We start from the raw sequence: 144,179 nt of genomic DNA on the forward strand, positions 1-144,179 counted from the left end.
TGCGAGAGGTGTAAAAGCACCATAAGGAGGAAAAGGAGAAAAAAAAATCTCCGCTTTCCGATCTTCTTTGCCTGATGTTGGTTGTGATTTTCTAGCATCTCACAGATATTAAAGCTGTTGATCCTTTCAGAGGCGTACGTATTCTTCTTCCAAACACATTAGTATTTTGCTTTCAGTTTACAAATTACTCAATGCTGTTGCAAGGTCAGTTGTTTCCGTTCATCTGTTAATTTCAGAGTTGCAAGTTTTTCACTCGACTTATTAGAAAACATAGTTGTCCATATAAAATATAACTGCACACACAAGACTACATATAATGTGAGTCTAAATCTTCAGTATTTACCTACTTATTGCAAAATGAGCCATCTTTTTCATTAAATAATCAAATTTTCATATTAGTACAATACAACTTTATACTCTTTTAAAATACACTAGATATGTTAGGGATAAGGGATGATGTTTTCTTTCTCTGCAATACCTGTTTGAAAGTTTAATGGATTAGAAGATTAGTTTTAGCGTTGCAAAAAAAATACAAAATTTGCCTAATTTTAGGACCTGTCTGTTTCTATCAGGTATTTCTTAAGGCTACATTTTTCATTTGGTTTCAAACAGAAAAACGTTTCATTTTAAAAAATAATTTAGTGAATTACATTCGTCCGTATCTTCCACCCTAATTAGTTACAAAGATAATTCTATAAAGATTATTAACTTTGTGTACTCATTTACAGTTATAGCTAAAGATTCATTTCAATTTCACTTGCATTGTAAAACAAGTATTTCATGTTGGAAAAAAACCCAAAATAAATTCTTATAAATGCTGTCAGTTTTTCCCCATGGCAAATGCTCTGTCATACATTTTTCTATCAGAATTAAAAATAGGCCTCCACAGACAGAGGCATTAGGTTCTTAAATACAGTATTCCCAAAGAACTGTGGTTTACAAATTTGAAGAACACTTAGTTTTAGAAATAATTTTTACAACTGTACCAGAATTTCACAGCTACAATTATATATGAACACATTAAAAATGACTTCACTAAAACAGGATTTAGAAAAATGTGGGTGAAAGTTGGGCCAGAGGCACTGCCACTTAGTGTTGAGGTTTACAGTCTGTGTTTTGATAAAGAAGTGAAATGAAGTGTATATATAAATAACTGCTCAGTCCTTTACAAGCCTGTAGATATGATGCTGTGCTCCATGTTCGCTGTTCGACACTTCAAATACACAAGCCATGCAGAGCAGGGTTTCTTGTGTATCCCTGTTTGTTACAACCTGTTTGAGGGGAAGGAAGAGGTAGACAGTTTATTACAAACTTGGAAACACCAGGGCTAAAACAAGAAGTGGCTGACTGAAAGACAACCTTTAGATGTGACCGGTTGAAATGCGTGTCCTCGTGCTCTCTCTTCGGCACTTTAAACTGACCTCTGGCTGCGCTCCCGGGATGTGCTCTGGGGCTGAGCTGCAGGGCTGTGGCTTGCAGTGGAGGGCACTGAGATTCATCCCACCCTGGCTGCTCGACCATGAGGGGCCCCCATGTCGTCTTGGCTGAGCCTTCCTCATCCCAAGCCCCACTTCAGCACAGGGAAACCAGCGCACCCTTGTCACCTTGTGTTTGCTTGCCAAAAGGCAGCCGAGCGGGGTGCACGTGACTCTGTGCTCATGGCCCTACCTCTTCCCCATGCTGCCAGCCCTGGGTCCTGCCCAAATCCTACAGCAGCAGCAGCAGCAGCAGCACATGGCTCTAAGTGCTTGGCTGAGGTGCCACCGCAAAGCCACAGTGAAAGCAAGCTGGGAAACTGGCTGAAACTGGCTTAAAGGCCACTGTGTGGACCAGTCTGGATGCTTTAGCTCACCTGTTGGGTGTACCCATTACTGCATGCTTTCCTGGCCCAAGAACTAACTAACGCCACTGACGTTTGCAGTATTATAACTGGCATCTCAGTAAGAACACATTAGATGAATGGGATGGTTCAAAGTTACTGCCTCAGGCTCACTACAAACACCAAACGGAGACTTGCATGAAAAAAAAGAGAGAAGTAAGCTGAACTTCTGGAAAGTAACACAGATGTTTGTTCATGTTCTCAGCCAGCATAGCCTTTTCATCCTTAGCGTCTATAGTGCACAATTCCAAGAGTATTACTCTGAAGTCAATGGGATGATGTGTTTAGTAAGCAACATGACTAAGGGATTCGGAAACTGGTTCTAAATATTACAAGTTAAGCAAGCCATGCAAAGCCTGAGAGTATTTTAGAAATGGAAGAATAAAAAGTGAGTCCGTACCAATAAAATTGTAAAATTTTCCAACACGCTGTTCATCATGTATTTCTCTGGTAAATGCTTCAGCTTGTGTATGAAGTTGATCATATATTCACACATTGGAGAGCGATTTATTCTGTACACAAATCGGCCATTCTCAAACCTTGCATATTCAGTCTAAAAAAAAAACCCCAGAGAGAGCGCTTAGAATAAGATAATTCAGAAATAGCAAAAAAGTGAATACTAAATCTGGTTTTTCCTTTCTTTGTGTAGACAGAGAAAAGACAAAGTGGCCAGAGACACACACACCTACTTGCTAACTCCCTGCCTGAGCTATGCAGTGCTTTGCTAAAAATTCAAGGGCCCTTAATCATTAAAAGTTATAATATCACTACTTGTTCTCTAGCCTGTGAATTAAAAAACTGAACAGATGATTACACAAAGGTAAGTCCATGTCAAGTCAAAATTAATTAAGCAGAAAACTTTGTGGTAAGATGATTTTACAGTAGTTTCAAGGCGACTGTCTGCAAAGGGAACAGCAAAAATAAACTTATAGATTTATGCATAAAATCTACACATATAAACATAGCTATATTATTGCATGATTTAATAGGCAATTTATGAATTACAGAAAGATGCAGGACTACAGTCGGAAGATGACCAGACTGATTTAGAGCTCGGGGGCTGACATGGGGCTGAAGGACAGTAAGGCTGTGACACTTGCACTCCTGCTGCCCAGCTGCCAATTGCTCAGATGAGCTACTCAGTGGCTTGTGGGGTTTTTTGGCTTTCTCTGAGCTTGGAATAATGGAAATGATGGAAAACTTTTTTATGGTTGCCATGCACAGAAAACATATTACTATAAGAAGGACATGAACAGTGACCAGGAGATCTATAAAGGCTCAACCTGTAGCTCTAGGCTAAAATCCCCATACAAAAACAGATGTGGGTGTGGGGCTGAGTACGCAGAAGACAAGTTAAATAGCTGCAGTACCATTGTACAATAAACCAACTAGCTACCCGATCACTCAAGATGGTTCTGTGCCCAGAAAAGAAAAGGTTAAAAAAAAATAAAGGCCCTTGCATCTTAAGAAAATACGCAACTTTGTATTCAAAAAGCTGCTGGTGACTAGAAAAGCATGCCTTTCTGTGCATAAAATAAGATAAAATAAGCATGGGTATAGATGAAACATAGCACACCATCCATGGCTTTAAAATGTTTACAGAAATCTAGATGACAGAGGGTAGCTCATCACTGTAGTATGGTTCCAACCAGGCTACATGGCTGGCCAAGTGTTTGGAAATGGGAGGAAAAGTGGGTTTGCTTCAGCTGTTTCCTGCCAGGCAATGGAGGAGGTGGCACTGATGTCAGCTGCAGGTTCGCCACTGAAGGGTGCCACAGGCAGGACGGAGGAGGGTCTCTAAAGCAACAAGTAACCAGGATTTTACTTAACTGTAGTGTCACCACTTACACGGTGCTTTAAAATGAACCCGAGCACTGCTGGAAAGGAAAATACTCTTTCAGGAACGATTAGAGGAAGGAAGGAAAAGACAGATAACAGCAAAGTAAAGATAAGAGAGAGAAAAGCCTAATTACTAAATTAAGTTAAATGAAAGGGAACCAGAGAATCATCCCACACTTCCCATCACAACACCCACCTCTACTTTTTCTACTACTTGCTTTCCAAATGAGCAGACTTTGGTGGAACAGGTGATTGTCATGTTTTCTGAGCTCTCGTACTGACTAGTGACTCCGTAAAATGCTCCTGTATCATCTTGAATATTGCAATTTAAGTCAGCCTGTTGGGAAAAAGGAATAGATGTTGAAAATTTCATTTTTCATTTGACAATGTCAGTAGCATAAGCTGTAATTAGCTCACCGTTCTTTTCAGAAATAAGGGAGAGAGGGGGGAGTTTTACAGTGACAACAGTGACAGTGGAAAAAGTCTGTCAGGAAAGTACCTGCCTAACTGTTGCAGTAAAAACCTTAGGGAAACGGCAATTTCTTCAAACTTTAAACAACAAAAGACAAACCAGGATTTCCCTGGGCTACAGGTGACATTCTCGTCTGGCAGATAGCTGATGAAGTCCCTGGAGCAAAAGGAACGATCACCCGTGAGGAGCCTGGCTCCAGAGCTGACTCCTCTGGAGGGAGCCTGCCCTGCGGCCTCAAATTCAACCGAGCCATCCCACTCCCGAGAGGCCATAGTTCACTTTCTCCTTTTCCTTTTTTAAAGCAACGAAATCCTCACGGCAAAGGGAGACAGCTGCGTAACATGGGAATCGATCTCTGATAAGACTCTGTCAAGCCATATGGTCCTGATTCAGCAAAATACTTGACTTCACAGAGCTGTATGACGCAACTCACAGGCTTCACATGAGCTGTGTGTGCACTGAGCCGTGCCTACTGCACCACTAAAATACTACTGAAAGTATTTGATTCCTTTCAGTACTTCTCTGCAGCCTGAGTAACGATCTAGCTGCCTTTGATATGTAGCAACAGAGATTGAGACTTGCAGGTTCAAGTGAGGAACAGTGCTACGTTTAATTATTTATATCCAAATCCAAGTCCTGTGCACAGCGTGATTAATTTGGCTACAAAGCAACAGCACAGGTCACATGCTGAATCCAGCCTCCCCAGGCCTGCAGCAGCACTGAAGCTGTTCTGCCACTGTGCTCTTTGTCATCACAAATCCATTTTCAAAAGCCCTCAACTTAAAAAGGCACTAATATGGGTATAGGCAGAGTCTGGGGGATCAACAGCTGGATTTGTTGGTTCAGGCATTAGCTCTGCTGACATCTTTGGTGCCCAAGGAGAGAGTGGGCAGGGTGTTCTTTTTATGTGGAAATAGCTGATCAGCTACTGCAGCGTAACATCTAGGAATGGTCTGAATTTTTAACTTACTCTGAGACAAGCATTTTAGCAAGGAAATGCACTGTTGCAGCTCTTCCACTTGCAAGTCTAGTGCTGCTTGTTTTTATTGCTAATATAGAAACGTAATAGAAAAATTTCAACAGATACTTTCATGTCTACCTTGAGATGTTTTAAAAACCTAGTTTACAGGTATGTTTATTTACTAGTTAGTGTGGAACATTTATAATCCTGCCTTCACTATAGTTCAGGTCATTCGTAACTGCTATTTAATTTTTAACTAGGCAACAACTCATTAATTCTACTTAGTGTCTACAGTCCTTATTCGTGGTACAACATTCTGAGGCAATATGCTGATAATAGCACATACTGAGCTAGTTTGCGGTACGGAGAAGACATAGGTCTAAGATTACTTCAGGCTGGCTTTGGTAAATTAATCAGTGGCGAAGTCTCTTGAGGTTTACACACAGTAACACAAACAGCCCTATAGTCACGTATTTTGCATAACAGAAAGAAATCCTATCGCTGTTACACCTTGTTTCTTGCACATGTTTTGCATGAGGTCAGCAGTTAATGTTTAATGTACATCTAAACCTGTGTGTTCACAGTGAGCTGTAAGAAATTGTTCTAAGCTACTAGTAAATAAGCAATTTGCCCTCACAGCTGGCTTGCAATCGAAACATGACAAAACATCTAAACATGACAAACTGTAGCGGCCATCAGCCACGCCACAGCTGCTCCACCAGAATTTCTGAAGAATAGGGATTTCTGTTAAAACAATTGCATTGTTGTTGTTGTTGCTAATAATAATAACAGCAGCAACAACAACAATAATAGTAGTAATCTCTTAAAAAGTGGTTATTCCTGCTGCTACCACAATTACAATTTTACTATCAAAATATTTTCTTTATTTTTTCCTTTCATATATGGACAAAATATCTGAGAAATCATAACTAAAATGCTCCTCACAATTTCATGTTGTCAAAAGGGTCAACCACATAGACCTTACATTTCAAGCTGCAATAACAACTGTTTATAGAGTTAAAAAATAAGAATAACTTTTTATCTGCTGCCTTCTGATTTTGAAGCCCGCTGAAAGAAAACTCTAATTGTTGTATTTACATGCTGACATTTAACCTGGAAAAGTAACACATGTGGCCATCTGGCACCCTGTTGATCATTCCCACAGCTCTTCCACCTCTTGCGGAAATCACCAGGAGCCCTGTGTACACAAAAAATACAGGCTGGGGCCCTGATGTTTGAATGAGGAATGCTTGAAATTGTCACTCAAATGTCATGATTTACTCTTACGTGATCACGACATTGTTGCAAAAGTCCCATGATGGTAATATAGATGTGCATTATCTTTATTTGCTATTCAATTCTTTTTGAGTCTAGCACACAATAAAGGCATTTTTAAGGAAAGACAGAATTTTCCTTTTAAACAACTGTTTTCTTGTTCAACTAATTACAAACTGCTGAGAGCTGAAGCTTTAAGATTCTTCCAAAAAGTTTAAAACCAACATAAAAATCGTAAGAGTTGGCAATGGCAAATACTCTGAAATGAAGGCTTCACCAAAGCCTCTTTTAATACTGAAAGAATTTTGTCTGTTCTCACATACTGTAACAAATCTTGCCCCTCAGTCTGGGTTCAAATTTTTTCACTAGAGGCTGAGTACATGAACACTAGGAAGGCGTGCGTGTCATTGCAAAGAGCCAATTGTCACATCAAGGAAGTATTCTGAACCAGGTGTTGAAAGCTTTGTTCCATGCTGAATACTTTTAGAAAAGAAGGAAAGACTATCATGGTGGTGTCGGGTTGATCATAGAATCATAGAATCATAGAATTGTTTAAGTTGGAAAAGACCTCTAAGATCATCAGTCCAACCATTAACCCAACACCACCATGCCCGCTAAACCATGTCCCAAAGTGCCACGTCTACCCGTTTTTTGAACACTTCCAGGGATGGTGACTCCACCACCTCTCTGGGCAGCCTGTTCCAATGCCTGACTACCCTTTCCATGAAGAAATTTTTCCTAATATCCAATCTAAACCTCCCCTGACACAGCTTGAGCCCATTTCCTCTCGTCCTATCACTTGTTCCTTGATGGTTGGACTGATGATCTTACAGGTCCTTTCCAACCTTAATGATTCCTAGTTTTTACTTTCATTAAAAAAATAATCCAGCCACCAAGCCAGGAAACATGAAGTTATTTCTCTACCCTTAACTGGTTTAGTGGTGGACTTGGTAATGTTAGGTTAATGGTTGGACTGGATGATCTTAAAGGTCTTTTCCAACCTAAACAATTCTATGATTCTATTCTATGATCATTTCTGGTAAAATACAAAACTTTGGTTAAAAATGATGGTCAAAGTCTTGCTAATTACATTGTCATGGCTTACATAGTAAGGGGTCCATCTAAACACATACACTTGAAAGAAAAATTGTATTTCTTGAACTGATGAAAGCGGGTCACAACTCAAATTCAGGGGATTTCCCCCACCCCCACCCCCGCCAAAAGTTTATGAGACTACCAAAAAAAAAAAAAACCAAAAAACCCCACAAACCCCCAACCCAGGCTGTGCTAAAAATGGGCACTGCTGTGGCTATGAGAGTTGTAGATGTAGCTTTGAGCAGGAATAAGGTGATGTGTTACCCTGGTATTCAGTTTTAGAAGGCTCCTTACTACAATATTGATTCCAGTTTTTGTGTCTACATTTTAGAAAGGATGTTGGAAAATTGGAAAGTGTTCAGAAAAGAGTTACAAGAATGATTTCAGGTCTGGAAAACATCCTTTGTAGTGAATGACTAATGAAACTCCATCTACTTACTTTTTCCAAGGGAAGTTTTTCCACGACTTTGTCATAGCCTACAAGTTGCTACATGGGGAATAGTCTTCTGATAGATTAAATCTTGCAGAAAAGGACATTAAAAGACAGAAAGCTAAAGCAAAGCAAAAGCTATATGAGAAACAAGGCAGAAGTTAGTAACCCTGATGGCAATGAAATGCTGGTGTAATTTTCAAATGTGATGGAATCACCTTTACTTGGGGGCTTTTTTAACCATGCTAAATATCTAACTAACAGGGATGCTCTAGTTCAAGTAGGCTTATTGTCCAGAGGCAGACATTACTTAGTGAGGTTCACGGCCTATATTACAGAAGAGGCAAGACTATATAAATATAATAATAGCAAAATTGAAATATTGGAATTTATCTTATTAACCTCAATTAACCCTCTCCTTATAATTTCCTTTTTCAATGATCCCTGTGAAAAATGTCACAACAGTCAAGCTTCTGGAGTGCTGTGCTCGCAGCCTCTCATGCTGCAACCAGCTTTGTCTCATTATTTCCTTGGTACTGTGTCTCTAGCTGTTCTCTTGCACTTCAGACTCAGATCGCAAGTCTTCCTGGGCTGTAAACCAGCTTTCCCTTCTGTACAGCTTCTCATGCAACTATGCTCTGACCCATGGCTCCAGGAATTAGGGTTGGTGAGCACTATTGTAGGATATACAGATAAATAACCTTTTGAATGGTTATTTCAAATATATTGGCATGATTTCAAATATTATGGTATGATCACATGTGATGAACAGGAGTCCATTTACTCACTGAATTTTAAAATACAAGATCAATACAATTTAGGAAAAAAAGACCCCAACAACTTAAAAACACAAATGAATTTTTTTTTTTTTTTACTCTCAAGAGTAGAACTCTAATTTTGACTTATTTCTAAGAGCTGAGATTTATATTAGCTGACTGCATTTGGAGGCGGGAGAGGCACTCAGTTTTCTGGCACCCTGTCTACAGTGGTTGTGTAAGAGCATGATTAATTCATTAATAAAGCATAGCTTGACAATGGGTAGCACTGAAAATGTTACATATTAAGAGCACCAAGTGTTTGACGTGCTGCGTGGAGAAGCCTCTGCCAGTGTGCCAGAGCAAGCATCAAAACAGAGCTGGCTGCAACCAAAACGAAGAGTGAAAATAAATTTTAAAAAAATCTTCACATTCACTTCAGAAGAGCTCTCAGGCTCTGTGTTAAAGGCGGGGGGCAGAGGGTAGAGCGCTTGTGTAATAATAACAGCTTTGGCTGACAAAAAAGCAACTCCAGCAAAAATTGCTGAGAAGAGTCTGAATCCTTCCTGCTGAGTAGAAGGAAAACAGCACCTACTGGAAACAGTGGGATCTGGGGAGGGCCAGAACAATTTACACTGGCATTCAGTAGTTAACGTTAAGCACATAAGGTCACTTATTAACAACATATAGGTTTTAACAACTGCTGACTGCAGGGAGGTGTGTTACTCATATGACCGCATCATGCCTCCCCTCCTCCACTCCAAAGAGTGATCAAAGAGCAGAGATTACAAATTGTGAAGCAATTTTTTCCAACGGGAGCATCTGGGTCGTTGGCACGTTTCACTGCGCGTTACACTGCAGCTCAGGAATTGCGTCCAGGTCTGCCACATGGTTGGGCTTGTGATGGACAGGCCAAGCTGCTCCAGCTTCCCAGCTGCTCGGCCCCTTCCGCTCATTATCCAGCCTCAAGCGCTAATGCCCTTGCATCAATTTGCGAAGGGGTCCTCCACAAGCACCACGTGAGCTCCCTGCGCCGAGAGGGTTGTGATGGGGAGAAGAAAATGGATGTCTGCTTTCTTCTATATCTAATTTGTTTTGCATACATTTGCATGCTGGCCATAGACCCATTCACATTACGGATCCCATTTGTGAGTTGCAGATCATTTGCCAGTCAAAGCTGGCGAGTGTGCATGTGTGTCTGTGTGTGTGGAGGGAAATCCAAGATTCTAGATTGTGCAATATAAATTACATGTAAAAATAGAAAGGAAAAAAAAAGGCAGTAGCCACGATTGTGTGTCTATGAATGACAGGCACAAAGAATCTCTGCACCTTTGAAGACGGCTGGAGGCACATGGGGATAAATTCAGGAGGGGGTGGGAGGAGACCACAGGCGCAAGCCATTTCTGAACACTGATTACATGGGTAAATTGTTTGTTCCAGTGTATCACAAAGAGAAGGCACATTATTTTTCATGCCACAGCTGTTTTGAATAAGAATAGGAATAAACTTAACCATCCTCCTCATGTTACTTACCACTAATTATGGCATATATTTACATCTATAAAACAGTGAAATTTTGGGGGACATAATTTCATGCCCCTTTATTGTGTAGATTCCTTTATTTCCATCCCACATTTGAATTTCAAAAATGTTTAGGACTTCAAAGCATCTTTAAAAGCTTGCCCTAATTATAATATGCATTACTTTCTAAAACTCCTAGTTTGCATTGCAGATTCCTGCAAATAGAGGCATTCATTTTAAACATCAATTAATATCATCCATGCATCTTCAGATGAGTTTGGGTCTTTATTTCAGAGTTGCACTGAGCTCTGACTAAGCTTTCCTCAGTTTGAAGAATAGTTCAAGCTACTGCAACCATTTGAAATTAAGCCAGTGGATCAGATCAGTAGAAAGCCTGACAGCCCAATATTAATTTGTATCAGTGTTTTTTTTTCCTGTGTCAATGGTTAGAAAACATCCCTCCTCCTTTCAGACATACTTGCTTCCCATATCTGTTCCTGTAGCTGCAGAAGACAGAGATCAGGTTGGCACAGAGCATTTGGCAGTGTCACAGACACAAAATCCATGGCCACATTATCGCAAGGTGGGCTTACACCAGCACTAAGGATCCCAACGGAGGCACGGACCCACTGCACGGTACTGTAGGTTACATAGAAAAGTCACACAAAAAGAGAATCCCTGCCTCAGAACTTGCAGTCAGGGGTTGAGGCAAAGCACGAGAGAGAAATAACTAGCTAAACCAGAATTTAGTCTAGGCTGCAGTGGACAGATACGCACTGCTGAATTAACATTAAAGGTGCTCTTAGTAGTGAAAAGTGCTTGCCGGATGAACTAGGCTAGATAGGGGCAAGTTACAGAGCTAGCAAAACTAGCAGGGGCATGAAGGGAGATAGAGACTTGTGCCTTGCTAGAGCAATTCCCTTGCCAGAGTCAATGGAGGTGTATGTGAGCATAACAGCAGAGTCAAAATGAAGTTATTTGTTGGAGATGTGGCTGAGAGATACTGGATTCAAAAGGGAGGTGGTGTGAGTGGAACAGACGTACCATCAACCTCCTGCAAGAGAAAGTGGAGAGCCAGGGGAGGCAGAGCACTGGGCAGTCAGCACTGCGGGCCAAGAAGGCAAGGCCAGCAATAATGTTTTAGACAGACATTTTGGGGTAAAGCTGGAAGTGCAATCTATCATTTAGTTTGAACTCTTTCAGGAGGCCTAAGTGTATTATCTAGTATTAGATAATTTAAGAAGACTAGTGAGTAATCAGTGGGGATAGCATTAGATATCACTATGAGTAGAACTTCAACCAATAAAGAAACCAATAGAGGCAACATGTGTTGACTGAGCTTTTAGATAGGCTAATCAGAACTTCAAAGGCCAGAAAACTTTGGGGCTTTTCTCAAGTCACAAAAACAGTTTAAGTACAAACTAACCAACAGCTATGTTTACATTACCCAGATTAAGATTAGATGGCATGAATCATATCTAATTGTTTTACATAGATTAGGCTTATTTTCCTAGTGACTAAGGTAACAGAAGCAGGACTGTGCACTCAACCTGCACCTGGGGAAAGGTTTCATCTGCAGATATTCTGCAGCCTTGCCTGAATTCCTTGTCATTGTTCTAGGAAATAACTTTTACATTTATTTAAGAACATTTATTTTTGTTTTCATTTTATATCCCTGTAATCTCTGGTTTCATATCATTGTCACACAAATTTCCTGTGCCATATCATTAGCACGTTGTTCCTTATTTACTCATTGTACTGAGTGCACAACATACCAGGTAAAGCTCCTTCTATCTATCGCTGTAAAAGCCTGTCTCTGGGGTGACTTCCCTGAACTCTCTGGTTCACAGTGACTACGTGGGATAAACAGAAGAAAAGAGTCACTGCATTCAAGGTGCAAGACAAGGACCAGGAAATTGCTTTGCAGGGCTATAAGGTTGGTTGTTTGAGATGGTATAAAAGGAGAAGTCTCTTCCTTTTATACCTCCTGCACTGTTAGGTAGGAAGAGGTCCAAAGGTGTGATGTCCAGAGCTGTCAGTGGGACTGAGGCCAGAAGCTCATCCACTCCCAGCGTCAGGCTGTATTTCACAGGAGATACAATCTGTCTGAACCAATAAACCTCTGCAAAGCAAAGCAACACTTTGCTTTATACTCCATACCTGTGATGCTTTGCAAAGTCAACTCCACAATTGCCAGATGTCTTCTTGCAAGATCTCAGACCTTTCCCTCCCACTTTTTTGTAATCAAACCTTATTACATTTATCACAGGGAAAACCATGCTCCTGAGAAGCCTCAAGCAGAACTAAATGGGAAAGAGCAAGAGGAGTACTCTTTCCGGCTACCAGAGCTAAGCTGCTTTCTGCCTTAGTCATCCTCAATGTGAGCGCTCGTCTCTGGTCTTCCTGTTTCCTACCTTTCCGTTCTACGCTAGATTTAATGTCTAAACAAAATACTCTTTGTGCTGCCTCTGGTGACATGCTGACTTCTCTTTAAATCTGTTTACAGGCTCACCATCCCTTCTGGCATCAAATCCTCACCTTCGCTTTCAAGCTTCCACACGCCACGACACCCTCCTGCTTTCCTTCTCTCATTTCCCTTGACTTCTTTCACTCATTGTCCCTGGTTTTCTTTTGTTGATTCTCCTTACAGTGCTTTCTCGCCTTGTACTTATTTGCCCAACACAAACTCATGTTCCTCTTTTACTCACGTTACAATCAAATTCCACCAAAACATGGACTGTCACTGGACACTGATGCACTAGCTTACAGCACTGAGCAAACTATCGATGGTTAAATGACAATGAGGGGAGAGGACAATAGAAAGGATGGGAAGGGGGAAATGGTTAAATAAAGGGTGAGAGAGAGTATTGTCAGTAAGCAATAACCATGCAACATGAACAGAACCTGGGAGAAGTTGAACTTTCAGAGTAGGAGGAGGTAGCGGATGTTAAGGAGAGTGTAGATACTGATTCAGAAGTGGATACTTAATTTAAAAGAAAAGGACAAGAATACAAAAATTAATCTGTTTTCATATTAATAAACTTGAAGTTACTAATAGGGTCAAAAAGATTGTCAGCAACCTTTGCCAGCTTTACGCTGGTAATATATGACTATTTAGAACAGTTTCTTAACACTCCCCATAAAAATGGGAACAGCGTCCTTTTTTCTGACAAAATGTCCCATTGGGGTGAAAGAAATTAAGGACAGTGAGCTGCCAGTTTAGGATCTAATTCTCATGACTAATTACACAGCTATCTTCTGTTTTTCCTATATGTACTTCTAGATGGGGGACACTGGTGTGAAGTTTATTCCTAGAAGGGCATTCATTGTGACTCTCGCTACACCCAGACACTGCACCTGGCACCTTCCCTCTGCCTCACTCACCCCATGAGAGAGAAAATCCACTGGCCTATTTTAAGGTCATGGCTCAGGAAGGCATTCTTGCCACATTTTTAATGTATAACTCAGAAGGATGTTAGCACTGTACGTTTTTTAATCTCTAAGTTAATACAGCACAAAATTATATTAAAAGACCATTATGTTGGAAGGCACAGCGAGGTTCGGAAATGTTGGATTGAAGTTGCCTGCACATCCTGACTGCTGAACTGCATCATGATACAGTCTTTAGCTACACGACTGCACACTCGCCCTCTGAGCATCTAGACAATATTTCTTTGTCTTCATTATTCAGTGTGGCCCAGTCCCTATTTCCTGCACACTACTCAAAACCTGTGTTGAACACAGAATTATTAATTTTATAAAGGTTTTCTTCATGGCATTATCTTGATTCTTTATAAACAGCCATGAGTTTGATTTCTCAGTGACCATCTGAGGTGAAGGGATGGTGTCACCCCCATATTACAGATGGGGAACTGAGGCAAGAGTGTTAAAGGTGTGCACTGCATGTAGGAGATGCAGCAGAGAAGGCTGGCACTTGAATTTTCGAAGTCTTGAGTACAACACAGACCTTAATGATCCAAAGAAGATCTCTACTGGCTTTAGACACATCTTTGAGCATTGCCTGAAAATCAGTTTCCTCATTAAGAAAAAGCAGAACATGCAACACATCAATGACCATATCGCAAACCTCTGCTGCTTCCATGTCTAATCTAAAGTCTGCGGCTTGTCATTCTCTGTGGGAACTGAGAACAGGCAAGTGAGGTGACATTCATTCTGCCAGCAGGTTTTGCAAGCATTTATTATGCAAAGCGGATTGGTGAGATGACAGTCCTCAGTTGAAGCCCGAGTTTTGCAAGGAAATGTATTTAGTGGTCACAGACCCTTAACCTCCAAGCTCTACTCTTCTGCAGCCAGATTTTTTCTGCCCTTACGCTTGCCCTGTTCCTACCTCTCACATACCTGTTTCTGCTGTGTGCCTTCATCCCTATGTTTCCCCATGGGCTCCTTATCCCGAATGCTCCCTTTTCTCACTGCCTCCCCCTTTTTGACTCTACATTCTCACCTGCCTTTTCCAGGCTCCTAGTGCCTGCTGTGTTTCAGCTCCCAGTTCTCTGCTGCCTCCTATTCCTGGCCTCTTTGCTCAGCCAGCCCTCAAATGCTTGGTTTACAGCTCCCATGCCCAGTTTTAAGCCCCATGAATTTCTCAACAGATTTCTTCTGCAGTCCGGCACAGCTCCTGCTCAGTGGTTTATCCCTTCTACACCCAGATTTGAGAAAAGAGAGTCCAGTTTCCATTCCCAGTTTCCACTTCCAAATGTGGTGCCACAGAAACTCTTGGCAAGATATGAAGTTTGGGGTATGTACAAGGTGTACAGGTCATATAGATAAACACTGGATCAATATACAACATCTCAGCTTTCCCTTCAAATTCTTTTCTCACTCTTGCTGACAACTGATATGAACAGATATACCTGTTGGAGCAGAGTCCCATGGCTGACTAACAAAAAGGCAAGGGGAAAGCAGATGTGCTCTCACAACCAAAAAATATTTAAGAAAACCCTGGAACCCTCCCAGGCTTACAGTCGTCCTGCTGCACACTTGGTTCAAATCCTCCTTGGTCCTATCTGCATAAGTGTGGACTGATTGCAGGACTGATATGTGTACTATTTGCATTTGGCAAGAGTTCAACATTTGAAACACTACAAAGCAGTCTCCATTTCTGCGCTTCCCTGGTGTTCCTCAGACCGCTAGATGGCAGTTCCCCATTTACAAAAGAGGGCTCTCGTTACCTGTTTGCTCCTGCCCAGCAGCTGTGTCAAGCACAGTTGAGGCACGCATCTGCCTTTGCATGTTGACTGCAACACAGACTTCTTGTGGAGCTGTCAACAAGAGTGGCTCTGGGCCAGCGTCCTACGTGAGGGATACACAGCTTTGCACTTTTAAATGATGACAGAAGAAATTTCCATAAGCACCCTGAAGGGTGCTAAATACTAAGCACAGGCCTTATCGACAAGAGAGGTTCTCCACGTCATGTCTTACTCACCCAGAATTTTACGAGGAAGAAAGCATTTTGGGGCCCCTTCCCAAACAGTTCCTTTAGACCGCCCTTCTTTTCAGGAAATTTGTCATAAATCTGACGAATGTCCACCGATTCAAGCAACGGGTCACTGTAAGAATGGTTAGCGTGTCCAATGTGTACGAAGAGGTGTTTATTGTACTGCAAGAAAGAAACAGGAAAATCAGTGCTGTACAAAAAGAACAGAGGTTTATTAAGGCATGGGTCTGCATGTGCCCCTGTGGAGGGTAGTGCGCTTTGATGGATTAAATGACTCGCACATTACTCCTGGGACTATGATTTTCTGCAGTATGATTTCCATGAACAACTTAGTGCTTGTGTAGTAGCCCCCTGTGAACAAGGGTCAACATCAAAAAACCCGTGTCCCTACTGCAAACCACAAAACATGGTCATCTTCAAGGGAGTAATTTACACTGAAAGACCCAGTGGCAGCACGGTGATAAAGAGCCTTTCGCAGAGCATAATGAGATGAATATGCTCACAAGGAAAGCCTATTTCTGCCTCTTTAAACCATGCCTTTTAATGTCCCGTGTCCTCAGAGCCTGAATTTCTGCTAGTGCCACAAAGCCCACACATAACACACATCCTGTTTGTCTATTAAAAAACCCCAAACCTCAAACTATAGCATATGCTAATGCCCCTTAACTAAAAGAGATGGAGGGGATTTTCTTTTAACTCCAGAATGACAATAACGAGAAAGCCAGTTACTCTGTGTTGCCGTTACTATAGAAGTGGTCCTCATTGCATGTCCTCCAGTATTTTGACCCATGTAATATTGAAGAGCCAAACTTTTATCACTTCCCTTGGGAGCTAGCTCTGTAGATGATGGCCATCTCTGCCAAAACACATCCAGCTTCAATTTCCTATTTCTTAACTTCATCCCATTGCACCTCATTATAATCAAAGGTATCACCTCAGCAACCCCTTTCCTGCCTTGGGGAAACCCTTGGCCCAGTGAAGTCCACAGCAGCCCCCGACTGAGTCCAATATGGCCTTTGAGGGGCTGCCGTTTCTCCAAGACAAGAGCACCTTCCAGCACCTGAAATGAAAGCGGAAGGACAAACCCCGAATACCCTCCGCTAGTCAATCAGCAGCTCACAGTGTCTTGTGAGCAGACTGAAGGAGCTCAAGAGTGGCAGGATTAAGCACTGGGGGTTTTAACCATGCAGATCACAAAACATTTTGCTAACTCAATTAAAGGAAAGCTGATATGCAGTCAATGAACACTAGAAAACCCTGTCATATTGAACAGATGCTGTATATAAGGGGCAATTCCCAAAAGCTAAGCACAAATAAAATATTTAAAACCCCAAAGCAGACCTCATTTAAGCTATTTTGTTTACAATCTACCTGCCGAATGAACAAATTGAAATGACAAATCTAAATTAATTGGACATCCACTCAGAGCCTTCCTTTGGTGTAAGCAGAGTCTTCCCTAGCAGATGTCCAAAACTCTGGGGAAAAGGAAATGGACTGGCTAGATTTCTGCACTTAGGAAATTAAATTGAAATCTATTTAAAAATCATCTAGCATAGTGAAATCTGAATTTAGAATCAGAGAACATTCATCTGTGTATGGGGCCAAAAATGAGATACGTTCCATGCTTTTTACAGGGTTGTATTTCTTTTTTAATTCTGTGGAAGGAAAAAGGAAAGCATAACACTTTGTCAAGGTGTTTGCATGAGCAAGTCCAAGTCTGAGAGTACCAATTGCACAGCTTTTCCTTGCAGCCCTCTTTCAAAAGAATGCCATCCCAGCTTCTTCTGTGCACAAGTGGAAAACTTGCCTAGCCTTTACTTAGTACATGTGGAGCCCAAAAAGGGCAGAGCTGATCCAAAGAAGCTGTTTCTGCCTTGAAGAGGAAGACAGGCATGGCAGAGAAATAAATGGGCGGTGAGGAGCTGAATGCATGCATGCAGGAGTGAGTGTGCCCATGAACGTGTACCAGCTAGCCCTCACCCAGCACTGGTCTAGCTTGCACGCTGATCATTTACACGTGGTACGGGAAATCATTGTACTGGTTGGCACCCATGAGTGACTACCATAATAGTGTCCACGGTCAGATTTAGCATGTTACTTTACGCAGTAGTGGCAAAAGTGGACTAAGGAGACATTTTAACATGACAAAACAAACAAAACAAAAAATGCAAAATAATATGAGAAAGCACCATGGCTCCAACTTTCAGTTTTCTAACACTGTTGTCACGTATTTGGCTTGCAGTACTGTGAGTAAATAACTAAAAGTCATGCTGAACATTTCTTACATATCTTGCTGCCTACTGAAAAACTTAGATCCCAGTAAAATGCATCAGTGCCCCATATACCTGGGAACTGCCAGGAACACAAGAAAGGGAGTCCAGAAACCTGCTGCTGTTGCTTTCCTAAGCTACTGGGGTGAAGTGCGGGAGGACGGGGCATGGACTGGGTCACCGAAGCCTATCTGTGATCAGGCAAACATCTCAATTTTTCAAGTAGAAAGATGAGAATTCTCCAGTAGAGGTAAGCACTTCAGCATTCTCTGAAAAATTAAGCCAAAACATTTCCCTTCCCCCAGTACCCCTGTAGCCTGCCTAGGAGTGCCCAGCAGTTGTGCTCTCCCTGGGGATCTGAGATGCCCCAAAGCATCTCTCTGCTCTCCCTCATTCAGTGTAAGGGCTTGAAAAACCATCCCCACCATTAGTGACCAGGTTATTATTTATTTTGGGATTGTTTCCTCTCAGTCTTCTCTGCTGGACTTGTTCCAGGTTGTACAAATAACCACATTTTTATAGGAACAGAGCTGAGGGCTCAGGTTCTCCTGTGCCCAGGAAAGTGTCCTCCCCAAAAGGGGGGTCTCTCTCCCAGGCCCAAAGGTGGCTATGGGGTGAAGGAGGAAGGAAGAGCTGTATTTTACAGTTTGGCAACTGCAAATTCCCAGACAATTCATATAGTGTACCTTATTCTGCAAATCAGGAAAATATACAATTGCTCAGATTCCAAACTTTAGTAAAAGCAAATACATTTATAGGAACATGGACCATGAAGTCTTAATTCCTTTTAAACATAAAAGCAAATTTAAAGGCAGCTGTAAAGCTACCACTGTTGTCTGCGGAGCTCACCAAAGTACCAGATGCTGCTGCAGCAAAATTTCCAAGCGGGTACAGTAGGACAGATGGCATGACATCACCTGACAACATTCTTAGGACAGAAATGTTTATTTTGATATTGTAATGTGTGATTATTTTCTCCTTATGTTGCTGCAATTCCTATGCTAAGTACAATCATTACTAACCTAATTAGATATGGCATACTTCTACGAAGTAACAAATGATAATATAATATTAGAAGCAGGGTAAATGGATACTGAAATGATCCCTATCATTTTTATACAAACATAATCCATGACAGGAATTTATGCATAGATAAAAGCAAAGAAGCTAAGTTTTATGCCTATATTTTTGAGCCCATTAGTGTCTGAACAGCATAAAAACATCCTCATTATATTGAGAATTCACTGTTCTTTTGGACTGAGTATTCCAGAGTCACTGAAGTACATTAAATGCTGAGGAATTTACTCATGCAACAGCATTTAAAGGATTTGCATCCAGCATTGGGGTAATAACGTGCTTTAGACACTGTAAACCATCCCAGGTCAAATCCTGTATTTTCTGAGGATAAAAACTACATAAAAATACAAAGAACATTTTCAGCTATGTCTTCAGCATCCGCATTACACGACATGCCCTGGAGATGGCCGCCTCTTACTGAGCTCCTTTCCTTAAAAAAATTCTAACTATCCAAAGAATGCAGTAAAGCCATGAAATATGACTGTTGTCAAATAATACCACGAGAAAAATTATAATCCACTTAGGAATTTAAAAGAACCAAGACAAATTGCCAATGGCAGGGGATGCAAGCATTTAAGCTGGTGCAGAACAAAGACAAATCACCTACATTTGTTTTATCAGCCAGGATATATATTTGTAACGGCTCTTCACCAATTTGGCGCTTGTATTCTAAGGCAACAGCCTTTCTGGTCCATGAAACAGAGGTTTGCAAATTGCTACAGCTCTCTGCTGCATCTCTGTGCTTCCCTACACCTGCGGAGCTAACGCCAAGCCTTGACAAGCCTGTAGAGGACCAAGTTTTTTATTAAACAGTGGTGGCCAAGATGCAGATGGCAGTGAAGCCAACCCTCTCACACTCTCGGTGTGGGCGAGCTGGGCATGCAGAGCTGCTGGGGTACCCGCTCCCTCAATGCTCCTGTCTGTCGGGGTTGCACAGCTCTACAAAGCCATAATGAGCATCATGCGGTGGGGCAAGTGGCTCCCTGGGCCCTGCTGAGGCTGGGTGACATGGATGCGGAGCAAGGTGGAGGGCAGGTGGCCCGAGAGAGGGCCCTCAGCAGCTGCTTCTGCAGGGATGACCTTGCTCATGGGCATAGCACCCTGACTGCAAGGGTGCTGTACCCTCCCGCTGCACCCAGGGGCGCGGCCATCATTTCACCCCCTTGAATTGCACTCACACGCCTGGGAGTCAACCCACAGGGGCGTGAGCGGTGTAAGCTCTTCTGCAAACACCCCTGGCCCTGCAGCAGGACAGCGAGCTGGTGGCTTGCTGGACCTTGCACACCCATGGCCTGGTTGAGCAGGAGAGGGAGGTGGCAGCATCCCGCTGCCTTGTCTGCCCTGCACGACTCAATAATAGCACCTTGCTAGCTGGGCTGCTTCATGAGATCTGTAGGTTCCTGCAAATTTCAAGCATAAAAACCACGAGGGTGAGGCCGCCTATATCATTACTTGCAGCAACAAATCCCTATGAGAAAATACCATGGGAAGAGGCTGGCAACTTGAATGGATCGTAGTCTTCTGTGTCCAAGGAAACTCCACCACACAAAGGAGAAGTACATTAAAAAGGCTCTGCTGCAGGTCTTCTCTCTCCCTGACACAGAGGCACAGCCTCTCAGCTCTCTTTGGACCGAATATATTCTGCACTGGAGGTCACAAGGACTACTGCTGCAGCTCAGAGGGACAGGTGAGCAGAAGGCAGGTGGGACAGCCTGACCTTTCGCTGAAATGAGAGAAAGCACTGCTCAACTGCTTGGCACCGTGCAGTGATTCCCTCAGCACCTCCACAGACTGGTCCAACCCATCTTTTAAAAATGTGCTGCTGCCTGTGCAGCAACTGCACTTTCGGAGGAAAAAGGAGCCAGGTGGGGTGGACTGATTAAAAACCAATCACTAGTATATCAGCAGTCTGCATGCAGCTCTAACCTGTACCCTACCCAGCCTCAGCTCTGCTGTCTTGCTGTATCTTGTAAATCTGACACTCTTTAATTTCCTGCTGATGTAAGAAAATCACTTGGTCTGCCAACAATTTTTCTTATTTCTACCAAAACACTAGTAACTGACTATTTCATTCCAGTTGCTGTTGTCCGCTACTGAAGCAGATTGGGAGTTATATTTACAACATTTTAATGCTAATAACTGGAGTCTGTACCAACTCCTCTTATTAAGGTTTTTAACACTTTCATATGAAATGTTAATCGAACTTTCTGTGCTTGTATGCTACGATACAACTGCCTGTTCAACCTAGTCTTTCAAGGACCTCCACCCATTCAGACTCCTGCCTGGATCTGCTCAGGGAGTGAATTGGGCATGTGAAGTAAAAGGAGCTCTTTGGTTATTTTATGGTTGCAGAAATGGGGAGGTAGGTGACGAGCAAGGGCAGTTTCCAGCCCTGACACATTAATGTTGCCCAGCACTTCCCAGCTACTGCCACAGGAGCCCCAGTGTGAAACTGGACTTGCTGGTTGGGCAAGGTGCTCACACAACATTTTCATCAGCTTTCCTGCAACAGTGAAGATGCATCCTTCAGTTCTGGCCTGTCTGATTTGAGACCCTGCGGTCCCAATTCCAGAAGTGCTGAGTGCTCAGATGGGAACATTATGCCTGAATATAGGAAGCTCTCAATAACGCTAAGTATTCTGCAAAATCAGGCTCATGACAAATCAAAGTGGACCCTCAAAATCAGTGGCCCATTCATTCTTTTGCACCTGAACTTCTCGGTTTGTCAAATGTGAGTAATAATTCTCCTTCATCTAAAAAATGACTGCACTAATACATCTGTGAAATGCAAATGGGGGAAATTATTAATTCCGTTTCGAGGAGAGGTTAGACAGTGCACAGCGAGCAAGGCACGGGGCCACGCATTTTAACAAAAGAAGAAAACAACTGAATAGTTGCTTATCAAAGAAGGGCCATCTACATCTACACTGAATGAAGCAGGAACAAATAAACACGTGAGCATGTAATTAACTGCTGCACTGCAGAGCAGACACATGAGGACATTTCCCAACTTCTGAGAGCTTGACTTTGCAGTCCAGCTAAGCAATTTTTGGGCGGGTGTAGTGGTGGGGGAAGCTGCAGCGGAACAGGAGGGGAAAACGTGGTGCAGAGGCACAGCCAAGCACGAAGGTCCTTGGGGCAAGCGCAAGGGCGGCTGCTTGGGGTTCAGCACGCAGGCAGCGTGGGGGAGATGCACAGCCATAGCCCACCGCACTGCCAATGCCAGCCCAACCCACGCGTCCCCCCACTCCTCCTCCCCGCGGGAACAGCACGGCGCTGCGCAAGGCTGTGGGAGGCAGAGGGCCCCCCACTGCGATGACCCCCCTGATTTTACAGCTCTCCTGGGCTCATCGCAGGGGCTGCGCTCCCGGGCTCTGCTCCAGCTACCCCACAACCTCACTCACGCGCTCCCTCCCTCCTCCCTGATTTCACGTTTCCCTGGCCAGAGCCGGTGCCCTGTGTAACGTCAGGTTACTACTACCCAACTACCCCTACCCTGGCTATTTTCAGCGCGGGGGCTTTGCGCGAGTGCGGGCTGGGACACGGGCAGGGCTGGGGCAGCGGCCGCGGTGCAGGGCCCGGCAGAGGGAGCTACCATCGCTGCTGGCGCCGGCGCTCCTCTTCAGTTACGCAAAAGCAGCACTTTTAATTTTGCTGGGAAATTTCCGGCAGCAGCGGTGGGGTTTGAGAAAAGGGAGAGAGTGTGTGAAGGCAGCGGTGAGTGAGCACAGTCAGGCCTTGGCGGTCTTTCCACCCGCCCTGGGCGCTTAACGTGGGCTGACTTCAGTTGCGCTCCGTCTCTCTGCACGCTCCACCGCGTTTTCGCCCCCGGACACTCCCTTGAAGAGCCCACGCCCTGACCCTACAACCGGGCTGGGGGAGCTGGCCCAGGCTGCCCACCACATCTCCATGTGGTCCCCCGGGAATGTCACCAGCCGGGAGGTCTGCTGCAACACCGCTGTTTCCAGATTGGAGCCTGTGTCAATACTGGACACTCTTAAAGTGGTTTTTTGGCACTTCTAACTACAGACACCTGAATATGAACATTTTACAGAGTATGACATTCGCTTCCCAGGGCCACCACATAGCTCTCCTGCACTGCACAATAAATGACCCTTGCATTTAGTCAAACTTTGTCTGAATTTAAATTAAAATGACCTCAAATCCCGAGTCTGCCACTCCAAGACGTTAATCCAAATGTGGGTTTGCTTCCTCGTCCTTTCACATCACAAAGACGCTAAAACAAGGACTTCCTTACGACTGAAATGCTGAACTGCTTTTTATACTGTTTACAGGGAATACAGAAAGGATAAACAATGCCTGTAACAATGGATATTGTTCAAAGATGGAGGGCTTCTTTTGAAAGATCTCATTTATTTTTCATCACTTAGGTGGTTTGATTAACTTTGGTGAATTTTACTGCATTTGGCTAATGACGGCAGGCTGTTTTTATGGCCCTTGAGCAATTGCTTTCACTTTCTGGTTCTCAGGCACAATTCTCCCTGGGCTCACAAAGCCCTTTTACAACAACAATAAAACCTGAATTAAAACATAAAGAATATTTTATTTCTTTGCCACTTTTTAAAATACATTTTGAAATTTGGACCTAACACAATCTGACAGTTTGGATAGGTGGATTAATACTGAAAATGCCCATCAACCATGTTCTTTATAGCCCTATATAGATATTTTAGATGTAAAGCTGTCTGAAGTGCTCACAGTTGAAATGAATGTGGCAGCAAGAGTGAGAAACCTCTAAGAGGAAGAGAAGAAAGGGCTTTATTTGTTGGGTGGTGGCAGGATTTTTTTCCTGACTGGAAAGCAAGATTTAAAATAAATAAAATAATTGGAATTATTATCATTTCAGTGTTATAGTCTTTGAATTTTATAGCTACTTGTGTAACAGTCAATTGCTTAGATCCCTTCTAATCTGCTTGCATACTCAGTTTACATTTGTTAGGGAACGTGGGATTACTTGGTTTAAGCATTTGTCCTGAACTTTCACAGAACCACTACAGTAAAAATGTAAAGCCCCCATTAAGGAAAACCTGCTTGGGAAGCAAGAGATGGGTACAAAAACTTGTTAATCTGTTGAGAATATAGTTATATAGGGTAGGCAATAATTAAAGGTAACTAAAACGCTGATGCTTGGACCTACAAGGGCAGCTTCTGTGCACCATTTAGGAGTTGTACTTGAGCACAAAATGCCACAAAAGGAAAATACAGCTTGACATTTGTAAACTGGATTGATTTTCATCTAAAAGGAGGAGTGATTTTACCTATCCTTAACTGCAGAGTCAGTATTCCAACATTTTGCAACTGTGCCATCTTATGTCTCCCAGACTATCTTCCGCCATGCAGAGTTACAGTGAGGGTTGCTTATTGTTTCTTTTCTGTATTTTTTTCTTTTGTAAATGGAACAATTTTGTGGCTAGGCAAGGGAAAAAAGTCAACGGCCCTCCGCAAGTGACAGGACTCTACAGAGCACATTTCCGACCCACCAGAATGCCCACTCTAAATTAACATAACTGCCTGACATTGAGGGGCTTTTGTACTTTTAAACACCAATTGCCATTGGAAGAACCCCAGAAATGTTTAAGGCTCCACTCCTACAATGAATTCCCTGTAGGTGGACCTTTGTGTCCATGCACAGCCCCATTGAAGTTGCTGGGAGTCACCATGGGCAGACAGACCTGAATTTCTAATTGCTGTACAGGAATACAGACTGCAAGGGGCCTCCCAGGATCATCAAGTCCTGGCCCCAGGTGCCATGTCAAATAAGCCTTTTTCAATAAACTTCCAGGTTACATTTTAAGGTGGAATTGGTCTATTTGCCCCCACTACTATGAGGTTTTCTGGCCTGGTTTTGGGCTGGGTGGGAGGAAGGGTGATCTTTTTTTTATATAGAATGCTGGAAACCCATTTGATCAAAAAAATACTTTATGTCATTTTCTGTAAAAAGTCAGAAGTGTAATGAACATATACCTATATTTTTTTTGGAAGATACGTGAGAGCTCTTACATGGCTCTCACGTAGCAGTGTATACATGTATTAGTTTCTGAGGTCAGCAAAGGCACAAAGGTGTACAGGAGATGCTGCAACCACAGCACATGCCTACATGACCTCACATGCACACTGCGCGAAACACACATCTTGCCTGGCTTGCTGATTTTGTTATTTAAAAAGTAATAAAACCCCATCCTTTCTATGCTGCGCAAAATGTTATCTGCAAAAAAAAAAAAAAAGTTGCACCAACACGAAGACAGACGTACAAAACAACAGGCAGAATTGATATTTTCTTCAACAGCACTAAATGAGGCTGGGGGTTGGCTCTCATCTCCAAGGAGGACTTTTGGTGCTTGCTGGAAAAGTCTGTGCATCGGGGATGGGGAAGGCTGGCAGGAGGCAGGGCCTCTCAGAGCTGCCCCTGCAGACAGGCGTGTGCCAGTGCCTCTGCCCAGTGCCTCTCCAGCAAGTGCCCTTCTGAGCTTGCCCTGGGAACTGGTCACACTGCCTTGGGGTTTTTTTCTATGCCCTTGTTTAAGATCCAAATAATCAAATTTACTCTAATTTGATCTAAACAATGCTTCTCCTTCTCCTCACTCCCCTTTCCTGGGCAGTGGCAGTGAGACACTGCCCACAGGGGCTCATCCCTCGGCTCCCCACAGCGCCCACCTGGCGGGTCCAGGCTGTCCCCGCACAGCCCTCCACAACTGCACTCGCAGCGTGGGCGTAAGGACTGATCTAAATTGGGATTAATGCGTGACTGGCAATTGACTTTTCTTCATGTCTCATTTTTGCAATGTTACAGCACGCGAGTAACTGGTTTTTTAGAAACAAGTCTGGGTAGTTTGATGCTCTTTCTTCTCTAGTAAGCCTCCTGCATAAATGCTCTGCATTTAGAAGGTAGGTTTCTCAACAGTATGCTCACAAGCTGGGACAAGCTCCGGTGGGTCTTGCTGCACCCTCAGGAATTCCAAATAATATTAGTTTACTCCAAAAAAGGCTTTACAGTATTTATGGGACCGTCCTGGGTAACTGTGTTTCTATTCAGGCCTCCACTCTCTCTGCAATGCAAGTGGATGTGTTGCATTCCCCAGAGCCTGCACCTGCCCGAAAAACGAGGGCCCCAACACGTCCCCAAGCCACCGGCCCACACACTGTGTGTGAGCACAACCGGCTCTGAGCCGCGCCACCACAGCGGAGCGGGACCCGCGGCTGCTTCCCCTGCCAAAGCAGCATCTTCTCCTCATTTTTGGTCTGTCAGTCATGTTGCAAATATATTCATGTCACTCAGCTGGTTTCATGTCGCAGACACCATCAGTGTGACGGGCAACCACATGTTATCTGTTAAGAGCGTACTTGGTTTGAGGGAGGTTTTTTTCAGAGGGAAACACATAAAAGTTACTTAGTTGCTGAACTCTCCTTCGCTGTCTATAAAGCCACGCAGATACACAGAGTCTCTACATTTTGCAGATAGTTTTGCATTATAAAAACCTATGGAAAAAGGATTATTAGGTGGTATACTGGCAAAACAGTAAATCAAAACACCCTGAAATGCCATTTCATTCACATACAGTACAGTAACGCTGAGCATTACATGGCCACATCCTGTTTTCCCGATAACCTCGAGGCACGCACATAACATCCTGGTGTGCAGCAATCTGGATATGGCAGAGCCCATAAATCAGCAGGACACATTACATGGGGTCAGCAAGCCAAGGACTCGGAAAGCTGCGTATCGATAAGGCTGCCTGATAAGAAAACCTGGTTTCTGCATCAGAAATACAAACCACTGTCTGGATGTACTCAGGGCTGGAGAAGGTGTCCCAGCTGCGGATTAGTCTGGGGGACACAAAAATGAAGCTTTAGCCCACCAGAGCGAGGATTGCCGGGAGAGTGTGGGAATCAGGGCCATGGGAAGGCAGAGGGATCCCAGGGAAACCAGCGAGTACCTAACAGTCAGGTAAATGCTGAGACCAAATATTTCCTCCCTCAAAGTTAATTCAACCTGGCAAAACGTGACATTTAGCAAACCAACACACTGCCACATATTTAGTATATGAATAGCTGAGATATGGTATATTTTCATTGGGATGTTTCTCTGCCAGGAGCATTCCTCTGTTGTAAGGTTTCTGGGCTATGTCTCCAATCTCCATTATGCAGGGTAAACACTCACTGGATAACACCCCTGGCCAGAGCCCATAAATGCTATGGTTTCCAGTGCTAATTATAAAGAGCAAGTGATAGCTTCTCTCTGCTCCAAGCTACTGTATTTTACTGGGAATCTGAACAAGAATGGCCTGTCTGTATCACCCATTCATGGCAGTATTTGTTTTTCAGAGATTATCGCAGTAAAAATTCTCAGGTTCAAGCTGAAAGAAGCTGTTTTGATTTATTTGTGATGCAGTAGAAACAGTGCTAGGCTACTAACAAATGTTCATGGTAAATATATGATGATTAATATCAAGGTTCAGGGCTAACTGGAGTAAATTAAACTTTACAGCCAACTTCATAAACTACCCTTGCAGGTATAGTATGCAGACTAAAAATCAAAACAAAAACAAAACCTTCCTAAAAAAAAAATCCCCCAAAAATCCAAACCTTGGACTGGACCTTGAGACACAATTAAAGATCAAGGAAGACTGAATGATTGGATATTTAAATAGGCATCCTCAATTAAAAAAAAAAAAAAGTGATACAGTTAAATGGCACGTGCTTGGGAGGCTGGAAGTAAAAGGGACAATCCTGATACTTGAAGGCTATCCCAAATGTCAGATATTTAAAATAATATGCATAGTTAAGTCCTTAGTTTTGTTTCTGGTAGGAAATAGATTAGGCTTTAACTTAAAGTCTAAGTACTGAATTATTCCCAAAAACACGATGCAATTTGGTACAACTGCTAAACTAGGTCAACAGTGAGACAGGCACCATAGTGAACCACACCTGCTTTCAGAGAGGCCTCGCACTTCTGCAAATGGGGAAAAAGAGCAAGAAAGGAAAATACAGTACTACAGTGAAAGGAATATTGCACTGGGCAGTAGCGAATGCAGAAACACAGGGTGTATTCCATCAGGCTTAACCCCGGAGAGCATCCTCAGAGGGTGGGGAGCAACAGAGAAAAGCTAAAGATTAGTGGACACAAGGGCAACACTTACTGATTCGGGATCCCTCTGCTGTTCAAGGAAAGCTGAAAACTCCACCAGCCTGAGCTTGGTCGTACCAATCGATCGGCCCTGCCATGCAGGGACTGAGGGAGCTGGAGCTGACGTAGGCTCAAATCCTAAAATAAAGGAACCATTTTTGTGAAGAAGTTGATAATTCCTCAGTTTATATTTTTTGAACTAAATATAATTGGGACTTATGCATGTCCCGATGTATGTTTATATTAATTTTAGCAAATAATTAATTCAGAATGAGTTAAATTGGAAAAACACAGAAAAATACGTAGAAAAAGAGGTCCCAACCCAGCAAGCTAATAATGGTGCAAATAAAAGATCTACCTCTTTGTTTCCTTGGGGCTGTAACTCACTGTTGATTTTTTGTTTAAATTATATACTAGATTTTAGAGATTTATAGAGACTTCACATAGACTCACAGCTGACCCTTCCTCAGAAACTGGCAGCAAGACTCACAGGAGATATTATTGCCTTGGGAGTCAAGAGGGCTGGCCTCCATTTCTGGCTCCTAATGTGCCACATGTTACAAGCAAATCACCTCTCTTTCTGCCTATTTCTTCTGCCACTCTCAATTCCCCTCTCCTATTTAGAGTATAAGGTTTCCAAGGCAGGGACCGTCTCTTACTATGCATTTGCACATTGGGTCTTTGACTTCTTTTGGAGCTTTTAGGCAGCATTATATTACAGATAATAATAAATAATTACTGTAGAGAGCTGAATCATACCCTAAAAAGAAAAAGAAGGTTTTAAATTGATAATAAAGAGGGAATGACATGATCTAGAGAGAGAAGGGATGTTAACCACCATCTCTAATTCACCTCAAGAGAAAGAATAAATGCTATCTCTTGCTCCTCATCGTGGAAAATTAGATGAGAAGGAAACAAAACAGTAGAGGAAGAAGGGAAAGGCAGCAGCTCAAAGGCAAAACTGGTCTTGGGAGAGACACAGGCACAAGGAAGGCAGGGGAGAGGCACCAAAGGTTAGAAAACAAAGATAATCCTGAACTAGATTGAGAACCAGGGAGAGGTCACAGGTAGCGTGTGTCCACATCCCATAATGGGAGGGTGGTACCTGACTCCAACCCTCATATTTAGGCAATGAAGGTGTGAGGCTTGTATTAAATAGAGAATTACAAATGTGACTGGTTAGACATGAACAGGAATTCTAATGAAGCAAAAACTCATGCATGAGTTTTGACTGATTTAGAAATACTAATAATCCTATTCTGAGAGAAAACATGGAAGAATAAAAGAAGACAATTCAAAATGCCTGCCTTAGAAAATAATGTTATAAATTAGGAATATCAAGAAAAAGGAAATAATCAGGGATGCAGAAAGATAACCTTAGTCTTAAATATTAAATAGCAGCAAGTTAGAAAATCATAAAAAACTGGGTAAGAGTGAGAAAACTGCAGTTCAAACGGTGTCAGAAGCATGGTGTCATTTGGCAAGGGAGACATAAAGTTAGTATTCATCCACAAAGAAATAATGATCTTTCCTGAAATTAGCCATGAAACCAACCTGGGAAAAGGAGTAGGGAAATAGCCATGGGAAAGGCTTGATCAATTTGAGCAATGGAACTCAGAATAAACATTAGATACTTATCAAAGTGATACCAGGCAGAGCAGGACCTTCAGGAAGTGAAGAGTTATCAGCAACCAGATACACAGAGATGTTTTCTACTTAAGGCTAAACATATATGGTTTTGGAAGAGTTTTTAGCCTCAGTTTAAAATAAATAAAGGCATATTCTCGTTACAGACAGAAGCGAGATTTAGCTCTTAAAAAAGAAACATGCATCCTATTATTTTTTACAAAGCATTTTCCTACAATATGTAATGCTGACTGGAAATCACATATCACAACTGCTTGCATATGTATTAATGCTTCCTACCTAAATATAAAAAAACCCCAAAACCCTCAAACCCAATGATTTTCCCTCATATAGAATCAGGTGATAGGACATTGGGACTAGTGTTTGGTTTGGCCACAGGGAATGTTAGATATGGAGTAGTGGTTCTGTCCATCTCAGGAATTAATATATCACATTCAGTACACCATTCAAGTCTTTCTAAAGGAGAGTATAAATGGAAGAATTACCTGAAATGGGAGCTGTGACTGATGGCTGTATAGGATAGGCCTGCTGAACGAATGGCTTTACACTGGAATAAAGAGTTACATAAAAATCATACACCGTGCCATCCACAGTAAATTCCGTTAGAGTCACATAGTATAAGAAAATACATGGTTAATGACCTTTACGCACAAACGTACCTCTTCCTTGCATAGCATATTTAACAGACAGACAGTAAAGAGGTAATAGAGAGAGAGGAGGAGGAGAATTACACCCAACATCTTAAAGCAAGGAGCTCAGCTGCACTCAGTCACCCAGCAGGAAACCTGACCCGCTCGTCGCAAGTGTCGCAGCAGACATGGATGGTGATTGCTTTGACTCCAAATAAATCCAGAGGACACTGAACTGCCAGGGCACAAAGATTCCCATGGACCTCAAGGGAATAAGGTGGGGAGAAGCTGAAAAGTAAGGCTGGGAAACATTGCTCCAGAGACCACCGCAGGGCTGAAAATGTAACACCTGACAGAGGGGCAAAGGCTTCCTTCTCCTTGCGGCGGTTGCTACCATGGTGCCAAAGGGCCATAACCCCACTGACCACTAATGGGCCTCATGCAGTCATCTCCTGCCCTGCAGGAAAATACATCCCCCTTGGCTCTAGTATTGCTCATATATTTAAAACAGGATGGAAGTATTTGTGCTGGAAACTTATTCACAAGCAAAGCCTTACCAGCTGCTTCCCTGGCATTATCATTGCATCTCACCTTGCAATGGGAGAGAAAAGGAGTGTGCCCATTAGGTACTCAGCTTCAGCTTTGAGGTCTGGGATCCCTTGTAACTTTTTGATTGTGAGTTCTCATTACTTTAAGGACTCTTACTTTCCCTACAACTATCTTTTCCTCCTTTTTAGAAAAATTTGCAAGTTCTTGCCTCATTGATATCCTCTGGCAGCAAAGTATACAAGCCAGCACCATGCTGCATATAGAAGCATATTTTAATTTGTTTCTATATGCAATTTAATTTTAATTTCAGACTTACTCTTGCGAAGATCCAGGCTGCCCCGTTTGAATCATGCCCGGCCAAAACTGAAAGAGGAAAAACAAACACACAGACCCACAATTGTTTTCTTTGTTGAAAGATTTTGGATATTTCTGAACAAGCATGATTCCTTTTGCAAACACAAGTGAAAGCATTAATCCATTCATTCAGCCTTAGTTTTCTACTGAACATTGTTAGAGAATACAGGGATTTTTTTGGGACTCGGCTAACAACTTACCCCAGGTGCCCCAGGAAATGTAGGACGGGGAATTCCTGGCAGGCCCAGCTTGTTGTGAATAGCAGTAGCTGAGACTATCTGAGCTGATGACATTGCTGCCATATGCTGGAGTGCTTTGTCCTTCGCTGTCTGATCCTTTAATATGACAATTACATGGAGTCTTAAAACATTGGGCACAACAAATGATGTTAAATAACTGCAGCTACAAGCACATAACTAAAAACTTAAAAAGCCACACAGAAAATGCAAAAATAGCAAACCATGCAGGAAAAAAAAAATACAGCACGGAGGCTAACACTCAGACTACCTCAAGGCAAAACCTCCTCTCAAACATGCATGGTAGACCTGAATTCTCACAGTCTGCTCTGCCAACACGCAGGAAGCTCTGGGAGAGCAAACTACTGCCCACTTGTTTATCTGGGCAAATTCTGCTGATTTTAAATCAGGCTGAGCTAAACAAGGTCTGCTGCTAAGGCTCTGCCTGCAGGACAGGAAGCACTGAGATTTGAGCTCTATCATTTAGATCTAAGAGAAGTTTGCCTTTCGTATTACACCGTAAAATGAGAACACAGAACTGTGACTGACTCGCAAACAATGACAGATTTTTCTTCATGCTTACAGGTTTAGAAACATTTTGGGTTCTGTTTTATGCCAAGTATTTTAAAAGATAACAAAAATGTTAATAACATTTTAAACTTCCAATTGTGGTATTTTACTGATTTACAGTGTTCCCAAAGAAAACAATCAGCCATAAAGTTTCTGCTCTTTTCAAGCATACAGGAACAAGTTTAGGAAAAGATGTGTTGTTATCGATTACTTATATTACAGCAGTGCTTGGAGTCCTAGTCACTGCCAATCACTTATGATCACAGAATAGAAAAGGAAAGCCTCTTAATGCAACAGAGTTAACTAAGTGGGTATCTTAGGTCAGGTAAAATAAGTAAACAACAGACTGCTACTATCTGGTAAAGTGGGGTTCCTCATCCAGAAGTACTGTATTAATAAGTGCTAATATTTAGGTACGTGACTTAGAATGAAGGAACACAAGCAGTATTAAGCAAGGATTTTGGTTTTTTTTTTCTGTTTTTATTTTACAAGCAAAGTAGCAAGCATGCTGGCAAGAAATGCATGCTCTTATATACGATATATGACTTTGCACATATGCTCCTTCTAAAGCTTGTATGTAGTAGTACTATAGGTGAGCAGTTTCTTCCTTTGAATAGCTCCTTTAGAAACAGCACAGGCTGAAAGTACAGGAAAAGCTAGCCAAAAATTCTGCCAAGCACAGCTAAGGTACATAATACTTGGTTTAGTTAAAATACTTACCATGCTTGTTACCTGGATACAACAACAAACAGTTTATTAAAATGCTTGTGTAGAATAGCAGATTCTTAGCAAAATATGAACAAAATAGTAAGAGACAAAGGAAGAGCAGTTTGCTCAACATTAAATATCAGGTTTAAACAAATGCATTATTTTCACCTAGGGACTGATTCATTAAAATGGAAAAAAAAAGGATAAAAAACCCTAACAACAGAACACATAACCCCTGCCATCCCTGCGTGAAAGCTGCAGATACTGAAGAAGGGGATTGTTGCTGAGCTTGTTTCCCTGAGCTGTGCAAGGAGCCCCTGCGGGTGCCTCTGTGGGATGCAGCCCGGGAGAGCGGCAGGTGGAGCAGGGGAGTAGCTGCTCCAGCAGCGTCCCCCCTCTGCACCTTGCAGGATGTGAGCCTGAAGTGCAATCCGCTGCGGTGCTGCCTGCAGCAGCACCAACACCTGCGGACTCACCTGCACTGCCTTCCGCACAGCGGCGCCGGACGCTGCTTTGTGACCTGTCCAAGCCTCAGGACTGCCTTGCTGCAGCTGACAGTGCAGCTTCTGGAGGCAGGGGGACACGCTATCCACCAGCGTGTGAAGAAAACGTGGTCATTTCTCCAACTTGTAGCTTTCCCACATAACCACGATCAATTCACTGGGTAAGAGCTGGAAGTCAGCTCTGGCTGTGCCAGCTACTGGCACTTACCTCTCCCTGCCCCAGGGCAGGAGGATGTGCACAGGAGGTGTGCGCACGGCATGTTTTACTGGCTGCCTTTGGATGTCTGCAGACCACTGGGCTAAAAAATGCTTTGGTGGGTGTTAAGAGGTGGCAATATCCTGAGACTCATGCAGCTCTCCAGAAAGCCGACCCCTCTACCCCCCTGCACAGTAAGAAGGACCCTCCATCATGAAAACATGAAAATGAGGAGATGTCCTTAAGCAATATAGAGATGCTAGCCCCACCAGACTTTTCTGTTCCTTTTCCCCCTTTTTTTGTTAGGTGAGCTGGCTTGGAAATGCCAAACCATGCAAGTCTCACCTGCAGTCAGCTGAATCATAACAAAATTAAACATACAGGGGATTGATATCCTGTGTGTGAAATGCATGATTCAAGAGACATATGTGCACAAAAAGCTGCTTTTGTGACTACCTTGTTACTCTCCAGAACTGCTGCAGCTCTACCTCCTCTCCTGGCCAGTGCCACCACACGAAGGTGCAGCCAGTGCCTGTGCTCCGGCCAAGTTCCCAAACCCATACTGTTCTGCTGCTGTAATGGCCTTACTATTAGGTGGATCTAAACTAAAGGAGAATTTAAAAGTACAAGCTTTGTTAGGGATATGAAAGTCCATATCTGGGAGTTGCATGAGCCCAGCGTAAATTGTATATCTATGACATAGTTCATCTTGCCTTGCTTTAGCTATCTGAAGTCTCCAGTCTAAGGCAGGCAGCTAATCTCCTGCTACTGTTAGCACAGTAAGCACCTACAATGTATTTCTTCCTTTACTGGGCATCAAAACCAACTGGAGTGCATTACTTTCTGTAATGTTATCACTGTCCAAGGACTAAAATACGAGCCAGGACACCCAGCTTCTACACAGCAACAGTTATGGCAGGTAAATCCCACCATAAGAGAAAATAAGAAAAAATAAGAAAAAATTTTGAAAATTTACACTTCCTTCAAGACCTTCTGTTCACAGAAGTAGGAACACTTAGACTGTCCTGTGGAGCTCTTAGCAACCATTAGCAGTGAGTCTGATGATCCTTAATTTTAGGAACAGTGACAGGGATTTTTGGAGAGAGAAAACATCTCTTGTTTCATGACATGAGAAGGTATGTGCCTCTTTCTTGCCAATTGCTGCTTTTCAGCCCAGAATACTCTACATTTTGTGGTGGCCATTCATCTCATCCTCTTTGACTTACTACATTTTCAGGAGGATGGAGAGAAAGCAAAAGTATATTGGATGACAGCTCAGAAATACAGCCCTTACAATAGGGCTAGTCTTGAGGAGTTTCAATGACTCCTACAAAGTTTCCCAGTGGTGACAAATCTGCCAGCTCCACTGGACATCAACTGATTCAGGCCAATACACATCGGGGGATTTTCCACCTTTTGCAGGCTTAGGAACCTCTGCATAGTTGGAAGATCAGTTTTTCTCAAAGTAACTGTAACTTCACATTCAAACATTAAAGAAATCAAATTCAAAGTCAAATACAAATACATAAGAGGTCCTGACTTCCATTGGCAAACAAGCAGCTTCAGCTCCAGGAACGTTTTGGAGAGCTGCAAGGGGGTGGCCTATGCTTGTATAATCAGGCAGACTTCATAGTCTTTGACAACAAATGGGAAAAACACATTTCAAAGCTGTTTGTTTAAATTGAAATATTAGCTTGTCTGCCACTTAGAAAAATGAGTATATGTTGGGGATTTGTTACACGGTAATGGAGAGCGCTGGTAACCAGGAGGGAATGAGTCTCCCTACCTATCACTGCAATGTGGCCGCTTCTGGGATGAAACTTGGTAACTGATTAATAACACACAATGGTATTACATCACAGTTTAGGCAGCAAGAGAAGTAATATATCCAATTAAAACGGCAGGGGTAATTTAAACAGGCAGATTACAGTAATTACCCAGGTTGGAATTTGGCCAGGACAAATGGGTTAACACCCCTACTCTAAACAGGAACGTTGTGGGATTTTTAATGACTGCAAATGGTTAAGACTTTGATTTCCTATCTTGTCCAAGACAGAAAGGGTTTGGTTTTGCTCTCACTTGTGCTGCTGTGTATAGCTGGAATAAATCCTCTCAGGTCAATGAGGTTTACGCTGACGTACGTAAAATAAAAGTTTGGCCTAGCATGCTGCAGAGTCCAATGCCGAGGTTCAGCAGAGGCCTGGGGGGACAGTATCTCCTCCTGAATCATTAAATCCTCCTGGAGCTTAAGGTGGTCCTCGGATAGGTCCCATCTGGCTCTGACCTGGCTTGACCCTACTTAATTTATGAGCTCTGATGGGATTGCTGCTGCCCAGGAATGGCACTGTAGTAAGTAATGGACTGCACTCTTAGACTGCTGTCTTCTGTGCTGTGGTACGTAATTAGTAATGAATGTTACCAAGGTGGATTTAGAGTACAATCAGTGGAAATCTGGTCTAGTTCCACTAAACCCCTAAAATGTCATCACTGTAATGGAGATCAGGATCTGCCTCATGTTTTAGCTGACTGCTTCTGGCTGCAGTTGCAAACACTTTGTTTTTGGAAGATGTAAGAGCTAAGAATCTAATGCAAGGAGACTATATAACTTTTAATGAATCAGGCCCTTGAGGTTTACTTGTCACCCATTAGTTTTGGAATGCAAAATACATAGTTAAATTAGATAATAATAATTCCCCAGTATCATCCAATTATAAAGCTCAATATCTATAAAAGCCCCACATGAAACAAGAGTTCTACATAACAAGCACAAAAGGATTTGTGCTTGACTTTCTTTTAATCCAACATAAACAGAAGAATAATTCAATCAATCAGTTCAAATGAGTTCTACAGCAAAAAATAAAAACTGTTATCCTAGAATGATAAATGGGGCTTTGAATACCATGTTATCTATGACTTTGGGAAAAAAATCTAAGACAGTACGAGGAAAAGTAAGCACAACAGAACACAGCATTAATTCAAGAAGCCCTAAAACCTGTACCAATATTTAAAATACAAAACTTTTTTTGTAAGGGAAAAAAAATGACATAAGAGAAGAAACAACAATTTGCTCACAAAATGGATATTACAGTAACACTAACGTAAAATAGACTCCTAATAAGCAATTTTGCAGATGTTATTTCTGCTCAGGTCTCGTATTGATTCAAATAACCTTTGCAATAATTAGCTGTAGCTCAAAAAAGATAAACAAATCATGAAAATATACAATTGTTCCGGACAAAAGATAGAGAGCACTTCAGTATTTCTAGCCCTGATCTCCAATTTGCTTATTATTAGAGAAGACAGGAGTAAATACAAAAGCTGGCTATTTCAGCCAGGCAATAGCTAATGCCAAGAAGAGAATGCGCATTCAAAGCTGTCCCAACTTGCTGCCTAATGAGTAGCAATTAATCCATCTTATTGTATTTCAAAATGCTGAAGACTCCATTCACATCAAAGGGAATTTTTCAAGGCTTTTATCATTGTTCATTTAAAAAGTATAGAGCTATCTTTAGCATTTTATAATTGACAACAATATTTTCTTTTTATCCCTCAACGCGGAATGTAGAATAATGGATTTTAAAACATGTAATACGTGTGAACTGTAGGCATTTTAATGTTTCTTTTTGTCTCTGTCTAATTAATCTTGCACTATGAAAAAACATCTGAAATGAAAGTCTAAGATAGATGTATATCCTGCTGTGAAGACCTTTACTCTCTATGCACAACTTCCAATCCATCGTTTCTCTCGAATGGACAGAGGTGACTTGGGCTCCCTGTCAGTGCAAAGGTGAGAAATGCTGCAACCTAGCACTACGGACTGGTGTATTTGACATGGAAATACAACATTGGAGCGTAAAAATTCTGCTTTGCCTCCTCCAATCTCTGCATGAGAGGAAAGGTCATGAAGAGGAACCACCTTTCAGATCTGTCTCCAAGGACGGCTTTATCTCAGCCTATCCTTCCATTTTCATGAGATGAAATTTCTCTAATTCTGGGAAGATTTTAATAACCTCAGAAAATTAAGATTAAAATCTCCAAAATAGGAGTATTTTCCTGCTATAAAAAGAATTAAAATGTACAACATCCTTGGAAGGGCTGATGGGACATTCTGTACCGGTGGTCTTGAAATGCAGCAGTAGTATTTACATGTGAAACGTCTCTTTTTTGCAGGATCAGGATCCATCTGTCCAGAGCAACTGTAGGCACTTATCATCAAGGAAAAGGGACTTTGCTGGACCAAACAGAATTTATGGCACACAGGTGAGTTTTCAATCTATTAGGTAAGCTTCAGCAATACTTGGATAGCCAATGCCATGGGTGCAGATAGCTCTGAAATCCTTCCATCCATTTGGATTTTTGCAGAAGATAAACACAGGAAAATTCACCCAAGTCCTCTCCTCGCCATGAGCACGGTTCAGACCAAGGTGAGACAGAAAGATCTCTTGGTATAAACTAAAATCAGCAGGTACTTGGGGAACAAGAGTTACTTGTTATACCCTTCGTCAAAGTAAGAGACCAGAAACTGAGGTCAACGGGACAGATCAGCCACATCCTGAAAGATCGATAAGAAATGGCATTATGAAGAAAACCACTAGCAACGGATGTCAGCTGGGGGACAAAAGCCTCCGCACCGTGCCCCTGCAATCCTTAAGTGCCTACCTGTGATTATTTCAGCTAAAGCAGCACTGGCACACAAGGCATGACCAGCTTCCCTGCAATACCCTGCCCCACATACATGTGGGAGGTGCGCAGAGGGGACGTCTGGTGGCTAAAAGAAGAAACATGGGAGATGGAGATGGCCTCGTGTCAGAGCTGACTGAACTCGTAGCTATGGACTGGCATGAAGGATCTTTGCATTGATCCACAGAGCGCTTGCCCCTCATGCTGTAGGGTAGGAAAGTTGACATCAGATGCATGCGGGTTTTTTAAGTAGCAACTGCTCCCCTGGATGCCGCTAATAACAGGTTTTACAGAGTAATTACAAGTGCCAGCTCATTGCTAAAAGGGCGAGACTGGCCTGGGTCAGAAGCAGTGCTTCCCTTGGCTATCTTCTTCTTGGTGGTCACCCCTTCACCGGTAAACGCGGGCAGCACCCACACCAGGAGAATGACAGCCCATCATCTTCCTGAGGAGGTTGATGGGGAAGTCCAGGCACAGCAAAGCGAGCAGCATTGAAACAGTGGGCACTCGTAGATGCCAAAATGTATTCACTTTCTCTTCCTTTCACACCAGTGATATCCTCAGGCAGTTTTCAAAGGACACAGGACCGTAAATATGGTTCAATACAGGAATAATAAGAAAAACGGGCAGTAGTGCTAACAAAATGTCTGGAGCAGCAAGGTTCCTTCTCAGGTCCAAATCCAGCAGCTTCTCCCTCTTCTAGGGAGTAATTGCAGCTCCCCAGCAGAAAAAGTGAGGGCTCTCTTTTTCATAAAGGCAGCTCCCTTAGAGCACCTTCTTGCATCAAAGTTTCATCTCTTCTATGGGAGGAGAAAAAGGTCTGTGGGAGGCTTCAACTTCTCTGGAAGAGGCCTGTGCAAGAGGGCTGATGTCATGCCATGGCACCTTGTTCTCTGAGACCAAGAGTGGCAAGAAAAAGAGGAGGGAGACGGGGAGAGCCTGGCTCCTCCACCCTTTCTGGGCAGCCCTCCGGCTGGGGGCTCCGGAGGAGTCACCAGGGCTGTGTCAGGACTCCCAGGGGAGCTAAATGCTGGGGGAAGCTTGAGCACCTGGGAGCAGGGGCAGGAGGAGCAGCCTGGGGCTGGCCCACTGGCCAGCAAGACCTGCTGGGGAAGGGCTGGGGCAGCTTTTACTGCCAGTGATGCCCGGAGGGCAGCAAGGCCAGGGGCCCACAACCCTCTGTCACTCTGTCCTCACTGTGTAGTCGTAGAGAGTCAAAGCAAATGTCCCTGCAGAGCGTCAGGGCGTGGAGGTGGAAGACGCTTCCTGAAGCGATCAATTCCTTGCACAGAAATGGCGGCTCCCCCACTTTCTACTCAGCTCTGGGGGAGCTGCAACCCACTGATGGGTGGGAAGGGGCAGTAGGGTCTGAAGCCCTTACAAAATATTTTTGTTGCCCTGACAGTTCTTTCCTTCTTCAGATGACTCCTTAAAATGAAAAATCCCTCTGGATCTCTATTCACTGCAAATGGCATCTAGGCTAGAGGTCTCAAATATTACTAGGGTTTAACTAGTTTCTTTCTTCTTTGGAAAGCTTCAATAAAAATCAGACAGCAGGTGCAGCACTCAAAAATATTTATTGCTTTATAAGTGTCTTCATATTTTATGCTATTTTGGGCATTCAGAAAGGGAAGTATTTTAGCACAGTAAATCCAATATTTTTGTTAGGCTCCTAGGCCTGTATTTTGGTATCTAAGCGGGCTTCCTGATTTTTGTAGCCCTGAGTGCTCACCAGTCCTATAAAACTCCCTGAGAGCTATTGGTGCTGAGCACCTCTGAAAGTAAGGGCACCTACTCACATGCTTAATTTTAGGCATCAAGGATTGACAATTTAAGCTTAAAATGCTACATATCTCTGTATTATTGCACCCTCGGTTAAAAAGCAGTATGTTTAAGCTGTCTTAGTTGTTCTTTACGAACCCCAACTGCTCAGCCAGTGCAGCTAAAAAGCCAGCCACCAACAGCCATACAAGCTTGCCAGCATGCTGCCCACTGCGGACGAAAAACCCAGTGCTTCTGTCAGGGAGGCCTGTTACAAAGCCAGGCTGTTATTTATACGCTGCAGTTCCAGGATCGTGGTAAGCATCCGCAGTGCTCACCGCTTAGTATTGTGAAATTACTTTCTGAAACATTTTGCTTCTCAGCTAGAACAAAAACGTGATTTGTTCTCATCCAGGGGAAAAAAAAACAATCAACAAAAAGAAAAAAGGAGGGAAGTAAAAGATTTACAAGTTCCTTCGCTCTTTATTAAAAAGAAAAAAATCAACAGCAAAAACTGCAAAACCTCCTCTTCCACTTTTAAGTAATGTGAAAACAGAACAAAAAGAGTCCCAAGATCTCCGCTGGAAAACTTGATAATACAAGCAATCCAAGAAACCCCTACTAAGCATTTCCAAGAGTTTCTTTTTAGCCTTAGAATATATTTTATGGAAACCAGGGAAAACGGGGACATGTACAATTCATCACGTCAGATTAAGCAAACATACTTAATATTCCCTGAACAGGACTCTGAATGAAGCTCTCCAAAGATTAAATGTAAATACTTTACTTTAAAAAATAAAATTTCAGGGAATCTTGTAAATAGTACATAACTTGAGGTGATACTAGATTATACTCTAGAAACACCTTATAGTTAGAGCAATCTTGATAAGCTGTGCTCTCTGGCACTTGGAACAAACTATTTATTTTAAGTATTCTTGATAGCATTTCAAAAGCACAGACAAAAAACATTTGGGAATGGAAAACAATTACCCCAATTACCCCTCTGGAAAAAGCAAAAAAGAAAAAGCGTCTACACAACTGCATAAAAACCCTGTGTATTTAAATACACGCCTAGCACTCAACTGTTTAAAAAAAAAATAAAAATAGACTAACGGGTTAAAAATCAGGTTTAGGTGCTGAGCTGTTACAAAGAGTAGTTCACTTTGCATTTGGACAGTGTTAAAACAACATTTTTAATGTGGATGCTAGTGCAGAAACCGAAGATTAAACACAAAGAGACGCAGACAGCTACCACATGCAGGAAAACCAGGTTACAGGCACGGCAGCACCAGGCGCTCGCCCATCACCGCGGGGAGGAGAAAGGGACAGGCATAGCAACCACAAGCCCAAAAGCAGAAAAGCGCATACCTTCAGCTTGGAATGAAAATCACGAGATTTCCTTCTGGCAAGAACCTGAATGTGACTAGACACCTGCAGGGTAGGGGAAGGGAGGAAACAAAGGAAAAGCCTGTAACCATGGAGATGAAAAGCCCCCTACAACTGGGCAAGCCAAACGTACCTTAATGGCGGCTTGAATTTCTCGAACTTTCTTTCTTGCTAAGACCTGTATGTGACTAGACACCTACATTGTTCAGGTTTATAGGGAAAAAAAAAACAACAAACAAAAGAAAAACAAAAAGCAAATCAAATTTAAAATCTCTATTTTTTTCTTTTAAAAAAAATAACTTTTCTGAGGGGAGGAAGTTATTTGCATCTTCAGTAAGCTCTGCTGTTAAAGATACCACATTCCCAGCCAGATATCAAGCTCTTAGCACTGAGACTTAACAATACAGGTCATCACTGCAGTGACTTGATTAAGGAAAAAAAAGAAAAAAAAAGAAGTGTAACCCACCAGGTTGTGCATTCAGCTACAAGATAGAAGACGCAGTTGGACGCAGCCCACGTGCTTTGGTACTGATCCCATCCGTGGCCAGGCCCTGGGCTCTTGCGCTGCGAGCCGACAGGATTTCTACCCCATCTGCCAGGGATGCAGATGCCCACTCTGACCATTTGCCACTAGGCTCGAGACATAACTTGGCACCGAGAAGTTTTATCCATTATTTCTTGTGTTCTGCAGCTCCAATGAGGAGCCTCAGGCTGCGTATTGACCCCACTGAAATGCTCTAAATTCTGGAACAAATGATAAAATACTGGCACAACATAGGTCCCTGAACCTGTGCTGGCTTCCTTGATAATCTCAGCATCAAGTCTGCCCACAAAACACTCGTGTAAGTGGGGACCAGTAACTTGACATCAGCTTGAGTGATGTCCAGGTTTGGCCCATTGTCATTACATTTTGGTAAGAAATTTGTGTAAACCCAGTCCTGCACTAGACCAGTTACTGGTCAGGAGTTGTTGCTTGTGCAGTGAAGAGTCTGGGCCCAGATTCACACTCCTGTTTACTCAGGCAAGTACTGAAATCCATGCTATCGATGATGAGGGTTTAATGATGCTGTCCAGCATTGCAAGGTAGTGCTCAGCATCCTACAGCCCTCCGTGTGAAGGTTTAAAACCTGTAGTGATGGCAAAAACCGCTAAAGAGAAATCTCTTATTCTTATTTGACCCAGGGCATACTATATCAACTGTTGTACATTTTTCCTAAGTTAGTTACAATTCCCATCTGGGAAAGAACAAAGCAAAAGAAAAGGAGAAACAAAGTTTGATTTCCTCCCTCTACAAGAGTATTTCATGACAATAGTACCAAAAAGCCTGTATTTTTAGTAGGGACGCAAACAGTAATGCATAAATGAGAACAGCCCCTGAAGGCCACCTTCAGAGACTTCTTCAGGAAGCAGCTCAGGAACCGGTTTGCAGTAATTCAGAGTTATGCTATTGCTTACTAAGCAATTTTGTAGTCAAACACGTAGACCAAGTTTTCACACATGTTCGTTTGTTTTGCTGTCAGTGGGATATTAGTGGTGTTAAAGGTTATACAAGAAGCACAATCGTAACGTTTAATTGCTCAGCTGAAACTCAAAAGTAGCAACAATCAAACTTTTCTAAACACTCAGTCTAAAGTGATTTATGAATCACTATAGAGGGATGTAAAAGTATGGAGGCAGAACATCACCATATGTAGGCCATCACAGCCCTCTTGGTTTCACCACAGCTCTACCAGCCCACACTGGCCAAGGATCTAGCCCCAAGGCCTGCATTTTGGCTCCTGATGCGATTTTAAGATCCCAGCATAACGCCCAACTACTGGAGCTAGCATGGGCATAGCAGGGAATAACTTGGGAGTTTGTTTCAGATTTCTTTGCCAATCTTTTGTTTGTTCCTTCTCCACGTGCTGCGGTTTCTCTCCTTTCTCATGTCTTTTTTCATCCCTTGTACATACATTTCCTTCCTAACTGGCAAAGGACACGACCCAGGGCAAAATATCACCCAGTCCAAAGTGCTTTAAATCCAAGCGCTGGCAGCAGGCCATCTTTGTGTGCGCTGACTCAGCGTCACCTTTCCCTGCATTAAAAAACACACGTAGCATGCAAGTGTACGAGCCTCTGCCTTCCCCTTTGTCACGCGCGTGGGTGGGGAGAAGAACAATCTCATACTTAATGTTAGAGAAAGTGAGGGGACTCTGCAATTTGCGAAGCATTTTGAAATAGCGCAAGGGTTTAGTAACCACTGCATAAACTATGCAGAGCGTGTGCCTTCTGTGAGGCTGCTGATCACCGTGGATATTACAAATTAAAAGATTTAGTCATATGAGATAAGTTAATGGTTATGTGATAATCATCTGAAAAAGTCTTGAGACTGGTTAGAGGTTTATTCTGACTCTTTGATGAATGAAATCTTACTGTGGTCACAGACCAGGAGCCTGAAGGCTCTTAGGCGATTTTTTTTAATTATTTTTTCATGCTGTAGCAAGTACTGCCCATGAGCCGAGAGCATTAGGATCAGTCCTGTTAGATAGTTTTTATTTATTTACCTCTCATATGCAAGGATCATAACCTCTATTACATAGGCGAATTTGCTGGACTTTTAGAAGTTCCATTATTCACCATCGCAAAATAATTGCTGTATTCTGTAATTGTCCTTATAGAGAAATAAGGCACAATGCTTTATGCTTCTGCTTCAACTTTTTGAAATTTTTTTTCCCAAATACAGGGATAATAGCTTCATGTACACATAGGTTAATAAAAAATGCATCCTCAAGCCGCTACTGAAATGATGCACAACATAAAAAAAATGGAGTTTTAAGTATTTTCTAAACAGCACGTATTTAATCTGAACAGTGAAGTCAATACGTCATCTCATCAGAGCTGAAGCACAGACAGCCACTGCAGCCAAAAATGCCATGTTTTGTCATTCACTGACATGCATACTTCCCCACTGGGTTATTTTACCTGCTTCCTGGTCCGTGTCTTCCCTGTTCTAAGTTTGATGTATCTGGCTATCAATTCATTCCTACCTGAAACAAAGAAAAATTCATTATAAGGGACAAGCAGCATAACATCCATAAACACTACCAAAATACCACATTTAAACATGAGTTCCATGCATATGAGTCTTATGTTTTCTAACACCTACTCCACTTTTCCTTTGCAAACTATTTATCAGTATTTCTCACTGTTCATCAGTATTTCTCTTCCTTCTCCTTAACAGACATTTCATGTTCCACATGAACATGTCCTGCGCAGAGGGCTATGGGTTCAGTGTTTTCCCACGGAAGCCCTGCAGCTGTTTGCAGGCAGAGAGGTACCTCCTTGGTCAGCAGTGGTGCCCAGGACAATCTCTCGCTGGAGAACCACCCATCCCGGGGGCTGACACAAGGTCTGGGCTCCTCTGGATTTGCTTCTGACTGTGCTGGGTGGCATTTGACACACAGACACACACACACACCCCAGCCCACCTGGATCCCCGCTGAGAGGAGCAGCTGCTCTTGAGAAGGTCATGTGCCATCTGAGCTGAAGTGCCAATCACCCAGATGTCACGGTTTTGCATCAGCTTTTCTCCAAGTTTTAATTCTACAAGGAGGACAGTAAAATCTATCCTTCCTGCCAGCAAGCACTCTGCCTCCTCCACTGACAGAAATCACTGTCCCAGTTCAGCAGGTTATCAATCACACCCTTAACTCTACGCACAAGAGTGGTCACCCTGCAGTGCCTAAGTTCCTGCTGCCGTGGGGCCAATCAACATGGTGGTTCGTTATTTAGAGCTCTGTTTCTCTTGGAAATGTATAGTATTTCCAAGTTTTTAAAATGGCTATTTGACCCTTCTTTAGTCACCCGTTATGCTACCTAATACATACTAACATTTTCTTTCCAAATAATTTCCTTCTTAAATATTGCTGACATGGAAGATAACACAGTTTTATGTGGTGCCCTGTTTATTTTCACTGCATATTATGTTACTTCTCCATGAGTTGTACTAACTTAAATATACTTGTTCAACAAGTCCTAAGTTATGGAGTTACTTGCATTCAGCACAGGGGATAAGCAGCCCATGTGTAGAAAATGAAAAAACTGATTTAGCAGCAAGCTGAAAATGGGGAGGTTAAGAAAATAACTTGTCACCCACCAAGTTATTTTAAAGTGGATAAGTACATAGCTGGGGAGTGCAGAAAGTTATTATATCAGCCAGGGACTCAAACTCTTTCAGTCTGATGTTGTGGGTGAGAGACGGGGAAGTTCTGAAGTAGCATGCCTATGCCTGAAGGGTATTTTGTTGACTGGAAGATTGAACACAATTAGTCAAACTAGACCTTCATTCTCCCTTTTCCTTCTGTCTTCCCCTCTGAGCCTTATTTTACACTCTTTGTATCAAATGTCTCACAGCTTCTGTCTCTTCCATGGTTTGTTTGCTAAATGGGTACTAGAATATGAAATATCAACATGTTTCAGAGTAGAGCTGTGTTTCCTCTGATTCCCTTTTTGTTTTGGTCTGGACTGTGTGCCAGGTTTCCCGCAACGTGCCACTGTAATGGCGATGTGAGGTTTCTAACTCTTCAGCAGGTCTCTTCAGGACAAACTTCAAGAGGTAAATTTTGCATGAGCAAACAGTTACACAAGCAAGCAACATTTCTGCACACAAATGAGGGATTTCTGCATGCAAAAGGAGCAGCCAGGCACTAATTTCACGCAAAGACCTTGTCTTTTGGCTGGACAGCAGTTCTGCAGCCTGTCGTGCCCGCAAGATACTTGCCATTTGCAGTGAATGAGAGCCTTTGTGTTCAGGGGGTGAAACCAGGGAATGCTCAATCTCTGCATCTCTCTATATTCTCATGTTCTTTCTCATCATCCAAACAGTTCACTTCAAATATGGAGAATTAGTTTTCATAGTGGTGGCTGTCCCCCTATGTCCTTATGCTGTAACAGCAGCTACCTCACAGTGACAGGACTGCAAATTCATTTGCAGGTGCTGGGCATGGACAGAAATAAAGCTGCCCTACTCTTCATTAATATTAGATGGAAAAGTTATACAGTGGAAAAATATCATACAGTTTGGGAAAAGGAACCGACAGAGAGGTCAAGAGCCTGAGGCCACAGCAACGAGAAGGGAGAGGAAAAGGTATACAACGACAGCACATCTTACCAAATGTGCTTCGGACAAGAGTTTTCCAAAACCTTCTTGCTTGGTACTTTTTATGCCTCTGCAGTGTCCCTTTAATGAGTACTAAGCTAGCAGACAGTAAAGAGGTGCACAAAAATGTAAAGAAAAACAGGAAGATGCATGTCACCACCTGCCAAAGGGGAGCCCAAAGGTGTGGTGGCCTGCAAGAGCAGCCCTCTGCAATCCGGTGAGCTTCAGAGATCACCATATTCCTGCAATCACTGGTATGATAGGTGGTATGAATGTTTCCATATTTCTAAATGCACGTTTTGATTTAATTGGGGAATGTCCCCCCCTCCAGAAAGTACCTTCTTTGCATATCTTTCAGCACATGCATACATTAAGCACCCAGAATAATTTTTTGGTGCAAAAAGCATTGTCAGGTTGTCTTTATCAGCAGCTGGTGACTCTGCGAGGTCAATGACTCTACAAGGTGACGTAAAGGACGTGTTGCCATCTCCTGTCCCTCTGTCTGTACTGAAGATGTTTCAGACACATGGTCACAGCACAGGTCGCTCCAGCCATCCCTTGCCCATTAAGGCAGTCTTACGAAGCCCTCAGCCACAGCTGAGGAAGGAAGAGTTAAACCTTCTCATGGTTTCACAGTTTTCTTCCCAGTCAAGAGAGCTAAAAAACTATTTTTAAAGGAAAGCTCAGATTCCTAGGCAGCCACTTGACAGGAAAAGCAGATTTATAAAAAACACCAAGCACTGAAAGTCTAGACTGTATTATTCAAAATACCAGTCAAGTGCTGTCTCCAGTTGAGACCCAGTCCATCCATGAAGTGCTTTGGCTTGAATCAAGGTGGGGTTTCTCTAGCCGCTATCTAGCCCAGCAGGGGTATGACTAACAAGATTGTGGTTTCGCAAAGTGATCGCTTCCCCTTAAGGTGAAGTCTAGCCGGAGCTTAGCTCAAGAAGAGTCAACAAGGTGGAATAATTTGACTTAACTTACAGGGAGGAGGAACTCTACAAGGAACCATACAAAGTGGCCAAGGCAACAGCCTTACGTTTTCGTTACAGCCATGTTTTCAACGCAGCAAAGAAACATGCACCAGGTTTAGCCAGAGCAGAAGATACCGGTAGCCTCATGAGGCTGACTAAATACGTTCTGCCTAGCCACAACGATCTGAAAAGACGTTACTTCTTTTTTGGACTACCAAAAAGCCATAAACAGAAACACAAACACTGCCTGACATATACAAGATAGATGTCCCCCAACTAAAATTTTACAGCTTTTATGTTATCTACCAAACACTGGTGCTCTTTACCAACTCTGACAGACACTAACAGAAAAGATCTTATCTCCTGGCGACCAGGGCCCAGAGAGGATTTTAATGAAAGGAAGGCTGAATAATCCTAAAGACACTCTTTCCTGTTCTTGGGAATGAGAAGAGTCTGAAACAAAAGGAGGCTCAAGGAACTTCTTTAATTGGCCATTAGAAACCCTAGGGTGAAAAATGCTCATTAATAAATAGATCTGTTTTTCTCTAAGAAGAGCTCAGCTGTGGAAATACTTTCCATACACGCCCTCCCTCACACTCCCTGTCATATATATCTGGGAAATTGCCTGGCAGAAGAGAAGAGGTCAGGTTTATGAACTGTAAATGTTCATCTCTTTCTTCTTGTCACTGCTATGACAGTCTCCTACTTTGAATGTTTTGGTTCAGGTATCAAAGAGAGGCGTGGGGAGGTGCCCAGTCAGATAAAACATCTTCACAGCACAGCGCTCTTTTTCCAAGGATCTTGAAAGGATCAGGAGAGGACCACAACAAATATTTTATATAGGCTTCTTCTTGTGTTGGTTTTTTTTTTTTTTTCCTTTTAAACTCAGGCTTTATCTGTCATGCCCTTCTGTACTGTCAGTGCAATTGCAAACTATAATTCTCCCTGGACTGATGCTGAGGAAGAGGCATTTTACACAACAGAACATCATTTTTAATCATGGCAGGAAGTAAAAAGGGGGTTCAGCTAGAAAAGGGTGCAGGTGCTAGAAAACCTGCGAGGCTTCGCAGGGTGCCAAAGCCTCACTGTGGCCCCTCAGGGGGAACGGCCAGGCCCCCGGGGCAGCTCTGCTCCTGCCAACCAGGGGGACACAGACTCCCTCCGCCTTCCCAAACTACTGCCCCATCCCTGAGGAGCACCACCCTAGACGAGGGAGTGTGCGGTGATCCCAGACACCTCACAGGCATGGAGGACTGACATTTCTGCTCTTCTTATTCAAACTAAGTAGAAGCAGCTGCAAAGTGGGGAGGCTCCCACCCGCCTCTCCCTGGGAAGGCAGTTGTTGCTCTAACAGAGGGCCCTTGTGCAGGGAAGCCTCCCCCACTAATGTTATTTCCAAAACCAGCCTAACGCAGGCAAGCATCAGCCCCTACACAAAGGCCTCCATGAGGCTCCCGGGTGCCACCCTTGGTGCTGAGGGTGGGTTTGGCCCCACTCGCCCAGCGTGGGCAAGGCCCCCGAAAGTGAAAATCACCCCCTGGGTGAGTAGGACATAACCGGTAACCCCTTCATGGGCCAAAACCGGCACTACCACCTCTGCGCAGGAACCACCAGACCACCACAGGCAGCTCTATGGGGACCTACGTGAGCTGTGGACATGCCCCCAGCCACGCCGGGTCCCTTTGCCCAGGTCCTGGCCGCAGCCATCACTGCTCAAACCCAGTCCCCGCCGGCAGCGGGGCAGCGACCGGGTGCATCACGTCCCTGCAGAGCTGCCGGCTGCGTGGCGGGCGGGCGTCTTTATTTAGAACATTAATGACACAAATTAAACCTCCGCCCTCCCAGCTCCCAGTAATAGGCACCATCCAAACGTGATAAAAATAGACAAGTGTGGGAAATCAAGTCGGTTAGCAATTTGAAAATGAACAGCTAATTTTAAAAAGTTTTCATACTCAGCAAAATAATCCAAGTAATGAACAAGTAGAAAAGCCTATTCTTTTCAGATAACGGCGTACTACGAATTTCTCCAAATTCTATGAGACTGTGGCTTGAAATAGGCATTTCACATCCTTAGCGCAAAGTCTGGGGACAGACCTGCACAAACATTTCATCTCCCAAGTCATGCTCGTGGCTGTATTTTCACCATGGAAAAGCTTTTCAGCAGGTTTTGGTAAACCCCATTTCTGGTTGCCTCTGCCCAAAGCTGCTATGACAGCCTGGTGATCGCAAAGTGCCACACATGCGCCCACGAGCCGGATTTGGAGAGCTAGCGGGAATTTTGCTTGATGAGGAGCCTGCTGACGAGCTTACTGCACCTCAGGTGAGCGCCGTCCTGGGACAGCCCCTGTGAGTGGCACTGAGCCCTTTGTCTTGCTGCGGAGCGTGGGCCGGATCCAGATCCCACCCAATGTCGCAGGGGTCCGTGCGCGGACATCCTCCGTGAGGACAGGCTGGTTTGAACGTTTTCTTCCGTCAGAAGGCAGCCATGGGCCCTTCGGGCGGCTGGGCTTGCAGCCCGTGGAGGAAGAGCTGCTCTGCCGCGGCGCTCGGCCCCGGCGCTTTTCTGCTCCGTTTTGCCGGCAGAATATCCGGCTTTGGGAGAGCTCGCCTAAAATTTGCCAGTGCCGCCTTCTGAAGACGCTTTAAAGCTAAATTGGCTAACAAAAAGCCTCTTGTAGATAAAAGAGCTCTGCAAGTCAACAACTGGCTAAGCAGTTTAAACCCCTAAGTAAGGCATCCTCTATTTAAACGTTATAGGCAAATCTAATTTAAGCTTTTAAAAATATTATGGGCAGGTGTTTAAGTCGTCCGCACACTGGGTTTTGCGAGGGCTTCGGAGGGGGCTGGGCGGCGCTTCCCAGGCGGGCAGCATTTTGTTCAGACAAGCTTTCTGCAGAAGGCCACGTGACATAGGCCAAATAAACAGCATCTGGGGATTTTCAATTACAGACCTTCACCCAGCATGCCTGCACTGTAATCTCTACCAGATGAGGCTCAGGCCTCACTATTTTCAATAATTCACACACTGTGTACACATAACATGACAATAAGGGCATTCATGCAACCGCCTGATTCGCACATCAAAGCTCCCAAATGGCCAGCTGTAAGCATGCTTACTGCTGAATAATTCATTCTTTTCACAGGCTTGAAAAAACGCTCAGCGGGAGTTGGCAAGCTTGTGTTCTTTCCTGTGTGGTATGCTAAACTCAAATTTTGAAAGAGGTACAGCCCCACTAAAAAGAGTCAGAGATCCAACTATTTAAATGTGCATTTGCAAGCTTTTGGATGGCTGCTCCCCCCCCCCCCGAAAAAAAAAAAAAAAGAAAAAAAAAAGAAGCGTTACGTTTCCAAGTGGGTAGTGGAGATAAGATGAAATAGCCTGGATGTTTTCTGGGGCAGGTGTTTAATAGAAATAAAATGATAAAACTGTTTTCTTGGTGGTAAAATATTTTTTACACATATTATTCCTTGCTAAATATCTTAGATATACCAGAGGCATAATAGTTAACAAGTTCAGCAAACTTGAAATTTCCACATACTTAGCATAAATTTTCTACTATACGGCAAAGAGGGTTTTAGTTAAGACTAACACATATGAAAAAGGGAAACAGAGAAACACCAGAGCTAATTCTGTAACTCCTATTTACTGTTCTCACAGATACGGGTTGAATACTAATTTCTAGATGATATTTTAACAACTCTGAATTTGCAGCTGTGTCTCTGAACATTTAGCTTGCAACCGGTGAGTGTTCCAGATTTTGAAAATACTTTGGCTTTACACATCAGAAGCATAATTTCTTTAGGAAAAAAAAAAGGGGGGGGGAGGGGGAGAATAAAGAAGGGTCTGCTTCATAATATCAAGTTTTCTTGACTGTCAATCAATGCCAGAACCAGCAGGATCAACTAGTCATGACCTCTCCTTATAGCAAACACATGCTGCTTACCAGCTGTGGACTGTGTTTTTTACACCCTTTTCTCTATCATTCAGAATGGCTTCCTCCTAATCACAATAATCCCAAAAGTGCTAAAACATATCAATCGTCCCTTAAGCCCTGCCTACAAAAGGCCAGCCGTCCAGCCTTTATGGGCTTGTCCAACAGCAGCTGATACTTCATTCAACTACAAATCCAATTTAGCAGTTACAAGAGGTTTAGCATCACTGGAAAAATATTGGTGTTGATCCTGCACTCTTAAGTCAGCAAATATTCCTTTGCCATATTGTTTAGCTTTTTCTGCCATATTTACACTTCTGCTGGATTTCCCTGAATGACTTCAACAACAGCATTTAACCTCTGAACGGGTAATATTTACAGTTGATCAAACAGCGATTTTTAAAATATGTTTACCACAATTACAGAAACATAAGCCTATTTGTATTCTAACTGTTACAAATCTGAAAAAAACCCCAACCAACAACACTAAAAGCAAACACAGTCATTTCATTCAAAACCATAGAGCACACTTTATGTACTAGTTATGCAGGATGTTATTTATTATAGCCCTTTGGGCAAGTTCATGGCAATTCTTTCACTTACGTATTTTTAATTGCCAAGTGAGCCAATGCAAACACTCCCTTGATCCCCCTCTACTTTTTTTTTCTTTTTTCCCTCTAAGCAGCAGTATATGGGAGTCCCTATCTAGGGAGTTTACTATTCCCTAGCCCAAACCTGCAAATCCGTAGGACCCCTCAGTTTAGGCAGCCTTTAGTAATGGGAATATAAGGCAGGAGACAGATCCTCCAGCCCTCTGGAGGAGAATGGGAGCTGCTTTTCACTAGCTTTATAGCGAAAATAATCAGCCTCAGACCTGCACCAAGCGCAGGATTTCCACCTCTCTGCACGGACACTTGCCAGTGGCTGGGCCTGCCCAGCTCACCTGCAGCCAAGGACGCAGGCAGGTCCCCACAGTCCCCCAGGGAACGGGGTAGGGGCAAAAAAAACCCCCCGAGGGTCTCAGACCTGCTGGAGCTTGTTGCTTAACTCTGCACGGAGGCCTTGAAGGGCCAAGGCTCTGGCTCTGAGTTTAGGCAGCGACCACGCACAAAGGTGGCCGCCCCAGGACAGGATCAGGAAGAGACAAAGGCCACAGGGTTCCTAAAATGGGTTATAAGGGCTGTCCAAGTGGTGTGTGTGTATGCAGACACACACACACACACACACAAGATTACAATAAGCCACTTAAGTAGTATTATACACAAATTAACTGCTTGCAAAGTATACTGTAACTGGGTTGCCCAAAAGGACGGGGAAAAGAAAAGGTCCAAGAAACAAAATAACCGAAATAATCCCTTTGGATGCTAATGAGCAAACAATTACAATGACTCATTGAAGTTATATCATAACGATACTTCCAAAGAAAAGAACTTTTGTGCATTGTATTAAAAAAACAACAATAAAATGATCCCAGATTGAAGCAATACCACAATTTAATTTATACAGCAAAAGGGAAATGACCTAATAGTAGCATGGAAAGACATTCTCCTCATGTCAAGTCTTAACTTTTTGGGTTTTATCCCAGCTTCAGCTATAAAGAAAACAACGAAAAAGACCCATAGACACATCTGGTTCAAAAGTCTTCATTGACACTAATGCAATGCATTGGATTCTGTTTGGCAGCTCTTCATACTGGGAAATATTCCACATAAGCAATGTTTATTAATTTTCTTCTTCTGAGTTTTTAAAAACACAGACAGAGCATATTTCAAAGAGCGAGAAGACTGATCCAGAGATCTCTCTGAATATTCATTAATTAATATTTTGTCAGTGTCAGTTGTCTCAACAAAAGAAGGTTTTATAATTTACTCTAAGCCATTTAATTAAAATTTAAATGTTACAAAAATACATGGAAATTTTTTGCTCCATTGTAATTATATTATTTTCTACTTACTCTAAACTGTATTTTACTGCAACCAAAAATGCATTTCAAAACAAACAGCAATTTTTAGGCTTCAGGATATACAAAGAAATCCCCACAGGAAAAAAAATCCCCAAACTTGACCTTTGCTATGTCTCTGGATCAGCTACAGATGTTTAGTAGATTATACAAAACCCTAGATGTCCTTAATCTGACATTCCTTTTTTTTTCCCCCCTGCTATGATAGGAACTCTTAGTAACTTATCTGCAAAGACCCCATGCGACTTCCATGTGCATATGTAATTGCTGTGTTGTTTTCCAAGGTAGTTGCAATTTTTCAGTGACATGAGCATTTCAGAAAGGAGAAGACTCTTACCCAACGCTACTGACAGAAAGTCTGATTTGGACAGGAATCCTTCAAATACACAGACAATGGGCTGGCTGACCTGTCATGCATGATGGATGAGTTAAGGGGATTAAAACCACTATTTGCATTAGAATAGATAAAAATTAGCAAAATAGAATTTCTCAGTAGGTGGCTTCAGTTCTGTTTGTTCTCTTAGGCAAAATGAAGTTCATTTTTAAAGGAATTATGGTTGTTTAAGTAACGCTCATTTGCAGAGGAGAAATTTTGGATGCCAGTTTGCTTTCTATTGTTTATTCTTTAAGAAATCCACTTTAACTATCACTACAACAGTATCCTTTTTCCCCCCCGTTTAATATTAAAACATTACACAACTACAATGTTCTAACCACTTTAAACTGTATGTATATCTTAATGCTTACATGTTTCTAAGCTGTATATAACCAAAAAAAGTGTTTTGAGTTCAGAGGGAGATGATCAAAAAGACCAAAAAATTACTTTAAATTGTGTATTGATGCTTCACTGAGGTTCTGAGTACGAGCCTGGGACTCAAGAACTGTAAGAGGCAGATGCTTGAAATGCTGCACGTTTCTTCTTGATTTATATTGCACACAGTGATGGTACTTAAAAGACTCAGAAATGGCTGCACAAAGTAACATAACGGAAGACTCGCCTTACAGAACAGCATTGTATTGTTTATACAATATAAGTTTGAAAGAAATCTGTATGAACAAGTCAGTGCACACAAGTAGGCAAACAGATGTAGAAACTCCAGAAACATCCACGGACCATCTCCCCTCAGTCCTGCAGAGAGCAACCAAGATTTGTCTGTCAAACTAAGAGTTGTAAAAGTAATGGAAGTCCCACTCTTTGTGAGGCTCACACATCCAATTTGCAGACAGCAAGCAGCCTCCAGAAAATCCAGCACATTTTTAAAAAGATGTCCGTGTAGTGCCAAATATGTTTTTGAACTCCTCGCCCATTTTAACGGTGGACTGCAGTCAGGCTGGTGATATATTCCACTATGCCCCACAGCAGCATTAATAAAGAGCAAAGCTGAGGCATTAAGGAGGTAAATTTCTTCCACTGACGACATTACAAACGGGAAAAGCTGTGACATGATTTCTCAACTCAGCATTTACTATAATGAGATTTTAAGGGAGCAGGTCACTTCTCTCGCTCAGTGATGAGGGTTCTGGCCAGATCCAGAGGCTGCCTAGAACAGGTCAATGCCAGAGCCCGCAGCCGGGTACAGGATCCCAACATACGGCTCCTGGGGAGGGGGCGTTCACCTGCAGGCGAGGGAGGACCCTGTGAGCTGCCTTCATTTGCAGCTCCACAGACCCTGCGCTGGCATTTTGTGCAGCTCTTTGCACAAACTGTTTATTTAGCTTATGAATTATTTGGTGTCTGTGTCCCATGCAGTTAAGATGCTTTATTTTCACAGCAGGTGCAAAGAGGTATTTAAATTTGCATTATGTCCAGGGTATTTGGACTCAGTTTGTGTTAGATGACAGCTTCTGACAGCAGATGGGCCAAGTGGAGAAACGTTTGACCGGCATATGAAAGAGCTTGGGATACATCCAACACTAACCTTGGTTTCCAAGTTATTTCACAAGCACGAAGTAACATTTTGTGGAGATTTTATAGCTAACAATGTCGTTCTAGCTTACAGTACAATAAATAGTTTGCTCCAATTATGAACCCACAAGAGAGACCCACAACATACTTGAGCTACAGGGTAAGTAATTTCTTGCAAACCTGGACCCAAAACATGCTTAAAATTGGGACTCCTTTAACTCTTTTTTAGCCTAAAGAAAGACCTGTCCGTACTTCCAGGTGTGATACGAACCTGTCCAGATCAGTTGCCCATTCCTGCCTCCCTGCTGATCCCATCTGGGTCACTGACGTTCGAGCTAAAGTGGAGAAGAACGATATTCCCTGCACTTCTGAAGGATCCCCAGGACACCAGCCAAGGGGAGAAAAAGAAAATTTAATGCCATCCTGAATTCAGGTACAACAACGCAACAGGCTGTTAAAGAACAGAAGATACCACTGCTTATTTTGATGCTCAGCTACGAGAGACAGCAATGAAGAGCTGAGTAATCAAATAATACCACACCATAATGCATTTTCTTTTAAATTTGGATGTGTTCCTTGTAACCTACTCATTCATCAGAGTGAAAAATGCCTGCCTGACTCTTCCTGCCCCTCTGCCCGAGGCTCTGCAGCCTGCAGCAACTCCAGCAGTCCACAGTATGTCCCAAGCAGTGTAAATACCGTGTTGCTGATTTCGTTATCATTGAAAACACCCATTTGTGCCTTTCAAAATCTGCAGGATTATTCTGGAGAACTGTAAGGAAATTTTGCTTTGTGTATCCGCCAAATGCGTTAGAGTCCTAACATTTGTAATTTTCTTTATAAATTATTTTACTTAAAGTTGTTGCTTTGGATGATGAGAGGGCTCTTTTAAAAATAATTTTTAAGGGGTAGGACATGCCAGAGAACCAACAGAAAATTACAGTTATTGATAATCTTTTTACCACTTCTTTGTTTCTACAGTAAATCACTACTTTCTTTTGCTTACCAGCTCATGCCTTTACTTTACATAACATTTAGCAAAAAAGGGTACATTTGGAAACCTTTTCTCTGTTTGTTTTGGATAAACGAGTAATGGAGTGCAGACACAGTTTCATGCGTAATTCTTAATGCCACTTTCTTTAGGCCTGATGAGGTAGGAGAGAAACTTTACAGTCAGGTTGTTTTGTGGCTAAGTATGGTTGATGTGGGACTGGGAGAGGAGACTGGGCTTCCAGCAGCAGCTCTGCTGGGTTTCCTTGTTGAATCCCTATACTCTCTTCACAGTTATAGAGGTTAGTTCTCTAAAAAGCATGGCGAAAAAGGTATGTGAAAGATCAGTCTCACTGTCTACCTGGTGCACCTCCCCTCCACCTGCATCCATGCCAGCACGGTTATCATACTGAACAGCCTCAGCCACCAGCAGCTTCTAGTCCTGACAGCAACAACAGACATTTCGCAAGGAGCAGGAAGCCTTTGCTTCTCAGCTCCAACATGCCTCGCTGGGGGCTGCGGGCCCAGGGCTGGCATTAGGACAAGGACAGGGGGGACATGTCCCAGTGCAGTGCCCACAGCTAACATTACTAGACCCACAACAGGTGCACTGGCAGGAGCTGTGAGCACGGCAGCCTCATGCAACAAAGAAGGAAAGCTTAAATACACACAGATCTGGAATTACATTCAACTTTTATTAATGCCAGTTAGAGATTTCTACCCCTCAGTTTGCTCATGTGACTTTATCATCTGTTTAGTCTAACCTACTGATATGGTAACCTGTAGTCTCCGGCGCATAAAATTATTTCATTTTTCTTTTGAACGATGGCTCTTTATGCACTTTTCTCTCCCCTCTTTCAATGTTCTCTCTGTCTCTTTCTCTCTTTCTTTCCCCCCCATCCCTCCAACAGTAAGGACAAGTAACACCAATCCTTCTCCTTCCTCAGTTGTTTCCAGGATAACCCTCCATCCCATATTGGTTCAGCTTTAAAGATCACCGCCCTTCTGCCAAGCCCATACCGTACAGACTCTACCTTAATGAACACACAAGCTGTCACACACCACGGGAAGGTTATTTTGCAGGTGCTACTTCCTAATGAGCAAGGCCCTGAACAAGACCTGAGTTGGCCGAGGCCAACTGTATGAGATTCAACAAGGCCAAAGCCAAGGTCCTGCACTTCGGTCACAACAACCCCATGCAACGCTACAGGCTTGGGGAAGAGTGGCTGGAAAGCTGCCTGGCTGAAAAGGACCTGGGGGTGCTGGTTGACAGTCGGCTGAACATGAGCCAGCAGTGTGCCCAGGTGGCCAAGGCCAACAGCATCCTGGCTTGTATCAGGAATAGTGTGGCCAGCAGGAGCAGGGAGGTGATTGTCCCCCTGTACTTGGCGCTGGTGAGGCCGCACCTGGAATACTGTGTCCAGTTTTGGGCCCCTCAATACAAGAAAGACATTGAGGTGCTGGAGCGTGTCCAGAGAAGGACAATGAAGCTGGTGAAGGGTCTGGAGCACAGGTCTTAGGAGGAGCAGCTGAGGGAAGTGGAGTTATTTAGTCTGGAGAAGAGGAGGCTGAGGGAGACCTTATTGCTCTCTACAGCTACCTGAAAGGAGGTTGTAGTGAGGTGGGTGTTGGTCTCTTCTCCCAAGTAGTTAGCATTAGGACAAGAGGAAATGGGCTCAAGCTGCCTCAGGGGAGGTTTAGATTGGAAATTAGGAAACATTTCTTCACAGAAAGGGTAGTCAAGCATTGGAAGAAGCTGCCCAGAGAGGTGGTGGAGTCACCATCCCTGGAAGTGTTCAAAAAATGGGTAGACATGGCACTTTGGGATATGGTTTAGTCTAGTCTACCCTTAATTGGTTTAGTGTGGACTTGGTAATGTTAGGTTAATGGTTGGACTGGATGATCTTAAAGGTCTTTTCCAACCTAAACGATTCTATGATTCTAAGACTCCTGCATCTTATGTCTAACTTGGCCAGTGGCCAGATGGATGAATCTTGACACATGGAAAACTGCAGTATCGAGTGAGGGAGTGGTCCTGAGCTTCGCCAGTACGCAGCTGAGACCGACAAATGAAAAAGGGTTTTAAAGTGTAACTACTATATAGTTGGTTTCAACCTTCTGACGCTGGCATGAATTCAGATGAGTCCCTTGGCAAAAGGGTACTTCAGATCAGTGCAATGCGATCAGCATTCCCCTTCCTAATTCAAAAGTTTCTGCCTATGCAAGCACAGAAATAGTCATCTGGTGCTTTGCTAAAACACAAGCAGTGTACAGAGTACTATACCGTACCTAAACTTCTGTCAAGCCCACCTGGCACCAAAATTCTTAGTTTTACAAACCTCCAAGCACTCTACTGTATTTCGATCTTTTTATAGTATACATATTGGTCATGAAGGCATTTTCACTGAGGCAACTGGCAAATCCATCTTGAACCCAGCAATCACACCAGTATCAACATTTTGGTGCACACGTGCACACTAGGTTTTTGATATTAAAAGACATAAAGAAATGGTCATTGGATTGGCCAAAGAAATTCCACCTGACACCAAGCAGAGCTATAACATATGCATGAAGAGATTAAATCAGTGCTGCAGAGACTTATCAAGAGTGCTTGCAAGAGTGACATCCCTTTCATCTTTTGTGAGATGCATATGAATATATCAGTACTCACCCCTCCAGATGTTGAATTGAGCCATAGGCTGATTTTCCATGAGGACTGGTGGACTTGGTAGTGTCAGGTTAACAGTTGGACTCGATGATCTTAAGGATCTTTTCCAACCTAAATGATTCTATGATTCTATGATGTAAGAACAAGAAGTAAAAATATACTTACTTGCCTCAGAGGCTCACAAATGTTTATATGAAGCTATTAAAAAGCTGAGATTTAAACCAACACATTCATTTAAAAGAAAATGAAAGGTTGTTTCTGGTATGGCTGATGCAGTTATATGTTTTCTGTTGGGGGAAATTTACAGCCACATTATTGCTGTCAAGGAGGGTAGTGAGCCACTAGGATTTCCAGATGCCATGTGTGAAGTTTCTCATTTCCCCTACTATACTAAAGTACATTATCACCCAAACGCAAACAAGCTTTAAAAAGTATCTGTCATTAAAACATGTGTGGCCCCCTTGCCTGGACTTAAGAGATTTGTTTTTTTCTTTTCCTTTCCTTCCTTTTTAAGCCAGATGGGAGACTGTACTGCAGCACTCCCCAGGGGCCTAATACTGATCATACTGATGTCGACAGTAATACTTCGGGCTGCATCCCTACTGCACGCTGCACCCTGTCAATGAGAAAACCTGGCTCTGACAAACAGTAACATTTCACTTGTAGAAAGTCAGTCAAAGGAGTGGAAGAACTGCTGCCATGGCATTTCTCAGAACAGCTGTGAATGTGAAAACAGAGATTTAAAAGGAACACAGAAGATAAAAGGAAAAACATGTTCAGGTTTCTCCTGTACCTGTAAATACAACTTGCCGCACCAGCAGACAGCTGAGTGACCTGTCCCACTATATGGATGCCAGTGAGGAGCAGGGACAGCTTCCTGCACAGGAGATCACCCTCATACCTAGCAGTGTGTTCACAGAGATGGCAAGCCTATGCCAAAAGGACATTCAAAGGCAAAGACCGCCTCCAAGACAGCTTCAGCAAGCCTAGAGCAGAATGATCTCTCCTACGGCTGTCTGGGATTGCTGTACGCTCAGGTGTGAGGCTTTCAAGTTGGAATGGGTGTAAAAGAATGCCCTGCAATTAATGACCTTTCCAACTCTTACTGGGAGAATGGCAGGACAATTAAAGCTAGAAAATCTTATGCAAGGGAATGAATGTTTGTTCCCAACTGGATTTGTTTTAAAAAAAGGAAACACAGAATTTATGCAAAGGTACAGCACAATGGTGCTGAAAAGAAGATAGAAGTAGAACCATCAGAAGGCTGATGCTGTATAGTCCCCAATGATTTTTTATTTACAGTGAAAGCCAGTGTCTCAAAGCAGGTGTTTTGTTAAATGATGTTAACCTGAATCTTTTGCTGAAGATGAAGACTAAATGGGAGACCCTGAGTCCAAAGCAGAGCTGTCCCTTCTGTCTCACATCTGGAAGCACACCATCAACAAGATCTTGAGGGGGAGCAAGAAAAACAGTTTTGCTCAAAACCCATAATGAAACAGAAAGTCTATTAAGGAAACAGGGATGTGCCAGCATCCCTCACTCCAGCTGGAGAACTTCCCCACTTCTATATGGCCAGGGGCACAAAGTGGCACCCATTTCTGAGGTACACTTGGCAGAATGAAGGCTGAGGAGAGCACTGCGCCAACGGTAACTGAAATGATTGTATGCCAGTTTTATCATGTAAGCTTTTGTCCATTATCTCAAGAAACAGCTTCCATGTCTTCAAATCTTTCTTATTGTCCTCCCAAAGAGGGTATATACAACATAAGCCTCATATATCAAAAGAACACTCTTAGAAGCATTAAAGCAAATCCCTGAAATTATGTTTTCTTAATCACATCAGACACTTGGCTTGCAGTTATGCTATAGCATTTTCTGAGAGAAACATATATCTGAGTAACAAAAATGGTCCCTCAGAAACTCTCGTGCTCCACATTAATACTTCAGAAGAGAAGAACTGAACCTCTGCTACAGCAACTGCTGCAAATAGCTGAAGACTCAAGGTGCAGTGTGCATGTTTGACGAAACAGAAAACAGCCAATGCAATTCTTTCGATAAAGTTAAGTAATATGGACAAACACCTTTTCAAATCTATCCAGGGCAAATCATTGCCTTGCTGTAGTATCATGATCGAAGCTGAACTGCCTGAGTCTTCATGGCACTCACTTCTAGCTAAAGAAACTCCTCCAGAGTGCCTACCACACCTGTCAGTGCTTGATACTCCAGTCTTGTTAAAAACCCAAGTTAATACATTGAAAACAAAAGTGTCATTACAGTGCTTTTAAAACGATCACTCTGGCTTCTCCTTCATCTTTTCATTTCCACTAGATGAATTAAAGACTTCAATTAAAACGTAAGCCAATTTATAAAAGTTGTTAAAGTTCAGTAACTCAGATCTTTTCATCCTAGTATTTATTTTCTATTATAATGTCTGCCATTATGGCAGGCTTTCTTTGCATCTTTTCCCATTCTTACCTGGACAAAGGGCTCTTTTTTATTCTCCAGACAAAAAAAAAGTGAAGATGTCAGACATTTCTATGTGCATCAGTAAGGTCTTTCAAGGGTGAATATGAGCTAAACAGCCTCAGCAGCTCTAAAAATTACTTCACAAACTTTTATGCCTGAATTATTTGCTGATTCTCTGAGCACTGGAAATACTTTCACTTGTGCATCTGAGAAAGTGAATCTCCACAGAAATCAGATTTCAGTCTGTGTTCTTTCTGTACCTTCCCAAGCAAGACCCCCAAAGGCTCCTGCCTCCCTGTTGAGAGAGAAGTGTCAATATGCGGGTGTTTGCACAAGAGAGAATGCAGTTGGACTCATCGACGTCCACTGGGCAGGCTGTTGGTGGTGTACACACACACGTTGCACAGGGGAGGCACGGGACCATGCTGCGGCAGCATCAAGGTCTCTCACTTGAAAATGCCTTTTCTTAGCCTCTGCCTTTGCTGAAGAGCTGCCAATTGTTATCCTCTGCCCACAGTCCATCCTGCCAGCATTATCTCTTAAATTAAGAGTTGTCCTTGTGTTGCTGCCAACAGTAGGTTTGAACGAGTACTTCTACAAGCAGCAGAACCAAGGAGGCCTGTTTTCCTATGGCTCTAGGTCCCAACAACAAGCTTTTGCATGGATTCTGGTGCCTCGCCTCCCAAGGGCTACGCTCAGCCTTTCCCCAGCAAGATGTTTACAGGGTCTGTCTCCCATCTATCCACTTTCCTATTTTCAAGGAGCTTCAAAAGACATTTCCTAAAGAGCATCACCTCTCTCTGCAGTTCAGTTAACATTGAGCAAAGGATTTGCAGAAGTGACTGGCAGACATTTGGACTGCTTTGGAGCTGTGGAAAAAAGTTCAAGAGAGAGACAGTCCTGTTTCACTGTGGTATTCAAATTAGAATTTAAAGCTCAGCTGCTTATGACATTTGAACATGACTGCAAACTTGGTGAAGAAAACTCATCTCAGCCATCTAGATCCTCTATCCTTGTAGTAAGCAGTAAAGATCACAGGAAAAGAACAACACAGACCAAAGTGGATCAAGAAGTTTTCCTCTTCGAAAAGATTTTCTCTTCTAAACTTGTAGTTTCATGGCTGTGCTTAAGCAGAGAAGATAACAGAAACCTGGGATAAAGCTCTTTACGCTGGAGACATTAGTGGACAAAAATAACAAATTCAATCCCAGCTCCTACATCTGGTCTTTTATATAGCTGATGTTCAACACTCAATACATACCTCTTACTAAATTTGGGTTTAAAATAGTTTAGGATTAAGTAGAAATTATTAGTATTTTACAATGACAAAATATTTACTGGTGAAGAGATTGAGATATTAAATAAATGTCTATCTGGCTTTAGGAATGAGTAAACTGCACTAAGTTGTATTAACTATTATAATTTATTCTAATTTCAGAAGCTTAAAGCCAGTGAAAATTATATAAATCAGGCATACTTAATCCCTGTGCTTAAGTCCCCTTAAAGTCAATCTTGTTCCTTGGAATTTGAAAGGTTTCATTGAAGTTGTGTTCAAAAAACGGGCAGACATGGCACTTTGGGACATGGTTTAGTGGACATGGTGGTGTTGGGTTGACAGTTGGACTGATGATCTTAGAGATCCTTTCCAACCTTAATGATTCCTAGTTTTTATTTTCATTAAAAAATACTCCAGCCACCAAGCCAGGAAACATGAAATTGCTACTCTACCCTTAACTGGTTTAGTGATGGACTTGGTAGTTAGGTTAACGATTCTATGATTCTATTCTATGATTCTAACTTTTTGTCAGTGGCATCTTAAGGTATGTATATAATGAAGAGCTTGATTTTAAATACAGGGTTTTTTTTAATTGCTGTCATAAAATAAAATACACTTCAAAAAATCCTGTTTTCTTTCATATAAATGTCTTTTCATTTGTGTAAAATGTGGGAAGTAAAACCATCTAGCATTCAATACTGAGCTCAGTAGAAATCATTGGCCCAAAAGTTCAGCATTGCTTTCTACAACATAAAATCCAATATATCCAATAACAGATTACATGAAATTTGACCTAACCAGTGGGCAGGGTTCTTTATCAAGAAATAATAACCTTTTGCACAAAATCAGTATTTTGAAGGATCATAATCTTAAAGTGACCTATGGCAACATAATGCCCCTTGTATTCCCAAGAAGATTACACTAAACCAAAGGATGGTATATGCTTACATCCAATAAGGCAGAAATACCTACTGAGCCATGTAGGAACAGGCCTCAAGTATAAACACCCAACACTTTTTTCAGGAACAAAGAAACTATACCACTTCATCTAGGAACAGTCTCATCCGAATGTACTTCAGTCTGTAAGAACAGGGAAGTAGACCCATTTCACAAGAAATAGACACATTTCCAGAAGACTTTCTTCGGTCAAGATTTTCCCCTTTTTCCTTTATCAACCTACTCAACCTGCAACACAAATGCAGGGTTCAGTTCCAAAAAAAATACCAGCATGCTGAAGGCATCTGGAAGAGCAGTAAATTACTACTAGATTGGAAAGATTGATTTGTGAAGAAGTTACAACAAAGTGGAGACATTGCAATCAGCATGTACCTTGTGTAAAGACCAAGTCTCCCAGCAATCTCTGAATGCCCTCAATTCCCACTAGCAGACTGAAATCAGTGGGAGCTCAGGACATTCAACAATTCATAAAAATTAAAGCAGGGCAACGACTGTTTTTATTGTTTGTTCTTGGCAGTACCCTCTAAGAGTCAGACGCTGAAGGAATGCATGATCTATGTTGTGACAACTTTGCAGTTTAGAAAGATTTAAGCAAAAGGGATAGGGTAGTGAAAAGGGGTGTAACAAGTGAATAAAGTGATCAAAGCTGATGATGGCTGGCACTCTCTATTAATACAGCAATCTCTGTATTACGGGTAGAGACTATTCCCAAAGCAGCTCAACCTACCTGTTATTGACATACTCATTTCCTACAAATCACAGTAAAAGTGCTTCTCGCATGCTTCAGAAGGCTGTAATCTAGAGGACTGTGGGTATTGTATGTGGATAGGTTTGTGGGCCAGCTCTGGCACTACACTGGACTCACCGGGGGAGTGTGCAGCAGGACGTACCCACTGCGGGTGGGAGTGAAAGGGGCTGATAAACAGAGGTGGGAAGAGCAGTGCAGGGGGCCAGGGGCTGCTTCGTGGGCACAGGCAAGACTGCTGCAGTATGCAGTGTGAAGGAAGACAGCTGAGTTGCAAAAGACAGAAGAGAAGCAGGAAGAGGGTTTTTTTTTCACGTGACACGTGGGAATATACACAGAGGGATAATCTTAACAAAGCAAAGTTTGAATATTAAGCAAGAAAATACCTTCCAGATTTAAAACAAGCTCCAAAGAATGCCCCAAGTCGAGGCAATAAAAACTGAATTGGGCAATGCACTAGAAAATATACTCAGAGGAGAAACCTTCCACCAATTCTTTTTTTTTCCAGTGGATGTGTATTTAATATTTTCTTCCTGTATAACCTAAAAATCTACACCTGTAACAGAGCCCCAGGTGACAGGCACACCATAAACCAAGTGATAGGCCTGCAACACAAATATCCCTGAACCAGCCCAAACTCAAAAACCCTACAGTACCAGTACTGTTATGTACTTCGACTCATATGGTTTAGTTTTAAGAAGCCCTGCGAGGAGCAGGGGGTTGGACTCGATGATCCTTATGGGTCCCTTCCAACTCGAGATGTTCTATGATTCTGTGACTCTTTTCAGTCACATTCTTGTAAACCTGAGAGTCTAATAGCCACACCCAGAAGGCACTCCTTGCTTATCTTTCTGGTTTTCCTACACAAAACAGTAAGAAAAGTAGGAGGTGATAAATCACTGGATGATTCCTCTTCAAGAATGGCTGTGGCAAAGTAGTACTGTATTAATGTCACTTTTCTTGTTTATCTCACTTTATCTAACAAATTACACTTTTTATTTAAGCATAGACTCTGCGTTTCTTATACACTTGGAATATGCCAAAATACTTGCACAAGTCATCTCCTTTTCTTTGAGGGAAAAATAAAACAAAATAAGGACCTACTGTAAAAGCAAGGGGCTCTCCCACCTTTAACTTCCTTCTAACGCTTAACACCAGGCTTAAAATCGTACCATATAAACACAGAGAAGCTGAAAATACCACAAGCAGCCTTTCCATCTACTTTGCTTTACACATTAAACCACGATTCAAACAGAGTCCATTAAGGCATCTAAATGTGACTTACCACATGTGTTAATTGGGTGGGGGAAAAAAAAAAGAAAACACAACCCTTGAATGTGGACATTTATGTATTCCCATTATTCAGACCTTCTTGATGCCACAATCTCCCACTTCTATAGTTTATAAATGTTTGATTTAAAATATAGCCATTTTATCATTTGTACCACATTTACCTCATCTTACCACTGTTCTGACTGGATGAGAAGCTAATGTAGCCTACACTGTCTGGTCAATTATTGCATGGACACCAGGGACCAATTAATGCCATCCGTAAAAGCCTGAATCATTCTGTCAATTAACTAGAACTAACTATGTCATCAGATATATTACTGGTGAGCAAGTCTATTTGGTTGCAATATGTCTTGAAGGAGAGCAGTATCAAATGAATCACAATTGACTTGGACAACTGCTAGCATAATTTCAGAAGATGAAAAGACAAATGTGGTAGTTATTAGTGGTCCCCTGAGGAATTACGGCCAAGCAATTGTAATGTGCTAAGACTGTACTAGCAGGTGCCCACAGCACAAATCAGGCAGAGGGTTAAATCAATATTTTCAATTTCTTAGGATCAATCCAGTGTTTGAACAAGATGGAAACTTGTTAGCAATTGGCAGAATGTGTAAATGAAAAGTCAAACTTCTTATTATTTGTTAAAAAGGAATCAGTGCTCTGCATCATGCCCTTGGCACAAGGTAATGCTTTCATGATCCAGTTGCTTGGGCATTCACTAAAAATCTAGCAGTTCTTAAATTTTAATAGAGTGCAAAAGGTTACTTTAATACACGCTGAACATTCAAGATCTTTAAAAATGATTGAAGTGTCAATAGGAAAGTTTTTGAGCTGTGACAACAGCATAGTTATTAATGATTAGTGCAAGAAGCAGAAGAAACCTTGATCGCTTTAGGAAAGTCTCACCAGGAATGCAGCTTGACATCGTTGGTACAACTTCATATTTATTATTTGTTTCATACGGAAGAACCTTAGGATCATTAAGTGACCCTTTACCAATTCAACAAGAAGGAAAAGAGTGACCTTACAAACTGATTTCATTTATCACTGCTGGGTTTAAAGATGTCTATAGCAGGACCTAAAGATTTGGCATCATATTCTTTAGTTTTAACACAAAGGTACCAAATGCACCCTTACATCTTATTATTGTTTTACAAAAAGAAGTCTCCAGCTACCCTGACAATCAGGTGAAGTTTGGATAATACTCTTAAATTTGAGTTAGGGAAACATACCCTTAAAATGATACCTTAGAGAGGGCACAGCCAAATCTCTGGCATTTGGAAGCAGAAAACTGGTAAGTAACATTATTGTACCTGGGAAAAAACAGGTGATGACAGGGAAAGTTATTTCCATGATGCATACCCAACTCTTTAAGCCCATTATTTCAAACAGATCAAAAACATGAACCATTTTTCATGTTCTAAAACTAAAGCAATTTTTATAGGAAAACAAAAAGAAAGCCCTGATGGTTAATTAAAAAGAGGAGACACAACAAAACACAGTTTTGAAACACATATGCCTGAAGAAAGCCCCTGTGCTTTCAAACATGAATACATTTCTCTCTGTTTGGCTTGTATAGGAATTCTTTGTATTGTCTTCAGTGTTTGGACTTCAACTCACAGGCACAGACAAATGAATAGGTAGGTGAAGCTCCTCTTTTACAATTGACAGGGATAGAAATATTGGTTTTAATATTCTTTGTTGGCTGTTCTTTAATTGTGAAGATAACAATAATTACAATATCGGATATGGTTCATCCGACTGGAGTGCCTTTCATCCAAAGGATCTCAGAGCACTCTCGGCACCAGAGCAGGGAAATGATCTCTCGCTCAGCATATGGTCAACCTGTGAATTCACTGCCACAGAAAGTTATTAGCAACACCTCTTTTGCTGCTGTTTTTTAAATAATAGTTGCAGCTTTCACTGATAGAGGCCAAAATAATAAAGAGCACTTGACCTTCAAGAAACTGCAAACCTTTTGAAGCTTTACATTAGATGCTGCAGATGAAGTAGGAGATATTTCTTCTTTCTCAGCCTTTTCACGGGAAAACAAGGGTGCTGAGCCAAATGAAATAAAAAAAAAAATCATCAAAGCGGATTTCCCTATTTCATTGTTGGCCCAGCTAATCTATTATCAATGTCTAACTCACCACAGCTTTGTCTGACTTGCACAATACGTTTGTCACAAAGACCTTTTTCTCGATGTACCTTTAACACAATATGGGGGGCGCTCCACACCACAGAGCATCGGGTCCAGAGTAAGACAAGTACGATAAAACTATGGGAATGCAAAACATCGCAGTACTTCCTACTAAATTGGCCCCTATTAATTACAAAAAAATAAGAGAAAGAACTCATTATAGTAATGACATAGTTATTCTTTGAAGAATAATGCAGGGAAGATAAGCCCTTTAATTCAAGACACACAGCCAATAGATTTTTTTTCTTGCCTAACCCCTCTATCTATGCACTGTTGTATCAGGAACAACGTGTGTTTTTGGCTCCCTGTACACACCCTCAGGCGAAAACCATTAGCTGGCTTTATGGAGGATACAGCATACGTGTACTTCCTTGTGTTGGACTGGGGGAGCTTGAAGAACCTACACCTTTAAGAAGCACAGCAAACGAGCGCAATCATTTGAAACCAAGGTTCAGCAAATAGGAGACAATAAAATATGGAGTAACTTGAAACCAGCCCACACACTGCCCAAGAGAAATCTCCAGCTTGTCTCACTCTCAGACACACCCTTGCAGCTCTTCTGGAAAGCTGTGCCCTGTTTGCAAGACAAGGAGCTAATTGATTCGATCGTCTTCTGTATGCGCAGCTATAAAATAAAGTGCATAAAGAACAGTGCGGACATACAGCTCAGCTGACTGCATTAAAAGACTCTGCTGTCTAACAACACGCTGATCATAGAACAAGCACCGCAATTGTTCCAGCCAGACGCCACGGGACCAAGAATGCATAATTTCAGTACTTGTGTGTCCAACAGTAGGACATATTGGCAGCAGGATAGCAAACCAGCTTTAAGTTCAGCTATTGTTAGTATTTTTCTCTACCATCTACGGAGTTACCGAGACAGTATAGAAGGGGGCTGGTCCATCCTCCACCACCAGCTCACACACCTGCCAGAACGCCTCCTCTCCCTGCACACAGCAACAGATTTTCATCCTCACAATGTGGCATTTTTGTTCCGTCTAGAAATTAAACTCTTTAACTTCCTCTGTAACAACCTTTGAGCTGGGGTTTCAACAGTCAGCCACAAACCGGAGAAAACAAAGTCAATCTTTTCAGACTGAAACTGATATACCCCTCAGTACCTCTATTTGATTTCTTTTACAGCATGATTTATTTCACAGACTTTCTGGTTCTGACCCAGTAAAACTCAGCAGGCTGGAGGGAAACCCTGACACTGGATCTGTACGAAAGTTCCCAGCAGTGCAAGGGGAGGGTCGTCCGCCACAGAAACATAAGAAGAATACCTCTGCTGTACTCGGCCCAAGGTGACAGATGTAAGGGCTCTACCATTTCAATTCTTCTGAACTATATGCTTAAAAGCAAAATGGGATGAGATGCATCTCAAGCAGAGCAAGAAACGTGCTATCTTTGTATTCATGTGGCAATCTTTCTGCTAAGCAAAGGCATCAATCAATTCCACTAATGATGAAAGGGAGAAATTTTATGTCAGAGCCCATTCTGCAAACTCTGAATGCAAACACTGCTCTTGGATCTCAAACATAACAGAACTTGCTACTACTTAAGAATGAGCTATATAAAGCTGGGTATTAAATGAGTCTAAAAACACAAGGCTCATGATAGCTTTGAAATGTTATTTTTTCTCCAGAATTAATGATATGAAAAATATTTAGAATATATGCTGCTTTTCTGTATGAAAAATTGTATCTAGGATAAAACATACAGCAGGAAAATAATTCTAAGCAAGTTTCCACAGTCATTGAGCTTCTCATAACTGTTCTTCTGGTTCAAATATGGAGTATTTTCACCAAACAGGGCAACGAAGTCAAACTGATGCAAAACTGGGGTCTGTCTGAGGAGAATCAGCTCTAAAGGATTTATCAGATTCCACAGATTTTAGACACATAGCTTACAAACCCCACAAATGCAAGTTAGTGGGGAACCAGCAGTTCTCTACCAGATACACAGGAGCTATGATTCCGGTCAAGCTAGAAATTAATTTCCAGGTATTGGCTAGACAAATTGAGCAAATCGGAAAGAGGATAACAAACTAGTGAGCTCACGAACCTCATGCCCTCTGATTTCTGACAAAACCAACAAGAAGCAGTATCCTGCCAGGCGTCCCTATGGACTTCAAGAGAGGATTTCACCTCAGGGTCTCACTTGTCCCTGCCCCACAAACGAGTGACTTCTCCTGAAGTCACCAGCAATGCCACGATTCAATTCAATCAAATTCTTGCACACTATTATATTCAGACAAATTCTTTCTGGAATAAAGGCAGGGTTCAAGGATCACATCACAGGAGGAAATATTTACATATTGCATCTGATTTCACATTGATTTAAGTTCACTGAATTCAAAGGGCTTAGTGACAGTTTGCTCATAAAAAAGTCACCCTGTGTTTTTCCTTTCCTTGCCTCCTTGCACAAGCCCCAAGCCCTACACTAACAAAAGATAACAACCCATACAGTCAGCCATACACTTGATACAAGAACTTGAATCTGATCTGTTATTAATGCTCTTGTCCTTAACTCGTCTGTAGTATTCACTGATCTTTAACATACCTGAGGTCTGAGTCTCCTCCCATCCCCCATTTTATGACTCTGTAACTTTGGGTTGCCTCAGAACACCTATAACGAGCCTTCTTGCTTGTCAACCAGCCTCACAGACTGACTTCCTCTGATATCAACATGATCCATCTTGATCTTGCTACAACATCTGAGTAGGGCATTTCTAGAATAACAAGTCAAGGGGACAGAAATGGCAGGAAGCAGGATTCCTCTCCAAGGCTGGAGTGTGGCACACCTGCCCTCAACTGTGCCTTAAGAAGGCAAGAGGGGACCACCCCACAGGTGAGCTGGGAGAGCAGCTCCCCTTATCGCAATAACCAGCAAATAGGTCTCCACATTAACACCCAAAAGAACATTTATAAAGAAAATAAAGGCAAGATCCTCAAGTCTGTTGCTACACATAATCTAGTATTTCCCAAAATTATTATTCTTATTATCATCATCATCATCATTATTATTATTATTATTATTATTATTTCCATCATGTCACCAGTATATTTCTGCCATGTACAAAATATGGTCAAATAAAAAGGTTTAAATCTTTTCTTTCCAGAATTACGTGCTCTGAAAAGCAGAATCACAACTCTCTACATTCTTTCTTCAAGTAGAATTTCTCTCCCACAGTGCTGTGAAGTAGAGAACAGTATTTTACCATGCCCTGTTAATGTTTTGCTTGGATGTGGTGCTGCTGTTAGCCAAAATGGAGGGCAACAATAATCCTGACTGATCATCACTCCAGAACAGACACCAGAACCAGGAAAATCATTGCTACTAAATAACAATATGAAACTAACACAATCACTTTGTGATCAATTTTATGTCATACATTTAATTAGAATAGTCCTAAAAATGTATCTGATTTTTTACAATTCAAATCTAGCATGCAAGGTCAAAATGGAACCCAGTGCATCCTAAACTCTGCTTAAAGAAAGAAAAGGAAACCTCTGTAGTTTTGAAATCAGTTGAGAACTTACTCATGCTCCTGCATAACTGATTCTGAACCCTGCATAGTTTTGTTCAAGCAGATACACTGAACAAATGCACTCAGTATACAAATGCTGGTTAATGCTTATTTTATTCAAAGGCAGTGTCAGATTTTAAAAAATGTGTTCCAAATTATTCCATGATGTTGATGAAGATGTTGAATTGCTGCATCATGTTGATGATGTTCTGTAAGACAGATGTGTATAGCCTGCATGATTTAGGCTTAGCATAATAAACATTACATTTTTATGTTAGATCAGAATAAATGAGTGAAATCTATTTTTAAAGCTATCTAAGGCAATGAAGTCATCTCCCTAGACTTAAGTCCAATCGCTTTTGGACTCATGCAGATTTTATGTTTATACAGAAGAGGTGACTTCTTGCTTAAACTGAACTTTGCATAAGTTAAATCTCTGGGGAAGAAACTCCATAATTATAGGTGCAATATCATTCACTGAAGAACACAGCTTTTCAAATTTAATTATAAACCCTAAACGTACTTAGCTAATCGGATCAATTGCAAGTCACTAGCAAAGCACATCCTAATTTTCAAGACAGATGAAATTTTGCCACCTCTCAGCTGCTGTGAGAGCCAATGTCAGGTGAAAAGTAAGATAAACCAGACAAGCATGTTTTCCAAGCACCACATCACAGCAAATTTTTATGACTGTGTTTGCAGGGATGTTCTCTGCAGATCTTTGATTTGCTAAGGTTGGTTTTATCTTGCTGAGCCTCTGCTGAGCAGCAACCATCCTTTTGAGGAGGCAACAATCCCTTTTTTGACATGTCCCATCGTCCTTTCTTGCCCCAGGAATGCAGCAGGCCAGTTCTCAAAAGTCTCTTTATGAATTTATGGGGGCAGAAGTGAAATTCCACATATAGAAACATAGGTGAAATCTCCAAATAGCTCCTAAGAGGTCCTGCTCCAGACCATAATTGCTGAGCTTACTCTAACTGACCTGGAGCAGAGATTGAAGTAAAGTCTTTCTTCAGGCACTTGCTCCAGCAACATGTCATTGCCACCGTTCTCCTTCCGCCACTGAGCTGGGGCGGCTGTAGTGTCAGTCCAGCTCTGCGGGATCTCTACTGAATAACCAGCCCCTCACAACAGGAAGGCAGACGATGAGTTGTGACTCTGGATCATCAAACCCTTCTGGCTTCCTTTATCTTTTCTGTAACATCAACCCCTTCTCTTTCCTGCACCAGTGAGTTCTTTCAGATGGAGACCACCTCCTCCTTGTCACTGTGCAGTGGTTAGTATAATGAAAAATAAAGCTTAGAGTAGTGCAGACAATCATATTTTCAATGCTCCGACTAAATAACAAGCCGTCAGACCGTGTGATATACGGCATCTCTCTTCACAGGCCTCTCTGGTAATTCTGTTTTGGTTGCGCATACTGTCATTCATGTATGACATGGGCTTGACGGTATTCTGGGCAAAAAAGGCAAAACTGAGCCCAAAACAAATGGTTTGCAAATGCTAAGGTCAATACTGCAGTCAGTCTATTGTAAATAGACGGCAAAAATTAGCATACACAATAATTGCCAGTTTGTGTCATGGCTGCATTTCCTTTTATTGCAAACATCATCTTAAAAGCTCCTGATGACGCAGCAGTTGCAAAATGAACTGCTCTAATCACAGCACACTCTCAGGTTGACACAAAGGCACTTTTAAAAGGAATTAGTATTGCATTATAATTACATAGCTATAATATTATTTAGTATTTGCAATATTTGCAGTTACTTTGAGGTCTCAATTTCATGGTACTGGCTGTTTAAAAACACAGTTTCTCAAAGAGCTTACTTAGCACAGAAAATCAGAGACAACAGGTAGACGTAATGGGTAGGTGAAAAGCACAGCAGAGAGGTAAAAATAGCCTGACAGCTGTGCCAGATAAAGTAACCAGTATTTTCCTCTTTTTAAATAAATTTTGGCACACGTAGGGGCAGGCAAATCAAAGCAATTCAAATGCTGCCAGAGCCCCGTTGACATCTATACAGTGTGCTGCTTCTCTATGAAAAGAAGAATTTCCTCTAAAACACTCCACAATCTCCGAGGACAGGGAATGTGCCCCAGCATCACCCTCTCTAATATCTAACAAACAAAGGAAGTCTGGGCTGGGAGAAAAGCACCGAGAAGCGCGAGGATCCCAAGGAAAGACTAACAGGTGGGCGATGAGGAGCAGGACAGCAAGGAGACTGCTGGTTGTACAAGAAAACCACTGAAGAGCAACATGGTCCCGCGTGCGTGAAATGGGGTGCCGGGCCTGGCCAAAGCCTGTCGAGGCCAGTGTCTCACCCATGAGTCAAGGAGGACGAATGTGGGGACAGCTCAAGAGAGTTCTCCCAAATTCAAATACATTGCAGCAAAACAGTGTCTTTAGCCAGAAGCAGTGCTTCTGGATATAACATGGGATTTTTCTCCTGTCCGTTTGCTTGCTGACCTTACATAAGCATTTAGCTTCCACCATATCTTCCGAAGAGTTTCATAGCTGAACCAGATCTTGCACTGAGAGTTATGGCCTTTTGTTTGTTTTGACCCTCTCACCTAAAGCTTGAATTGCTGAAGAAGAAGTAGTGAGTAGCTGCTCCTCATTCACCTTCTCTGTGCAATTCCATTTCACAGACTTCGACCCTACCCCCCTTGAGTCACCTCTTCTGGACTGAAGAGGTGCAGTCCACTGAGTCACGGCTTGTGCTGAAGCTGTTCATAGGGAAGTTCTTTGATCCTCCTTGTTACCCTCTTTGAACCTTTTCCAGGTCTGCTGCTGTCCTTTTTGAGAGAGGGAACTGAAGTGCACAGAGTATGCAAGGCTTCCTTGGCTTCCAGACACAGCAAACTTCCTCAATCCTGCAGCACCAAGGAAAAGCTAGACTTCTCAAAAAAAATTTCTGGACCGCTTTGTGCAGTGCTGCCACAAAGATTCTCACTTCTATCACCTAATAAAATTTAAGGATAAGAATCAAATAATCACTTGCCACTTTTATTTCCTCGCATTTTTTTGCTTAATTGCAAGTATGGGAACATTAGCATGGACTGGATTTTTTCAGTTTTCGAAATGTGTAGTCTTCTTTGATGTCTTATGGACCTCCAGACATCGACAGACCACATGCTGAGTAACACTGCTGTTCAGTGCTTTAACAAACAAACAGGAGTTAAGGGGACAAAACAAGTTTGACTCAAACTGCCCTCTACAGTAGGACTAATTGCTCAGGAATTTTCTGTATATATTCAAAACCACTTACACATAATCTGATGCTCATTTCCCATGCTATAATTTCACACGTGTACGCTTGAGTGTGGTTCACTTTTGGACCTGAGGCACAAGAGAGATTAACATTTCCTTGTGAGGATGCATCTTAATATGGAGGTAAACCCAAGAACCACAGGATTCATAGCTAGTTCAGCTATGAACCCCCAGATACAGAATGAAGAATATGGCCAAAACCCTGTGAGAGACATCGTGCCTGTGTTTTTAGGGCAAATAGTAACAAACATCAACTAATTTCTCACAGTAGCTGACCTATGTGCAATTTTTTATGACTCATTGAAAACTTGAAACAGCTGTAAAAAATTGTCAGTAAATTTAAGCAAGACCAAAGTGGATCAGCAATTATACTGAAACAAAACTTTATAAACCCGAGTAATAAATTGCATGAGATGTCCATAATGGAAGGTTTGAGGTTGCTGTTGCAAAGGATCACCCATGAAGACAGAATCACTGGAGAAGAGATGAAGTCAATATATTCCTATGGGTTTATCCATTTTATTGCTTCTAACTAGCCTTGCCTAACTTTGTAGATCATAAACTGGAACAATTCTGATTGAAAGAATATGCTATACCAGCTGAAAATTCCACATTTGCTTGAATTTATTACTAACTGACATTACAATTCCAGAAATTCATAAATTTCCACACTGGTCAGCAAGCTATGACCTATAGGGAAATTGTTATGCTGACCTCACTGCAACAGCAATGCTAAAACCTAGAAAACACAGAGTTATCAGTATTTTAGCAATGGCATTTAGATGGATTCAATTAGCTGAAAAACTAGTATGATACTCAAAGGTAAATGTTGGAGTTGTGAAAAAGAAAACAATTGAGTCTGTATGTTGTGGAAAAATACATGGGATAATAGCTCCTTGGGAGAAAGGCTGCAGAGACCAAATATGACACTTAAAATCTACATATCAGAAGATGATAAATATTTATTTTATATAATTTAGACTTGTCCGTAGATCTAAGGAAGCCACAAAGAAGTAGTTTATACTGACAGAAAGTCTGGTGAAAGAAAACAATCCAAACAAAATCCCCAAAACTCTACAATGGAGGAATATGGCAACATTTTTAGCATTTTATATCATGTAGTCCCTTGGAAACATAAGAACTCCTATTCTGCCTCAGTCAGTAGCTCACCTAGTTTAATACCGCATTTCTGTCAGTTACAAGCTTTAGATGATCCAAATAAGGTTCAAAAACATGACAGAATAACTTGCCCACAGCTTATTCCCAGTTTGTAAAATGAAGAATATAAGTTTATATTCCTTATAAAATGTTTATTTCCTCTAACGCAGTTGCACGTTCTACTATCCACCTAAATATCTGATCTTCCCTTGTATCTCACATGCTACAGAGTCATACTACTGAAGAAGGACCTGCATTTCCCAGGATTACCACTGGATCCTTTTCAAAGAAAATCTGCTTCCTTCCAGCTCTACACTTCAGCAGCTAAGTCCGAAACAGTCGCCCCAAAATATTTATGTGCACATGTGACTTGTTTTCATTAATGAGCCAGGTATTCCATTCTGCAGTTCCATTTTGTGCCTACAGATGCAGTTTTACTGACTTGGTGGTAATTAAAACTAATTCCTCCCCCCCCCCCCCCCCCCCCCGCCCGCCCTTTTTTTATGTTTTATTTTGCATTTACTTCATGGAAAGAGTGGTCAAGCATTGGAACAGGCTGCCCAGAGAGATGGTGGAGTCACCATCCCTGGAGGTGTTCAAAAAATGTGTAGACGTGGCACTTTGGGACATGAGTTAGTAGGCATGGTGGTGTTGGGTTGATGGTTGGACTGATGATCTTAGAGGTCCTTTCCAACCTTAATCATTCCTAGTTTTACTTTCAATTAAAAAACAATCCAGCCACCAAGCCAGGAAACATGAAATTAATTATTACTCTACCCTTAATTGGTTTAGTGGCGGACTTGGTAATGTGTGTTAGGTTAATGGTTGGACTTGATGATCTTAAAGGTCTTTTCCAACCTAAATGATTCTATGGTTCTATGATTCTACTTAACTCACACATTAAATTCAATGGGGTTACTCCTATGGAGCTATTCTGTTCTGTCTGTCCCAGAGGCAGAAGAAGAGAAAATGGGTAAAGATGGTCAGTCATGCCTGAACACCATGTAGTCCATCTCCAGAGCACTGCAGGGAGTGGGAAGGAGACTATCAAGCCTTCCCACCCTAAGGAGCCACACGGCATCGCCACTGCGGGTGCTTTATTCTGAGTGCACACCGACAACCAATAAGCCATAAATAGGGATGATATTTCAAATCAGTGAGAACACAGACACATCCAGCAACAAAGTAGCCATCCCAAATGACAATTAAGTAAATGCCACCATCAGAATTGTCTTTGGGGACTGGTGGACAGAACCATCCTCATGAGCTTCTGGATGTATGCAAAGGAGGGTGAGAAGGGAGCTGTGGCCCACTTGTTCCCAGCGAGCCAAAGCCCAGAGGTGCAGAGAGCAGGAGCACCCAGCCCATGCTCCGGCAGTGCTGTAGGTCTCCATCAGCATGCCTGACCCTGGCATTTGCTGCAGGGCTGAGCACCCCACTCCCCTTTCAGGAAAGTTTATGCATGTTTAATTATCAGGATGTGCCAGGAGACAGATCAGCATTGAGTTTTCCCCTTTCTTGCCTTGTTATATTTGCAATACTTAATGTTCCATAATTGATTACATGCAATCTGTACCAGCTGTAGCTACAAGGTACTGCAGATTCACTTTGGATGTAGAAGCAGTAAAATTAGAAACGCTCAGGCCATCGGTGCAATTCACTGAATACGTTTGGCAAGACAGAAACAAAGAATTAGTGCACTGGAGACTAACCTTTCAGGAACAAGACAAGTTTACTCTGAGCATTAATTCTGAAAGGAATGAGGTTATGGTTTCAGTTCAGTCTTTAATAGCCTTCCTCATAAAAGCACTACAGATAATATCCCATAATCAGTGATTTCTGATCAGGAGAGTCCAATAAGCAATTTTCCAGCACATACTGGAACTAAGCTACTGCTGTAATCTGAAAAAACAAACAAAACAATGCTCCAGTCTACATATATCAACAGAAAACACAGGCAAAACAGTTTAAATATTTTGGCTGTCGAGCCATTTGAGGGTCTAGCCACATCTTCCATTAAAATTAGCATCCAAAAACTCCAGTTCTGCTTTGAAGTGCTCACATTTAGGGTTTTCTTAGTGTGTACAAAACATCACCTTTTATTGTTGCTTAGCAGTGGTGACTCCCTCACTACCAGTCTTGGTCCAGAAAAGTAAAAGTATTCCCATTTAACAGAAATTACTTTTTTATCTGTTTTGTTGGAAAAACTGTTGGAAAACAGAGTTTGAATTAAAATCAGTTCAGCAGGAAAGTTCAGTTTTACATCCCCTCTTTAAAATTAGTGTATATGGTTATTATTAATTTCTGAATCACACCATGTGCTCTTTCCTACAATAATTGCTAACTGAAGTCAACAGCAGTACTGTCATCCATTTTAATGGGCTGGGATCACGCCACAAGACACAAAATAAAGACACTTCTTGTTTCAAAATGCCTAGGATCAAAACAAGAAAAACACAAGAGACACACTGGGAAACCCAGAGGGATGAACGACTAGGAATTTAATTTCTCATTTATTGCTAATATTATTGTTGACTTGCTTGTTAATGTAACATAGCACTTGCATTAAGGGATCTGTGTCAGAGTGACCCACTAATGATGATTTGTATCTGCTGCCAGGATAGGCGGACATAGAAGAGACTATTTCGGTGGTGTTCAGGGGCTATTTCCCTGTCATTTAGGGGATTTAAAGCTCTTAAGCAGTTACAGGCTTGTTTATTTTTTAATAATTAGAGCTGGCTGTATTGTAAGTCAAAGAAGACAGAGGCAGGATAAGGGGCCTCTGCTATCTATAGTGCAATCGCAGCACAAAGGAGAAAGCAGGAGCTACAGGGCTGGTTTTCTTCCCCTCCACACCAGGTGGGGAGGGTGGAAGAGCCTCCTAATTTTCTTGCGCAATGCTCCAGCCAGCACAGCTATGTCCCTCTGCAGGTAAAGGCAGCTCCTCATCACCACAGGATTTCCTAAGCCACAGCTCTCTCCGAGTGCGTGTCTGGTGTTTATTCCTCACGCAGGACTGGCCAGACCTCCCTGCCGCACTTTTTCTGTACAGCTGCGTTGGGCACCGTCACTAGCTCTATACTTGGCCTCGTGCTCACAAAGCAACCAAAACAGTCTGCTGGAACTGAGCTGCCGCAGGAGCACACCCTGGAGCAAGGAGTTCTCTGCTTATAAATATGTTTTTTGTGCCATACTGACACGTCATTTTGGCTTCCAGGTTAGCATGGCCAGCACCATGAAGCCCTGGCAGCAGATCAAGGGCAGTTGGAGAAGGGGCTGTGGGGGGAGAGGCAGGAAAAAACTCAACTTTGCATAACTAAACTGGACCCAAAATTGGATCTAGTGAAGCCATAACTCTCTAGCGAAAAAAAAGCCCTACAGCTGATACACCTTGTCTAAAGAACAAGCACCAGACAGTGGCAAATGCCCTCTTTGGCCAAAACAATCTGCATTCCCCATGGAGGGCTCATCGGCACAGCTGTACTAGCAAACCTCTCCTAGTGCACATAAGCCTAAAAATGTCACAGGGGTACACCTCCAGGCCGAGCTTTTCAAAATGCCTTCCACCAAATTTATTCTTTATTAGGGGTCACTGATCATGACTGCATAACGAAAAGCACAAGGGGAATACATACTTAGGAACGTCAATTCGTAAGACAAGGAACAACCAGCTGCTTGTAATGGCAGGCATGGACAGATGCACGGGGGAGACTGCCCTAATACCAGTTTGGTTTGGTTTTGTCTGGTTGCTTTTCGAAACAGTATACTTACTATTCCACCTAGGAAATTGGTATCACCTACTGATGAAATCTGTAACCCTTTACTACAGTGAGCATTCATGGACACAAGCACCCAAGCAGAATAGGCTGATTAAAATAGGCAGAACACAATTAAAAATATTTGAGTGGCAACTAAACAACTGCTGCTTTTAATCATGGGTGATGTTTATATCTGTGCAAGTGGGTGTAAAATTCTTCTGTTATTAAGGCAAAGCAGTGGGGAACCAAGCCTGTGGCTCACACTGCAACGGCAATCACATTATCCTGTCTCCCATCCTTGGCCTCCACTATGACTATGAGCGCCAATACCAGCAATAAATCAATAACTCTCTACTCTTCACATCTGGGTGTTTGTTTGTTTTTAAATCAGGATCATACAGAAGCCCTCACATAATCTATAGCAAACACTGGAAGGAGAACCGGGCAACTGATATTATCCAGGCCCTTGCAGAGCAGATGCAAACCAACAGCGTTTCTTGCCATTCTTTCCTTAACTGGGCTGGTGCTTTATCCACTCCATCTATGACTATTTAGACTGCAGGCTCTTCAGGCCAGGGACCACCTACTGTGTGCGTCTTTCTACAGTCTCCGGAACAAGGCTTCCATTTTTGCTGGTTCTCCCTAGGCTAGACTATAATAAATATGATTACTTTAACAATAACACACGTTAATAATTGTTAATGCATTGCTTGAATTTTCCTTTGAAATGCAATCTGTGCTCTCCTCCCTCTTAGCAGTTTAATCGCTGGCTGAACTTTTCTCAGTTAACTGAAAGCGCCATAGGTAAGAATTTTTCCATTATCAGCACTTTTAATCTTTGAGTAATTTAAAGCGAATACATCTTTCTCTGGGATTGCAAATGAGCCCAACTGTTGGGGGTTTTCTTTGTGGGTTTTTTTTTTGTTTGTTTAGGGGTTTGTTTTGGTTTTTTTTTTTTTTTTACTTTCTGAACTTTTAAGTTATTTTCTAACAGCAACCTGTCCTGGCAGCAGTAGTGCAGACTTGACATAATGCTGGCTGTTAATGGCTACCTAACCCTGACTGTCAGCTCTCCCCTCACTTTTGGTGAGTAAATCCCCATTTCAACGAGTGCTCTCAGACCCTCTTGTGCCTACCAAACTCACGGTGCTCCCGGGCTGGACCAAAGTCACAGCTCTATATAAGACAACCAGCTCCCTTCAAAGCCCCTGTCTTCCTCAGCTCAGAAATGGGGCTCTACCTCGTTTAAGCGCACCAGGCTGTCTGCTCTTTCATAGGCATCTTCAAGTTCCTGGGGCTGTGGGAGGCCACACCATTCTCAGCTTTCCAGCACGTCGCTGCCAGGAGCGGGTCCGTGCCAGCAGCACTGAAAAGCGTGCGGGGGCGTTGAGGGGGCACTGGGGAACAGCTGCCTGGCGCAGAGCGATCACCTTTCCGGGCAGGCGTCCGCCGGCCAGAAAAATCTGCGTAAATGTTATGAACTTTGCTGGCATGCTGAGGAAAGGAGAGTCAACCAACGCCACCCTGGCCCTGAAAATAACCCCGCTCCCAGGGCTGCTGGCTGGCGTCCGGCTCCTGCGTGCCTGCGAAAGAGCCCAGCGGTGTCACAGGGCTGGCTGGGTCTGCCCGGGGTCTCCTGCCGGGGCCGCGCTCGCGGCGCACGAGGCCCTGCGTGCCCGCCTCTGCCAGCGGCCAGCTGTACGCTATAAGGAGAAAAGTCCAGTCCCCTCAAGGAGAAAAAAAACCCAGCGTTTTGGCTGGCTGTTTAGGTTTTAAGGAACTATCTTCCTCACACAAAGAATTCCTCTCATCTTACTCCACATCAAACACGATTATTTATAGGAGTGGTATGTATGACAGAAGGACCGGGGGGCCCCGTCGCGGACCAAAACCCCACTGTGCTAAGCACTGTACAAATACAGAGCAAAGAGATGATCCTTTCCCCAAAGAGCTTACATCTAAGCATAAAATGGAAAAATCTCATTATTGACAGATTAATGACAATCTGTCAGAGCAACCATTCCTATTAGGAGTGTCTTGTGCATAAAAGTAGTACAGGGCCCTTATAATTAGCTAAGGATAGCTAATCTGATGCTAAAATTGAACAGTTAAAATTAAGGACTCACCTCCATAGTAATATTATATTAGAAATGGTGAGTGACACAGGAGTACACAGAAACATTTTACACAGAACATGCAGACTGGTAACTCCCAGGGAAGAGACCAATGGTCGGATTTCTTTTGCCAATTTCATAAAAACATTCAACAGTTATGTCCTTAGAACTGGTGCTTTTAAACAACGGCTGTGTATTTTCCTCTTTCAGCCCAGTTTACTGAGCTAGTTTTAATACTAATGCTACAAAAATAAATAAGTCACTGACAGGCTATGGGTTGGCTTTTTCTCCTGCACATTAGTGCTACCTTACATATATTTGTGAAAAGAAGATGTTCCTCAAATTAGTGCTTCTTTCGCTTGATCATCTATAATTCAGTTATTAAAGATCCACCAAACACAGTGCTAAACTTCCTGAGTCACATAGCTTACATAATTGCAAGAAGCTAGTACAGAAAAGGTTATAAGTATTCGTTGTGCATGTACAAACTGCATCCACACACAGAGCTTGCAACAGCCTAAGGACAATTTCACACTACTCTCATTCAGTCTCACAGTTGCCATCTGAGATGGAGAGGCCTTTTGATATTCAATACAATTATTTGACAGTGTCGGCACTTAGATGATATCTAAGTATATGTCAAGAAACCCAACTAGAAGGAGCTTGAGGAAAAAAGATCTTACGTCCTCATGTGGTGTAAACGAGCACGCACCCATGCATGCCAGTGAAAATCACGTTGATTTACACAATGTGAGCATCTGGCTCTTTTCCAAGGGTAAGGACTTACCGCCCAAGGGCAAGAAACAGCCCATGACGTTATTTCACGTGGCCGCATGATCTTCCCTGCAGTATTACTGGGTAACTCCCATGTGGCTTCTCCTACCCTCAGGAAAATCAGGAAAGATTCTGACCTCGACTTCAAATGAAAGTATTCAGGTCAAAATTACCTTGGTCATAAAATGTTCAGGCCCCCAGCCAGGGCCCAAAGTGCTACTGTTGTACCATCGATGTCTAATTTGAGTGTTAGGACTTCTGAATTTTCACACATTTATCGTGACCAGCCTTGCTATTTACTCCTGTTACACCATCACCAGGATACACACAGTGTTTAGGTCTAATCCTGCAGTCCTGACATTAAAGAACACCCCAACCACCCAAAATTCAGTTTCAATATGGCATTAAGCCCTTCGTTACAGACTTGTAAAAGGTGTCTAAAACCAAACATCACAGCAGCAAGCAAACTCCTTTGTACAGAAATGCAAAATATATGCCTTTTCAGTAGTTTAATAAAGACAAGGCAATTGTTCCAAGTGCTTGCTGATCAATAGGATGAAACGAGTGTGCTAAATATGAGAAGAGCGAGCCTGGAACTAACTGAAAGCATATGACAGAACACAAACGGGGCAATTCTAACTCTCTAAAAATGAAGACTTGTCAAATTTTGAAATGACAGCCATTGGTACTTAAAGAAATCTATTTATGGCTTAGGCACTACTTTAAGAAACTTCCAAAAATGAAGGAGGAAAAACTGTTCCAGATTTCATACAGTTAATGTATTATACCAGAAAATGCTTGGTTTTGATATTTTTCATTGACACACACTGATATACATTATGTCATTTGAAAAAATGGCAGCTTTGTCTGTACTTAACAACTACAAGGCGTGGGTAAGAAACAGCTAAAGCATAAAACCCTAAGGACAAGCCTTCATTGTGAGCATTAAATAATTATTACAATGCAAAATTAGTCAGAGTAATATCTCTGTTTTACTTCAAGTGATGTGGGGTCTGATCCGGAGCTGAATTTACTGTCAACTCGAGTTACAATGGCATTTCACACTGTATTTTTTGCTTATAACTAAAGGGGCAAAATCCATTTTATTTTTTTTAACCAACCAGTTTCATTTACTAAATCCAGTTTCTGATAAAAATTAGTTTTAGACTTTAAACTCTCCCTAGTTTTATTTGTAAGTGTATCTGAATCTGTTTTTTCTTATGTAAAAAGCTCTTTACCATAAGAAATTGACTATGCAGGGGAGAAACAGTGGGGTTTCTGTCTGTCTTCCCCCAAAAGTGACAAATAGATATTATTAGGAATTTTGAAATTAATAATTTTTGAGAGGAAGATAATGTTCTTTTAACTACCATTATAATTTTTACACAATAGTAGACGCAACGTAGGGTCTCGCAGCTGGCACTATACTTTCAAATAATGCCTATATTTAAATTCAGTTGGCTTCTACATTTGCCAAAAGAAACCTGATGCATAAATTCTCTTTGGTAGAGGAGCTGTGGAAATGATTCATAAAAAATGTTGCATTAAACTGAGTGTTAGCATTAAGAAACCTGTTACATACCTATCTGATTATTATTTATATTGAGTAGCACCCACCATTTCAAATCCAAGAGTAGAACCTCACTGTGCTAGATAAAAAAATGAATAAATAAATGAATAAATACACTGCTGCAGGTCCAATTGGCAGGGCCAACAGGGCTAATTGCCTCCTTCTTCTGCCACGGCTATAGAACAAAAAAGCCCACATCACAAAACAAGGCAAAAAAATCCTGTCAGGGTCTGTCATGTGTGGCCCGCCACCCAAAGCCTATATGAAGGGTCTTCCCCTCCCGCAGCACAAGTCTATTCCTTGAGGAGAGGAAACACTTTTTTTCCTGGAGCGTATGCAGATCCAAACCGACGACAGCTGAAATATATGTCATTCTAATGGGTTCTGTCATAACTGGGCAAAACACAGCAATGTTAGAAAGCATTTATCAAAGATATGACAGGGCTTTCAAATTATGCTGCCTTTCAACCCACTGCTTAATAAAAATGTGCGAAGTGATAGAACACTTTACCTCGTCAACATCACTAGCAGCAATAGACTTATTTTCTTTGGGAGCAGCTATTCAAAAGTAACTTGACTGAACTTCAGAGTCATAATTATAGGAACTTCAGTTGAGGGATTAAAAAAAAAGAAACACCTGCGCGACAAAGTAATTATATAAACCTATTATCTTTAAAACAAACATTTCAGCTCCACTAAAGTTGCTTGCTTTCCTTTCCCAAGATGAGCAAAAATTCCCTTGTTCACTTCAGTCCTTCCACAGCTCCCACAAAAGGGGAGTCTGGCCTGAGCAAGGGCTGCAGCACGGGCTCCCAACACCGCCGCTGCACGACTGCCATGTGAAAGGCAATGCAGCTGAGTAGGCTTGGATGGTAAACCCTCTCGAGCTTCCTACTCTGCTCGGTGTTTCTTACATGCTACCTTAATACAAATAACAGTAAAGAACATATTACTGGAAGTTTTCAAAAGCTTGCTATGAGGACCACCCCTTACGCCCTCAGAAGTCAAGAGAAGTTTCTGCATTGATTCAAGTGGGGTCAGGAGGAGTCGGAGAAGCTCACGTCCCATTGAAGACACTGTCGAGTTTCCACTAATCTCAGCTACAAAAACAAGCCCCCATCTTCTGTCAGCCTTCAAGCACACACCAAACAGTGCTCACTTTTTACACATACACAAGAAACCTCCTTCAAAGTCTGCAGATTTCAATGAAACCAGAGGCTTACCGACACTGTTTAATTTTGATAGACTGCAGTTCAGCAAAGTATGCAAGAACAGGTCTAGCATTAGTTGCTTGGAAGTTTTCTGGCTGGCTCTTGGGAGGTGAAGTGTCCTCAGCTACAGCCCTGTACGTAGCGGATATTTGTAAAGCTCTGGTTACTGCAGCGGCACAGCAATTTGCTGTGTGCATCTCTGACGGGCAGGTCCTTTTTAGTTCTTGCCTGTTTATGGATTTAGAGGTCTAGATTTAAGCAATCAGTTTTGTATTTTTTGCCTTTTGGGTCTGAATCTGGCTGTTATCACAAATATTCACTGTGACTTAAAGTGTTAAGAAATACAGTGCATAAAAAAAACTATTTACATCTTAGTTTTTATATATGGACTCACTGCTTACAAATACACTTACGTTTCCTTACCTAGTAACTTTGTGTGTTATGGATATCTTTCCCTCTGTCTGTTTAGTACCAACCTAGAGCCAAGAACCCTAACACTAAATTTCCATTACTTAAGCTCCAAATGCTTTACACTTCTCTCATGCCCATTTCACTCCCTGCCTTCTTACAGCACAGAAACAGAGCCAAAATCCAAATTCACCTCCGTTTCTGAAATTTCCTCCTCCAGTTCCCCGTTTCTTTATTTCTACAGTGGATTTTTTCCAGTTTGTTCCTATGTTCTACACCTGACAAAGCAGCCGTTCCTGTTTAACCTGCCCTGACTGCTTCTGTTAAAGCTCTGCCATCCAAACTCCACAAGCCTTTGCCCTCACTGCTCCTCGCTGGTTACAAGTGAGAGATGTGACCTGTCAGCTGCCGCAGGACTTTCTGCAGGCACCCGTGTTACCTTGCTGTGGGCACTGGTGGACCCAGCTGTCCCGTCATGGAAAGAGGTGACCTCCCTGCCGCCATGGGTATGCCAGGAAGCTGAAGAGGACCGTGTTGTTCTGAAGGGGCAAAATCTTCCCCTTGAACACCCTTTCAGAAAACTGTCATGAAGCCTAAAATCCCACTGATGACCTAGAAATCTGTGAAGCTGCCCATGCCGTGGAGAACAGAACTCAGGTACTTAAACAGATGCCAGTATTACAAGTTTTAACTGGACTGGTACTAAATGATATACAGCCTTGCTCTGTTTCTACACATAGGCTTCCATTTCCCTCTAAGTGAGGCATCAGTGCAGGAGACCCAGACACAAACCCCATGGTTTTCGCTGGGCTTTCATTTCTCCCCTTGGGTGCCAGCCCCTCCTGTCCCAAGCTCACCACACTCACAGACCTGGGGATTCACATTTTGTCTCACCCACCACCGCACTCCAGCCTCCACCACAGTCTTGGTATCTTAGATTACAAATCAAGAGGACAATGCTGTAAAATAAACTCACTGGTCACATGCCTCTTCCTTGCTGATTTCTCCCAGAGCTCCTAATAAAACCCATTATGTTAAAACACACACAAAGTGGTCAGGCGCATACAGACACACACGCATGCACGCCCCTATTTATTAGGCATAGTGGCTTTATATTTACTGTAGTATATCAGAGCCCTGAACAGAATTTTTAACTGATACATTAAACAATTATTCCTTTGGCAAGAAATGCATTTGAGCCTCCATTTTCAACAAGTTACTGATTTCGTATGGGTTCTGCAGGGGTATTCAGACTAAACCACGCATGGCACAGGTGTTCAGCCCCAGCTGCCTGAAGGGACCTCTCGCCGAGCAGCAGCTACCCAGAAAACAGGACCACCGGGCAAATTGCGCAGAGCTGGGTTTCTCAGGCAAGCGGCACCCTCGTATCCACAGCCGTAATTTGGAGGGAATGCCATTAAAATAACCCATGACCTCAGTTCAGCCTTCCATGGCCACACCGTTTTGCCTGAGAGTGGTCTTTTACTTATATTCAATATGTGAAATAAAATAACCACCCTGCCAATTTTCAGTACAACATGAAATCCTGGCTTGCAACATCCCAAAATGGAACAGTAAGAATATATGCAAAAAAATCCTTGTCAGCACTCTCCCGACTGCAGTGGCTACGGGGCCAGATTTTTCATGATGCGATTTCCCAGAGGAGCTGCTTTTCAGGGCAGAATCTCACCTCATCTGTGCTGAAGAAACTCCAGTGGAGCTGCACGGGTGAATCTGGCTTTTTATGTGTAACCTGCTATCACATTTTTGTGCAGAGAATTTTGTTCTGTATCTTAGCATCATTCTTCTTAACAACCTGCAAGACAATTTTCTTCAAAGAAAGCTCTTATTAGGCTTTGTATCTATGACCTTAGGTTATCTTTTATAGTTAATCTACACAAGCTTAGAAATCAAGTTTTGCCTGTGGTAGCCAGCCCATCAATTCATTCGATTGTCCAGTACAACTTCCAATTCTCACAAGCAATTTGACAATTGCGAGTATTTTGCACTGCACGTTATGAAGTCTAGTGCTGCAAAAATAATGAGACCTGGAATTACACACAGCATTGCAAGTCTACTCATTTAACCATGAATTTTCAGGTAATTTAGATGTTTCGATAACAGGCATACTATAGGCCAACCTGTCATATTACTCTTATCACAAAAATGTCATGTGCCTGTCTCCTAGCTTGCACACATGCCAACTCTCAGACTCTCATCAAACCTTCCCTAATTCACAGGATACATAAGCAAAATACATTATTTTTAATAGATGGTTTCATAACTAGCAGAGCCCTCCAGCCACTAAATAGTGTGCTCGAGTAATTCACTAAGGTTTGTAATTCATTAATAGGGGATATATGAATCTTCCTTGATGGGAAAGACAGAAGAAACCTGGGTTAACTTGGTCCGCTACAGGCACAGGGCTGGACTCTGCTCCTGGTGACTTCCATCACGAGTGGGCGAAGAGAGGGGTGTCCTGCCTTTCCCCCTCAGTCCCGCATGAGAAAGGCCCCTTGCTTGGCTATCCTGGAGTCAAAACGCCGGCGCAGGCTGGAAAGCTACCACCCGTGGCTGCCCACTCCAACCCTTTGCCGGGGGTTAGGAGACTTGTCACCAGCTCACAACGAGCAGACTGGTCGCAGCAGGTCTTGCACATGTCTGCTGCTGAGAAAATAACTTCTTGAAGGCAAAGGTGGTCCACGAGGCGGGAGGGGGCAGCGATTGCAGGAGTGGCTGGGGCATGAGTCACCGTGGCAGGACAGCGAGCCCCGGCTCCTGCCAGAAACTGGGGAGGAGGCGCCTCGCCCCAGCTGCCGGGACAGGGTGCCCAGGTGCCCACGGCGGGACCAGGACTCCTGGCAGCAATGATGCTGCAGGTGGTGGCATCATAAATAAATCATAACAGATCATAAATCACATGATTTATGGAATGCAAAGAATTTATTATACGAAATCATAATATAAATCATAAATAAAAATAAAAAATTTAAAAGGCACCCACCCAGCTCCAGCAGAGCAGAGAGCAGTCTGGCCTGGCCGCACCCACGCAGTGATGGCTGGCTGTTCCACATCACCAGCCACGATTTCTCTCCCACTTTCTCCTCCTTCACCTACTGGGTAAATCACTGCATGCCCCGGTGGGTGGGTGCAGAGACAGGCTGCCTGTGCATAGCTCAGCACCCGCCCTAGAAATGTGACTTCACAACTGTTTGCATGGCCCGAGTTTAGCAACCTGCAACAATATCTCAAATCCCTCTTACTGCTGTATTTAAAGTTAGCTTTACTTCTTACTGCTTTTATTTCTGCAGTTAATCTGCAGGTTGGAGCCAGTGAACTCTGAAGCTTTACAACATGCTATAGCATGGGGTTAACCTGCAGTATCTTCTTAAATTACATGGATGGTTTCATTCAAAGAAAAATGAGCAGGTACAGAAAAGCCAGTCTGAAAGCAGATGGTAAACACTGTGTGGCTTTCAGCAAGTTCAATTCACTTCCAATTCTGATCTGATATTTTTATAGATTTAATGAATCTGTCAGGTTGATACCATGCAATGGGATAAGTGAGCAGTCAGCTTCGTTGTTCAGGCTTTGTTTTCATGTTTCCAATTAAAAACAAAAAACCCGAGCAACTAATGGGAAACATTAAAATGTAGGAATGCAACAGCTTTTAACCATATGGTAGCTTTCATCTGAGCAAGAATTTTCCCTGGAAAAGATTGAGGTGAGCTCACAACTTTCAATCAAAGATCTCTCTATTTCTAAAGAACTTAGTTGAGATTGGTTAAGGTTATCACATAATAGGTGAATTTACACAACTTTAGAGACTGGCTTTACTAGAATGAATTATTGATGTCTTACTTTTACAAGTGAATGACTTGCAAAAACCAGCATACAGTATGTTTCACTGCTGCAAGCTCTGCAGACGTAATGCAGCTCTGGGAAAGCTATCCAAATTCTTTCTCTGAATTGCACATCAACGAAAACAAGACAGTAAAGGATATAGTTACTTTGGAAATGGATCAGTCTTTAAAATGTTAAAAACAATTTCTGTACCTGAACCCTGTTGATAATTCATGTGGCCTTATAACTGTTTTTCCTGTTTTCAGAAGTTTTTCTCTTCCCTGCTAATTGACAGAAGCTGAACATCTATTTCAGTGAAGCTCTGCCAGTTTATACAGGCTGAGGATGTGGCCCATATTTTTAAAAAGGGAGGTCCTTTCCACTGTTTTGCCATCTGCCAAGATCTACTTTAAGCTAATTAAATAACATCAAGTTCTAGCAGGTGTTTTCAGACCATTAGAGTTTTGCATTTCTGGGCCCCTACAGGTACCTAGCAAGTCTGGCTTCAGGAGAACTGAGCCATAAAATCAAAGGTGCAGACAATGCTAAACGTCTTTTTAGATGTTGGAAAATATCCTGACAGTTTGGACACTCTCTGTGGTTTCCATCCAAAGTGAGGTTGTGTAAGATCTGTGAATGTGAGCAAACAATCTTACACACTTGGGGTTACTGGGGGTTGCCTTCAAGTATCTGTTGTTTCAACTGCGTCAGTCACTAAGTCGGGTAGCACGGGAAACAAACCGCTGTAGCGCCCCGTGGTAGACTGAAGGGTGCAGACAGCTTGCTCCTGATAAACAGTGAGGCTATTTGTCACATTGAATTGTTCCCCCCTTCAGCAGTCCTCGTGTTGCCAACCTTGCCGACCCTTTGGTCCGGTGCCTCCACAAGCTGCTCACCCACTGCCTCTTCCCGCCCCGAGCCCTCCAGCCTGCCCGCAGCGCCCTACAGCCACGACGCTGGCTGCGGAAATGAGCAGCAGCAACTGCCCGCTGGGAAGGAGACAAGCATTTTATTTACCTTCCACTCTACAGTTACTAATGTAACAAACATCGAATGTCTCAGAGATACCTAAATGAACAGTTACTCCATGTAACCATGGATTTCCTATAATTTTTAGCATTTTCTTTCCCTCTCTGCTATTCATATGATAAATCCACTTATGCTACTGGTCTTAAAACAGACTGTAAACAGCCGGAGCAGAGATTGTCTCATCTTGTGTGCACAAGACCTACTACAATGGAGCCTTTATCCTGTCTGCAGACTTTCAGCACTGCTATAATTCAAATACTGCTAATAATGATAGCGAATGTGGAATAGTATGAGCAAGACATTAACATGAACAGAGAATAACCCTCTATCAACCAGAAGTTCTATGGGAATAATGCAGTACACCAGCAATACTGGCAGGGTTTGCACGCATCCTGCTTTTTATCCCGAAAGAGCCCAAAACACCTTCTCAAATCTATGGAAAGACTGTTTTAAGCACATCATATTGAATGAAGCCTTTTTATGAAGACGCAGCAGCCCCATGTGCCATTTGGGGCTAAAAAGGAGAATGACCTTTGCCAGCTGAAACTGTCACTGGGAAAGGGAAGGGAGGCCAGGCATGGCTGAACGAGAAGCTTCTGCTCTGCCTAGGATAAAATCAGAATTACCCCAGTCTAAATCAGCATCTCATCCATTGTACTGCCCACTAAGAAAAAAAAAAAACCAAACTAAACCAAAACAAAACCCAAACAAATCAAGCATTAATAAGCAAAATGTCCAGCAAACAAGAAAATGGCACTTCTCACATAGTTTCTCGTGCCAGGAGCATCCTGGTTTCAGGCCAGACATAAATGTCAGATCAAGACACCAGTAAGATTTCACTGCCGTTTCAGTGACACGCTCACACCTTCAGGTAAGCCTCAATAGAGGTGTGTGCATATGTGGACACACCTCTGTATAAACTTCAAATATGATTTAAGTATGTCATCCTACACCAACGAAGTTGTATTAGTACAAATCCATGCCTATTGTAACTGAGTCAGGAGTACATGGCAGATATTTTAACAGCACTTTAATGGCTAATAGAAATAAGCCTAAATCTCCAGCGTACTCGCATTTATATGACCACAATAACTATTCTGCTTCCCTTCCTAATTAATTTATCATATGGAACCGACACTCACAGATTTCCCTTGAAACGATGTTAGTGTAAAGGAAAATGAATAGGACTACAACGTTCAACGCAGCTGACCAGCGTACAGCGACGTCCTCCTAATGCACAAGCCGGAGCTGCCTGAAGTGGCCCGGGTTCGGAGGGCGGCAAGTTTCCTCACAGACCTGGACCAAGGTCTGTGCCTGAGAGGCTCACGGGTTTGCGAGCGTGTTACAGGCAAGGGAACACCGCGTGGGGTTGGCTGCAAGACGCTGTAAAAAAGGCCCAGAAGTAAAGCAGTGTTTTAAAATGCACAGTACTCCTGGCAAGTCAAATGCTTTAAAACTGGGTGTAAATCATTGCAAACTTCAACTTTTGTTTCCACAGAACTTTTTTAATGTTTTTGCTTTCACACAGAGGGCCCTGTTCAGCATCTTGCTGCCATGGTGTTTTTCTATCTTGACAATTCACTTCCGTGAGCAGGCATGCAGCCAACTCAAATGAGACTCAACGCAGTGAAAAGCCCTTCAGGTAAACAGTGTGATAAGCTAAACTGCAAAAACGAGACAATGTTTTTGGACTATGAGGCAGTTTCTATGGAGACGGTTGCTAATTAACTGCATTCAGCCAAGGGAACAAAGGGTTTAAGGGCAGACAGGACTCTGTATCTTAGAGTGAGCAATGCATAACGTCTTATGCAATCTGCACATCTATCATATCTGGAATACCTGAGCCTTTGCTTAGGTTGCAAAATACCTCAAGAAATGACAACAGGGTGGTTTATTCCTTTAAGTTTGAACTAATTTTTAGGTAATTAATGTTCTATCAGCACTTAAAAACCAAACAAAATCCGTATTTAGAAGTAACAGGTATCATGAATCAATGCATCGAGTCAGGGCTGTATTAAACATTGAAATGATTTACGTTCATTTAGAGTTCCTGCTTTCACAGCTAATAAAAATGCCATTGAAAAATCACTTCTAAGACAATATAATGTACCTAATCTATTATTCTCTCTTGCGTCTTAAAAATTATTAGCTTACAATGCTTGGAAAGCTTAGAATAATTAATTCTTCAATTCCTTCCTAAACAAAGTTCTTAGAAATCTACCTTGGACCTAAATACTGTATTCACATTAAAATGGGCTATTCTGAACAGACATTGAATTACGTTATTTTAAAGGGCTCATACTTTGGGATAGCTACGTATTATGATCCTTTACTATTTCTACTATGCACTGTAGGTCTACAGTACTCTAGAAAAAGCCATAAACTTGTCAGAAGTTACATAAATCCCAGAGCAGCATAGTTCCAGCTTATGGAGTCCCCGTGTGTTACTGGGGAAACTGCCCACGCGCACAGCAGCCCCCTGCAAACCCAAGGGCCACGACATTTGCCGAGACCTGGCGAGCCTCGCCGGTGGGCAAGAGCTGCACAGGCAGGGCTCGGGCCAGACCAGGCACCTCTGTACGGTATGTGGGCAGATCCTAACTCAATTTTCAGACCAAGACTTCAAAAATTGACCCCTTTTCCTAAGTGAAACCTGAGAAAACCAATGAAGAGCCAGTTGCTTATTAGAAAGCCCCTTCCATTAGAGATGAAAAGCCAATGGGTAAAATACATCTGTGCAAGAAATACAAGATTTCTTTAGGTCTGGATAAATAAGGCAACATTTTTCCTTTTTAATTCATTAAATATATGATTTAAATAAAAACAAAACAGGGATTTTTTTTTTTTAATGACAGATACTGTTAGGATTTAAAGGGTCACCATCAATTTTGAAGTGAAGTCCTTTCAAAGGGAAACGGGATGAGTTCACACTTCATATGAGGGTATTACTTCAGCAAAGCTTGCTGCACACTGAGCAAGCAGTATATTAATTTACTACACGAAGGCCTAAGGTTTGGGGTTTTTTTGACATTTTAAATTATGAGGCATCTGCAAACAGATCCTAAATCTGAATTGTACATGGATTTTCCACACCAGCCAATTCAGATTGCCCCTAGACATCCCTCCCAGCATTAATCACTCACCCACACTACTGTAGTTCATATTTCTTTTACAGAAACAGAGGTCTGCAAGATTCTTAAACTCTTGCCTAGAAAATAGAAATTATTACTTATGTGGCAAACTAAGTTTTAAACATAAGGGACCCAATTCTGCCTTCAGTTACACTGCCATAAATCTTTAACAGCTCCATTAGATTTATAACAGTGTAACTGAGGAGGAAATTGAGCCCAAGATATTTTCTAAATCGGTAATTAAATAGCAGAATTTTAGCTTGGCACAGAGTAAAGACCTCTTAGATTACATCTTTGGATAAGGCTACATACTTTTTTGTTCCTTGAATAATGATGTTATGAACAAATTAAATCACCTTATTTTCACCGGCCGCTATATTACTCTGTGGAAGGACCACATCATCTCATGGAGCATCAACATGGGGCTAAATATTGCCTCACTTTCCCATCCACTTTCTCTCTCTCTTCTCCATATAAATCTTAGACTCTTTATAGCTGTCCATTATTTGTACATGGCATATAGCACCTCAAGGACCTTTTCTTGTTTGGTTTCAAGGAACTGCTATATTAAACAAATGTCTAAGAATAATAATAATAAAATGGCATTTAGCCAACTCCCTTATTAGAGGTGCAAGACATCCTGTGGTCATGTTATGCAGAGATTGTACTTTTCAGAAGATGCAGCCTGCTCTCCCAGTGCACAGGATGTGGTGCAGGAAACATGGTTTTGCCACAGTAGCCCTAAGCTCCCCATGGGTCACTGGATAAACTGTGAAAGGGGCCCCTTCAGCATTAAAACATAGATGGCACTGGGGGGGAAGAGGGCTCAATTCCCAGCTCTGCTATAAAGCTCTTGATGTCATCGGACAAGTTATTTAATCTCTCTAGACGTCTTTTCTTCAGTGGGGTAAAGGCAGCTTGTAAAACTTCCTGTCTCATAATTTTAATAGAAGTGGTTTTTTTCATGTCTATTTTACCTCATTTTTATCATGTCTATTTTACCTCATTTTTATCTTTGCTCACTATTTCCAGTTCTAATGCATCTTTCCTATTGTTTCCTACTCTGCTAACCTCATACGCCAGAGCCCACGCCATCCCCACCAGCTCTGTGCGTGTCACACTCACAGAGGTCAGTGGGAGGCTGTAACTTGGGACAACTGCTACCAAATGGGGGCTGAGAGAGATCAGTAGCCTTTGGGGTGGGCAGGTCAGGCCAAAGGGTTTTCTGAACTGTCCCACCTGCTGATGACACTCCTCTGACAACCCAGCTATATAGCTCCAATAGTCTTTTTTCACTGCGTCGCAGGATGGAAAATTCTGCGGGTGGCTCCTCCGTACGCTATCCCTTACAGTAATTCTCCTCAGCACTTTTCACAGCCTCTGGTGATTAGACCTCCTATAGCTAAAAATACACCATGCGGTCTAAATATGTAACAGACAATATATGCCTGCATACCTCACCTATCTAAATATATGCCTACATACCTACCTAATAACTACTCTGAATATGAATCATAATATTTCTTTGCAGATAGCTCTCACAGTAGGTTGCATTCAGTTGCCAAAGCAAAGAAGGAAGGTCCCAGCCAAGAGGTAGCCAATTCATTGTGTGCAGACCTCCTTGTTGAGGTCTCTCAAATACATTTTAATTGGCTGGAAGGGAACACGTTATATTCACACACACATTTGCACATACATGTATGTAGCTATTAGTAAGCACTTATTTCACCATTAATTGTACTAAAAGGTTCATTGCTGATAGTCTATCCAAGGAAGAACTAAACAAATGAAAATGCAATTCTTGCTCAAAGAATTAAATGCTGAAGTTACCAAATCACATGAAGGACCTGCAAAAATGATTCAAAGACTACTTTCACTATGGAAAATTATTTTGGTACTTATCTACAGTTGTCAACAATACCCAAAAACAACAGTAAGCCTGCTGTCCCCGATCACCTAGAATTGGAACCATTTGGGTTAACATTTCCTTCTTCCCAGAGTCTAAGACAGTAGTGTTACCTGTTAGTTTAGGGGTAAAACTGATGCTGAATCCAAGCGGCTGAAGATGCTTTTTTCATCTGTGTTCCCTACTCACTTGCATTGCTAGCATGACATAAAAGGCAATTTAAACTACGATTTCTGTTTAAGTAATGCTTTTCTTTTCCATGCTAACCAAACACCAGCTGATGTCAAGGTATAAGTAACCAAAAGTGAAGCAGCTTCAGGCAAATAAGCTTGAAATGTTTTAGCTTTGCTGTAATAAGTAGGCATGCTGAAAAAGCATTTTGTTCCTTATCTGCAAACGTAGTATAATCTACCTCACCTACACACAGTTTACTGGAATATGCTCCCTAACACTCCCAGGCATATATTCCATGCTGCTGTCCTCAAAACTATCAGACACCAAGTCCAACACTGCTGCCTACAGACAAACCAAGATTCAGCCCAAGCCAAATCCATCACTGCCTGTTGGGTCCCCTGTCTATCCCCTCCAAGGAGGGCAACCAAACGAGGAACTGGGTTGATGATCCGATCTTTTTTGATGGCTCATACACATGGTAGCCTCTGGCAAGCTTACTGCCCCCTTATAAATGCATGCCAGATTTTGTGTGAACTTTAATTCAGTGCCAAGTTCCTAAATTCTATCAGATCATGTGGGTGCAAGAAAGCCCGATCTCTGGATTTATCTTTTTTTTAAAAAACAAACAAACAAACAAACAAAAAAAAAACCCCAAAAAACAAAAAAACAACCAAAGACAGCAAGGAGATCTCAATAAAAGCATGAAATCTGCCTACATCCAGGAAAATCCTCAGGAGTCTTGACCTAGTTGGAGATGGCTGTTGTAGGAAGGCTGTAATTAAGCAGTTGCGATAGTGACGCTGACTTCTCACACCAGAGAATGCGCATGTTGACCATAGTTTTTATTAACAGTGCTTATTTGAGTCCTCTCTAGGTAAAATTGTAATGGTGTTTGACTGACATCCCAGCAACTCCCACAGTGTGCAATGCTTTCTCAGGGTTTCAATTTCCTTGTGAATTTGGGATGCACTGTTGTGCCTTTTACAATAGGTCTAACAAGCCATGCTACTTCCCTGTGTTTCAAAGAGCATTCATGAGACGGAATTAGCACATTCATGTTCATCTCTCTCCTCCTACCCCAATGTGTATTATTTTTGCTTATAAAAACATGTCCTTTAATCATCCAGTGTAAAAATTTTAGTATGCCTAGAACAAAATGAGAAAAGCTTCAGAGGAGCCTTTTTCTGTTAGCTAAAGTATTTCTTCTACTGAAAGTCTGTAAACTGTTAATCCATTAATGTCCAATTCCTTAACCTATATGGTCAGACTAAAATCATCTGGAAGCCCAGACTCTGAAGTGTTTCTCTCTGATGTTCCAGACCAAGTGTCCCACATTAAATTGTTTGTAGGATAGGAAAATATTCGTACAATGGTATGACTACAACTTCTCAAGGGCATCAGAAAAAAAAAAAATCCTGCACGCATCTGTGAGGAAATCCCTGTAAGACACAGTTAAGACACATACTAATTTTGAATAGCATGGCCCTCAGGGAATTGTGTAAGACTCATGTCACAACAACCACAGCATTTACTCTCCAACAGTTAGCCCGAGGTCACTCCTATGAGGTGTGGGGTGGGATATAAGCCTACTTCTTGGAAGACTGCGTGTCCCCAGAAAACAAAAGATGCTGTAAAAGGTTCTTTGTGCTGCCACTGCTCCCTGTTCCCGGTAGTGTTATTTGTGATCACGCCCCCACTGAGCAAATCCACTAGGGGAGAGGGGAAGCATTAGAATGAAGTTTCCCTCCCAATGTGGTTCAGTTGCCTGGCTTTCACCACTCATCTCACTGGCCCCAGCTCTGCCCGGCTTGAACAGCCGGCTAGGATTCTCCGATTCCAGCAGCTCTTGGATGGTGCTGACTGTGGTGGTGGTGGTGGTGCTGCTGCTGCTAGCGGGTAAGGGTCCAATTTTTGATCAAATTTTTCTGTTACTGGTCATGTAAGACCCTCTCTGCACTGTCCAAGTCTCTCTCTTTATAAACCGTTTCTATGTTTTCTTACCTCTTCTGCTTCCATGAGGATGCCCAGAACAGGGGTGTCTAACATGAATATAACTCACCTTCCACATCCCCACATAAGCACTTTACTGGGGATGTGGGTGAATGGGCTGCTGCTATGATTGTGTGAGATAATTCAGCTGGTATTTGAAGCTGGTAAGAAAGGAGACACTTCTACCATAGTCTCATACTGGTCTCATAAAGAGGAATCCAAACCTGGCAGCCCATCATAACCCCCAAGAGCATGTGGGCCTCACTTGTCTAACTCGAGTTGTCCCCAGGTTGTCTGAACTAGAAGGTGTTCACCCTGACATGCCTCTAGGAGGGATCCCAGTTCTGCAAGGAATGAGATCAAATAAATGAGTACATTTTCTTTTATGCTGTCTACATCCAGGGTTTTTAATTATCTTGAACTCTCAGTACTGTGCAACCAACTAACACACTACATCAGCCTGATCAAGGCTGTTTTAACTACCTCCTAGCGCGACAACCCTGTTTCTTAAGGCTGCAAAACTATGCCTTCTGCAATTACAGGATCACAAGTTCATCTTGTGAAATCAGTGCTGGAAGAAAAATGAGCTAATATAAATCATACTAGACAATCACCTAAATGTATCCTGGATGTTCTAGTGAGGTTGCATCACTTCAGTGCTCTCATGCTAACACGCGTCATTTCTAAACAAGGGTTTTACTAAAGGAACAATGTCATAAAGGAAAAACATCCTCTTACTCTGTTTAGTATAGCCATTTGACTAGGACTAGCCATTAAAGGGCTCTTAAGCGGTCAAATGCCTGATCTGAACCTGCCCTTGTAGCTTCCACTTAGTTCCAGGCAAGAACTAGTGTTGCTAGTAAGTCCTCTACACAAGGGTACCTACTAAACACTGGAATACTTGGGCAGCAGCCATACAGTTTACTTGACATTGTTTCCCATGAACAGGCTACAAACAACTTTCTGCAAGTTCTTCTTTATATGGATGACTGAAGAGAACGTACTTAGTAGAGAGAGGACAAAAACCAATGTGCTAAAAAGCACTTCCAAAGGATTTCCTGCTTTTTTTGATGCATAATTTTTCAGCAAAACTTTCTAGTATAACTTCCCATTTTCTTTGGAATACATCATTCTCCTGACCCAACATAGCCAAATGGAATACTTGATCACTGTGCCATGTATGACCTTGCACAACATTACTCACACTTTCGGATGCGGTGCTTCCCACAGCCCGCTCCCCAGGTAGGAGCTGATACCTTTATCATGCACAGCTCTTACAGTCCCACTTAGATCTTTCCCTTGAGGACGGCAGCTTACGGCAGAGGGGAAGAAAAAAAAAAAAAAAGATTCTTTATCTTGTGAAGACTCTGTCACTTTTTGCCAAACCATTGACAATTTACTCCTGAAAGCCCGAATGGAAAGATTAAACCCTGTTCCCCCACATTTCAGAAATCCTTGACAACAAGTAAGCCCAATACCCTTCATTTCTACTGACAGCAGTGCCTATTGCTCAGCTCACAAAACCAGATTGCCTTCTTGCAAGCGCAACATGCTGATGTTGCAAGAACATCACCAGATTGCAAAAATGTTTATAGGCAGATTCGTTCATAATCTGGGTAATTTAAGTAGTAACTTTTCAAATAGACACTGTATCTTTGGACCTTCATTCTCTTCACTTTTAACTGACTGCTCAGCACACGCTTGCAGCCTGCCTTCATGCATGCACTGTGCCATGACGTAATACAGTGAACAATCACAGGATTGCAAGAATGTTTCTAGACAGATTTGTTTACAATCTAAGAAACCCAAATAGTAACTTTCATAATAGGAGTCCTATCTCCAGTGCATTTTGTGTATGTTGCTGTGAGACCAAAAAGAAAAAATAAAAAAAACCAAGAGCGTATCTTTGTACAATGATTGCAATAACAGATGAATAAACATGCAACCTGATACTTCACATCTGGTGTTTCATCACTCCAAATACCTTATTCGCATTCAAATATATTTAATACTGTGGAAACTTTATAAGGTAGTGATGTCTTTATAGAAGCAGTAACTTGCATGGAACTTTTAAAATTAAAAGCAATAGTAAAAATAATTCGTAACATGTTACTGTATTTTTCACAAAGCTAGTTACCTCGCAGTTTCCTAATAGAAACCCAGAAAGACACCTAACAATAAGAGTTCGCTACAGAATCAGACAAGCCTACAGAACAGGATTTCTTTTGCCGATGTAGTAGTTCAAAGTTCGATTTTAATATTCAATTTATACAAGGTGCTTTGGAAATGAAGACTATTATTACTCATCGTGCAAAAATTCTATCATCTGAGCAGAAATTTTTATGAAAGTATCATTTTCCCTTTACTGTCACGGTAATGCAGGCCAAGAGATTTTATGCACGACCTAATAAACACATACAACAGTTTTGAAAGGCTGCTATGCACCGTCTCACATTAATTAGTACTCATTCTTCTCTGTAAAACAACTAAACATGCTACAAAACTTCCTTTTTAAATAATCATTAATACACTCTTAAGTAGTTTTGTTGCAGAGATGAATACCTCCGATGCAAATCACGATGACTAATTTCATTCGTAATTTAAGAGCTGTTTACAGATCTCAAAAATTAAGATCAAACTATTTTCTTGTCTTAAAGGCAAAAGCCACCTTTGCTACCTTGAGGCTAAGTTAGCAGTGCTGATACTAATGTCTGCAGGCATTATTACACTTGCTAGCGACTTATGTTACTTTGGCATTGTCCCTAGAGCTGCGCTAAAGCTGCGTCTCGCTATAGCTAAATTTCAAGAAAAAGGTGAAAACATGCACACAGGGCCAAATCCATTCCCGTGGTAACTCCAGTGACTTCAGTGTTACACCAGGGATAAAAGTAGGACTGCATTTCACAGCAGCTTTCATTCTTGTAATCTTTTCCAAAACACTCTCCCAGGAGCAAAGACAAGCACAGGCAAATATCCTGCCAATAAGTGAGTTCACAGGAATTGCTACAAGTAACTAAACTGTCAGCAGTAAAAGACCAACAATTGGAATGAAGTACAAATACAGGACAGCCAATGCCCTCTAATGGGCTGGAGTTTTACTATGCTGGATAAGCAAGGACACAAAATTCATCGGAACTGATCTCTGAGAGGGGAAGCAAATTATAGGGTGTCCCACTTCATACTAGTGGATGATATTTGAGTTTAATCAGTACTTCTTTTGAAATGGTACAGATGAAAAAAATTCTTACCAATACCTTGCAAGACAAATGAAAATGGGTCTAAGAGTCTAGTCTTTCCCCCGTGGGCTAAGCTCAACTGCTTCCACAAAGAGTGTGAGCAACAATTTATAGACGTGTTCCTCTATCCTCCTTCAAGCTTTCATATTTTTTCCCTCCTCACTTTTTTTTTTTTTTTTTATTTATCACTAGCCAGTACTGTACTAGGAGCAAAATCAAAACTGTGAGGCCATCACAACCACACAAAGCATGCACACAGGAAGGGGGAAAAGGAATGATGGATAGTGCTTTCCTGCAGAAACCTTATCACTGGTCTCTTGGCCTTACAGCGCACTCCCTTTCTCTCAAGAATTTCCAAACTGCTGTTCCTGGAATTTGCCCCTCTGAACCAAGACAAGCATCTTTGCTTCTTACCCAATCATTTCCTATAAATTTAAAAACAAGAGTTTCATTAAGTTTTTATTTTGTTTTCTGAGGGTTTCTTCAAGGAGCCATAACCCTGTACCAGTGGCAGGGTCAGCGGCAGCCTGAAACGCTCCCGGTCTCGCACAGGTCACGACTTTGTCCTTACAGCCCCCCAGGGCCAAAAAAATTCAGGACATCCCCTTCCCCCTCCCCAGCCACGGGGCCCTGCAACTCTTTTCTGTGGGGGTAGGATGGAAAGTCTTTTGTTCTCGTAGTCCTCTGGTGCCGTAAGTTACTTTCTTGGGAAGGCAAGGGGAGAGGAAAAGGCCCTCCCCTTCCTTTCCCTCCTTCATCCAAAATCACAGCTGTAGAGGAACAGCTGAAGCGATTCAGGCTGCCGGGAGAGGTGGCAGATGTCTGTCGGTACCGCCGGGCAGCTCTGCCAGCGCGAGCCACGCTGCTGCTGCCCAGGTGGCACCGCGGGCAGGCGCCCCTCGGCCACCCACCCCGCACGCCCCCCGGATTCCAAGCCCCCCAGTCCTGCTCGAGCGACCCTCCAGGTCCCCCTGAGGCAACTGCCCAGGAGCCTGTACACAGCCCTCTTAGAAACGCCACTTTTAGGGACGATTTTAGACCACCGCAAAGAACAGTGAGGAAACTCTGGCTTCTGCTTACATGAATCTCACATAGCTCTCATTAACTCAAAGGCAGAGGCTTAACATATTTCTTCAAGCAAAACCTCTGCTCTTCTCAAAGTCTCTCTCCAAAGATAAAAAACTACAATTGCTTAACTTAATCCACACAGAGTGATCATTATATTTGCCTCCGTAAAGATCATATTTGTTCTAGTGCCTATATCTAAAGGTAATTTCAGTCCGAAAATGAAATGGTGCTCTCATGACCTTTTGTCTTACATGGTTCATGAATTACTGACACAGTACAATATCCCCCAACGCTATGGAAGCTCAGAGATATTGCAATGTCTCTCTTGTAAGTGAAATAAACTTGGTATGCCACTAAAAGGCATTAAATTATTTTCATTATGCCACACAGAATCTAAAACACTTACACTGTTTTGATTTCAAAATCCTTGGAGAACAATTATGCTCTCAGGGCCATAAGACTCTATTAGAAAGTCCTCAGAAACCTAGCATGGTTTCAATAAATCCTCAAACACTACAAAGCAGTTACTCAGCTTGAAGAATGAAAACATGAGTTCATCCACTGCAAAGTCAGGATGTGAATGCTGCTCGTACAGTACCCTGCACTTCCTAACACATTTGTTTTTTCTTTCCAATCAGGGCAAAGCTGTAAGTCAAGCTTTCAGTATCAAACATGCATACCTGCTTTTTTGATTGAAAATAAACAATATTTCATTTCGGATGAGCATAAATATATGAGATGTGCATGCATGCTTATGGTATTACCAGCTAGCAGCATTAATCAGCAATTAGATATGCATAAATAGTTTTCTACGTATATAATTTAACAAATGTTAACACTCAGGATTAGAGAGCCATTAAATTAAATCAGTGGTTGTCGAAATGAATGGATAAAGATGTTAACTTCTTTAATTTATACAACGGCACGAAGAATGCTTCAAAACAGCAAAAATCAGATTTCGGAGGCGATTACTGTGGCTGTAGGGATCCCGATTTAAAAAAGGAGCACCGCCCTTCCTTCGGCCGATGAGGCCGTCAAGCCTAAGTAGAGCTTTTGAGCACAAATCCACAGTAAGCCGGTTCGTGTACACACGCTTGCGTCCTCCTAGGGAGAGCACAGCCTTCCGATTAAGCAAACCATCTCCCCTTTCCGAAGGAAAGCAACGCACCGAAACGCGGGCAAAATGGGCGGAAACGGGCGAGGAGAGGACAAGAGAAATCACATTCCCCTGAGCGGGGAGAGAGGTGGGGGGGAGGGAGAGGGAAAAAAAGGCGAACGCCCAGGCAGGAAACCGGGGCCCGGCAACTTTCTGCCAAGGGCAGCCGAGCCGCTCCAGCACAGCTCCCTTTTTCCAGGCGCGGCGCTCGGTGTGGCCGCGGGGTCACATGGCGGCTGCGACGGCGGGCGGGGGCCGGGCCCTGCCCGCCCTGGCCCCCCCGCCCCGCCGCCGGCTGCCGCCGTGCCCCCGCTTCCCCGGGCCCCGGCGGGCGGCAGCTGCGGCACCGCCTGCCTGGGGCTGCGCCCCGGGCCCCCGCCCCTCCGCCGCCTCGGCCCGGCCCGGCAGCTGGGGCACGGGCGCCTGCGAGGGCCCCCCCGGAGGCGCCGCGCCGCGCCGCGCCGCGCCCGCCCGCGGGAGGAGGAGCCGCAGCGCGGGCTCGGCAGCCCGCCCGCCCCGTGGAAGAGGAGCGGCCGGGGAGCGGGAGGCCGGGCGAGCGGGGCGAAGGCTGGGGAGCCCCGGGGAGTGCGTGCAGATGTCGGTGTCCCCCGGCGGAGCGCGTATTTATGGAACGCTGTCAGCACGTCACCTGATTTATAGCCCTTTGCGCGGAGGGAAGGGGAGAGGAAGGAAAAAGAAAGGCACAAAAGCACCCCTGACTTGCCTCTTTCATCGAGAGGCTTCTGAACGCCACGAGAACTTTATCGCTTCGCAATTTAATATGGCGTATCCTGCCGCTCGGTCACACGGACTGTGTCTCCCACTTCCCTTTCTTCACCATTTATTGAAAACCAAAGCAAAACGCTTACTTTGCGTTATGCTCGAGGAGTGACGCGTTTAAAAGCTTCTTTTAAACATTCCCATTCAGCCACAGCATAGCATTCATTAAAGACGCAACACTGCATCAAGATTGCTTCCTAGTGCCAGTGGTGAAGGGACCGGTTCGGACAGCCCCGGGCGACGCGTCAGCCCGGCTGAGCTCCCTCAACTTCACAGATTTCTTCAAGATTCGCTCCAAAAGTACCAAAATCAGAGCCAGGGATTTTGCGTAAAAACAAGCTGGGCATTACAGTTCTCACTGGGACAATTCTTTCCAAAGGCTAAATGTGTACCACTTACCATACATTTTGCCTTCATCTGATAAGATGATTTTCCTCCTCCCACATGGTGGATAGATAGCTAGAGCCTCCTGAAAGCTCTGTTCAATGTCAGGGCTCCAGACACCTTCTGCATCATTGTCAATAGGTTTATCTGCAGAATCACTCATTCTTTCAATATCTTCGGCAGGACTCTCGCTGCCGCTCCAGCTGCTGGGCTCAATGGTGATGGCTGGGGTCTCCAAGCCTAAGCCTGGAGTCTTAAAGGAAATAAACCTACAAAACAAACAAACAAACAACCCCAAAAGGCATTAAAGACATGGAATTTCAGGCAAACATTGCTGTCTACTTCTGATACTAAGTTAACAGCAGCTGAGCAATCACACAAGGATGGGAAGCACCCAGGAAAAGTAAAAAAATCAATAACCGGTCTACCTCAAATTAGCAGAGGTGCAGCAATAAGGTGGTCAGAAGGGGAACACTTTACCACATTTCCGGTGTGCAATACAGGAAGGCACAGAGCACCGGATTATTTTTCACAGATAGTCAAAGTGGGTCTTAATCCTGGGGAAAACTCTGCAGCACATGACACATTCTATCTGGCTGAAGACTGGCACCGTTAAAATAATGAGCCAGATCCTCAGGTGGGGTAAGCCAGCATAGTTCCACTGCCTGGGGGAGAAGCACACCAGTTTGTGCCACAGCGACCACCAGAGCCTAAAACCACTTAAACCTAAAAACAACAGCAAAAACTATTGTTCACATTCATCCAGATGTCAGTGGAGTAAATAGAATTACGATGGCACAGCTTATTGTGACTAACTGGAAAAGGCTGTAATTCTCACATCTTACCCAAATAAATAATATAATCAGAATCTGAGCTACATACATACAGAAATCTTTAAAATGATAATACCAGAGAAAGGAATTAGAAGAAAAGATATATACTTTGCCTGTTTTAAAAGGTCTCTGTCAGAGAACCGTAGCAGAACAAAAATTACAAGCTTCAAGTTGCTGAATCAATTTAATAAGAAATAATTTAATATAGCTGCACCTGCTCACACCACCAGAGCTGCAGATCTGTCAGTGTTCCTTTTATATTTTTGAGAGAAATACAACTCTGCTATAAAGACTTGCTCCAGGCAAAAAAGCTGCTATACCAGACCAAATTCATCTCTGGTGTAATTCTTCGGGAAGTCAGTGAAATAACACCAGGAACAGATTTGGCTCAACATGTCTAGGCATAATGCAGTTTTATTTTGAAAAATGAAGAAGTTTGGTGACTCTAACTGATCTAAGTGGATGGGAGTGTTCAAACATGCATGCATGAGCTGCACACGCACTTAAAAATCCAGCTAGTTGGCTAAACACTCAAAAACCCCTAAACTATAACATCTTTATTCTGCTGGGGGAGATGAGAGCAGGCCCTTTCCGCACGCAGAAGAGAGGGGCTTCCCCTTCTGCACACCTCCATCCTCAGGCTGGTAGAGCTCTCAGTGGGGTCTCAGTACATCGTAAAATAACAGGTGAAAAGTGGCAGAAGGGTATTCACCCCCCGGAGAAAGAAGGGAGGCTGCACGTCGGAGGCCGTGACAGCTCTGAGGAAACACCTTTGGGCTGGAGAACTCCCTGAAAGAAGCAATATTTACAGCAGCCCTCACCTGAACTAACCAATCAACCAATCACTAGAGATAACCAAAACCTGATAGTCCGGTCCCTCGGAGGCTACAGTGCCTTGCAAAAAAACAGAGCTGAAACTGAGGAAACTGGGAGTAGTCTCTCGGTCTCGCTAAGCAACGTTACCGGTCTGACGTCCAAAGTATGGGGTATTTCCACTTCTCCAGGCTCTTAACAGGAGCTCGGAGGGATCAGTACATGTGAAATGGACTCCCAAAAACTTTATTTTCCTTGCTTGCGTGTCTGTTTCTACAAAGAGGCATTTCTTAACTTTGCATTTGTTTGAACATTTCAGCACAGCTTATAAAAATGTTAGTGCCTACCCACCAGTAATCTCAAGGCTAATCAGTGTCTTGAACACCTTTTAATAACTGATAATGAGGGAGCAGATGGATTCACAGGGAACCACACACAAATGATAAGTGGGTGGCAAGTCTGGCCAAATACACCACTTATTGTCTGGGAAATCCGAAATGTACAAAATTTTTCAAGTCTTGTCACAAAGAGAGAGATGTAGACCTTTGTAAAATAGTGAAGCACCATCCTTCACAATTCTCAGAAGGCTGAAGGGGTGATTCAATCCTTACAAGACTCGAATCTTGTACACAAGTTTTAGCCAAAACATAAACACAGCAGTACTGGGAAAGAACTGACAAAAACAATCATTTCCACCTAAACCTTCAAATACAGGGGGAATTTTAGGTAAATGAGAGGCAACTGAATGTTGGCTGGGATAATTAGCGGGGGGTCAGTTTTACTGCCACAGCGCAGGGAAAAAAGGCTACCGGAGATTTTATTGGCCTCACAGGATTAAGACCACGGTTTAGCCTTTCACCAGAAGACAGCACGGAGCAGGACTGTTTACTGGGTCAGTTCTTCAAAGGTGACTCAGGGAGGAAATCCTTCCCCTCCCCGATCCTGGGCACGCAACGCACAGCACAGCCACCGGCATCTTTCACTCAGCCCAACCACCCTCTGCTTACAAAATCTGCCACAGTCATAGCCTCAAGTCTTATTATCGTCCTATAAACCAGCCCTTGTTATTACATTATGCTGAAATAATAATTAAAATGCACACGAGGAAAACAGAGAGGCTCTAAAGTAATTAATGTTACTTGATATTCATGTTAGATCTTGCATTGTGTTTACTGGTGAATTTTCACTAATATGCTATCTCCCTTCCCATTCCTTTTACCTACTTGGATATCACCTTGAGGCATTAGTAGCTACTATTCCAGCCTCTAAAGTGTAAGACAACGAAGTGTTTCTTCTAGAACATCTGTACGATTGGGGCGGGGAGCAACCTGCTGTAAAAAACCAAACCTTTCATGTACTAAAGGTTGCTTTTAGTGATTTTCATTTTGATGAATGCTGACACTGCAGATCAAGCTAGAGGACCAAGGAGCAAAAAAACTTGTATTACAACGACTAAATGGCTCCCTCTTATTTCAGGAAAATAATGAACTACTCAGTTAGTCACTTCTAGCTCATCTCTACATATCAAAAGGCAATTCCACCTCCTCCTTACCTTGAATTCTAAGGACCCAACTGTGATGCAAAATTTCAGACCTGTCATGCTGGAGTTTTATCAGAAATAATACAAGCTGTCAATAGATGAGCTTTGTTGCACGTTTCTAATGAGCTATAAATCTCATGTGAAAAATGTGGTCTTACAGTCCAATTTAAATTTATAAAAAAATAAAAATAAGCAAGCCTTCCTTGTATTAGCAAACTCAAAATTTTACAATACCAACTTTCAGTGGAGGAAGAGTTAATCTCCTGGAGGCAATTAACCCCACCCTCCCACGCCCCCCAAAAGCAGAGCTTGCACACATGACAGATCAAGTTGAAGAGTTCTGTATTTGCTTTTTGTCATGTTAACTTTTAGAGAACTGATTTCATGCTTGTATTTTCTGTTAACAAAATTAAAACACCTCAACGCTACCCAAAAAAACAACAACAACAACAACAAAAGAAACCAAAAAGCAGATTTTAGCTAACCTTTTTGTACTTTCTCAGATTGCTTAAAGGGCACTGCTGCAGTTTAGGAGGTCTCTCTTCAGAGTTTCCCCCGTGCATAAAGGTCTTTTAGTGGCAAACATGAATGCGTCTTTCTTGCAGTTGCTGTGTACTCTCTCCAGTTAATTCCTAGTATATGTGGTTTTCTCATGTAGTTATTCGGACACTTTCTCTATGCGTGATGGAGCAATGTTCCCCCCCCCAACACAATGTTAAATTTAGCAGTGAAGAAACTATCAGGGACAATACTGGATTTTATAAATATGTTTTATAGCCAATCAATACAGCTTCATGAGATACAAGATATGACTTATTTTCATTATGTTCACTTGGTAGAGTAACTTGAAAAGTTACTTCAAAAACTCAGAGAAACAAGGATCGCTATTGTCAGAGCTCATCAAACCAATGAAACTAAAACCAAATGATAGTTTGCAACATCTTATCAAGGGAATGATTTCTTTGCTTGCATAAAACATTCTTTTATGCCTTCACTTTATGAGCAACCAAACCTGGACTTGCCCAGAAAGTTGCTATAGCTCTTCACAGGAGTGTAGGACAAGTGCAGATTTAAGGCCATGGTATGTTGCATATCCTTCAATACTTGCACAATGAACCAACATGGAAACATTGTCTTTCAAGAATCATCAGAGCTGAATCTTATTATACAACATCCTGCAAAACTTAAACCATTTTCTCTGTTTGTTCAATTAATTTACTTTCTTGAATGTCAGTGTACAGGTGCTGAATGGTGCCTTCACTGAGGTATCACTTATATGTACACATAACCACTGGAAGAGGATTAATACTCTGCAGGGGTTGGTGCAGCAACATGAGAAAGACGGAAACATGCCTTGGTTCTGAGAGATGTCAGAGAAAAAATGATTACATCTCCCCAGTCATCTAAATTCTGTCTGCTTGAAGGGGATCAAGCACAGATATTTTTGAGATAACCTGCAATGGCACCTGCAAGAATTTGCAGGTGAGAAAGCACCGGTGTGGTTATCCACACTGATCTGCTGGCTATGAATGGCTGCAGAAGGCTACCAAATAATTCTTACAACCAGCCCAGTATTTCTAAAACAGGTCCTTCAGAAAAATCTTAGTTCTTGAGATAAAAATTTTGAGTGTTGAAGTGGCAAATTACACTTTTAAGAATACTTTTTTTTTTTTTTTTTTTTTTTTTTAGTTTGTGAACAACTTCATCTTAGCTTCAGTTATACAAAAACAATGGGACCAGGAGTCCAACAAGCTTTTTATAAACATCAAGACGATAATGAGCAGATGAGTAAAAACCAACTAATTCTAAATTTGCAGATGGCAAATTTTCTCTCAAGGCTCGAAAAGTTACAGGCCCATGGGATTTTCCTTCTGCTTTGTTCAGCAGTGCAAATCCACAGCTGGAGCACTAAGGCTTCAGGAAAGAACTGCTGGAGAGAATCCAGAGGAAGAAAGTTATCAGATCTAGAAAACATGACCTACCAGGAAAGGAATTAGGTTTGTTTAAATTTAGAGAAGACCGATGTGAGAAGATAACCACTTTCAAATAAGGAAAAGGTAACAGCAAAGCAGAGAAGCAGCTCTTGGCCATTTCTACCAAGGATAGGACAAGAAGCGAAGAACTTGAGTTGCAGCAAGAAAACCATAGGTTGGGCATTTGGAAGACCGTTTTGACTCTACAGACAGTCGCATACCAGAAGCAATCAGTCTGGGATACTGGGGAACTGCTCGGGGGAGAGAGGTTGCTAAGAACAGGTGACACAAAGGTTTCTCAGGAATGATGCAGCTATGCTTAGCCCTGTCTGCGGTAGAGGGACGAACTAGACGATGCCATGAGACTCAGCAGCCAAGACAGAATGTAAAATGCCCCAGCAGAGGGAAACCTGCAGTGGGAGCACATCCTTGACTAGGCATGGGGGAACCCAGATGCTCAAGAGACTTCATGGGTGTCCTAGTGACCAGACAGCTTTGTCAGCTGCAGGGCAGAAATCCAGGGGAAACCAGGCTTCCTACTGCCGATGCCGTGGAGCTACATGCTCCTTTGCTCTGCATGGTTTCCTCGCACATCTGCTGGGCAGTCTGCTGTGTGAACATCAGTGGCAAAAGCTGCCTGTGAAGTAGCTCATCAAGACAGGCAGGATGGGGAGGGAGGGCAAGCCACCAGGCTGGGGAGAAGAGGGCTCCTTCTCCTGCTGGTGCTCTCCATGGGAGTTCTGGGAGATGAAGCTGCCTCATACCCATGCTCCTTCCAGATATGTGTTGAACTGCCCAACCCCCCATATCACATCTGGATTTCTCAAGCTCTTTCTGCACTGATTAAAGTAAATATGGAATTGGTGGAAAGCTTGAATTTTACTAGGATTTTATGTTTCTACTTTGCCAGTAAATGTATCTTTGCAGTGCTTATGCATGTCAAGCAACATGCTCAAGCTTTTTTAAAAAAAATACCTTTTTATTTAAAAACAAACTCATACTCTGGATTTTGTAGCTGTGATGTGTAAGTGTGTATGGATTTTTCTGATTCTTTGAGGCATTTAAATGGCATTACTTTCAGGAAAACACTATATATATTCAAGCCATTTTATATATAATTTAGTTTTATGAGGAAAGGATGTAACACGGTACAAAGAATAAAAATGTAAATCCTTTACAGAGCATCCGATGGCAAAATCATTAGCTTAAAATGACTTTATATTGTATTTTTGTTACAAGGTCTACTTATCAGCAATTATTCCCTTGAAGAAGAAAGAGCACCAGAAGAGAGAAGCAGCCCATTTCTAGGATAAAGTATTCCTTTAAAACTCAGCCAGACTAATTCAGCCATTCACTTTTTCCATTGAAATGAAATAAAAAGAGTTTTTCTCTGACTGCATGAACACTTCAGGGAGAAATTCTGATGCTGTGCTTTTTTGGTGATCAAATAGTTGCATGTAATGATGCTTTCATGTACTTCCCATCATTCATATAGACTAGTTCTGTTCTCCTAGGATTAAAGTTACTATTTCTCACCTGGGATCCAACCTTTTTACTAGCTGCAAGATTTGTCTTTGGGATCTGTGGAGGAATAATATGATCAGTTCACCTACAGCTACAGAGCACCTGTGAAAAGCAGCACGGTGGTTTTTTTCTGAAATGAGTGCATTATGCAGTGAGTGAATTCAGACGTTACTTTCTTCCCTTCAACTACTGCACTCAGTATGCATAAAAGTAGCAGGAAGACAGACAGTGCCATGCCAGTGCGTAAAATACCAAAAACATGTAACTTAACATCAGTAAAGTGATAGTTTCCTTCAAATATAACTCTGTACCCTGCTCATCTGAGAAGATTTACATGTGTATTTTCACGAACCGTGAGGAAACTTAGTGAACAAAGAATTACTTAGACCTGCAAGAGTAGGCAGCATATAGGCCTAAATATGAAATTAGGATTATATGAACTATTTCTAAAAAGAAACAATGCATTCTCCTTGAATTGCTCATTTTTTGCTTATAGAAACAGATTACTCAGCAAAGAGTGGGCTGATGTTAATACATGGGAATTCTTCGCTTTGCAAACAGCTTTCATCTCTCTGCACTCTTTATGCAACTGAAAAGAGTATTTTGTACCGCTCAGAGGGCCTAATTTATTTTTTTTCCCAAAAGCTGCTTTTGTTGATATATAATTATTGTTGTAAGAATGCTGAGTCATTGACTCCAACCCAATTTTCTTTTGCATTAGTTTTAATTTCATACGATTAGTAAAATGGTTCAGCTTCTCAGTGGGGAAACAACTGGATTCTGACTGTGACTACACCACACTCGCGGGCTCTGTTGGTTTTGTGCTGGCTCACCAGGAGGCCTTCTGCGAGCAGCTACAGCTACAAACCATCCTCAACATCTAGCTAGTGCCCAGCAATCCAGCATGCAGAGTGCTTTGTACGGGGCTACACATTACTCGTGGTCCATGGTCTGCAGCGATTACCAAGCTGTCCCCAGGTAGGTGAATCTTAACATACCAGTTGTGAATCCCTATCTCATTATGGTCACAGCTGTTTGAGAAACAATTCCTTCCTCATGTGATACTGAAGCAGTCACATTCATCCTAGGTGCTAGCGCTCATTTACACCCAGCTGGTTTCAATTATAAGGGTGTTCCTGGGATTTAACCCAGCTCAAATACTGCATTGTGGTGGTAACCAGCAAAGATTATTCTAAATATGACTTGGCACTTGGTGGAATGAAGAATAGCGAGCGTCGTGTCTGACTTGCTTTTGCTAATTACCAACATGAAGCAAAGGAAAGGATAAAATATGTACCAGCTCTCAGAAGGAGAAGCCGTTCCTCCTGCAACTGCAGGAGGCAACTGTGCAACAGCCCTGCTGTGCTCTGCAGTGGGAGCCAGTCGTGCACCTACCATCACCCAACAGGGGTGGCTTGTGAATGGCTGGCAACATCTATTACCGGTGCAACGCCGTGGCATGCTTACCCCAGCTGTATTCCAGCTGTGACTTTTCTATGACACGAGCTGCTATATTGTGAAGTGGGGATTATTAATATTTTACCCATTTGCCGATCATTCAGTCTTTAGGAGAATGCCCTGTGACTGAGGGGGGTCTGCCCACACCTGGGGGGGTCTGCCCACACCTGGGGGGCTCCGCTCCTAGGGCAGGTGAAATGGCTGCAAGAAACACTCCCCAGCCCCAAGACCTCTAAGTAGAGGCCACAATATAGTCCCTCAGGGCAAGGTCTGCAGCCACTGCTTTGCTTCGGGCACGTTTACGGAGCAGTTTGGCAGTTCACTGTAATTCATTCTGCTGCCAACACATGTAAACAGAAAATAAAAACTAGTGTTATGTAGCTAGCAGGACAACGGGCTTTTTTTTTTACACACAAGACTGGAAAAAGGGACAAAAAAAAATTGATGCAGTTCTTGCTTACATCTAACAAAACTCCATTCCTTGAATGCCTTAAGTTCAGTCACCCAGTGGAGGCTGAGGCAGGGGTTCAGTCTGCACAGACGCTCTGTGCCTTCCCAGTGACTCCACAAATTACAAATTACAGTACAAAAGCCCAAAGAAAACAGACACTGGCCCTCCTTCAGCTCCAGTGGTGTTCATCTCTCCCTATCCCTCCATACACATAACTTGGGCATCTGGACCTGGCTACAGACACAAACACCCTGAATGCCTTCAGACCTAGCCATCTTGTGCATCTAATGGTGGTTTTGCCACTGTTTCCATCCCATCTACCTGGGAGAATGTGAATGATGTAAATGCAGTCAATGGTTTTCATATGTGCAAACAGACAACCTCTTCTTCGTAGTTTGTTGTAACTGCCTTTCCACAGCATCCCTGAGCATGACTAGTTTTTTTTTACCCCAAAAGACAAACTGGAACTATTAATACCACATACCAATTATTACAAATATTAGAGTTAGGTACGTCCTTGATCTCTGGTGTGTTACTAGCTTGCTGCTGGGACCACATATGATCCATTGCTCACACATATGACAGACCTGGCAGCAAGTCATTCTGTCTAGACGTAGCCCTGAAACCATTTGTTCCCCTGATTCCCTAAGCCTCCCCAATTTTATTGGAGTTGCCATGTCACACAGACGTTTGCAAAACCAGATCCAATCCTTCACATTCATAGCTCTCTTATTTTATTCCTGGCATATGACTAACGGGTTTTCTACTCCAATATTAGATTTTTCTCTCTTTTTTTTTTACATTACCTTGTTTTCAGGATGAAAGGGTTTTTTTTCCACAATGGCTGCAAAAACATGAGTGTTCACTCTAACAGCTCTGAGTGAGGTGGGAAAAGGGACAGAAAACCACCTGCTTGAACAACTTTATGTAAGTTCAGTCAGGAAAGGGAAAACCAATGCTATTTGAAGGGTGGTCCGACGTCTGACTGGTTCATATGTAACATAAAACTTTCGTCTATATAAAAAATATTTTATATAATGATTTAAGTATTCTGTTAAAAAGGTACAAAAAAGGCACAGTAAAGTAAAAGGTTCATTCATTTACTCAGGTGCATTTGTTTAAACAAGAAATAGCCACAAGATTAACCCTTTCCCTATACCAAGCTGAAGAAGGACCCTTCTTTTATGAAGCAGGAGAAAGGCAAGTTTTGGACTAACAACTGCAACATCCAATCGGCCAAAGCCACCCCTGGAATCCTGCACTGGCAATTTTTATCCCTCAGGTCCACTTGTTCTCTGCTTTGCAGATGTTATACAAACACTCCTTTGCGTAAGTGCAAACACACACACACACACACACACACACTTTCTCAAACATTTGTTGAAAGAGCTAAGTTTTAGCTAAAATGCATTTTAAAAATTAAGGAACTCTGCCAGACACCATCTATAAGCTCTATCACTCTAAAGCTGCTGCAGAAGGTTGCAAATGCCCCATGCTCACCTGAATGTGCCAATTTGGTACCAGGCAGAACCAAGAGAAAACAGTTTTATTCTGCTTTGGTGTTACTACCTTAGCTACCGCCCCAGGCTCTAATTCTGCCAACACAGAGCCATTTTACACGTATGAATAATCACTCCAAGTTTAATGAAGCTCCTAACATCTCCATTAGCAATTGTTTTGGCTGGAAAAAGGCCCTGCCTATCAGCCCTGGAGGAGCCTGGAAACAGAGGAGTGATAATACTGGGAGGCTCACTTTGGGAAAGGCTGTGGTTTTATGGTGATAGGACACAGAATCACAAGACAAAAAAAGAGAAGGGGTGAAATCACAGCACCACGGCCCTCAGCAGGGCTGGGATTTAACCCCAGGTTTCTGCCCTTGTTCTCACCAACTCTAAACAGAAAGAGATTTCAGAAACCAGCATGTGAGATCAGATGGGACGTGGGGTCCATGTCGACGAGTCACAACATGTCTAGTGGCTTGTCTTCATCGCAAGCCAACACTGGAAACCCCACGTTGTGTTTTTGTGTATAGAGAAAAATCAAAGCAACAATTTTGTTTGCAAGTGCAGTAGCTGTCAAATAAAAATATTTTAACGTATTTTGTTTTCCAACAGCTAGCAGTAGTGTTATGGGCAAATTATGTGCCAAATTAAATTTTAAGTCTGAGTTGTTTATCTATGTAGTACAAAGGAAGCCTCCTATGTAAGGAAATCAGCATTACTAATACAGCGCTTCTACACTCCAACTTCTTTCTTCCATCTCACACTTGCCTCCAACACCTATCCTTCCACAGGTGGTAGATGCATTGGCATCAGCTTTACTTTGTCAGTATGACTGTCTCATACAGATAATGACAGATCCATAGCTTCCATGTTGTCCATAATGGAAAATTTATTTCTGACATCTCAAATAAGATTCTCCTGAATGTAAGGATGCTTTTATGCAGCAGGACTTGCATCTTCTACAAGGGAGTAGAAGACACTCTCCTGCTGAGATACTGAAACAATCCCAAACTGTGGCAATCTTTAATTGCTACACATAAGTAAAACCTACAATGACTAGCTACAGCATTTTCAAAACTCAATATAATAGTTATGTAGTTATTCTGCACTTCTCTTGCAGTTACCGCCTATTGAGGAAGCAATTTCTGTCTTAAGCTCCAACTTACGTTTGCAGTCTATTTCAACTCTTTGTTCACTGTAGTTTAATCCTACTTCAGGAGGTGTCAATTTTCCACAAAAATAACTTTGCTGGCAACAGTTAGGATTGTGAATTCACTGGACGCCGGCAGAGTTAAAGAAGAGATGGCATGGTCGAGGCAGCAGAAAACAAAACATATATAAAAACCCAAACAAAAAGTACAAGCCTATGAACTAATCCTCATAATTCTACTGGCCTTTAGGAATCCTGAATTTAACAGAAATACCAATTTCACAGCGCACTGTCATTTCTGCCACAGCACCCCTTCCTCCCCTCTGCTCACCGTTCAGTTTCACGGGCAATCATCACCTGCCGCTCACTCTGTCTGAAGAACGGTTTGTGTGTCCGAAACCTCCCTTGTTATTTCCAGCTCCATCAGTAGGCCCAAGTGCCTCTCACGAGCCACCCTGATAAAGGCGTGCATGCCTTCTGGTGAGGCAGAGACTGTAACACCGGGATCCCCCTGAGCTGGCTGGGTGTGTAGGAGCAGGTCCATGCCTAACCTTAGCAGACCCCTGCCATTTTCCCCTACCTGAGTCACCCTTCTGCCACACTGCAGCTGGAGCTGTTTCTTGGAAAGGGAGTGCTGGACTTATCCAGCCCCACATGGAGGTCTGTGCTGGGATTTTCACTGCTGTCTGGTTGCTCATGACTGAGACTGTCATCTGTCCCTGCCACGTGTGGAAGAGGGGGGTGGGACATGAGCACAAACAGAAAGGAGAACTCTGCAGAAAGGAGCCTGTCCAAAGCAATGAGAGAAACCCACAGACTACATTAGAGGACTATAAAGGAAATGCATCAACAGGTATTGTCCATTACTGCTCTTCACTCGGGACCTTCCACCTCCTCCCTGTCTGCCAGTCCTCCTCCATTTGGCAGGAGGGGCACAAAAAGGAAGCATACCCTTGCAAAGCTTATTTTAGTTCTCTCTGCACAGGCAATTGCCACAACAGTTGGGCCATGTTTTCTCCTTTTTCCAGAGCCGGGGCTGCCGCTGTGCCCTCAGACATGTGCGTGCTGCAAGCTCGGGGGCGGCTCTGTCACTCACTCGTGAAGGCCACCTGCCTGGGCAGGCTCCTGTGGCCAGAGCACACCCAGCTCTCCCCCTCAGCACCTGCTCCTGTGTGGACAGGCAGCAACCAGCTGAGGCGCTCACAGAGGATCCACGGGCACATCTGAGCTGGAGAACCTGTGCTGTCACTGGGGTGATGTAACTAATTTTACTGCATGTTTTCTCCATAAAACTCTGACTGGGATCAAGAAGACCTGAAGTGTTGTGTTGGCCACAAGTTGCACATGCTGCTCCTGAAACGGCGCAAGCACCGCAGCATCCAGCTCCGTTCTCTGACCGCCACGGGCAGAAATACCTTCCCAGAACCATGCTGTTATTTAGACTGCAAGGTCTCTGAAGGATATAGAAGGTGGTTTCTTAATGTATTTGATATAGTTTTACCATCCTAATTGGGGTCTTCAGGAGACAGTTTTGTAGTAATATGAAAATACAATAAATTCTACAGATTCCCCAGGGGAAAGAGCGTATGCAATAAAATTCCAATAATGTCTTCAATGACAAAAGAAAAATGTCTCTAACCACAGCTGTCAAGAATACCTCGCTAAAACCAGCTGATAGTTGCACTGTCTGGTATAAATACAATGCTTCTAACACAAGCATTATTTGGCATCTGAAGGTTAGACAGTATCAAAATCTGTTTATGAAGAACAGTTACTACTTATGCATGCATGCAGTTCTATACCAGAACGTTTCGTCAAACTCAGAAGACGACAAATAGACTCAATTATTTATACTTTTAAATTATGTTAAATCGCATTTGCTCTCTAAAATTACCTCTGTTTTTCATGATGTTGTCTATACACAAAAGTTCCTTTAACTCAATGGATGCTTTTGTTGTAGGGAAAACTGAACACTTGTAGCATGGCTTCTCCAATATGTTTCAAATTAGAGGCTAAGGGTGGTTTCATGTTGATAGCTGAGACTTCAAGTTTCACAATTTAATTCGCCACCACAAAACACCATTAAAACCCTGGACTTTTTTCTTTCTAAATTCAAGGTTGCAGGCTTTCCAGTCTTTGAAGGGTAGATGTTTCTTTAAGCTGAACAATTTCTGGACTTGCATGGTAAGCAAATGACAAAATGGCAAGGCTCTGGGAGATCTGACTATCAATCTTGAACTATCTAGTGGTGTTTCTAGTGAATCTAACACTTCAAGAAAAGGATGGAGTGACCTTGATTCTTCTCCTACTTAGCCATTGACTTGCTAAATGATTCTTTAAACATTCCTATGCTTTACCATTTGCCATATCCTCTTTGCTGAGAAGCTTGGTCAGGTTGTGATCCAGTGCCTTCAAAACCAAGCAGGCCTTTTTCTATTTACTGCCAGTTAAATCCTTGGAAGTCCTAGGCAAATGTATTTCATTTGAGTATTTTTGTTGTTGTTATTAAATGAATGTGAAGGAGAGAGTAACCCAAGCAAAAAAGAATGACCCAGAAAGGGAATGCGCCAGGAAATGACCCAAAGAGAAGAGAGTATTTTGGCTTTCCTCCTCAGACTAGCAGTTTCCTCAAATGACTTTTTTTTTATTATTATTTGAAAGTATATTAAAAAAATGCTGGTGAACATTACAATAGAAGTAAGCTTGGCTCCTGGTAGAGAAACATTATGACTTAGAGCCAAGGACATTTCTTTTTCACTTTTGAATTATTTTTTGAACAGCATTTTCTGGCTCAGTGTCACTACACCACAGATAGATATGATAGCAGATAAGTGTATGAGATTTTAGATCAACAAGAATGTTACTTTTACAATGAATACATTTGTAGTCAGAGCTCAAAAGTGGGTTTATTTCTGCTATGCATGGAAGATGTTGTATTACACGCTGTTTTACTAATACACTTTTTAAAACAGAATGTAATTCATATTTTCTGACACTGCAGCTGCAATTCGATAGTTGGATTTACTAACCATGTGGATTTACAGTAACAAACTCTTCCATTTTCTTTCCCTCTCTAGCTCACCTTTATGCCACCTTGATTTATTTCTGTTTCACAGCTGGGCCTACCAAATGATTCTTGCTCTCACTTTACACTCTTCCACCTCTCCCTGCAGCTGATCCAAACTAAAACACAATTTTTCTGGGAATGTGAAATTAAAGAATTCTCACAGCAAGAATACAATGTCCAGAACTGGGGGGGGGGGGGGGGGGGGGGGGGGGGGGGGGAAATACCTAAAGGTTACAGGTTCAAATTTAGAAAAGTTAAAAAATTCTCAGTTTAGATTCCACCATCATTAGTCACTACAGCACACCAATAACTCTCCCACAGATTCTACAGAATTTATGCACCTCTGGTATTTACAGCACTAACCACCTTAAGTAGTAATTGGTTGAGTTACATAAATATAGTCACAAGTCCCAGATATCCTGCTCCCAAATTCATATTGCTGCTGTTAAAACTGGCACCAGAAAACCTTAGTAGCACAAATATGATCCAAAATACAAACCAATCCAAATAAATAATGAAAACCAGATCAAAACAAAGCAGAGAAGCAGCGAACACTGAGGAATGACAGAATTAAATTAATAGGTAAAATAATGAAGAAATCTGAGGGAGCCCGCTCTCAGCTCCCTCCCCTGTAAGACCTCTCCACAGCAGTACAGATGTGAAGGAGACCTGGGTGCAGGCACAGGGCATGCTTGAACTCTGCAGGCTTGTTCAGCCCTGTGCCCCTTCCAGCGGAGAGCTTCCTCTCCATAGTGTACATAGGGATTCAAAAAGGCAGAGCCCAGGATGAAATTGTAGCCCTGTGTTTATGTACTAATTACTGAAAAGTTACTTAACCTTGGGCCATATCCTAATGTAATGAGCTTGGGCATTCTTAAGTCTCTCAGAAAGGGAGCTGAAGGCAAACCGTCTGGCTTGCCTTTACTTCCGAGTAGCCCTGCCCCTGGGTTTCTTTATAGGTACTCTAGACCTTACCCATCAAAGGCAGGCTCTGACAGACCAGTAAAATGTGCAGATTCCAATTACAGGGACTCTGCACTTCCAGTGCAGCCCAGCTGCCAACCACGCAGAGATTGGCAGTGATAACAATTATACTTAAAAGCGTCACTACACGTTTGAATGCATTTACACATCCTCCTTTTACTCTCTATTTATTATTAATGGCAACTCAACTAATATCAAGACCCCAGTGTGTTTGGCACTGTAGGTGTACAGAAGGAGAGCAAGTCCTTGCTCTGAGGAGTTTACAGTCTAATTATAAATGACAGCAGATGCAGGCTAAACATTATGAGCTCTTCTGCTTTTCTTCAGGAAATTTAACTCAGGTAACAATTTTTAACCAGATAGAAACAATTACATATTAAACCATATACCACAGGCTAGACTGCAGGCATATCCTAGTCAGTCTTACACACCGTGGTGACAGTGGCCACTTCGAAGACAGATAACCAGGTCCCAGAAGATTCAGAACTTTACAGGTGACCACCTGTATGGAGATTTTGCAGATAGCAAATGGGAAATTTAACTTTGTTCAAGTAAGTCACACTCACACTTACACGTAAGCATGTATTTAAATCCATGTCTATTCACCAAAGGACTTGGTATGTAAGCCCAGGACAAGCATCTGATGGCATTCTGCACTTCCTCACATTTTTAGGCATCATTCCTAAGTCCGTCATAAATTAGCTGCCTGTGTAACTTCATATTAATCCAGCTGGGAGGTCACAAAAGTCACAGGTGACTGTTATAGATCTTCACAAAAAAGGATTTTGAAGTCGTAACTGATAAAGTTTGTCCACCTGAGGACTACACTGGCCATTCACCAGGAAACTATGGCCTCATCTGTTTTACACACATTGAAACTTTGCACCTATCCTTGCTGTGGCGGCACAGTCTGCAGACCCATATGAGAGGCACCAGGCTCTGTGCACCTGGGTATGAGCTGCACGCTGCCATTTGAGGACCTCCTCAACAGCCATCGTGCAGGAAAGCACTGGAGGCTGAGCTGGAGATAACAACGGTATGTGAGGGAACAGCTCCCATGGAAAGCCCCAACATTTGGGAATAAGCTACAACAATACAGAGAGGCCCTTGTGGCCGCAGCCTCAGAAGTGGGCCCAAGTGAGCAAGGACCCTTGAATCTCCTAGACTGCAGCTGAACCTTGCTTCCTAGGTGGCAAACACAGGTCTCATCTCATTGATGTGACCAGAGCAGGATGTCTGCATTCAGCCCTCTTGGAGGCCATAGCTCAGTACTGAAGAGCACCAGGGACTTACGAGCTGTGCTTTAGATAGAAAAGATTAATGCCATGCTGAGACTTCACCTGCTGCATTTCCTACTGCTTTACAAGAAGATTTGGACTTTGACTCTGCAAACTGTAGGACCGAAGGCTTGCTGAGCCCTTCCCAGGCCCCTAGGAGGGCCTCTTGTGCAGAACCTCATGCCTGCCCTTGTTCGCAAACAACAACCGACCCACAAGTGCAGGAGGTGCCAAGCGCCACATGTTCCACTGAAGCCAACTAGTATCACAAGCAACTCACCGCCCCTCAAGGACAAGAACTGAATTTGCTAATGCGAGGTGCAGAATCACAGGCGCCACTTCCCGGATTTGACAGAAAATGGGTATGTAAAGTTCAGATTCCCACAAGTGCATGCAGCTGTTTTAGGAAGCCAGAAGTACCTAGCAAGCTACTGATTACCAGCCATGTCCATGTAGAAGAAGGGTTATTTATTGCACCACACTGTGGGAATGACTGCATCAGCTAAGAGTCCTGGGCTTGAGATTCATTTTGTTCCCACCAGTAAATTCACAAACAACTCATAGAACAGGAGCAAAGGTCTTTATGGCTCCCTCATTTCCAAGGCCTCCCCAGGCTACCTTTGCCCACTTTCCACAGCTAAGACACCTAAGGCTACTCTGACCCTTCCCTATGCAATGAGAGCACTATATGTTACACATTGCCAGGAGAGATCTCTTTCTTCAGAAGTACAGCTACAACACATCTACGTCAGCTATGGATACTGTGAGGACCAAATTCTTTCTGGTTTTCACTCTCTGATGCTCTCAAATACATGAAGGTTCACACAGGAAGATCTGCAGATCACTCCAGAAGTCCCTGTCTGCATGTGTCCTGCTTCCCACACTGCAGAGGCAGGCAGAGGGGAGCCCGGTGTTCATGCCCACCGAAGCACTCCAGCCTCCTGTGCTCAGCCCGCCGCATGCATGGAGGGGTTGGCTCTCACACTCGGGCTTGTAGTCATGAAGTCCAGATGCGGACTCGAGCTATTGTTCTGGAGTAACAGTACAAATAGGGGATACACTTCAAGGCACAAAAGGGTCAGAAAACCATTTTGATACTGAAAAAATAAAAAATTTACTTATGGCAGAATTGGGCAATTAATCTTTTAGGATTCGGTCTAGTCAAAAATAGCCTGTGTGTCTGACAGAGATTCTGCAATCTTCTTTACTTCATAGCTACAAAAAATGAAAACTCAGGGAAAAACACATCATATTTCAGACTTCCCCTTCCTCAAAAGTAAAGTCCTTGATAGAAGGACTTTTGTCCCAGCCAGACTCACAAGAATGATATACAGGGACTGCAGAAACTCTCAGTGTCTCTGAGTATCCTGATGATCCTCCCTCAGAGAAACCACCATGGATCAGCTAAAGAAGAAATTTGAGGAGACAGCTGAATGTCCAGATTACACCCCTTCCTAGATACTATGCAGAGAAAAAAAAGTTTATACCCTTAAAAGACAGAATAATAATTTGAATTATAGCTCCTTCCTCCCAGGTAACATCAGGGTTAGACAACTGATGTAGAAAACAGAAGCAGAAGATCTGAGAATTGCTTGAGGCTTTACTACAGTAAATTTATGGCAAATTTTGAAAAAATCCTCAAGCTATCCTTGAATCTTCTATTCCTTTCTTCAAATGATTTCAGATATTCTAGCCGGTCAAGGGAGAGAACGGTGAGTACATGGGCACTGGTGACACCAGAGTTGGCTGCACAGCAAATCAGCACCAGAAACAAAGGGTGAAATCTCAAAGACAAGAAGGGTGTTTTCTATCTCCCACGTTGTATTTGTGAACTAGATTTTCTGGGAGGCTCCTGCCTCTGCTGTAGCGCACACACCAGCTCATGGCAGCCCAGCTCATCACCAGGACCGATCCAGAGGCAGTGTAACTTCACTTTAGCAGCTGTGAGCTAAGAGAGTTTTCTCACCAAAACCATAAAGCAGAGCTGCACAGTGGGACCTGGTGATGCAGATTAAGGAAGCCACAAGTGGCTTCTTGTTGCCCTGCACCCTCCACTACATCAGTTAGGAGCTGGCAAAAAACCTTCCCCTCCGGCTTTCTCAGGCTTTCAGCATACTCCAAGTAGGGGAAGGGCACCTTGGCTTGCAGTATCACATGCCTGGCCTCCTCTCTCTCCTCACTCAGGTAATGAAGCTTATAAAGGACTATCAGCAGCGAGTCAGGGCTAACAGCACAAACTGTGTAACAGTGGAAGAATTTGGACATAAGATGTCTGTCACTAGGCATTGTGGGTCAGGGATGGTCGATCCTGAATAATTCCTACCAGTTTCAGTGTGAATTCAACAGACGATACAACGCTTTTGAAAAGCAGCCCAAGACATACACAATACCCCACATGAGTGGCCTTAGTATCGGACTCACCGCACCTCGGCTTAACCCAGGAAATGGCTATCGAGGCACACTGCGTTGGCAACGCGTAAAGGTTTTCCTTAATATGTGGACTGATTTCACAGGAATATTAAGGAACAAAGGAAAAACAAATGCATACACACATTCCTGCACAGCCGGAAAATATGATGAGTTTAATCCTGCAAAGTGAAGAAAGTGTCAGATACTGTCAGTGACTTCATACTCACTGTGGAGCATAGAATATTTAATTTCTACACCCTATTCCAACAAAGTTGCTCTGATTTTCAGGGATTTTGGCTTTTACAATTGGACGGACGTGATTATGAATGATTTGCATGAGGGACTTTCCCAGGCATGCTTTATAAGCTCACTAAGACTTCTGAAATTGTGTCAGCCTTTCCTGTCTCACAGTAAAACTTTAAGATTTCTTTCCCAGGGACTTGGAACTTTGTGCACAGTATTTTGCTATTAAGTGAAAACCTTTCTATAAAAAACATGCCAAAATCAGAGTATCTGTATTCCTGTATCTTCTCCTTTCTCATCTTTCCAGTGTCTTTCTCCCACAATTTTAATGTCGTAAGTTCTGCAACCAACTATTCGTTGGGCAAAAATTAGGAAATGTTCTTTCCAGGCATTTAGCACTGAATCTTTATCTATGTCTATGAGCCCACTGAGAGTTTCACATAAATTCCAATTGCTTTTCCACTCCACTCTTTTTTCCATTCTTGAAGATGGTTGTTGCATAAAGGATTCTAGTTTATTTTATATTTATTTATTTTTCTCTGCTGTATAAGTTATCTATTTCTATCTGGTACTCTTTTCCTTTCAATGATTTACTTACCTGTGAAGGAGGGGGAAGGAAAAAGCAAGTTTCAAGTATGCAAGTAAATACCTAGATAACTGCAGGAATAGTCCAGTAACTACACACCACGAGATGGAAATCAGAAATAAAAAGAACAGTATGCAGATAATAAAAACGGTCTCTTCTTAGACACATCAGGAGGCTGCTGCGACCTCAGACCTGTGGTCACAGAAGCCAAAATCAGTTAAAACCTGCAGAGAACATTGCACACTCTATTTAAGATTCACACCGAGATCCCCACATTAGAAACTCTGCTATTATTTTCATTCTTGATTGATGTTTGAATGTTTAACTTAATTTTGGCTTTTGCTTTTTTTAAAATGAACACTAACTAATGGTTTCATTACAGTCTTAAGGATGGCTTTGTTTCATGTGCAAAGCAAACATTTAGTGAAGGGTGCGATTAAAGCCAAACAAGTAAATGTTTTACAGAGATAGCTTAGAAGCTACAACAAAACAAGTAGTTATTTAAATGCTGAAAATCTAACCTGCATGCATAGATGCCCATCTTGACTCCCCCATCTTCTTTTTTTTTTTTTTTTTTTTTTTTGTTCTATTCTTTTGCTTGCAATTTTATTCAAAACCACAAAGAAATATATTGGGAGCAAAGCAATGTTTTCAGCCCCAAAACAAGTTCTAGTGCCCAGTTTTTCAAGAGGATGTTGCTAGTAGTGAGCAGACTAAATGTAGTTTACTCAAACTGCCTTCAGCAAGTATGGCAGAGTGTAAAACAGGGGTAAGGGCAAAAATCTATATCTTAGACTCTTAGCAACTGCTGAAACAGCGGAGCATAATTTTACATCAAGTGTTTACCCAATAATTCACCAGGAAGTAAATAGAAATTATGACTTCTCAAATGGACATTTATGCCCAGACATCAAGATATCAGAGGGAGGGAAGATTTCTAATCCACTTCGTAGAGGACTATGCAGTCATTGTTCAAGGTGCAAAGCCTTGGATCCAAAATATGGAGAGATGCAGCAGATCTGGACTGTCCTCTGGCTATTTTGGTCTGCCCCAAAGCAGGGGATGTTTTGCCAGCACGGCACATCCCACAGCATGGGGTACACCTCCAGAGCCTGGCACTCAACCCCAGGAGGGGACGAGGGGCTGGCAGGGTTTTGCGGGAACGCTCCTGGCACCAGGTGGTAGCTGAGCGCAGGCCAGGTACCAACGCCGAGCCGAGCCATCTGTGCGGTGAAGATACGCGCATTGTACGGGAGCAGCGACCCAGGCATGATCTTTCTCTGTAGGAAAACTACCCTCAAGATAAAAGGGTGGTTTTCTGCTAAACAAGGAAAGTAATCATTGGGAACAAAACCGTACAAAGCTATTTACTGCGCTTTTAAATCTGGGGGGTTTTCCTTTCTCCTCAAAAAAGTTTCCAAAAAATCCTCGCTGTTCCTATCTGTAAGTGATAGTTTATGGAGAGGAGGGAAAACACAGGACAGGCAGTAAATCAGCCTACTAACTGATCCAGAGTCCATTACCAAATGTTTTTCATTACAAGTATGGCTTCACTAATTTCTGCAATGCATTGTAGGCTATTTCTGGAACCTTTAAAAACGCATGACGTTTCTGCATTTTAATACTTAACAGTATAGTTATTTCAGTTTATTAAAAAAAAAAAAGGGGGGGGGAATTGCTTAACTGCAACTGGCTTTCATGTCACAAAAGGACTAAGCCAGTGCAAAAGCAGCCAAGCAGGAACCCTATTTAAGTCCAGCATGAAGAAAACCTTTCCAACCTCTTACACCAATTAGGATAATCTGGGTCTTTTGATGTTAAAATCCCCAAGAATCATATGGAAATCATAAAAAGCACAGTATTTAAAACAGATTCAGAATGCAGATAAAATCATTTTTCCTTCTTAACATTTCCACCAGAGCTGAGAGCACCATCAGCTAACAAATTCTTTGTAGAGCTTATGTCACTTGTACTGCAGTGTTTGCTTTCGGCCAGGGGAGATGAGGGAGGCCGTCTCTACAAGTAGCCGCTCGTAAAGCAACAGAACACCTGGGAGGCGAAGCTGGGACGCATGCTGGAGCTGGGCCCGGCAGACACCAGGGCGAGCAGGGAGGCCAGCCTCAGGCCCTGTGCACAAGCTGCTCCCAGCCAGGGGAAAGGAGACCGAACAACTACGCAATGCGGTCCGCTGGCCAGCTTCTGGAGTGTCAGCCCTTGGACGCTTTGGTGGGCTTTGTACAGACTTCCCTAAATGAATGGCATCCTTCATGAACATAAACAGAAGTTACAGACATTGAAATAACATGCTTGAATCTGTGCAATGAGTTATCTTTAGGTAAAAAGCACTTAAGCCTTGCATTTCTTCCTTATATTGGACTATTTCTGAAGCATCCAAATTTCTCTGTAAGTGTCCTGCTTCCAAGGAACCTTGGGGCAAGAATTCTGTTTGCCTTGACAGTTCAAAAAAAGACCATAGGCAGGAAAGCAAGGGATGTTTTGCTGGATGCAGAATTGCAGAGCTGGAGGGATGTTTCATTTTCTTTAAATAAAATTCCTATCAACAGTATTTTGCTGTGAAATCTGACACAATAATGAACCTTTGCCAAAACCATATATGTGTATAGGGAGAGAGAGACAGAGAAGGTAATTTTACAATGTTCTTCCAGACCATAACATAGTATTTTCTGTAATGGGAGAGGTTAAACACACCTTCTTGTGCAATACCAAGCATCAATATAGCCTGCCTATGGAACTAGTTACACACTCCTGCTACATTGTACTGGGTTTGCATGGCAAGGTTTTGGGAGCTGGGAGGCTACAGGGGTGGCTTCTGTGAGAAGCTGCTAGAAGCTTCCCCCGTGCCCCATAGAGCCAATGCCAGCCGGCTCCAAGACGGACCCACTTTCTGGCCAAGGCCAAGCCCATCAGTGATAGTGGTAGTGCCTCTGTGATAACATATTTAAGAAAGAGGAAAAAAACCTACACTGGGACACAAACTGCAGCTGGGGAGAGGAGTGAGAATATGTGAGAGGAAGGGCTCTGCAGCTGCCCAGGTGAGTGCAGGAGGAGGGCAGGAGGGGCTCCAGGCACGGAGCAGAGATTCCCCTGCAGCCCCTGGTGCAGCCCCTGCTGAGGCAGCTGTGCCCCTGCAGCCATGCAGGCCCCCGGGGGAGCAGAGATCCCCCTGCCCCCGGGGAGGAGCCCACGCCGGAGCAGGGGGATGTGCCCCAAGGAGGCTGGGAGCCCGGGGGAAGCCCGCGCTGGAGCAGGCTCCTGGCAGGACCTGTGGAGCCGTGGGGAGAGAGGAGCCCAGGCTGGAGCAGGTTTGCTGGCAGGAGCTGTGACCCCGCGGGGGACCCACGCTGGAGCAGGCTGCTCCTGAAGGGCTGCACCCCGTGGAGGGGACCCACGCTGGAGCAGTTGGGGAAGAGCTGCAGCCCGTGGGAAGGAGCCACGCTGGAGCAGTGCCTGGAGGACTGTCTGCCGTGGGAGGGACCCCACGCTGGAGCAGGGGCAGAGGGTGAGGAGTCCTGCCCTGAGGAGGAAGGAGCGGCAGAGACAGCGTGGGATGAGCTGACCCCAACCCCCATTCCTCTGGGGAAGGAGGTAGAGAAATCAGGAGTGAAGTTAAGCCTGGAAAGAAGGGAGGGGTGGGGGGAAGGTGTTTTGAGATTTAGTTTTTACTTTCTCATTACCTTACTCTGATTTGATTGGTAATAAATTAAACTAATTTCCCCAAGTCAAGTCTGTTTTGCCCGTGACAGTAATTGCTGAGTGATCTCCCTGCCCTTATCTTGACCCACGAGCCCTTCATTATATTTTCTCTCCCCTGTCCAGCTGAGGAGGGGGAGTGATAGAGCAGCTTGGTGGGCACCTGGCAGCCAGCCAGGGTCAACCCACCACATACATGTGCATAAGATGTTGTACAACGCGGCTCCGTAGAGGCAAGGGGACGAAGAGGGGAAAAGACTGGGGCGGGGGCGACACACACGACTCAAGAACCTTACATTGGCATTTGAATAAATTGAAAAGTAAGCAAAACTGTTCATGTTTATACAAGCAACTTGACTGTACTCTAACAGAGGACAAGGGTATGAAACTATGTCCTTATAAAGTAACACTCATCTTTTACTTATCTAACGAAGAGAAACACAGGAGAGGGTCAGAGGCTGCTGAAGGAAAAATATCCAAGTGTTGAGGCCAGAGAAATGGAAAACAAAGTTTGACACAGATAGGAGTATTTGCAGATAAGAGCACAAAAAACCCTAAACACTGCTTATTTTTCTATAAAAATAAACATTGAATATTGTTGTCAGTGGTATGCACACCTTTATGAGAACCTGATATTTAAATTGTCAGTTTGACAACCGATAAAAATTATATTCATTAAAGATTAGCGTTACTGTTCTAGTACAGCTATAAAAAGAAAATTGGTAGTAGCGTTACGTATGAGTGTGAAATCAGCCTTTCTGTCTAATCACCTTGATTTTCAGCTGTGTTATGAAATTCTCATACAGATTTTGAATTCCCTTTTATGTCTTATTGTAATACTAGAACTATAATTAATATTAATTACAACTTCCATAATTTCACAGTGCCTGAATGGCTTGCTATTCCTAGTATTTGTAGGAAACAAGCTGTGCAGTTCCTGACACAAATATTATTCCTTATTAGTTTTGCAGCTGAATAATATTCAGCCTGTAACAGAATCCTCCTAGGACTGAAAAGTACTCTTGTGCACACGGACACACGCACAAAAACAACAACTAAAAGCTAAAAGCAAACTTGCCGAGAACTTCTGGGTCAGCTTTTGACATCACCCGTAGGAATGAAATCAGACACCAACCAATCCGGCACCATGAGGCTGGCAGTACAAAACAAACAAAAGCTGGGCCCAGGGCTCTACAATGAGGGAGGGAAGTGGAAGAGACTATTGTTCCAAAAGCTTTTAAATGATGTTGCTTTATTTATTTCTTTTGACAATGCCTGAACTGAATCTTTAAAAAGGGAAAGGACCCTCCCCTCCCCCCCCCCCCCGCCCAGGATCTGTTAAAACAGGGTTGGGGGGTTTCTTTTCCCTGTTGCTATTTGTTCTCTTCCACAATGTTTTGCGAGCCCTGCAAAGCCAACAGCACTATCCCGGCGCGGCGTGTGGGAAGGCAGCATTCTTCCCAGCATCGCCACAGAGGCTCAGCACCGACACTTGGTGCCAGATTTTCTGAAAAGCTGGGCAGGCTGGGTTCTAAGCTCTTTTCAAAATCCGACCCTTATTTAGGTGCCTTCCAGGAAGCCGAGGTCTTTAGAAATCTGCCAAGGAGCACAGATACTGGGCACTTGGGGAAGCTGGGGCAAGAACTGTGCGACGAAACCACCTGCGTGCTCTCCCCAGAAGCAAAGTGTCAGCTCTTTTGGTCTTTTTGCACTGTGCATTGCTGAACCTGCCCAAGGCGAAACTCCCGCGTGAGACCGTACTTACTTATTCACACGAGCGGGCTGAGGCGGACAATGCCCCGCGCAGTGTCATAGCTGCAGCTAGCGTACAGCCGATGATTCACTTCTTGGACACTCTAACCTGTCACTGAACTCAAAAGATTTAGGATTAGGCCCGGAGTTCACTAAAAGCACACATGGTGTGTTTTTTCAAAGTTCAGCTCAGCTGAACAAAGCTAGCTGAATGACTTCAATCCTCTCAGTGCTTCCCCAAGGAAAAAAAAGCAACATATGTCTACAGTTTGGACTGGACTTGCTGCCCCTTTCCCATTTCTAACCATGCTACATTCCAGAAGTAAAAGATAAACTCATGGATCCTGGAGTTGTACAGGTAAAGAATATCAGTCATTCTTACATCTTTAATAAAATAGACCTTTTTCTACTCTTGTCAAGAAAATTAGTCCTAAGGTGCACACAAGTAATTACATATTGCGGAACAGTAAATTATTACAAATGCCATACAATTCAAGCAGCCCCAAGTCTGGGCCAGATTTTCAAATGTTTTGCAGATGTTTATGGTTTGCTGCGAAACTTTTGTCAAGTTACCCACACAGCACAGCATTTACTGAACGATTTTTGGCACATGGTAATTCGTTTTCTTTGCGCAGGTGTTGCATTCCAGAAATATTTTGTCTTCTTATAGAAGACTGCTGGAATTCTACTTAAAAAAAGTCATCATGAAAGAAACCAGATCCTCTCATCTGGGAGAGAAAAAAACACCCCCCAAACACAGTTAATTTGCCTTTTCTTTCTTTTCAGGTAAAAGAAAACTCCCTTACAGGTAAAATTCCATTCAAAATATGTTACAGATGCCTTGGTATTTCTGCAAAACTCACAAACTGGAAAGCGCAGTCCACTACAGGGTGAAGCCCCAGGTTGCCTCTGATAAAGATACTGCGGTATCAAGCCCCAGGTAGCATTTCAGTGGTGAATTTTACTTACTGGAAGCTCACGGTTGGTGGGACTACTAAGGCCTAACCCTTCACTGCGGTAGAGAGTCACCGAAGGAGACTTTGTCCAGCAAGCCCCAGGCAGAGCCACAGCGGGAACTTTGCAGGCGCATGGGCAGAGCCGGCGTAGGCAGCGTCAGCATCCCCACGTGCATCCGTCGCCATCCCCCTCAGCCTCACCACAAAGGCACCACATGCCCCTGCAATGCTCCCTTTTGTCATGAGCTTTTATTTCACACTGCGTGGGGCAGGAAGCAAAACACAAAACGGGGCTGTGCAGCACTTCGGACCTTTCCTTGACTGATAAGTTGCCTGGAGGCGAAGCGAAATGAAACCCTTGGGATTTAACAACTTTCCCTTTTAAGCATATGGAAATTAAACATTAAGCCTAAAAAATTTTCCAGGAGCAGATATGAATCCAGATATAATATCACTTTGTAGATATGGAAAAATACAATCAGCTATCTTTGACTTCCTAGACATGCAAGCCACTAAGTTTTGCTTCAGGGCAGGAAAGCAAAGATGAAAATGCCAAAGGACTGTTAACCTTTAGAGACACATTTTAAGAGATAACATGACTGAACCCAGATAAATTGGAATTAAATTTAATCAACCTCCCACTCCCTAGCTACATTATCAGAGGAGAAAAATCTACAGTTAGGGAAGAAACAGAAGGAAATTCAGATATCTTAAACTGAGCAAGCTCCCATCTCTGCTGTGCAACTTCCCTGATGATACTAAATACTGCAATTCCCACGTGCAGTATTACAGACTTGCTGTCTTAACAGTCCTCTTATGAGTAATCAGTGGAAGGGAACATTTAAATAATGTTTTGGAGCGCATATTATCTAAATTTGGCTGTTGTTCTCTCATTTGGAGCAAAACGAATCTAAATTTACAATTTAAATACTTTGCGTCAAATCCTTAAATCACCCTTCTTATTCTGTGAATGGCGGTGTTAACATCTGTGTGGTAACTATGACCCACTAATTCGTGTGCTCCAATATAGTGGCTAAGAATATATAATCCTTTAATCTTTTGCTCTGTGACTCCACCTACAACTCCCTGGCACTAATTTAAGAATACAGACCATGATGCTTCTAATGAGCAAAACATTAACGTAAGATTGACTGTCACAGTCAGCAATCCATTGCCAAAAGTGTCATGAAAGTTAGATAGTGTGAAGGTACGTACAACAGGAATGTTAATTTTTAAGTGACAGACAGGGAGTGTTACAGCATGAATATAAAAGCCTATATCAAAAAGAAGTTTAAATATATATTATTAAAATACAGATCCTTCTATTGAGTGCATTTTTTGTCTTTCTAAATAAAACCATTAAGTACTGGTAACCTATATGGCATTTTATCTTATTCTAAACTTTTTTTAAAATGTTCATGTGATTTTATGTTATATTGAAGCTGTATGTGTGTCACTATTCAATCTGTTAATTTTTCTGGAGAAAGCTAAACCACTGAATGGATAGCTTTCACTGCCTAGGCATCTAAAACAGTTTGTTGAAGCTTTACCCTGTTTTTTTCCCAACAGTATTTTTTTCTGCAAGTTACTGCAACAGTTTTCTTCATTTTCAGCTAGTTCAGTTTATAATTAGTTCATTGTGAGTTAGGAAAACAATTAGGAATTCAGAAAGCAGGAAAGTTTGCTTCATCTTTCCATTCATGAATAAAATCGAGATGTGCAATGATAGACTACTTAAGTAGTTCAAAAAACTTGATGTACTTGGTGTCCAGAAACAATCGGCGCAACACACTAACTGTAGATACTAGTTTTGTGGAACAGATTGGTTTTAAAAGCACATGTTCCAATATGAATTTTTGCCTTGCATGCCAGAACATCAAACATAGTTTAAACCACTAAAGCAGTCTCGAAACGTCACTTTTGTATAATTTAATTGAATTCAAACTACAACATTTTGCTACACATGAATCACAGGAGATTAAAAAGATCTATAATTTCTATTAAGAAATGTGATTCACTGTTTTCTAGCGTAAGAAGAATGTAAAAATTTAGAACGTGAGTAAATGTATGTAAGCGGTACACATGTATTTAGAGAAACCCAATTGTGTACAACAAACAGCTCTGGTTAGCAAATGATATTGACCAATAAAACTGAGCCTTTGTTTAGGAAAGTAACTGGAAAGCAAAAATGCAAAACAAGATTACACTTAATTATTTAAATCAAAGTGCTCTGCTTGTTGATTTAAATTGTGATTAAAATCAGGGATTTCAATTAACCCACTCTGGATTGCACAAACATCACCTTAATAAGAGGGAGCAGTAGCTTCATCACCCAAGAAGTCATTCAGGAAAAGCATTGTGACGGAGCGCAAAGAAGGGCTGAGGACGTTCATTAATGGATATCCCTCCGCTGCCCAAACTCTCCGGTTTCTCCCACAGAGAGAGAAAGCAAACGCCTGAGTGGGAGGAAGTGTTTACAGGAGTGTGCATGCATAAAGACCTGCACAGGTACTATGAGGTAAAATAATGATGACAATTTTTCATTAAAAGTAGGATTTCTCTCCTCAAACCTAAATAACATAGATTACTCATGCATTCCAATTATTCTTACTTGTTTTATTACTAGGTTCCCTAGAATAGTCCATGTTCATACTTTTCCCCCTTTAGCGGGAACGTGGAACATACTCCCTGTTTACCTGATACTGGCATTAACTTATGTGTCATTTAAATGGAAAGCAATACTAAATATTATACTGAAATGGATTTAGCTCTGCACTCAGATACTCACACCCAACTCCTGTTCCAGCTTCTACCAAAACCTGGACTCTACATTTCTTCCTAGATAGCAGGGAGGTGAATAGCACAAACCAAGCAGTACAACTTACTGTTGAAGGAGATCTACTCCAACTTACCTAAAGGTCCAATACATTGCCAAGGTCATCAAAATACCAATATAATGACAATGGGGCATAAACTAAGGTACTTGACAATGCAACCTACAGCATATGTACTCCAAGGGTGCTTTAATACCTTATATGAGAACATCCTCTCAAATAATATGATTTATTTTTCAGCAGAAGTCCAATTACAATTAAAATAAAGGAAAGCAGGTAAGCCTTTCTTCTTTCTGCTTCACAGCTTGATAGTGAAGGACAAACTACTCTGGTTGAGCCTACCTCTAATGGGAACGACTTTTCTTTTTTGATTTTACAAGAAAGTGTTTTACAATCCAGAGAGGATGAGTCATCAGAAAATCCTTGTCTAGTTGCCAAAAACCTGCCCCTCTTCATTATGAACATAAAGATAAAAGCTCTTACAGTACATTAGCTGGCATACGCCTACACAGACAGTACAAATAAATTAATTGTGCCTAGCCTCAAACATCCAAAGAGGTGTAGTAGGAGCTCAGTCCATCTTGTTTCATTAACAAATTAAACTGTAATAGAGCATCAACAGTTCTCTTATGTACATAAGCTTGGCTGTTGTACAGAAAGGTTTTGCAGGTATCATGCTTTCTTACATACATACATTGTAATCCTTCTAATATTTACATTAGTTTGCATACACTACATAAATACCAACAAAAATGGTATATGCTGGAACAAAAATTATGAACATTGGAGTAAGCCTGTTGGCCATCCTACAAAACCGTTCAGAAACTGCACAGGTTTTTGGAACCCAAGACTGGGGCAGTGATGTTTACTAAAAAGGGAATTTTGGGTATGGCACTATTTCACATGTGAAAAATTTACAAATTTTTTTGCATCTGACAAGAAAGGCAAGTATATTTGGAAGTGTGAGTGGACTGTGTCTGGTCTGGTATATTCAAGGTTCATCTGAAAACCGTGCTGTTTCATAAAAATATATACACACGTGTATTTTACAACTCAGCCAATGAGAATACAGATCAAAAGGAAAGTCAGTGTATAAAGTACTGTACATGGATGGACCAGGGGCCAGAATTACTGGAAATAATCAACATTTACCATCAAACCCCTGCTACAGATGAACTGTTTTCCTTCTGGAATGCTCACAATCTTTAGCATGAGAAAGTTATACACAACCAACTTGAAAAACAAGTTTAACTCTACTTAGCCACAAGCTAAGATTACACCCTCAAACACACCTTTCTAAGATTTCTTATGAGAGGTTTGTTTGTGCAATCCAGTTAAGGGCAATTTGTTAAAATTGCTCTGTGATTTTCTTTATCCTTTAACTGCATAATTTAAGCAACCTGCATTTTACAACTTCAAAGAATTTTTTTTGTAATTACATATTTCTGCCTGTTTTCACCTCCTGAAAAATGAAAAGTTGTAGAGAAAGAAGACAGAGAAAAAGAATGGAAGAGAGAGATTCAATCTATCATAGAAAGCAACTTCCTTATTAATGAGAACAGAGAGCGAGTTAACATAAAATATGAGTGTTCAAAACAATCTGCAGTCTGTATTACTGCTGCTCTGCCTTTTTGGCCTCTTAACCCCAGGGCTGGGAAATGCCGGAGAGAAAAGCAAGGCACTGACTCGTCTGGAAGCTAAGTGCCACTGATACCCAAAGGCCAGCAGCTCCCACCTGTCCGAAGCCTCAGTGATCCCTGCACAGAGAATTTTACCCTCTGTGTTTTGGGCAGGCAGTTGTTAAGATCCCTCCCCAGGTGCAGCAGGGCATTGCCGCGGCTGTGACGTTCTAGCTAGCTCTCAGCGAGGGCTTCCTTCCAGCTTCGTCCCTCCTTGAGTTTCACTTTGTGTCTTCAACCCGAGACAGTATTTTTCTTCTCTTCCTACCTCAGGAAAGCACACTGCTGCTATCTGATGTTAGTAGCTGTTACGTGGTATTACACCTGCGGCCACAGCCTCAGCGGCTCCCAAACAAGCTCCAAACTACGTCTGCAGAGGCCAGCGTTTCTCCTGAGGGGTAGAGCGGCGTGACCAAAGACGCGGATGCGCACCTTACGGCACGCTGTGGCTCACTACTCCCGTTGCACATGTATTTTTTCTTCCCAGAGATCGGTTTTGACAGGCACCGAGGCCAGTGCAGACACACTGGCCCAGACTCGTGACATCACCTGATTAACAAATCCAAGGAAGGTTTGGCAGCTCTGGCTACGGGCAGCCAGCCCGCAGGAGAACGGCAGCCATGCATCAGATAATGCAATGCTAACTCACCGCTCTCTACAGTGCTTCAATCAATAAACAACTTTCTCGCGCGCCTGCCGTACTAACCGTCAGCGTACGTGGCCTCTTCCGTGAGCCCCGAAGGCCCCGCCGAAGCACGGACCACAGCCCGCGGCCACCACGGCAGCGGCAGCGCTCCCGCTTCTGCCCCCCCAGCCCGAGGGACGCGCGGGGCGGCGAGGACGTTACCCTCACGGTAGCGATGGCAGTACCGCTGGCAGGGAGGTGACGAAGAGCCCTGGCACTGCGACTTTGCACTCACTGAACGGAGGCCACGCTCTGCCCCGGCTCCGCGGCAAAACGCAGCGGAGCCTCGCTGAGCTCCCTCCGCCTCACCAGAGCACAGCCAGGCTCGCTGCCTTCAAAAATGAGGCCACTATAGGTCCTTTTTTTTTTTTTTCTTCCTTTATGAAGACCGCCTCATTACTGCAGAATAATGCAAGTGCTTAATTAGTGCTATGGGTTAATCACTCTGCTTGAAGAGTTTCCCTCTCTTTCATGAATAAAGGAAGGCAGCTCTGCTTCCCGTTATCCAGCTACCAGCATCGGCTCTGACAAAGCACCATCTTCGGCCAAAGTCAACCACAGCCATCACACAGATACGTAATGTCTGATGTGTAACTGTAGATATCCTTGCCTTTATGGGGTTAATACTTGCCCTTGGGGATAATTGTGCAGGACTTTAGATGAGAGATTTCCATAAAAGGCAGTAAGAGTCACCCAGCTAAAACCACACATAACTCAAGCTAGTTTACCCCTTTGCATTATTTAAACGTCTCCCTTTAATGTGAACGCATCAATTTAAAGGCACAGTGCTGCCAGTGCTCCGGGCAGGCAGCTCTTCTCTGGCGACCAAATGTGTCTCTTCAGAATTTATATTTGCATGCATTTCAAAAATGTGCCTATTCCTAGGCCTCCCGGTTGTCAGAAAACGAAGGCATAAGTCGGCCTTTCCTATTGCTGTCGGGAACGTGGGGGGTCAGCTTTACTGCACCCCTCTACCTGGGCGTCAGGCAGAGAGGGGGCTGTGCCCGCTCTCTGAACCAGACGTGGGTACGGAAATCCAGCGCACTGGCATTTCAAACCACTGACTGCTGGCGATTCTCCCGACTCCGAAAGAGCACCTGGCCGCTTTGTGAGTGGACCCAGAGAAGGAGGAACCACCGGCCACTCCGGCCCTTCCACTCTGCTTCCCTGTTCCCGGAGCACTGGCTCTGGCTCATGCCTGCCTTGGAAGTGCTTCTGCTATATCAAAATTTACACCAGTACACGCAGGTAACCAGAGAAACCAGAGACTTTTCCAAATCACTTACAGCTTGGCCTTCCATTTTAAGATAACAGGGGGTTTTATTCAGGTTTATTTCTAGTGTATATTTATACAAAGAACACCAGCAAGGTTCGAGTTACAGCAATTAATGAAATTTAACTACATTAATAAGGAGAGAGCCTTTTTAAAAACAATTTTGGTTTTAATGTTAAAAAAATGCAAACAGTAATAAGAGTGAGGTAGAAATATTTTCATTTGATTGCATGTTTCTTTCTCTGTCTACACGTATGAACTTGTTTGCTGGTCAAGGGGAATTTTTGTGGGTAGGAAAAAATAATTCTGCCATCCGCTCAGTCCCTGAGTATCTTGTTTCTATAAGGCACAAAGGTTTTGTCAGTCAGGTTACCTAGGAGTGAAAGTTATGTCTCATAATCCGTAATTCTATTGCCCATTACACACCATCTGTTGACACAGTTAAAGATAATCCAATTTTTGTCTTTTAAAAAAATCGCATAGCTATATCATATGGTGCATGCAATGTGATAAATTACTTATTTAAATATGGTGCTTCTGTATAGTTTACAAATCCATCGTCACTCTCAGTTAACCTGAAAGCAGTTTTGAGCAGGGTTTTTTTGTTTGTTATTTCAAATGTCTGAGTCCCTAGATGAGGTTTTCATCTATTTACAGTTACACCTAAAACTGTACAATTACACAGCTAATGTCTAATCTAACCAACCTTTAAGAAGCTGTTATTGGAATTCAAAGCTTTGCATCTACAGTGGAACAAATATCATGACAAAGCTGTTTCATGTCCCTAAAGCAGCAATGTCTTATTGCAGTGTCTTTACTAGGAAGAGCCTGATATAATTTAATTATAGACTACTTGTTCAATGTGATGCAGGAGTTCTCAAGTATTTCAAGTAGATTCTGGAAGTCCACCCCTAAAGAGCTCCTTGCAAGACAACGGTCCATCAATATATCTGCAGGTTTGCAGCAGATTTGCTTTGTCACTTTATTTTCAGTCTCCAAAAGTAATCAAAATAGTTAGTGGGTTGCCAAAAGTTGTATCCTCACAAAATAAATCAAAAAAAAAGAGAATCAATCGTGCTGGGCAACAGAAAGCTCTTACACAATTAACCTGGTGAAGGGAAATAGGCCGTTTGCTGTTGCTCAACTCCTTTGCCAAACTATTTCAGTGGCCCTTACACTCTCCAAGGCCAAACCTTCAAACAACAATCTCATCCCCTTCTGATGCACAAGACACACCCGAAACATTTTCAGGAGGGGTGGAAAGTAGTAAAAGAAGATTTCTGTGATTTGCAGTCAGGTTCTTCTGGGAAGATTACATATTTCTAGGAGACTATAATGTACACGTACATCTGTACCTCTGATACAATCACATAATCAACATTCAAATCTAGATAGCTATTTTTCCATGCAGATTTTTATTACTTTCTCTTCCTGAAATAATTAACCACTTTCAGGATTTTTTTAACTTAAGAAGTGAAGACCTAATTTTCACCTGACTCTTCAATTACAGTTCTGAATAATTCTCCTTTTTCTTGCAGGCCAGCTTTAAATCAGTCTATCAGGCTGCTGTGTCCTTTTGCACTGGCAGGTTTTGTTCCCACCAGAGCCTCTGGGCAAGCCAAAGCCAAAGCCAAAGCACATCCCTACAATAATCTCATCTAGTGATACACCTGCATCACTCACCAGAAGTTTCCATGGTCTCAGGCTTCATTTGGGGAGAGGGAGGCAGTAGTGCTCCAATGAAAGACCATTCCTCGCAGGGTTTCATGTTGGGCAATGGCTCACCAGCAGCCCAGCTGCTGGGATGCCAGACCATGCACCATGGGGAGGCAGGGAACATTTCCAAAACCTGGTGAGCACAGAGATGGCACACAAGCCCCAGGTGGGTCACAGGTGTTCCATTACGCTGCTCCTCTCACACACACCTGCAGAGACCTAAGAGCACCAGACCTCATCCACAGAGTGCCCAAAGTTTGTCCCATTTCCTCTGCCCTCTACATCCGATTGTCCCATTCTTGCTCCCTCTGACCAGGCTGTCCAGCTGCCTATGCCTATCAGGTATGTTCTGCTACTAGAAGAGATTTGAATAAAGCATTTAAGTATCTGGCAAGCATTTTCTTCAATGAAGACATGCTATGAACTAGGCAATCATATTTTCAACTGTGCTGCCTGCCAGAAAAGTGCACAAACTTCCAATAGCACAGAAATGAGGTCATTTTGGTCAGCTGCCAAAATCAGCACATTTCCTCTTTCGGTTCTGGATGCTGCACCTCCACACTCCACGATGTGTGACAAGTTGTGAGAGGGAGGTGCAGTATCTCAGAAAAGGAAATAAAAATTAAACCGGCGGATGTTATTAAAAAAAAAGGGGGGGGGGGTGGGGAAGAAAAGGGGAAAAAAAAGAAAAAATCATGAAGCACCTAATGTCCTATGACCTCCTCCTGAAGATCTATTTAATTGGAGTCCAGTATAATCTTTTTAAGAAGGTGTCAATACCTTATCTTGATATTGCAGAAATGTAAAGCCTCATCCCGTTAGAGGAATTCAAAAGGCTTACATGAGGGATGCAGCTTTTGGTTAGAAGGCTGGACTGGAATTTAGCAGATCAGGATTAAACCCTGGTCTTGCCACAAGCTCCTGTGGGGCCTGAGCAAGACTCCTAACTTCCCTTGCCTGAGACCCTGTCTTGTGCCTGGTCTTGTGCATTTGAAAACTAAGTTTTCCTGAGCTGGGAATATGTCTTTACAGTAGAGCAGAGCCTGGAACAGTGGATTTTGGATGCTCATTTGGGCCTCTTAATGCTAATGCAGCAAAAGCCGAAATGACAGTAGTAGTAGTAATAAGAATAATAATAGTAATTATCTCTCAGTCTTTATTTTCAAGTTAATGTCTGCCAAAAAGTGTTAGAGAAGTTTCTCATTGTGGCAACTACTATATTTATGTGCGTAATTTACAAGCAGCTCATCTGAATAATTTGAATTTTTTATTAAGGTTATTTTCTCATTTTCCATTGAGAAGCCTTCTTAGATACTGACTCACATTCAGCCTTGTAGGGAAAAGTGCCAAGCATTTGTTTTTCCTATGTCTCCAGTAGTTATTTGACTCCTGCATTAAAAACTCAGCAAAGCCAAAACTGAATAGGAACAATCTTAATTTAATTATTAAATATATTTCAAAATTCATGGTGATTTTAAAAAGATGTTTCATGTGGGATAGTGGAAATGTGCCAGAGAAATCTAAAAAAACTATATGTAATCTTCTCTCCCCATCCCTTCTCTCTTCCAGCCTCTCTCAAAAGGAGGTTAGGTGAACTCAAATCTAGTGGAGCTAGGGTGAGCTAGCTTCACTTCAGGTTTGCTAGAAAAAAAGTTACCAGGGCATCTTGCCAAGCCTGCCACTTTTGAGATAAATATGACTTTCTTTCAGGGCAGTTTTATGAGGGGCACAGCAAGAGGCTCGTATACTATGGCAATTCAATTGCAGATTTAGCTATGCAGCAGCTGCCGCTGCTTCATTATAAACAACAGTTTGCTCTGAAGTTCTCTTAAGAAGTTTACAAAAGGGACAGTGTATTTATCTGACGTCTGTTACAGTGGTGTGGAGATACACAGATGGCCTTTGACTCTCACCTTCTGCATCACACAGAGCCAAACCCAGTTCTACAGAAAGGGTTAGTCCTTAAATTTGCCTGCTCTTTTCCTGATGCTACTCCCTTCGTCTATTTGACGATCAGAGCCAGCTTACTTTCCTTGGGAGGGTCAGATTGGCAGATGAACTATAGTGAGGAGAGGAAACACGTTAAGTATGAAAACATTCTCATAAGCTCTCACAGGAAAAGGATGTAGCTAACAATAATAAAGAATACTGCATTTCTCTGCCAAACTTTATCATACAAGGTTATGCATTTCCAAAACTTACATTTATACCAGTTAAATATCGGTAGTGCTACATCTACAGGAGGCACATTCCAAAACAGCCTTCCTATACTCCCCATAGTAAGTCGGTTCTGGAGGTTTCTTCTTGAAAGAACAGCAATAGGCAAACGTATCACCACCTCACTTAACTCAGGATACTACCAGAGTGCTGGGAGTTACAAAGTGAACCGCTTCACCGCTGTCTGACCAGTCCCGGGAGCGATCCGTCACGGAACACCTCCAAGAGCCACTCGGGCAGGGCTGTCATAGACTGCTTGAAGCGAGCTTCATTCACCAGTAGTATTGATGGCCTGGCCTCCTGCCAGGCACAAATACTGTTTGCTGCGCAGTTGGAAGGCTAATTACTTAAGGTTCGTCCTTCCTCCTCTGGGGCTGTTCCCTGCACTTCTTCAGTTTTGCAAAGCTGGTACAGTAAAGCCAAAGAGCTGATAAAAATATGGTCTGGGCATGGCTTTGGACTGCTTGCCTTTGGTTGGCTTAGCGGCCGTATCATTTGTGATTTCACTGAAAAGCTTCAGTTCTGACTGTTTGGCCACGTTTCATGGCTTTCCGAACCTTTCCAGGGAGAAACAAGAATGACCTTTTTGATGGCCCATCCTTAGTCCAAGCATTATTCCCAGAAATGCACCAGCCAGCAGAGACCTATTGACCTTTTCTTGCTGTCCTCAGTGCCACCAGGGCAGCTGGTTTTGACTCATTCCTCACTTTGTTCACCTGCGGACACATCTGCCAAACAGGCAGCACAGGTGATTTTTCCTCCACACAGGCTGCTGGACAGATGTTGGCCGGCAGTCCTCAGTTTACATTCGGTGTCCGGTCAGTGGAGTGAATGCCCACGTCAATACCTGTACTCAATCTTACAAATGCAAAAGCAGACAGACAAGCAGCCGGCAGGTCATTCCCAGACAGGGATCCAGGGGGCTCTGTAACTTCCCCTTATCCTCACGGATCTGCAATTGCTGCACGCGATGAAAGCAGTCTATTAACAGTTCATCATAAAACATGCTCGGAGATTTTATGTCCTAAATTACATTTATGATTGTTTTGCCTGTTTGCTGAGAGTTAGTGTAGTGGGAAGTCTAAATCACTGTTATTACACCTTTAACTAAGGATTTGGAAACTATTATTTAAATTAAAAAGACAAAAAAAAGACAAGTCCTCAGAAAGAATAATTCAAAAGGCTGTGATCATTCTGTAAGCAGCCTTAAATACTGACTTGATATTTCTTCTGGTCCTGGGATACACCAATTCCAGCATGTTACTTCAGAGAAGAATCAGCTTTTCTGCAAGGACTAAGACCTATGCATCAGTTTCACCGCTTAAAAATGGTTCTTTACATACATTTCCATAATAAAACACTTTATAACTATTACCCAATTATTGCTTACAGCATTAAGTAACAAGGTATTATTACTCCAATTTTATAGAAGGGAACAAATCATGAAATCTGAAACACTTATTCTGTTTTTGCGTAGGCTTTCTCATATTAATTAATTATGAGACTTAATTACACTCAATCTCACCACTCCAAGCCAATTACGGAAAATTGTGTAAAGCAAAGAAGTAGGGAAATCTCTATCTCAGAGACAATCACTTATACTGACAGCACTTTCCACATAGGTATATAAAAGGACTTTGCAGATATTAACTCGCACACCCAAAGCCATGGGATGGATTTTTCTCTGATTTTTCCCCAACTGCCCCTACGCTAGTAGTCTGAGCAATGAACACTTCTCCCAGATTCCTTATTCAACTCTGCCCTAGAAACCAAATGCAAATCTCTGCCCCCTGACTTGTGCCTTAATCACATGATCACCTTTCTTCCCAGAAGCAGGAAAAAAAATCCCCAGGCATGTTAAAATCACCAGATTAGAAGAGCTCTAATCCAATGACTTTAAACATGGGTTGGTAAGAATTGTTATGTGCTATATTTATGCGTTGTAAAATATTTTTAAATTTTCTATTTATTTTGAATCTACAACTATTTTATTTACTGAAGTTTAGCCTTCAAGGGGAATGGTAAATCGTCTAAAACATCACTTAAAAAGTTTTTGTTCCACTGAAGTATCTATGAACACTTCTGCACCCTGTGTTGGAAAGCTAATTCATGATTTCCCACAGCACTTAGCTGCAGGGATTCACAACATGTTTCAATGCCTTCAACAGCAGCAGCATTCCATGGGGAACCATTCTCCTATTTCCAAGTCATGGCTTTTACAAAGATGGACTAAGCCAAGGCAAACTGGCCTTTTTATATTAATACCAACTGATCCTCCCATAAAATGTGCACATTTAAAATCAGGGGAGAAACAAGGGCAATTATCATCTTTGGCAGTTTGTCTAAAGAGGGTAAATTACTTGATTAAAATTGGGGAGAGACATTGAACTGACAAATATTAATCTGAATTTTCCTTAATTTCTTTACTGTGTTTGCCAATGAGTGAAGGCTGCTCTAAAGGACTCTCTGTGAACAGAGGTGTAAATGTAAGTGCAGGAGACTCCACTCATTTATGACTTTGACTTATTTGGAGCCAAGATATCCCTCAGTCTTCACAGTTGTGACATTTTGTGTTCCATCTGGCCTATTCCAGCCGAATATTCAGTCTGTGCTCCTCGCAATTATGCCTTGTTTGCATCACACCATTACAAGCGTGCTACAAGAGTTTCACACACTGGAATCTACCACACAGTATATTTTAAATGCTCTCCAGTTGTCTAAGTCAGCCTCATGGCACGGCAGCAGAATTAAATACAATGGGATCTGGCAGGCTGCATTCACAGGACTGCATTGTAAAAAGGGGAAAAATAAATATTAACATTTTGACTGTTTTACAGTCAAATTACAATTTTGCTAAATACTCTTAAGTAAAACAGAAATACCTTGCTGAGCCTGAAAAACCAAAGAGTTTGCAGGTGCAGTTAAATCAGGCACCTTTCAAACACATATTCTTCCTTATCCTGCAAAGCTTTCCCTTCTTCTTTGCCCAGTGATACTTCCATACTTCTGTTAGCCCAGGAAAGGGCAGCTACAGTAGAAAACAGGCAGAGATAACCTCAGCATTCAAAAGAGTGAGACGCTCAGATCCACACCTGAATTTCCACACCTCATGACAGCTTTACCCCCACCCAAGTAAACTCCTACTTTTTCCTATTCAGACAAG

General features: G+C 42.6%; 1 protein-coding gene across 9 annotated transcripts; it reads right to left on the reverse strand.

The window, feature by feature from the left end:
- Positions 1-1,157: 1,157 nt before the first annotated feature.
- On the reverse strand, positions 1,158-104,594 carry TEAD1 (TEA domain transcription factor 1). Of its 9 annotated transcripts, XM_075712010.1 has the most exons (13): positions 104,399-104,594; positions 44,355-44,419; positions 41,527-41,589; positions 41,376-41,438; positions 32,880-32,891; positions 31,554-31,688; positions 31,316-31,362; positions 30,307-30,368; positions 28,188-28,312; positions 15,671-15,844; positions 3,915-4,055; positions 2,280-2,432; positions 1,158-1,271 (listed from the first exon to the last, which is right to left on the reverse strand). In XM_075712010.1, exons 1-13 carry the CDS (start codon positions 104,544-104,546, stop codon positions 1,158-1,160), a joined length of 1,302 nt encoding a protein of 433 aa, XP_075568125.1. In that variant the 5' UTR covers positions 104,547-104,594. The 9 variants fall into 9 exon arrangements, with proteins under 9 accessions (XP_075568125.1, XP_075568126.1, XP_075568127.1 ...); XM_075712011.1 differs by lacking the exon at positions 41,527-41,589; XM_075712012.1 differs by lacking the exon at positions 41,376-41,438.
- Between the last annotated feature and the right edge of the window lie 39,585 nt (positions 104,595-144,179).

Source organism: Pelecanus crispus, chromosome 6 (assembly GCF_030463565.1).
Source record: "Pelecanus crispus isolate bPelCri1 chromosome 6, bPelCri1.pri, whole genome shotgun sequence".
NCBI classification, from domain to species: Eukaryota; Metazoa; Chordata; class Aves; order Pelecaniformes; family Pelecanidae; genus Pelecanus; species Pelecanus crispus.

Coding starts and splice junctions, on each gene's coding strand:
- TEAD1 (XM_075712010.1), bottom strand. CDS start 104,546: ATGAGTGATTCTGCAGATAAACCTATTGACAATGATGCAGAAGGTGTC. Junction 15,845..28,187: donor AGCAGAGGGATCCCGAATCA/GTAAGTGTTGCC, acceptor TCTTTCTTGCAG/TACAATAAACACCTCTTCGT. Junction 2,433..3,914: donor AAGTAGTAGAAAAAGTAGAG/GTGGGTGTTGTG, acceptor TTTTTTTTTTAG/ACTGAATATGCAAGGTTTGA.